Below are 144179 nucleotides of genomic sequence, written 5' to 3'. Positions count from 1 at the left end.
TGTCTTATTTATTGCCTTTCCTGGACATGTTAAAGAACCATGTCGCCCGTAGCAATAATCTCTCAGGCATTTACACAGCGCTTCTGGACACTCCAAATACCTAACACGACCAAAGAAAGACGGCCACCAAAGGTCATCGAGAGCACCAGCTATATCAGTCATCATCGCTAGAGAATACATAGAAAGAGTATCTGTCGCCAACGAGATCGCCTTATTTATTGCATCTTCAATTGACTTGCCTCTTCTAAACTCGTACTGATGAGGGCTCATCCAGTGTAGCAGCCTGTGGTTTTGTAATCTTTTGCATAATAGTTTCTCAAATATCTTGGCCACAACGTTCAAAAGACACACTGGTCTGTATGATTTGGGTATCATTGAGGCCTTATCTTGTCCCTTGACTAATTATTACCACCTCAGCGTTCTTGCACGGTGCAGCGACCCTTCCTTGTAAGAGACACTCATTGTACAGATCGCACAAGTAACTAATTGGTAACATAAGGCTTGCATTACTTTGGCGGGGACCCTTTCCTATCCTGGAGGGTTTTTCTTTTTCAATCTTAATATTATTTGTCTAATTTCTACTTGTGCGAAGGGGTACACAAGTTTATTGTTTTTATATTCTTCCCATAACATATCCCTTAACCTACGCTGATTATCTTTCTCGCCTTCTTCTCCATCGTCAGGAAGTAGTGTTTCCATTAGCAGTGCAGCCGACTGTTCCCAGCATTCTGTTATCGTCCCCTCAGTCCTTCTGAGCACGAATAAGACTGTTGGTGACAATATTTTCTCGCAGACTACTTTATATGGTACACCCCAGGGATCGGTTTCTAAATTAGCCTCCATGAATTGCTTCCATCGTTCATTTTTGTTTCCCACAACTCTCCCTTAAAACGTTGTTAAACATACCTGCACCTAGGCAGCCTTCGGACTCTTTCTTCTTGGGTCATGGTACTCTGGTATAGCTTGCTAGCTCTTCTTGTTTCGCCCGCATCTCGTGGTCGTGCGGTAGCGTTCTTGCTTCCCACGCCCGGGTTCCCGGGTTCGATTCCCGGCGGGGTCAGGGATTTTCTCTGCCTCGTGATGGCTGGGTGTTATGTGCTGTCCTTAGGTTAGTTAGGTTTAAGTAGTTCTAGGGGACTGATGACCATAGATGTTAAGTCCCATAGTGCTCAGAGCCATTTGAACCATTTTTAGCCATCTTCTTGTTTCACATCTTACTTTCTGGAGCGTCTCGGTCCAGAGGCGAGGTACTCCCTTAGAGTGACCTCTGCTGACAGGTATCGATGCCTCCATTGCTCTACGTACACCCACTGTTAGTTCTTGAGCTTTAGCATCTACATTATCACCCAGCGATGGACTTCCTGGGCACTGAAACGCTTTTCTTAGTTGTTCCTAGTTACCGTCCTTGATCCTGTATTTGGACCTTATGCGCATGTTTTCTGTGGCGTCTTGGATTTCTTTTCCATTGGTGGTATAGTCTATGATACTGTGCTCACTCGATTTCATTCCACTCACAACCGTGCAGCCTTTCACACGGCGCGCCGCTGCCGGATTTGCTAAGGTGGCATCAGTATTTGACGTTTCTCCGACCTTCCCTTCGTAGGTTGGCGGATTGTGAGGTGCATTCAATACCTGTAGGTTGAGTTCCATAATGGCTTCTTCTAGTTGTCTTCCCCCGTCATCAGTCAGGCGGCTATGCCACAATACTGACTTCGTATTTGCATCAACTGAGTACTGTGTGACTAATATCCATTAGTTTTAGCAGCTACTCGTCGATCTCATCACTAAATTGAAAATACACGGAAACCAGGATGCATCTCTCCCTTCAGGTCAACATTTCCACACATGTTATGTATTCCAGAGGAAATGCGCTGCACTGCTAATACACCGCCTGAACACTACAGCAGAGAACAATCCAAACAGCTCGACAGTCGCCCAATACTGGCCAGCATCAGAAGAAGCAGCAGTAAACATAACCGATATTCCCTACAAACTAAAATACCTGAGAGAATATGTCACGTAATCCCCACCGCACACCCTTTTTACTTTATATGCAGTTTATATGGCATAAAATTTAAATTAATTTTATATTGCTTATTGTTGCGAGCACGACAGATAAAATACGATTCTCACTATTAGTTTCTGCAGTTGAAAATATTTTAACTTTATGCACTTTGACCTATTATGTGGGGATACGCACTACACTGAAAGATTTCCTGCTGTGCACGTACAATCTTTAATTTGCAAGCTATTTTTATATAACACTGATCTGGCTTGTTAGATATGGAACATGCTATCATTACTGTAACAAATTATGGAATAAAAATGCCTTTCGCTACTTTCATCTCTTGAATGCACTGAAAATTACTCTTATTACCTACACGGGAGTTACAGTTATGTTATGTTCACTATACGTAAGAGCTGCAGTGGATTTTTTAAATATATGAACACTATTAACTGCCACGACTACCATGAGAGCACGAAACTAAAAAAGGATGAAATCTGATTTTTATGTTATTAGCCAGAACAGGTTTTGCACAGCAGGCCTTGATCACACACAAGTAAAATTTTATCACTCATGAATTATTTACGTAACTTATAACATAATAGCCACCTGAAAATGACATAATAAAATCCACAATTTCCCTCTGAAGTCTCCAGGAAGCCGAAAGAGATAATTTTAATGTACCGTTACGTGCCCGCTATATTGCGCGAAAAATGCTTTCATTCAATTTAATTTGAATTTGCCGTTGCAGCGGCTCCCGCGATCGCTGCACGGCTCTGCGCCATGAAATATTCCTAATATGCTGAAAACTGCTAAGAATTTAGAATGAAATCTTGGGCAAGCTAGCAACAAATTATTGCAGGTAATAATTTTAACAGTTTCTATATTTAAAAAAATCAACGTAAATTGGAAGTACTCACCTTTTACAAATATTAGTCTCCAATGGCGTCTTTTTCGATCAAAGGGCAAACGATGGCTACCTACGCATTCAAACAAGCGTCCCAGGTTCTTAAAACATTAACGCCTACAAGAAGACAGAGAGAATAATGTTTTAACCTCCACTACTTATTGGCAATTTAATATGTATATTTGCAGTCATTTCTAATTATCATTGTCTGCTTCGATACATACATTCGCCGACCACAGACGTTATTTGTGAAATATAAATAGATAAATATTGCACAAACATAAAAATGAAAATTTGTTATTTCCTTTTATACATAATCTACAACAACTCAAACAGTAATGAAATAATAATAATAATAATAATAATACAGATAAACGTTTATTTTTATTATTTTTTATATATTCTAACGATTTTGTAAATGTCTTACCAGGAGACGTCACAAATACTTCGTACAAAAGGCAACGCATTAGACAGAGCACAAGATCCAAGGACAAGGATGGTCAAGAAGCTCTTCGAGGAAATAAGAAGAGAAGCACAACGGAACAAAACAGTCAAAGAAACCCGATAACACCTGGAAGAAAGTGTGGCTCAACTTGTACGAAGGCGTATCCAACACAAAAGTGAAGTGTTGCAAAGTAATCAACAACATGATACCCACAAACGAAAGGTTTAGCAGCAGGCCACCTAAGACCATCAGAAAAATGATAGACTTGCAATGCAAACGACGCCTTGGAGCATCGTTTCCAATGTGCGCAAACAAAACAAATCTGGAAGACATGCAAAACTACTCTGCAGTTCATAAGCAGAAGCACACCAGATCGGATGAACATAGAACTATCAACCGTCTCGGGTATAAAACCGTTTCCCAGATCAAAGACACAAACCACCACATGGATTTTAGGTTAAACCATGGCCGGCCGGAGTGGCCGTGCGGTTCTAGGCGCTACAGTCTGGAACCGCGATACCGCTACGGTCGCAGGTTCGAATCCTGCCTCGGGCATGGATGTGTGTGATGTCCTTAGGTTAGTTAGGTTTAAGTAGTTCTAAGTTCTAGGGGACTGATGACCACAGCAGTTGAGTCCCATAGTGCTCAGAGCCATTTGAATCATTTGTTAAACCATGCATGCAGTAATAGATGTGAGCTGCCAGGAAGTTTTCGAACACCTCTCATACCTATGGGAGGAAAACAAGAAAGCCGCACGGTTAGAGGCTCCATGTCACGGGTTGCGCGGCCCCTCCCGCCGAATTCGAGTCCTCCCTCGGGAATGAGTGAGTGTGTTGTTCTTAACATGAGTTAGTTTAACACTTTCGCTGCGTCTGACGCTTATAAGCGTCAAAACGAGCCACGAGCCAGTGCAGCTGACGCTTGTAAGCGTCCGCGCTCGCTGTCCGATTACTCTGTCTAGTTGCAGCGTCTAAGCTAGCATCAAAGCGCGTAAACTTTTGTTTTGTGTGGTCAGTTATCGAACGTATATAGTTCGTAAGGGCGGTTAATGAACTGACACTTGGACCTTCCAATGTGAAAAGGACAGGGAAAGTGTTAAATTGACAGAGGAACAGTTACTTACAAGGGAACCTCCCCATCGCACCCCCTCAGATTTAGTTATAAGTTGGCACAGTGGATAGGCCTTGAAAAACTGAACACAGATCAATCGAGAAAACAGGAAGAAGTTGTGTGGAACTATGAAAAAAATAAGCAAAATATACAAACTGAGTAGTTTATGCGCAACATAAGTAACATCAAGGAATATGTGAGCCCACGAGCGCCGTGGTCCCGTGGTTAGCGTGAGCAGCTGCGGCATGAGAGGTCCTTCGTTCAAGTCTCACCACGAGTGAAAAGTTATTTTCAGACGATTATCAGAGTTCAGGCACTCACACATAATCAACTTCCCTCTCCAAAATTCCAGGAAATGTTCAGATTTGCTTGGACATATCCAGGATTTGATAGTCTACACACGGAAAAATTTGAAAACGTTAAAAACATATGTTTTGAAAGAGCACAGGGAAAACTGTGAGACTGTGAAACTGTTCCATTCATTTCTTGCAGTTTATGTGACAAACTCTTATGTTTTCATCACTTTTTTGGGAATGATTATCACATCCACAAGAAAACCTAAATCGGGCAAGGTAGAAGAATCTTTTTACCCATTCGCCAAGTGTACAAGTTAGGTGGGTCGACAACATATTCCTGTCATGTGACGCACATGCAGTCACCAATGTCGTATAGAATATATCAGACGTGTTTTCCTATGGAGGAATCGGTTGACCTATGACCTTGCGATCAAATGTTTTCGGTTCCCATTGGAGGGGCACGTCCTTCTGTCTATTAATCGCACGGTCTTGCGGTACGGTCGCAAAACACAGACACCAAACTTATTACAGTGAACAGAGACGTCAATGAACGAACGGACAGATCATAACTTTGCGAAAATAAAGAAAGTAAACTTTTCGCCCGAGGGAAGACTTGAACCACGGCCCTCTCGTTCCGCAGCTGCTCACGGTAACCACAAGACCACGACGCTCCTGAGCTCATATTCACCTTGATGTTGCCTATCTTGCGCATAAACTACTCAGTTTGTATATTTTGCTTATTTTTTTTATAGTTCCACACAACTTCTTCCTGTTTTCTCGATTGATCTGTGTTCAGTTTTTAAAGGCCTATCCACTGTGCCAACTTATAACTAAATCTGAGGGGGGTGCGATGGGGAGGTTGCCTCGTTAGTGTACTAGACGACAGTGATTTTCCGTGTAGTGAGGACGAGGCATACCACGGATATTGACATTTAGGGGCTGCAGAAGAACTGCAGAGTGATGATAGCGTGGAAGCGCAGCTTTCGAATCTGTTTCGTGACAGTTCCGAATCTGAAGATACGGATCACAACGATTGTGTGGAAATTGACGACAAAAAAGCCCGACGTGACACACGGAGATAAACGAGGTGAGTTCTGGCATAAAGAACCACGTAATATGCAGTATCACCCATTTACGAAGGAAGAAGTTTTGCAAATTCATCCTGCTGGCAATTCTCCCATGGATTTCTTCAGATTATTGGTAACAGTCGAATTGTTGCAACTTGTCGTTGACGAAACGAACGATAACGCAGTCAACATATTGCTGAGCGAAAATACAAAAGAGGGATCTAGGATCTGTAAATGGAAACCTCCAAGTATAGGCGAATTACTAGTTTTCCTGCGAGTTTCGTTACATTTAATTAACGTTAAATATCCGGGATTACAAGACTACTGGAAGCAAGAACCGCTGTTTGAAAATAGAGGAATAGCAATGAGTATAAGCAGAGACCGGTATTTGATCATATTACGCTCTCTACATTTTGCAAAAAATCCACTTCCAGGAAATCGGAAACCAGACGATCGTTAAATAAGATACGACATATATTGGATTATTTTAACACGAGAATGTCTCAAGTGTATTACCCGGGAAGATATTTATCAATAGATGAATCAATGATTCTTTGGAGGGGAAGATTGTCTTTTAGACGATACATAAAAAGTAAACGTAATAAATATGGCATTAAGATGTACATGCTCAACAATCCAGACGGTTTCATAAAAATTGGTTCAAATGGCTCTGAGCACTATGGGACTTAACATCTGTGGTTATCAGTCCCTAGAACTTAGAACTACTTAAACCTAACTAACCTAAGGACATCACACACATCAACGCCCGAGGCAGGATTCGAACCTGCGACCGTAGCGGTCACGCGGTTCCAGACTGAAGCGCCTAGACCCGCACGGCCACACCGGCCGGCGACGGTTTCATAAATAAGTACGCTGTGTACATGGGAAGTAGTGGAAATATGGGAGGAAAAGGTCACGCGGAAAAGGTCGTTTTGCATTTGATGGCAGAAAAGCTGAATGTTGGTCATCACATTTACTTAGACAATTATTATAACAGTTTTCATTAAGCTACAACTCTGTTGAACCTAAAAACACTTTCCACAGGTGCTTTGAAATTAAATAGGAAATATACCCCCGAAGACGCTGTTTCGGCAAAACTTGGGAGAGGAGAGACAATTGCTCACTATTCTAATGGAGTTCTGATTGGAAAATGGAAGGATCGACGAGAGGTTTCCTACATTTCCACAGAACATCTAAATGTTATGGAGCAAGTGACGAATGCGCGCCAACAAACAGTCACGAAATCTTTGCCTATTATTAGGTACAACGCATGTATGTCTGGGACTAATAAACAAGATGAGATGTTATGGTATTATCTATGTGTACGAAAGACTATGCGAAAGACTGGCCGAAAAAAAGTATTCTTTCATGTTATTGACAACAAATACTCAGGAAATAAAATGACGTTGTACGATTACAGAATGTGCATTATAAAGGGCTTCCTTCCATCAATGGACGTTCCACGAAATGTGAGCAAGAAACATCACAAACACACACACATTGTGCAAAAGCGGGAAGCTACTGCAGGGAAGAAGCAAGTTACGAGGAAGCGGTGTAAGAAGTGCGCGGAACAAGGCAAGCGCACTGATGCACCATACGAGTGTACAACCTGCCCAGACAAACCTGGATACTGCTTGAACTGCTGTATAATTTCCCATAAGTAGCAAAGACGCGATAATATCGGGGAAATTCCGATTATCAAAGACAACTTCTTTTATTTCATTTGACATTGCATATTTTCTTTTTATGACGTGAAAGGTTAGAACTTTTTTTACGAGTACTCAGAAAATGAGGTTTTCTTTTGTGTTAAGCCGACTTATTTCTTATTGCGTTGTAAAGCGTTCACTTCTCTTTTTTGCGAAAGAATTTGTTGTGCTAAATTTGCTTTAATAGCACCGTAACTGAAGTGATGGGGGACACGAGAGAAGCCTCCACGTAGGGTATGTTTCGCTTACTAATTTCTACACATCCGGGCGTCCCCTGGGCGTCTATGATAAATGTAGACGGCTAATTCTCTCATACCAGGAGCGAACATGCTACTAAATAAAGAACGCGAAATCCCGAAGATTGGCTAAAATTTACAGACGCGCGAAATTTGACACGGACTTCAATGAGAAATGCGTTCCACAACGAAAAATGATCTCGAAATTTGGTAGCAAATCCGAAGAAATTCTGGTCGTATGTAAAGTACACAAGCGGAAAGACGCAGTCAATACCTTCGCTACGCAGTGCCGATGGTACTGTTACCGACGACTGTGCCACTAAAGCGGAGTTATTGAACGCAGTTTTCCGAAATTCCTTCACCAGGGAAGACGAATGGAATATTCCAGAATTTAAAACACGAACAGCTGCTAGCATGAGTTTCTTAGAAGTAGATACCTTAGGGGTTGCGAAGCAACTCAAATCGCTTGATACGGGCAAGTCTTCAGGTCCAGATTGTATACCGATTAGGTTCCTTTCAGATTACGCTGATACAATAGCTCTCTGCTTAGCAATCATATACAACCGCTCGCTCACCGACAGATCTGTACCTACAGATTGGAAAATTGCGCAGATCATACCAGTGTTTACGAAGGGTAGTAGGAGTAATCCATCGAACTACAAGCCTATATCATTGACATCGGTTTGCAGTAGGGTTTTGGAGCATATACTGTATTCAAACATTATGAATCACCTCGAAGGGAACGATCTATTGATACGTAATCAGCATGGTTTCAGAAAACATCGTTCTTGTGCAACGCAGCTAGCTCTTTATTCACACGAAGTAATGGCCGCTATCGACAGTGGATCTCAAGTTGATTCCGTATTTCTAGATTTCCAGAAAGCTTTTGACACCGTTGCTCACAAGCGACTTCTAATCAAGCTGCAGGCCTATGGGGTATCGTCTCAGTTGTGCGACTGGATTCGTGATTTCCTGTCAGGAAGGTCGCAGTTCGTAGTAATAGACGGCAAATCATCAAGTAAAACTGAAGTGATATCAGGTGTTCCCCAGGGAAGCGTCCTGGGACCTCTGCTGTTCCTGATCTATATAAATGACCTGGGTGACAATCTGAGCAGTTCTCTTAGGTCGTTCGCAGATGATGCTGTAATTTAGCGTCTAGTAAGGTCATCCGAAGACCAGTATCAGTTGCAAAGCAATTTAGAAAAGATTGCTGTATGGTGTGGCAGGTGGCAGTTGACGCTAAATAACAAAAAGTGTGAGGTGATCCACATGAGTTCAAAAAGAAATCCGTTGGAATTCGATTACTCGATAAATAGTACAGTTCTCAAGGCTGTCAATTCAACTAAGTACCCGGGTGTTAAAATTACGACCAACTTCAGTTGGAAAGACCATATAGATAATATTGTGGGGAATGCGAGCCAAAGGTTGCGTTTCATTGGCAGGACACTTAGAAGATGCAACAAGTCCACTAAAGAGACGGCTTACACTACACTCGTTCCTCCTCTGTTAGAATATTGCTGCGCGGTGTGGGATCCTTACCAGGTGGGATTGACGGAGGACACCGAACGGGTGCAAAAAAGGGCAGTTCGTTTTGTATTATCACGTAGTGGGGGAGAGAGTGTGGCAGATATGATACGCGAGTTGGGTTGGAAGACATTAAAGCAAAGACTTTTTCGTCGCGGCGAGATCTATTTACGAAATTTCAGTCACCAACTTTCTCTTCCGAATGCGAAAATATTTTGTTGAGCCCAACCTACATAGGTAGGAATGATCATCAAAATAAAATAAGAGAAATCAGAGCTCGAACAGAAAGGTTTAGGTGTTCGTTTTTCCCGCGCGCTGTTAGGGAGTGGAATGGTAAAGAGATAGTATGATTGTGGTTGGATGAACCCTCTGCCAAGCACTTAAATGTGAATTGCAGAGTAGTCATATAGATGTAGATGTAAATTGACGACCTCTATCAGAGTCAATCTTAAAATGCGCATTTGAAGTAAATATAATTTCAAGTGAATCCAGTTTCCTTTTTCCTTTTTTTTTTTGCTTCTTAAGAATTTGCGCTTTGGAATCCAATTTTTCCTGAATGCAGTGGATTTGTTGCTTGTTTGAATTGTATTTTTTGTTACATTATCAACAAATGACGAACATGTGAATGACGCCTGTGACCCGTACAGGTGTCAGACAGCAAATAGAATATAAAACATGACCACAATACAGACGAAGATTATTTCAGGTAATGCGTCTAATGTGTCATCATTAAGTCAGTATAGAACATGAGTTTACAAGATCTTGTCGTCAGCCTGTAGCTCAGGTGTGCTTAGGAGCGTCAGCTCCGATCGGTACCTGCCGTTTCAGAGTGTTACCGGCCCGCAGTCGAGCGAAACCGGCCCGCACTCGCACGTTGCCGGGCCGCGCTGGAGAGTTGCGCCCCTGCACCGATGCCGCAGTGCAAGTGTTTAAGGGGCTCCGGAACGCCCTATACTTGCAATGTTAAAATAACGCTTATAAATTACATCTTTCCTCACAAAGTATTTGAGGTAGGAAGTTGAACTTTTTACAGATTATTTATTGGAATATGGGCTACAACTTAACACAGGGATTTTACAAAATTTTAGTTCAGTTATTAAAGATGATTTTTTTCAATTGTAATGAAAATTCACAACAATTTTTGCAATTTTTTATGTATATATTCAAAAATATACAGTTTTTTGGAAAAAGGCTGTGTTAAATTATGCAGAAGGTACTGTGTAACATTTACTGAAAGTTTCAAACAAATATGTTTGGAAGATCCTTAGAAAACATGTAATTAGTATGAGAAAATAAAAGTTTTGGGAATCGAGCGACAAAGATTGGACTAACTTTTTAGTGCATTCCAGGTCCATAGGATGGATTATCTTCATCCTCTGCTAACTCCTCCTCCAGTTTCCTCGTGTTCCTCCTCCTGTTTACTCTTGCTTGTATTTCTAGACTCTTTACAGCCCTGTCCGCAGCCCGAAGGCGTTCCTTGTCTAAAGCAAGCATCGCTCATACCATGTTAGAACCTATAGTCTTTATTGTTTACAGTAATAACACATACCTTTGGCTTTCCAACATTTCTCCTTTTCTTAAAAGCCTTCAGAGGATTTCTAATAACTTTACTTTTACTCATTATTATACTTCAACAAAACAGAGACTCAAGAAACAGAATTAATTACGAATATTTTCGAGGTAACGACAGAGTAAATAAACATGAAACAATCGACAATCACACCAGCGATATATATTGAACCATCACAGGTTAGCCACAACACATACTTTATCTCACATCACTAAAATGTACCTGATGAACACGGACGTTAATAATAACATCATTTGACAGCAGTTTAACAGAGCCACAGTGGGTCACGCCCATGTAGAACACATTTCAAAAAAAATTTAAAAATAGTTGTAGTCTTCGGAATTGAATAAATTATACATCTATTAAAAGGTAATAGTCTGCAGATTCAGAAAACGCAAAAAAGTAAAAATTGAACTTTTCATGGTTTTGAGCCTTTCCGGAGTCCCTTAAGTCAGGACTTCACAACATACGTGCTCGCGGAGCAAGCTGTGAGCAGCAAGGCGCGAGCACGGAGCAGCGCGAGCACGCTACCCCCACTACCGGACCAGAGCGGAGAGTGGGGAAAGTCACGTGAGGCACACAACAGCTGCCGCCAGTCAATGTAAATCCGCGGCCACCTGCAGGGATATCACTCACGAATTACACTCCTGGAAATGGAAAAAAGAACACATTGGCACCGGTGTGTCAGACCCACCATACTTGCTCCGGACACTGCGAGAGGGCTGTACAAGCAATGATCACACGCACGGCACAGCGGACACACCAGGAACCGCGGTGTTGGCCGTCGAATGACGCTAGCTGCGCAGCATTTGTGCACCGCCGCCGTCAGTGTCAGCCAGTTTGCCGTGGCATACGGAGCTCCATCGCAGTCTTTAACACTGGTAGCATGCCGCGACAGCGTGGACGTGAACCGTATGTGCAGTTGACGGACTTTGAGCGAGGGCGTATAGTGGGCATGCGGGAGGCCGGGTGGACGTACCGCCGAATTGCTCAACACGTGGGGCGTGAGGTCTCCACAGTACATCGATGTTGTCGCCAGTGGTCGGCGGAAGGTGCACGTGCCCGTCGACCTGGGACCGGACCGCAGCGACGCACGGATGCACGCCAAGACCGTAGGATCCTACGCAGTGCCGTAGGGGACCGCACCGCCACTTCCCACCAAATTAGGGACACTGTTGCTCCTGGGGTATCGGCGAGGACCATTCGCAACCGTCTCCATGAAGCTGGGCTACGGTCCCGCACACCGTTAGGCCGTCTTCCGCTCACGCCCCAACATCGTGCAGCCCGCCTCCAGTGGTGTCGCGACAGACGTGAATGGAGGGACGAATGGAGACGTGTCGTCTTCAGCGATGAGAGTCGCTTCTGCCTTGGTGCCAATGATGGTCGTATGCGTGTTTGGCGCCGTGCAGGTGAGCGCCACAATCAGGACTGCATACGACCGAGGCACACAGGGCCAACACCCGGCATCATGGTGTGGGGAGCGATCTCCTACACTGGCCGTACACCACTGGTGATCGTCGAGGGGACACTGAATAGTGCACGGTACATCCAAACTGTCATCGAACCCATCGTTCTACCATTCCTAGACCGGCAAGGGAACTTGCTGTTCCAACAGGACAATGCACGTCCGCATGTATCCCGTGCCACCCAACGTGCTCTAGAAGGTGTAAGTCAACTACCCTTGCCAGCAAGATCTCCGGATCTGTCCTCCATTGAGCATGTTTGGGACTGGATGAAGCGTCGTCTCACGCGGTCTGCACGTCCAGCACGAACGCTGGTCCAACTGAGGCGCCAGGTGGAAATGGCATGGCAATCCATTCCACAGGACTACATCCAGCATCTCTACGATCGTCTCCATGGGAGAATAGCAGCCTGCATTGCTGCGAAAGGTGGATATACACTGTACTAGTGCCGACATTGCGCATGCTCTGTTGCCTGTCTCTATGTGCCTGTGGTTCTGTCAGTGTGATCATGTGATGTATCTGACCCCAGGAATGTGTCAATAAAGTTTCCCCTTCCTGGGACAATGAATTCACGGTGTTCTTATTTCAATTTCCAGGAGTGTATTACTGCGACAAATGAAACAAATAAAGGAGAATGTACACATGCCACATAATTTTATTAGCTTAGTGTATTCCTCTACATTCGCATTAATTTGTGAACTGTTACACAATAAAAGGTGTCACTGAAGTGTGGGATTCTCGGTTATCTTGTACTTTTTGCCCTTTACAATTGCGTCTGTGTTCGGAGTAATTGTTCTTGTGCATTTTAGGCGCAGCGTGCAGTTTAAATTTCGATCAGACAATGCGTTTCTCAGGCGCGTCTTGTTACGTTTCATTGCAGAGAACAGTTGTTCACAAACATACGTCGAACCGAACATTGATATTATTGTAGCCGCCAGTTTGTGCAAACGAGGAAATCTATCCTGAGGGAAGTGTCTGTAGAATTCCAAAATGTTTTTCTTGTTCTGAAATTTGTCTCTGTATTCTCTGTCACACTGCAGGTCAATAATTTCTTGCTGCAGCTCAGGACGAATCTCTTAAATATTCGCTGAATATGGAGAGAACCGATCAAAATCACTGTCTAGTGCTTTCAGATCTTGAAAGCGCTGATCAACTAAATTATGTGAATAACGTTCACAGTCTTTGTGAACATTTTGCATAGATGATAATTTAGGAAAATGAGCTAGGTTTCCTGCTTCCAGCTGACTCACCCAAAGTGTCAATTTCATTTTAAAAGCTCGTATTTGATCTATGAAATGAGTAATTAGCAGATCTTTACCTTGTAATGAAATGTTCAAAGCATTCAGATGGCTAGTTAAATCTGCTAAGAACGCGAGATCACATTCAAACGTGCGCGCGCATTTCCGCTCCCTCCCCTCCCTCCTTACTCCGCGACCTTGCACCTGCTCGCGAGCACGTGCCTGAGCAGACGCGAGTACTCGCGCTCAAAACCGGCCAGTTGTTAAGCCCTGTGTTAAGTAGTGTGTAAGTCTAGGGACCAATGACCGGAGCAGTTTGGTCCCTTAGGAATTTACAAACACATTTTTGAAAACAAGAAAGCCATGCAATAAATACGAAACAGATTTCTCGAACTTACTCAAAGTCTCCCTAGAAGCAGCCTTCAAAAAAGCCACGCCACCTGCCTGACGTCACCGCCTGCCCGGCCCCCACAGCCGACGGAAGAAGGTAGCCCGGCCCGTGGCCACGCCCACCAGCAGTCCAAGCACAACAGTCAAGTGCTTCAGTAAGCGTTCTTTTCTGTGATGAGTGCAGTGTCTTGTGTTCAGGGTTTATCAGTGCCCACATCAGCAGAACAGTAAAGAGCAAGAGGAATGAAAAAGCAAAAATTTCCCCTATTCCTCCAAAAATTGAAGCTCATTCACCATGTGCAAACAAACCACCAAAAATACTACCATTTTCATGTAAAAAAGTCAGTTATATCTCCATAATTAATTCAAAGTTTTCTAATTTAGTAACAAATTTGGTTCACATTCATCATTGCAGACAAACTCATGTAAACTTAATAATGGTCAAGTCAATCATCATGACAGTAACATAAAAAAAGACTGAAATTCTATTGAAACTAAATGAAAAGAGAAAAGTACTTTTCAACTGAAATAAACGAACTCAATTCACAAAAATGTCATTAAAAGGAAAATACCGATATACAAGGAAAACGAAAAACGAAATGTAATTGAATTCATGACATACTGTGTCTCTTTGCGTACCATTACATTTAAATAAATTTTACATTTTGTTAAAGATTCCTGAAAGGGTCATAAATTTTTAAAAACTTCTACACGAAATACGAAAATAGACGTTAGCAAGAACTTATTGTAACAGTTGTTCCGATGGCGGGCTGTATTGTATAAAGCTTCTCATTAATCTTAGTCTGAGAAGTGGAAAAATGAGAATAAATGCATATAATTTGCGTACAAACAACTCACTTTTTTTAAGGATTGACAGTAGTGAAGAAATCACCATACTTTCACAGTACAACCAAGTGCAGGTCGAGGTTGTTTCGTATGCGGAGAGATATAAAGCACGCACAACATGCAGGTAACACAAACGTATGGACGGAGTGTGAGGTTTGTAAGCGTAAACTAAAGTCAGTGTCTGAAGAACACTTTAGTTCATCTTATGTAAAATGATGAAACTTCAAAAGCTTAAATAAGGATCATAGCTGGACAGTACGAACATAAAACTTTTTTTCCAACAAAGTAAAAACCGTGTAGCCACATTAATTAGAAAGAATTACGCTATAGCAAGACTGCTCTTGGAGTCTTAATTTATCCTACATAGTTGTGCCATCTTATTGAAATTCTCCCTAGACTGCTCCACAGTTGTGCAATAATATTGTTGTTTGGAGTGTAGGACGATAAAGACGCTGCTGCAATGGTAACCACCGCTCTACTCCGGAAAAAAAGGTGGCTCAGAAATTAGTTGAAGGGGCGTCAAAGATAATTTTTGCGAACTTGTTCAAGGAATTGAGGTTGAACGAAAAAAAAAAGAAAAAGTATTGGTAGTTCAAAATTTCACGTTGAACTGGAAATGGTTCTTACCGTACACCATACATAGGCACTTGGAGGCCTCCCCCCCCCCCCCCCCCCAACTCCCCGCCACAATCCGCCCGCTATTACGCAGTATGCAGGTTTTGTTCATTACAAAATTCTCATTAAGTTTTAGAAGTGAATTTTCCACGATTCAGCTAAACCTCTGGTTAAGCCAAATGTAGTACTGCGTGGCTGATCGGAGTGATACAGTACTACGGGCTTAGCAATTACTGTACGGCTGGGTGTCTGTTGGCTTTTAAAGTATCATAGTACTCTGCCTGTAAGAAATATTAAGCGCCTAACCATTAGTTCTACAATAAGAGACGCACTTCCACCAAGTCAGTGCTTATAGAGGGTGGTCGGAAATTCCCGTTACAGACTTCTAGGACTTTTAGAGGGGAGTGAGTACATCGTATTTTGAATAGGAACCCATGTCCGGAAACGTCATCCAAGGGACTACACAGCGTCAAAGTTACAGGCGCGGGTGTCTGTAAATGTACGTATACACGAGTGCGTACCTTAACAGCTATGAACACTTGCTCAGTAGAGGACATGTGTTTTACATTAGCGAAGATGAACGAATGGTCATAGTTCCTCAGGTATGCAATTTAGAGCCCACGTTTATTGGACGTTTTTTCTCGTTTTTGTCCACACTACCACCATTAAAATTTACCAGCCCTACACTCTTCGCAACACAAGAACCTGTACATTTATTCAACTGTCAGACCTATCAGACCGGTTTTCGTTTATAACTTTCGACTCGTTCGTTTCCGGTACAGGGATCCTTACTTCAAATTAATACATTTATCGTTCTCCATCATCCTAGAAAGTCTGTAACATCATAACGCAATCACCCCGTATATACGTACATTTACAGACGCCCGCGCCTATAACTCTGACGCTCTGTAGTCTCGTCGGATGACGTTTCCGGACATGGGTTCCTATTCAAAATACCATGTACTCACTCCCCTCTACAAGTCCTAGAAGTCTGTAACGGGAATTTCGACCACACTGTATAATACGCCACGATACCTCGCAAATCTGTCGAAAACTTAAAGTATACGATTACAGTTTCACCTTGAAGTATTTGAGACATAGTTACGGAAACGTGTCATGGAATAATTTGTACACTAAGAAATTATATTCGGTTAGGTAATGAATTCACAGACATAAATATCTTAGCTGTATGAACTCTTATTAATAATTTTGCATTAGTTACATTTTTTTAAAACGTCTTCGTTCGTGGCAACAAATCAGATGATTCATTCTTAATATTTTTGTTTTTGTGCTGTTCTGCTCTAACATGCTACAACGCCGAAAGCCATCTATACTTTTCGATGTGTTAAAATAATCTACATCTACGTAGATACACCGCAAGCAACCGTACGGTGCATAGCGGAGGGTACCCTGTACCACTGTCAGTCATTTCATTTCCTGTTTCACTCGCAGACAGAGCGAGGGAAAAACGGCTGTCAGTATGCCTCCCTCTGAACCCTAATTTCTCGAATCATATCTTCATGGTCGTTACGCGCAATGTATGTTGGCGGCATTAGAATCGTTCCGCAGTCAGCTTCAGATGCCGGTTCACTAAATTTTCTCAGTAGTGTTTCTCGAAAAGAACGTCGCCTTCCCCTTCGTAACACTTACGTGTTGTTCGAACCTAAAAAAAAAAAAAAAAAAAAAAAAAAAAAAAAAAAAAAAAAAAAAAAAAAAAAAAAAAAAAAAAAAAGTAGCTGCTCGCCTTTGAATTGCTTCGATGTCTTTCTTCAATCCGACCTGATAAGGATCCCAAACACTCGTGCGGTACTCAAGAACAGATTGCACCAGCGTCCTATTTAGGGTCTCCTTTACAGGTGAACCACTCTTTCCTAAAACACTCCCAAATAACCGAAGTTGACCATTCGCCTTCCGTACCACAGTTGTCACATGCTCGTTCCATCTCAAATTGCTTTGCAGGGCTACGCCCAGATATTTAAACGACTTGACTGTGTCAAGCAGGACCATAGTAGTACTGTATCCGAACATTACAGGGTTTTTCTTCCTACTCATTCGCATTAACTTACATTTTTCCACATTGAGAGCTAGCTGCCATTCATCACATCGACTAGAAATTTTGTCTAAATCGTCTTTTATCTTCCTGCAGTCACTCAACTTCGACACATTACCGTACACCACGGCATCAGCAAACAACCGCAGCGTGCTGCTCACCCTGTCCGCCAAATCATTTACGTCCGTAGAGAACAACAGCGGTTCTGTCACACTTGTAAGTAGGCTGTTTAGGTTTTGTAAGTAGGTTCAAATGGTTCAAATGGCTCTGAGCACTATGGGACTCAACATCTTAGGTCCCCTAGAACTTAGAACTACTTAAACCTAACTAACCTAAGGACATCACACACACCCATGCCCGAGGCAGGATTCGAACCTGCGACAGTAGCAGTTCCGCGGTTCCGGACTGCAGCACCAGAACCGCTAGACCACCTCCGCCGGCTTGTAAGTAGGCTGTTTAGGTTTTTATATTGGTTACGCCACGTAGCGCTCTGTATGAAAGTCACTGGCTGTGCTGTGTGTAGTCTGTGGCTGGTTGGCATTGATGTAATATTCCCTATTGTAGTGTTGGGCAGTTGGATGTGAACAGCGCGTAGCGTTGCGCAGTTGGAGGTGAGCCGCCAGCAGTGGTGGATGTGGGAAGAGAGATGGCGGAGTTTTGAGAGCGGATGATCTGGACGTGTGTCCATCAGAGAGAGTAAATTTGTAAGACTGGATGTCATGAACTGATATATATATATATATATATATATATATATATATATATATATATATATATATATATATATATATATGCTTTTTGAGCACTATTAAGGTAAATACATTGTTTGTTCTCTATCAAAATCTCTCATTTGCTAACTATGCGAGGAGTTAGAATCCTTTATTTAGATGGCAGTTTTGGCGCTCGTTGTATTGCAGTAGTTCGAGTAACGAAGATTTTTGCGAGGTAAGTGATTCATGAAAGGTATAGGTTATTCTTAGTCAGGGCCATTTTTTTTTGTAGGGATTATTGAAATTCAGATTGCGTTGCGCTAAAAATATTGTGTGTCAGTTTAGTGATGATCAGAATAAGTAAAGAGAGAAATGTCTGAGTACGTTCAGTTTTGCTCAGCTGTTTGAAAATCAAATAACGTAAGGGGTTTACCAGCACAGTAATTCATAAATTTTTCTAAGGGGACGTTTCACACTTCCTTGCTGCATTCCTGACGATACCGTTGTCTCTGATGAACATTCGAAAAAAAAAAGTTCAAATGTGTGTGAAATCTTATGGGACTTAACTGCTAAGGTCATCAGTCCCTAAGCGTCCACACTACTTAACCTAAATTATCCTAAGGACAAACACACACACCCATGCCCGAGGGAGGACTCGAACCTCCGCCGGGATCAGCCGCACTATCATGACTGCAGCGCCTTAAACCGCTCGGCTAATCCCGCGCGTCATGAACATTCGCCGCCGAGGACAACATACTGGGTTCTATTACTGAAGAAGTATTCGAGCCACTCACATATCCGTGAAGTTATTCCATATGCTCGTACCTCCAATAACAGCGTGCAATGCGGCACCGCCTCAAATTCTTTCCGGAAATCTAGATAGGGAATCTGCATATTGCCCTTCATCGATAGTTCTCAGTATACCATGTGAGAAAAGGGCAAGCTGAACCGCTCTTTCGCCTTCTTTTGGACTGATTTTCAACACAACAACAACGAACATAGAACACAAAGAAATCCAGAGACTGTAGCGCTGGGTAGATTGACAATGATATTGTCAGTACTGCACGCAGGCGGTACAATATTGCCGGACTGCGCTTCATCGGCACGGGATAGCCAGTCTGCTGCGGACCGGCGGGGCAGCGAAAGGCCAGCGGATTAGGGTTTAACATCCTTTGTAAGACGAGGTCATTAGAGGCAGGGTACGAGCTCGCACGGAGGAAGGGAATCGGCCGTGTCCCTTTCAGAGGAACCATGTCAGTGTTTACCTGGAGCGATTTAGGGAAGCCACGGGAATTCCAAATGCAGCTTCAAACCGTCGTCCTCGCGGATACCGGTCTACCATGTCTCCAGTATCCCAGTCAGTCCAAAATACGTTATTCTACAACATTAACTCAAAACTTCTTGTTCGTATTGAAAGATCCTGTTGATTTTTCTCCAAGTTCGCAAAACTATTTTTTGTTTTGTCTTTTAAGCCCGCGTGATGCAAAACGCAATGTTTTTCATTTTTATCTACCCACACATCTTTCACACGTATGCGTCATCTTTTGTGGGTCGAATTTATTTCGGAAAATTACACTGCCAGTGAAAATGGACTTGCAAAACTCCATTTTCACTAACAATGTAATTTTCAAAAATAAATTTGACCCGAAGAAGATTACGCATAAGTATGAAACATATCTGGGTAAATAACAAAAAATGATTTGTGTTTTGTATAATTCGCACTTTAAAAAAAGAAAAAATCAAGTTATATCTTATTCAGTAGTTTGATGTGGGCGGATCCGCAGCCATATTGGTTCAAATGGCTCTGAGCACTATGGGACTCAACTTCTGAGGTCATCAGTCCCCTAGAACTTAGAACTACTTAAACCTAACTAACCTAAGGACAACACACACATCCATGCCCGAGGCAGGATTCGAACCTGCGACGGTAGCGGCCTCGCGGTTCCAGACTGTAGCGCCTAGAACCGTATGGCCACCCCGGCCGGCAAAAGTTATATTATTGTTTAGTGCGATTGCAGTCTACATGCAAATTTACACTTGAGATTTCTGCCTATATCTATGCGTTTGCGATATCTGTATCTGAGAATACTGCCTGTTTTTCTTTACGTCCTCGTGCACATTAGCATTTGAGACTTCCGCCAGAAGATGACTAATACCCGAAATTAGGGATCGCTGTAAATAAAAAGTAAAATAATTTTGACAACCGCAAGTGTAAACGACTATTTTTCTTTGTTAATATTACACATCTCAGTCCCGGTCACAGAAGCGGTATAATTATCGGTTTCGACTCATTACCTGGTCGTTCTTTAATAGGAAAAAAGAGAGTAGGGAAATAACAGGAAAATTAATTAAAATTATATTAACTTCTCTACACAACCATGCGTTCGTAAATGCGTTACTAATTAACACGTTAATTGAAGAAGCTCTAGTGGAACAACTCTCAAACTGCAAGGTACTGTACGAATTTCATTGAAACAAAAATCGTATTAATTTCTCCCTTCCAAAATGATGTACACAAAACATGTAAAAACAAAGCACACAAATTTTGTGAAACATTTTTCATTTAAAAAAAATGTAATTTAAGCGAGCAAAAGGCATTGCAACGCCGATTTACCCAAAACGAAGTACTCCTAATACCACAGCAAATGTAACATAGCAGTAAGACAAAAAGAAAAAAAAATACGTTCTCTGTTCCATTCCGGGCAGCACATGTTTAATTATTAGTGCGCTCGCAACCGTACTACATTGATCAAAAATTATTAGAACAATCTAAGACAAAAAATAGATCGTACTTCTGATCTACACCTTGTCACATGCAATGTAAAGTAACTATTTCTTGCGTAATTTTCAGCTGGTAGCTATGAGAAATGATTTTTGACTAATTCTTCAAGTGATTTAATAGGATCTGAAAAAATAATGCTCATGATTCTCATTTAATTCTGGACAGTGAAACAGATTTTAGTTTCGGATAAACATTAAAAAAAAAAAAACACACACAGCTGAACTTCATTTACAGCACTACATTGTTTATTGTAATCTGTATGAAGTTTCTGAATGGTCAGTGTACAAAATTGAGGAGGTCTTAACTGAAGTATAACAGTTCTTTAGCACTCTACAGTAGCTGTTGACAGGAAGAACAACGTTGCGAGCCCTTCCAGCTTTGTCACTGAACGAATATACGTCTGCTTAATGGCATTGCGTATGTTCGAGTGATGCTACGGCCTCTTCCCCACACAAAAAAATCTTACTGACATTGGCCATTCACCACATCTGTTCATAATCACAACTATCCACGCTGCTGTGTGTCCGTCATGAAGCAAACAGTTATTTCAAAATTGCTACAATACCCTGCTGAACACTCGTAAAATAACGAAGATTCTCCAATACGTAAGCTTTCATTACGTACTGTACTCTCACGACAAATGATTCCACATGTATTACAGCTTACAAAAAACTTAAACTTAGGTATTTCAACCAGTTACACAAACAGCTAACAGATGGCAGTACAAATTTGTCAAGCAGCGTATAAGTCAATAAAGCAAGCACATTTTGAACAGAAAAAGAAAGTCTGCTGTATAGCTTAGTATACAATGCCTGGGGGGGGGGGGGGGGGGGAGGAAGTGGGGATTGATGTGTAACATGTACGAGTATTTGTGTGTAAAGAAGTTAGTTCGATTTGTAATTTAGTTCGCAAGTATTTACTATCCATGTTTTTTCCAGACCCGAAATTTTTCTGGAGGAAGAAACATTTTTCTTCATGTGGTAGTGGTCTTGCGTGATTTTTTAATGGTTTTAGGAGCAAGATTTATACAAAAATATGTACCCGTTTCCAAAACGTACTTTGTTCACTTGGCTTCACTTTAAGGACTAAAACAACTAATTATGAAATATTCTCTATTGTAATAAATAGTAAAATGATCATTCAATAATTTACATGTAAAATAACAACAACAATATTCAATTATACACTGGAATATAGCGAACAATGTATTCTGGCGGTCACGAGTTGCTGCGCAGTGCTACATTGACTTGCTGATATTTTTATAGTGATGCCCAACGGTTGGCAGAATTTGCGCCTGATGAAAAGGTTGAACATTTACAAGTGTGTAGCTAAGGTTCGCTTAGGGAAGAAACAATTTTGTTGCATCTAGCAGACTGTAAACGTTAATGTACACAATTGTAGCCAGAGGGTCTGAAAGGGTTAACCAGATCATCTCATGAGGATATAGTAATAAGTTAAAATCGGATATGATACCACTCTAGCGACTTGAGCAGATATGTACATAAAAAAGTGAAATATAGTTACCGAGTTTCCCTAAGGCAGAAATCCTAGTTTCTGTATGAAACGACATCTGTGTACCTTACATGTATAGCATTTATGTTCGAAATTCTTTGCCCATTTAACAACAGCAACCAAACTGAAATGGTCATTGTTTGGTTAATTCAACACTGCTGCCATCGCCCGTTTCTGAATAGTTGTGTCGCCCTGAATTGCTCGTATTTTTACTTAGTTCGACGACGCTACCCTTATCAACAGTAGCATACTTACCTATCCCGGCGCTACTAATTTCAACACCTACTTCTCACTTAGTTTCAAGATGCGACAAAGTGTGTGTCAATTTTTACCTCTTTATTTATTGTTATTCCGTGGTTTATTAAGTTTTCAAATTTATACTGACTTTTTTATCACCCGGTACTGGTATGTGAGATATCTGAAAAGGAAGTGACTTAATTAAAGACTTCCTAGCGAGCAAAATTGACGGGAAGAGAGAGGGTGGGGAAATTTGAGGGGAGAAAGAGGAGTCACCTCATGGTATGGTGGCATTGTCAATACTGTTCACAGTATCTGTAAATGACCTGGGGTGTATTGTCTCTAAGTAGATCAAAACTATGGAAAATTAATTGGCCACGCAGCGCCTGATGGACTGCCTCCTACACATTTGTTAGCTCGACACTTGTGTCCCGGATTCTAACACCTAGCGACTGCAATAACGTTGTCAAGGGTAACCTGCACTGCCTCCAAATCCCTGTTCAGGGTACTCGCCGAGAGTCTGGCATAATCCATGACATTCTTAGTAAGCTGGCAGGGCATGGGAGTGTTGTTCAGGAAACCGCTCTCTACGTTCATAATTTGCGTGGAATATCATTCTGCAGTCACTTTTCTCGCTTCTGCTAAACTTCTGCGGCTTCTGCCATATCCCTCAATTTGATCACGTCCGCCTCCTGTAAAGAGGAGCAGTACTGTCAAAACTAAAATAGCGTTCTTCTTTTCCTTCCCCTGGCAACCTGAGGACAGGGGTCCATCTCACTTCCCCTCCCCTAAGAAGACTGCTGTCTCTGAACAGGGATCATGTTATTGCTCTACTGAAGACTACCACAAATAAATAAATAGGTTTACCCTTACTACTATCAACATTACGTCCTACACTACACATACAAATGAACTACACAAAATCTGTACACCTAAGTACTTTCTTGACCGTAATGTATTACGAGTCTGAGGTATCTAGACTTCTCTCTCCCGCTGCTCATCACTTCTCTTTTTGCTCTTAATATCCTTTCTTGCCTTTACAAGCACTTCTCGTGGAATCGCCTCTGGCGCATCCCTGAATGGTCGCATATGTCCCACATGCACATTCATTGTCCTTGTTGGCAATTGCAACTTTACATTCACTGGTGGCGTAGTTTTGACTGTTTGGTACGGGCTCTGGTTGCGTGTTAAAAATTTCTTTGTCCTTCTCTTCGGCGTATATGGACTCAACAACATCACCCATTGGCCCACCTTATACTGCGGCAACGTCGCCACACGCCTCACTACCTCTTCCTGTTTCTCCAAAGCCTTCGTATTTTCTCTTTGTACCCTGTTCCACATTTCCCGTTCTTGCAAAATCGCGAACTGCTTCTCCCTTTCTGGTACTCCTCTGTTCAGTCGTGTCGAAAGGTGACGGCATCTCTTTGCCGTAAACTACCTCGAATGGTGACAACCCAGTGCTAGTATGTGCTTCACTTCAGTTATATACGTTTACGACAAAAGCTATATATGTGTCCCGCTTAGAATGATTTTAATCCTTGTCGTAATTAAGCATTTTCCGAAGTGTTCTGTCAGTTCTCTGTCTTTCCATCAGCCTGTGGATTTAGTGGGCTAGTCCTCATCTTCTTCACTCTCAGCAACCGAGGCAATTACTTCATTAGGTACGATATGAAGTTCGTCCCATGATCCAGTATCATCGTCTGTGGCTCTCCGAACTTCAATATCCACCCATTAACTAAAGCCTGTGCGACTGTGATTTCCTGTTGGTCCGAAATTGGCATCATCTCGACATAACGAGAAAAATGATCTATTATGGTCAGCACAAAACAATTAACCTCTGGTGTTTGATTGAATGGTCCTAACAAGTCCACTTCAATGAAACTAAAAGGTTCTGTTGCTTCTGACTCAAAAATTCTTGATGTACTCAATAATTCAAGAACAGTCTTAATCGCATTTGTTATTGTTATAATATCGCCAACCGGTTTCAACCCGACGTAGGTATCATCTTCTAGGGGGTCATAGGGGTCATAGTTTCCTACCGTTATGTAGACAGGAGTGACACCACCAGCAGTCGACCAGTGGTGTAAACGCCCAGAAGATGACCCCTACATCGGGTTGAAACCGGTTGGCGGTATTGTAACAATAATAAATGCGATTAAGACTGTTCTTCAATTATTGATTAATCATACTAATCGCTTCTTCTCTCCACAACCATGTTGTCCAAAAATCTTGATATACTGATCCACATCATCATTCCTTCCTTACTTCTCTGCCACTCTTCTATTCATCGCTCTGTGTCCATCATGGCCTGACAAAATGTGATCACAGATCTCACGTAATGCTTATAATTTTAACTTAGCCACCACCACCACTCATGGTCTAATTTTGTCTCTCTGCACAATAATCCGTAATGCTTACCAAACTGCTGTTTTTTCTTATACTTCCTACATTCCTCGTCAGTGTTCTGTGTTGCTCACCATTCTGCAAGATTGTGACGCAGTGCTTGTATTGCAGCTATCTTTCCGCTTAGCCCATACGCATTTATGCATTTCCTCCCAGCATTTGGATTACTTCATACTCAAATTCATGAGTTTCATTGCCCTTCTCCTTAATCTAGCCTAGAAACTACTTTAAAGCTGCATGTTCCGTTATCACCTTAAACTACCTCTTGTACAAATAACACAGAAAGTACATTATTCCGTATACCATGCTAAGAATCTCTCTCTCTCTCTCTGTTGTACAGGTAATCTCTTTGTGCAACGTTCAATCGTCTCAATACAAAGGCAGCAGGATGTTCTTGACCAGCGACCTCCTGGCTCAAACCGCAGCAAAAGGAATAGCTTGACGTGTCACATGACAGTATAAACTATTTCTGAAAATTGGGAACACAAAAACTTGGCTGAGTGTCAGCAACGTCTTTATCTCGTCAAATGCAGCCTGACATTTCTCCAACCACATAAACTTAACCCCTTTCTTGCATAATTGTATAAGCGGTCTTCCAATATCCGAAAGCCGCGCGAGGTAGCCGCGCGTTCTGGGGCGCCTTGCCACGGTTCGCGTGGCTCTCCCCCGTCGGAAGTACGAGTCGTCCCTCAGGCATGGGTGTGTGTGTGTTGTTCATAGCGTAAGTTAATTCAAATTACACTCCTGGAAATTGAAATAAGAACACCGTGAATTCATTGTCCCAGGAAGGGGAAACTTTATTGACACATTCCTGGGGTCAGATACATCACATGATCACACTAACAGAACCACAGGCACATAGACACAGGCAACAGAGCATGCACAATGTCGGCACTAGTACAGTGTATATCCACCTTTCGCAGCAATGCAGGCTGCTATTCTCCCATGGAGACGATCGTAGAGATGCTGGATGTAGTCCTGTGGAACGGCTTGCCATGCCATTTCCACCTGGCGCCTCAGTTGGACCAGCGTTCGTGCTGGACGTGCAGACCGCGTGAGACGACGCTTCATCCAGTCCCAAACATGCTCAATGGGGGACAGATCCGGAGATCTTGCTGGCCAGGGTAGTTGACCTACACCTTCTAGAGCACGTTGGGTGGCACGGGATACATGCGGACGTGCATTGTCCAAGTTCCCTTGCCGGTCTAGGAATGGTAGAACGATGGGTTCGATGACGGTTTGGATGTACCGTGCACTATTCAGTGTCCCCTCGACGATCACCAGTGGTGTACGGCCAGTGTAGGAGATCGCTCCCCACACCATGATGCCGGGTGTTGGCCCTGTGTGCCTCGGTCGTATGCAGTCCTGATTGTGGCGCTCACCTGCACGGCGCCAAACACGCATTCGACCATCATTGGCACCAAGGCAGAAGCGACTCTCATCGCTGAAGACGACACGTCTCCATTCGTCCCTCCATTCACGCCTGTCGCGACACCACTGGAGGCGGGCTGCACGATGTTGGGGCGTGATCGGAAGACGGCCTAACGGTGTGCGGGACCGTAGCCCAGCTTCATGGAGACGGTTGCGAATGGTCCTCGCCGATACCCCAGGAGCAACAGTGTCCCTAATTTGCTGGGAAGTGGCGGTGCGGTCCCCTACGGCACTGCGTAGGATCCTACGGTCTTGGCGTGCATCCGTGCGTCGCTGCGGTCCGGTCCCAGGTCGACGGGCACGTGCACCTTCCGCCGACCACTGGCGACAACATCGATGTACCGTGGAGACCTCACGCCCCACGTGTTGAGCAATTCGGCGGTACGTCCACCCGGCCTCCCACATCTCCACTATACGCCCTCGCTCAAAGTCCGTCAACTGCACATACGGTTCACGTCCACGCTGTCGCGGCATGCTACCAGTGTTAAAGACTGCGATGGAGCTCCGTGTGCCACGGCAAACTGGCTGACACTGACGGCGGCGGTGCACAAATGCTGCGCAGCTAGCGTCATTCGACGGCCAACACCGCGGTTCCTGGTGTGTCCGCTGTGCCGTGCGTGTGATCATTGCTTGTACAGCCCTCTCGCAGTGTCCGGAGCAAGTATGGTGGGTCTGACACACCGGTGTCAATGTGTTCTTTTTTCCATTTTCAGGTGTGTAGTTTAAGTAGTGTGTAAGCTTAGGGACCGGAGACCTAAGCAGTTTGGTCCCATAGGAAAATGGTTCAAATGGCTCTAAGCACAATGGGACTTAACATCTGAGGTCATCATTCCCCTAGACTTAGAACTACGTAAACCTAACTAACCTAAGGACGTCACACACATCCATGCCCGAGGCAGTATTCGAATGTGCGACCGTAGCAACCGCGTGGTTCCGGACTGAAGCGCCTAGAGCCGCTCGACCACAGCGGCCGGCGGTCCCGTAGGAACTTACCACCAATTTACAAAATATCTGCAAATCCTTCACGAACCTCCTACAGTAATCCGCGAGACCGAGGAAAATTGTAACTCGCTAGACCTATATCTCTAACGTCGATCAGTTGTAGAATTTTGGAACACGTATTGTGTTCGAGTATAATGACTTTTCTGGAGACTAGAAATCTACTCTGTAGGAATCAGCATGGGTTTCGAAAAAGACGGTCATGTGAAACCCAGCTCGCGCTATTCGTCCACGAGAGTCAGAGGGCCATAGACACGGGTTCACAGGTAGATGCAGTGTTTCTTGACTTCCGCAAGGCGTTCGATACAGTTCCCCACAGTCGTTTAATGAACAAAGTAAGAGCATATGGACTATCAGACCAATTGTCTGATTGGATTGAGGAGTTCCTAGATAACAGGACGCAGCATGTCATTCTCAATGGAGAGAAGTCTTCCGAAGTAAGAGTGATTTCAGGTGTGCCGCAGGGGAGTGTCATAGGACCGTTGCTATTCACAATATACATAAATGACCTGGTGGATGACATCGGAAGTTCACTGAGGCTTTTTGCAGATGATGCTGTGGTGTATCAGAGGTTGTAACAATGGAAAATTGTACTGAAATGCAGGAGGATCTGCAGCGAATTGACGCATGGTGCAGGGAATGGCAATTGAATCTAAATGTAGACAAGTGTAATGTGCTGCGAATACACAGAAAGACAGATCCTTTATCATTTAGCTACAAAATAGCAGGTCAGCAACTGGAAGCAGTTAATACCATAAATTATCTGGGAGTACGCATTAGGAGTGATTTAAAATGGAATGTTCATATAATGTTGATCGTCGGTAAAGCAGATGCCAGACTGAGATTCATTGGAAGAATCCTAAGGAAATGCAATCCGAAAACAAAGGAAGTAGGTTACAGTACGCTTGTTCGCCCACTGCTTGAATACTGCTCAGCAGTGTGGGATCCGTACCATATAGAGTTGATAGAAGATATAGAGAAGATCCAATGGAGAGCAGCGCGCTTGGTTACAGGATCATTTAGTAATCGCGAAAGCGTTACGGAGATGATAGATAAACTCCAGTGGAAGACTCTGCAGGAGAGACGCTCAGTAGCTCGGTACGGGCTTTTGTCAAAGTTTCGAGAACATACCTTCACCGAAGAGTCAAGCAGTATATTGCTCCCTCCTACGTATATCTCGCGAAGAGACCATGAGGATAAAATCAGAGAGATTGGAGCCCACACAGAGGCATACCGACAATCCTTCTTTCCACGAACAATACGAGACTGGAATAGAAGGGAGAACCGATAGAGGTACTCAAGGTATCCTCCGCCACACACCGTCAGGTGGCTTGCGGAGTATGGATGTAGATGTAGATGTAGATGTAGTTTGTGGTACTGGAAGATCTTGCACTGCTTACTTGTGACGTGGCCCAAGTAGTTTACTTCCTCCAGCGCAAATTGACATTTTTCAGCGTTGAGTGTTAGACGTTCTGCATGTAATCTGTTGAATACTTCTTTTAGGCGTTGTCTATGTTTCTGCATATCCCTTGAATGAACGATTATATCATCAAGATTTAATAACCACTGGTATGGTTTCAATCCTGTCAGTACTCCGTCCAGCACCCGTTGGAACGTCGCCAGCGCATTTTTTCAACCCAAAAGGCATCCTCCTGTGCGGGAGAGTCCTCTGTTTGGTCTACCTTTAGTAGCCACTTGTAACTGATGGTACCTGGTCTTTAAGTCCAACGTCGAGAAATACTTGCTTTTGTCTAGGATATCTGTCTCCGTGATATTTGAATGCATCTGTCGTAGCCTTGCTATTCAAACAGCGATAATCGTGACAAAACTCATACTTCTGCGAACCGTCCATAGACTTCTTAGGTACGATTACAATTCCTGTCCCCCTTACGCTATTACTTTCTTCTACTATTCCGTCAGCTAAATGTTGATCCACGAACTGTTCTAGAATTGTTTGCAACGACTGTGATATTCTGTATGGTCTTCGGTATACCGGTGCTTTTGAATGATTCTACTTCTTCCTCATGTGGAATTTCTAATGTAGGTAATAACGTTCCCTTCAACATCTTTACGTATTTGGCACTAAAATTATCCACAATGACAGTACCACTTTTCCTCCGTCTCTTTCCTGTAAATGTACAATACTGTGTTTAATGCTTCACCAACCTCCACTGGTTTTATTACACATTCACACCTACTCGTAACTTCGGTTCCACATTCACCCATAATGATCGTCCGGTGCCTTTCGACATACAACAGTGCGAATCAAGCCTTAATGCTATTGATCGCGGTTTAACTGGACCGTCTTTTATACTAGACACTCCTCACAGCAGATTAACACTGTCACCAGTTTCTGCTAGTCGGAATGTCTTCCCATTCAGTTCCACTACATGTCGTCGAAGGTCACGTATGGCATGACGTTGCTACAGAAAATCTAACCCTAGGATCGTGCTGTACCTTACGCTTACATGAGATACCACTTCCACACACTACCTAAACTCTGTTGTCCCAACTGAAAAATTTACCCCTACTGACCCCAATGGTCGAATATTATTATCCCCCGCCTCATGTAAATTATCGTGCTTAGTTCCAGTGCCTCCTACCTATTGTGTTCGCAGAAGAGCCAACACCGTATTGCTATAGGAGGCCGAAATGCACGCCTTTAAGCTCACGCAGGATCGCGTGAGGTCTGGAAAATGACAATGTAATTAATATAGCCAATAAGGTACGTTGCTGCTGGAATACTTAACTTTAATCCATAATTGGTGTACATCTCTCTTGACTGTACATGCTTCACAATCTCAATATTAACTGGTAATGGCGCCTTGCTAGGTCGTAGCAAATGACGTAGCTGAAGGCTATGCTAACTATCGTCTCGGCAAATGAGAGCGTCGTTGTCAGTGTAGCATAGCTAGCAAAGTCGTCTGTACAACTGGGGCGAGTGCTAGGACGTCTCTCTAGACCTGCCGTGTGGCGGCGCTCGGTCTGCAATCACTGACAGTGGCGACACGCGGGTCCGACGTATACTAGCGGACTGCGGCCGATTTAAAGGCTACCACCTAGCAAGTGTGGTGTCTGGCGGTGACACCACACTACCCACTAATTCTCTCAAGGCTACTGACACATATTCTCCTGTGACCAACAATACTTTATACTCTCCTCCATCCACAAAAACCACTGCGGCACATTCCGCCTCTGCATTCGTTCTGACTGAACTTATTCCTTAACATAGAATGAAGGCTTTGGTTCAAATGACTTTGAGCACTATGGGACTCAAAATCTCAGGTCATCAGTCCACTACAACTTAGAGCTACTTAAACCTAACTAACCTAAGGACATCACACACATCCATGCCCGAGGCAGGATTCGAACCTGCGACCGTAGCGGTCGCGCGGTTCCAGACAATGAAGGCTTTCACGACCCCATGACATAGCTGCTGGTAAACCTTTCGGGATGTGAGGTCGTGGTCCAAGAAACTCTTCTTTTCCGAAGTTTCGTCCAGCGCAGTCCTGGACGAAACTTCCAGAAAGAAGAGTTTCTTGTCCCACGACCTCACATCCCGAAAGGTTTACGAGCGGCTATGAACTTAGCCGGCTGCGGTGGCCGAGCGGTTCTAGGCGCTTCAGTTCAGAACAGCGCGACCGCTACGGTCGCAGGTTCGAATCCTGCCTCGGGCATGGATGTGTGTGATGCCCTTAGGTTAGTTAGGTTTAAGTAGTTCTAAGTTCTAGGGGACCGATGACCTCAGATTTTAAGTCCATTAGTGCTCAGAGCCATTTGAACCATTTGGCTATGAACTTATTCCTGCCAGGAACTCCTGTCGGCGGCGATGGTGCTCCCTTCTAAGTTTAACGTACCGTTCCCACTCCCAGGACTACCTCTGCCATTATCCTTATAAACTTGCCATCGACCAAAAATGACATTTCCACCAAAATGTTGGCGACCCCTTTTACTCCAGTTGCGCTGTGGGTTCCGTAATTGATAACATTGTCTTTGTAAACGTACCGTTTGACCGCAATTAAAGCACTTAACATTCGATATGAATACCTGTTTCCGCTCTCTTACCCCTGTCTACATATAGATTTAATCATATTCCAAATCTAACGTAAGCCCTTCATGCAGATCCTTAAACACGCCCGTGCACTCTCTCACTTCCCGTATCGAACCCGTTAAAAAAGCATCGAGCGCTTGTTGTTCGGCCCCTTACAGCACTAATTCATTTACTTCCTCATTTAGTGAAAGCTCCCACGCATTAACGTTCATTTTCATAATTGTATCCGCAAAGTCTTCTGTTGCCTCATTATGTCTCCTGGATTCCATCCCTAATTGTTTGCGAAAAAATCGTGCGCTATTATGCTTACTGTATTGTTGTTCCAAATCCTATCTCAACTGATCAAAAGTTTCTGCGTTTCCCATTGCTCCTGTGCGCCATACGAATAATTTCACTTCTCCTCACAAACATAACCTTGGGATCTGCAACAAGTGTTTATCTGACCAAGCTCCTATGTCAGCTGATAACTCAAGATCTCTATAAATGCCAACATATCCTCAGACGCTCTGCCAGAGAAAGGAAAAATAAAATTCGCCACAGTCGGATCTAATCCTAGAGTTTGGAACTTCTACCCTTGTGTTTCGTAGTTCTTTCCTGTCAGTTCATGAAACATAACAACATTATATCTCTCGACTGAGCTACCTGATCCAGTAATGACTGCACCCTTCCTTCACTGCTGACATCTATTGTCTCTGGTTTCTCCTTTGCGTTCATTCTCTACGATAATTAATTACACTATAGTGAAACAATACGCCAGAACAGTTAGTCATGAAGTGTTCTACCAAGTTACTTCTTCGCTCTAACCATGAGCCGCTTGGACTCTCTACACTGCCTAGCCTTGTGCCCAAAGGTTACAAGCAAAGCACTTCCGCTACTGACTAAGCATAAGGCGCGGAATGCCCAAGTAAATTACACTGAGTGCAACGTGTGGATACTAACCATTCATCTTTTCTTTTACTACGAAACTGCAACAGATCGCCGGCCATGATGGCCGAGCGGTTCTAGGCGCTACAGTCTGGAACCGCGCGAACGCTACACATCCTGCCTCGGGCATGGATGTGTGTCGAGTCCACTACACGCAACAAGCGGCTACACGGGTAGCAGGGGTTGTGTGGCGTGGGCTGGACGGTTTTTTAGGTTAGATGGCCTCGGGCAAGTGCAGAAAGGGCAACAGCCTCAACGGGTGTGGGGCAAAGTCAGGACATGTGGGGACCAAGCAGAAATCGGTATTGTAATTGTAAACTGTCGAAGCTGCGTTGGTAAAGTACCGGAACTTCAAGCGCTGATAGAAAGCACCGAAGCTGAAATCGTTATAGGTACAGAAAGCTGGCTGAAGCCAGAGATAAATTCTGCCGAAATTTTTACAAAGGCACAGACGGTGTTTAGAAAGGATAGATTGCATGCAACCGGTGGTGGAGTGTTCGTCGCTGTTAGTAGTAGTTTATCCTGTAGTGAAGTAGAAGTGGATAGTTCCTGTGAATTATTATGGGTGGAGGTTACACTCAACAACCGAGCTAGGTTAATAATTGGCTCCTTTTACCGACCCCCCGACTCAGCAGCATTAGTGGCAGAACAACTGAGAGAAAATTTGGAATACATTTCACATAAATTTTCTCAGCATGTTATGGTCTTAGGTGGAGATTTCAATTTACCAGATATAGACTGGGACACTCAGATGTTTAGGACGGGTGGTAGGGACAGAGCATCGAGTGACATTATACTGAGTGCACTATCCGAAAATTACCTCGAGCAATTAAACAGAGAACCGACTCGTGGAGATAACATCTTGGACCTACTGATAACAAACAGACCCGAACTTTTCGACTCTGTAAGTGCAGAACAGGGAATCAGTGATCATAAAGACGTTGCAGCATCCCTGAATATGGAAGTTAATACGAATATAAAAAAAGGGAGGAAGGTTTATCTGTTTAGCAAGAGTAATAGAAGGCAGATTTCAGACTACCTAACTGATCAAAACGAAAATTTCTGTTTCGACACTGACAATGTTGAGTGTTTATGGAAAAAGTTCAAGGCAATCGTAAAATGCGTTTTAGACAGGTACGTGCCGAGTAAAACTGTGAGGGACGGGAAAAACCCACCGTGGTACAACAACAAAGTTAGGAAACTACTGCGAAAGCAAAGAGAGCTTCACTCCAAATTTAAACGCAGCCAAAACCTCTCAGACAAACAGAAGCTAAACGATGTCAAAGTTAGCGTAAGGAGGGCTATGCGTGAAGCGTTCAGTGAATTCGAAAGTAAAATACTAGGTACCGACTTGACAGAAAATCCTAGGAAGTTCTGGTCTTACGTTAAATCAGTAAGTGGCTCGAAACATCATGTCCAGACACTCCGGGATGATGATGGCATTGAAACAGAGGATGACAAGCGTAAAGCTGAAATACTAAACACCTTTTTCCAAAGCTGTTTCACAGAGGAAGACCGCACTGCAGTTCCTTCTCTAAATCCTCGCACCAACGAAAAAATGGCAGACATCGAAATAAGTGTCCAAGGAATAGAAAAGCAACTGGAATCACTCAACAGAGGGAAGTCCACTGGACCTGACGGGATACCAATTCGATTCTACACAGAGTACGCGAAAGAACTTGCCCCCCTTCTAACAGCCGTGTACCGCAAGTCTCTAGAGGAACAGAAGGTTCCAAATGATTGGAAAAGAGCACAGGTAGTCCCAGTCTTCAAGAAGGGTCGTCGAGCAGATGCGCAAAACTATAGACCTATATCTCTGACGTCGATCTGTTGTAGAATTTTAGAACATGTGTTTTGCTCGAGTATCATGTCGTTTTTGGAAACTCAGAATCTACTATGTAGGAATCAACATGGATTCCTGAAACAGCGATCGTGTGAAACCCAACTCGCTTTATTTGTTCATGAGACCCAGAAAATATTAGATACAGGCTCCCAGGTAGATGCTATTTTTCTTGACTTCCGGAAGGCGTTCGATACAGTTCCGCACTGTCGCCTGATAAACAAAGTAAGAGCCTACGGAATATCAGACCAGCTGTGTGGCTGGATTGAAGAGTTTTTAGCAAACAGAACACAGCATGTTGTTATCAACGGAGAGACGTCTACAGACATTAAAGTAACCTCTGGCGTGCCACAGGGGAGTGTTATGGGACCATTGCTTTTCACAATATATATAAATGACCTAGTAGATAGTGTCGGAAGTTCCATGCGGCTTTTCGCGGATGATGCTGTAGTATACAGAGAAGTTGCAGCATTAGAAAATTGTAGCGAAATGCAGGAAGATCTGCAGCGGATAGGCACTTGGTGCAGGTAGTGGCAACTGACCCTTAACATAGACAAATGTAATGTATTGCGAATACATAGAAAGAAGGATCCTTTATTGTATGATTATATGATAGCGGAACAAACACTGGTAGCAGTTACTTTTGTAAAATATCTGGGAGTATGCGTGCGGAACGATTTGAAGTGGAATGATCATTTAAAATTAATTGTTGGTAAGGCGGGTACCAGGTTGAGATTCATTGGGAGAGTCCTTAGAAAATGTAGTCCATCAACAAAGGAGGTGGCTTACAAAACACTCGTTCGACCTATACTTGAGTATTGCTCATCAGTGTGGGATCCGTACCAGGTCGGGTTGCCAGAGGAGATAGAGAAGATCCAAAGAAGAGCGGCGCGTTTCGTCACAGGGTTATTTGGTAACCGTGATAGCGTTATGGAGATGTTTAACAAACTCAAGTGGCAGACTCTGCAAGAGAGGCGCTCTGCATCGCGGTGTAGCTTGCTCGCCAGGTTTCGAGAGGGTGCGTTTCTGGATGAGGTATCGAATATATTGCTTCCCCCTACTTATACCTCCCGAGGAGATCACGAATGTAAAATTAGAGAGATTAGAGCGCGCACAGAGGCTTTCAGACAGTCGTTCTTCCCGCGAACCATACGCGACTGGAACAGGAAAGGGAGGTAATGACAGTGGCACGTAAAGTGCCCTCCGCCAAACACCGTTGGGTGGCTTGCGGAGTATAAATGTAGATGTAGATGTAGATGTCCTTAGGTTAGGTAGGTTTAAGTAGTTCTAAGTTCTAGGGGACTGGTGACTTCAGAAGTTAAGTCGCATAGTGCTCAGAGCCATTTGAACCATTTTTTTGCAACAGATCCACAGGTTACTCTGGTTCCGTATATGTGACTTTCCTAAATTCGTGCCCTCTAAACTTCAACCCCATGATTACCACCAAACAAAAACAAAATAGGGGGGGGGTGCGTCGGTCCACTGGGGGGCCGAACCGCACAATAACCCTGGCTTCAGCATTGGGCGGCGGAGGGGTGGGTGGCCTTTGCGGGGTTGTGAACCACTGAGGGCTACGGCGGGACGAAGCCTCTCGTTTGTTTCTAGGCCCCCGTTTAATACAATACATCTCGGGGAAGATCAGTTTGGATTCCGTAGAAATGCACGAACGGGCGAGGTATTATCGACCCTAAACTTATCTTAGTGAATAAGTTAATGAAGAACAAATCTACGTTTATAGCAAGTGCGGATCGTAATTAAAGGCTCTGAGGCTGAGGCGCCCCAAAATATATATTAAAATAAATTTCTCAACTACCTATTACAGAACTTAAATTATCAGGACGCATTTCGCATACGGATTTAAATAATGCACATCATTGTTTCTGGGACTGTAGATAGGCGACATCAAGCGATGTTTTTCGATCAGCTAGTACCTAGTTTTAAGGCTGCGCATTGAAATTTCGCTTTGATCTATGCAGCAGAGGTTTGGGAGTGTCTTCTACAGAATATCTCATGAGCATCAAGAAGGCTCTGGTCATTCAGCCTAAGGGTGTTCTACCAACCTCCATACAACTTTCGTCTTTGGATAGTTTTTTTCTGCCTTTGGCTATTGCATGCACTATTGGAATACATTTGCAAACGTTTCGCCAGAATGCAGTAGCATACGGTAACGTAAGTATCATTACCTAGCTGCAGTTTCACGGAAGTCTCTTGTGACAACTGCAGCATACCACGAGCTTGAAAACAGCACAGTATAAATTCAGCGTGCAATTTATCAGGTAAAAATTTGGATTATGAGTTTAGGATGTGAGTGAAGTAACTTGGTGCTCCTAGACCCGATCTAAACAGCAACCAAGGAGAAAAACAATGTAAATCTAGGCGAGGGTAGGGAGAGTGTGAGGGAGGGAGGGAGGGAGAGAGAGAGAGAGAGAGAGAGAGAGAGAGAGAGAGAGAGAGAGAGAATTAACGGAGAACGAACGTAAATGAAACAACTGAAAAACTGATACCTCAATTCATTCACTGTTACGCACATCAGCTAAATTTAATTGTTGAGCGTTTTGTGACATGCAATAAGCAAGTGCGGATCTTCGTCAGCAATCTGGAAGAAATTCTACTTTTTATTAGTCTGCTAAACGCACAGCCGTTCTTGACGAGATACTGAAGAAATTTATTTTTACTTGTCCTCACCCCATCAGATGGAATTTATAATCGCTGAGCGTAGCAACTATACAGGGTGGTCCATTGATAGTGCCCGGACAAATATCCCGCGAAATAATCTTCAAACGAAAAAACTACAAAGAACGAAACTCGTCTAGCTTGAAGGGGGAAACCAGATGGCGCTATGGTTGACCCGCTAGATGGCGCTGCCATAGGTCAAACGGATATCAACTGCGTTTTTTAAAAATAGGAGCCCCCATTTTTTATTACATCTTCGTGTAGTACGTAAACAAATATGAATGTTTTAGTTGGACCACTTTTTTCGCTTTTTGATAGATGGCGCTGTAATAGTCACAAACGTATAAGTACGTGGCATCACGTAACATTCCGCCAGTGCGGACGGTATTTGCTTCGTGATACATTACCCGTGGTAAAATGGACCGTTTACCAATTGCGGAAAAGGACGATATCGTGTTGATGTATGGCTATTGTGATCAAAATGCCCAACGGGCGTGTGCTGTGTATGCTGCTCGGTATCCTGGACGACATCATCCAAGTGTCCGGACCGTTCGCCGGATAGTAACGTTATTTAAGGAAACAGGAAGTGTTCAGCCACATGTGAAATGTCAACCACGACCTACAACAAATGATGATGCCCAAGTAGATGTTTTAGCTGCTGTCGCTGCTAATCTGCACATCAGTAGCAGACAAATTGCGCGAGAATCGGGAATATCAAAAACGTCGTTGTTGAGAATGCTACATCAACATTGATTCTACCCGTACCATGTTTCTATGCATCAGGAATTGCATGGCGACGACTTTAAACGTCGTGTACAGTTCTGCCACTGGGCACAAGAGAAATTACGGGACGATGACAGATTTTTTGCACGTGTTCTATTTAGCGATGAAGCGTCATTCACCAACAGCGGTAACGTAAACCGGCATAATATGCACTATTGGGCAACGGAAAATCCACGATGGCTGCGACAAGTGGAACATCAGCGACCATGGCGGGTTAACGTATGGTGCGGCATTATGGGAGGAAGGATAATTTGCCCCCATTTCATTGATGGCAATCTAAATGGCGCAATGTATGCTGATTTCCTACTTAATGTGCTACCGATTTTACTACAATATGTTTCACTGCATGACAGAATGGCGATGTACTTCCAACATGATGGATGTCCGGCACATAGCTCGCGTGCGGTTGAAGCGGAAATGAATAGCATATTTCGTGACAGGTGGATTGGTCGTCGAACCATCATACCATGGCCCGCACGTTCAACGGATCTGACGTCCCCGGATTTCTTTCCACGGGGAAAGTTGAAGGATATTTGTTATCGTGATCCACCGACAACGCCTGACAACATACGTCAGGGCATTGTCAATGCATGTGCGAACATTACGGAAGACAAAGTACTCGTTGTTGAGAGGAATGTCGTTACACGTATTACCAAATCCATTGATGTTGACGGACATCATTTTGAGCATTTATTGTATTAATGTGGTATTTACAGGTAATCACGCTGTAACAGCATGCGTTCTCAGAAATGATAAGTTTACAAAGGTACACATATCACATTGGAACAACCAAAATAAAATGTTCAAATGTACCTACGTTCTGTATTTTAATTTAAAAAACCTACCTGTTACCAACTGTTGGTCTAAAATTGTGAGTCATATGTTTGTGACTATTACAGCGCCATCTGTCACAAAGCGGAGAAAGTGGTCCAACTAAAGCATTCATCTTTCTTTACGTAGTACACGAATATGTAATAAAAAATGGGGGTTCCTGTTTAAAAAAACGCGGTTGATATTCGTTTGACCTATGGCAGCGCCATGTAGCGTGCCAACCATAGCGATATCTGGTTTCCCCCTTCAAGGTAGACGAGTTTCGTTCTTTGTAGTTTCTTCGTTTGACGCTTATTTCGTGAGAAATTTGGCCCGGTCACGATCAATGGACCATCCTGTATACAAATACGAACAGGATGTTGTGGAGCGCATGGAAGAAATTATTGATGATGATACTGAGAATTACAGGGCAATAAACAAGGCCATGGGACTGAAGGGTTTCCTGTAAGACGAAGATTTCCTCTTCTGGTTACATTTTTTAATAAAGCCATGTTTCATTGTGACATTCAGTTCAATTAACTACAGAAAAACAATATTGATGCTATGAATACTGTTGAATATGTATCTTACTTTGCAGCTTCTGTCCAGCATGTTAGAGTCTCACTTGATAATGACTATTACTGGGCACAGGAAGAACCTACTACTAGACGGGGGAGGTTCATGGAATCAAGACTGGTGCCTGCAATAACTCAGAGTAGTGATAGATTCAGTTTTAATGATCATTTGTCAACTGCGCAACTGTTTTAACCGTCCTTGTTTTCGAAATACAATTTTTTCCCCCGAAAAAGCGCTGAAAGTAGCTTTATTCAAATTACGGTTTGTTTAAATTACGGTCTTCTGAAATTCATCTTGAACTGAATGTGTTGTTCTGCAGACGAAAGCGTCTGGTGGTTTGACTTTGTTGAACTTCCTTTATGAAAACAGTTTGGCAAAAAGCTTTTCCTGGAAGTGTTACACCTCTGCAGATAATAGTGATCTCTTCACCGACGACAGGAGAGGCTACGTTAAAGCAATTGAAAATACGACGAATATGAACAGACTTCGTGCGCTTGCTATGTGGTCTCTGAAAAAAGAACTACTGAATCAGTCAAATTTCAGTGAAATGGTCATAGATCATTTTGTAGCTTAGAAGGGGAGACGAGCTAATTTCAACTATAAATAAACGAATAAGGATAAGAAAAAGTCCATTAATAGGTGATAAGAAGCAATGTCTTTACAGCATCTAGTTATTTAGCTTACGAAAATAAGTTCATAAAAAAGGGTAGTGACGTGTTTATCCACCGACGTCACATTTTCCAAAACGAGTTGTTTGTAGTATAGTTTCTTTTGCTAATATGTCACATTTTCCGACATTACATCAGAAGAAACCATACTAAAAGTGACGCGGTTTGGAGAGACCTTTCAGTAATACGCTACATCACTTGGAATTCACATTTTCGTAATACACAAGTATAAATACGACAAATACGGTACGTGAACTAGCAGCGTGGCTGCTCATGTTAGCTAATCATAGCACAAGACCCGTGACGTCACGGATACATCACTGTTTCTTCATAAACGTCACGGTTTGAGCACGCCCATTAAACGTCTGAAATTTAGAATTTAAAACACGAAAAACATTCAGCATGCAGCGAAGCTCCCATAAACCGCATTACAGACCTCTTCAATACGTTTCGCTGTGGTAAATAGGACGTTGGGGGGTAAATAAGCTGCCGATAGATTTTATCTTGGAGATAGCTTTTGATGTTATTTAGCAGCTGATTATGAAATGGAAAGAAGATACAGAGTGTAAACATTTGGCTGGAGTGTGACTGCGCTGTGTCCCCCCCCCCCGCTGGACCCAGTATTTGAACCAAGAACTGCGTCTTATCTATATCATTTGTAGACGTCGTATAAAGCTTTTGACAGTGTTGACTGGAATACTGTCTCTAAAAGTCTGACGGTAGCAGGGGTAAAATAGAGGGAGTGAAAGGCTATTAACAACTTTTATAGTAACCAAACGGGAGTTATAAGAGTCGAGGGGCATAAAAACTAAGAAGTGCTTCAGAAGGGAGTGAGACAGAAATGTAGCCTTCGCCGGTGTTACTCATTCTGTATACTGTGGAAGCAGTAAGGAAAAGCAAAGAAAAATTTGGAGTAGGAATTACAGTTGCGATCTGCGGCTGTTTGCTGATGATGCTGTGGTGTTCGGAAAGGTGTCGTTGTCGAGTGACTGTGGGAGGATACAAGATGATAAAATTTATAGTAGATCTGATGAATGGCAGCTGACCCCGTAATGTTTGATTATAGAATTAGTGGTGACCAGTTTCACACAGTAACGTCGCGTAAATATCCAGGCTTAACTTTCTAAAGCGATATGAAATCGAACGACGATGTATGGATTGTAGTAGGGAAGCTGAATGTTCGACTTCCGTTTATTGGAAGAATTTTAGGGAAGTGTGGTTCATCTGTAAAGGAGACTGCATATAGAACACTAGGCCGCCCCTTTCTTGAGTACTGATCGAGAATTTCGGATGCTCACAAGGTCGAATCAAAGGAAGATATCGAAGTAGTTCAGAAGCAGGTTGGTAGATTTGTTACCGGTAGGTTCGATCATCACGCTAGCACTACGGTGATACTTCGCGAACTCAAGTGGGAATTCCTGGAGGGAAGGCGTCGTTCTTTCCACGAAACACTTCTGACAAAATTTAGAGAACGGGCATTTGAGGTTGGCAGCAGAAAGTTTGTGCTGCTGCCTGCGTACATTTCGCCCCCCCCCCCCCCCCCTTCTTGCAGAGGTGTACCGTAGGTCTCTAGAAGAGCGTAATATTCCAAAAGATTGGAAAAGGGCACAGGTCATCCCCGGTTTCAAGAAGGGACGTCGAACAGATGTGCAGAACTATAGACCCTTATCTCTAACGTCGATCAGTTGTAGAATTTTGGAACACGTATTATGTTCGAGTATAATGACTTTTCAGGAGACTGGAAATCTACTCTGTAGGAATCAGCATGGGTTTCGAAAAAGACGATCGTGTGAAACCCAGCTCGCGCTATTCGTCCACGAGACTCAGAGGGAGATAGACACGGGTTCCCAGGTAGATGCCGTGTTTCTTGACTTCCACAAGGCGTTCGATACAAGTCCCGACAGTCGTTTAATGAACAAAGTAAGAGCATATTGACTATCAGACCAATTGTGTGATGGGATTGAAGAGTTCCTAGATAACAGAACGCAGCACGTCATTCTCAATGGAGAGAAGTCTTCCGAAGTAAGAGTGATTTCAGGTGTGCCGCAGGGGAGTGTCGTAGGACCGTTGCTATTCACAATATATATATATAAATGACCTTGTGGATAACATCAGAAGTTCACTGAGGCTTTTTGCGGATGATGCTGTAGTATATCGAGAGGTTGTAACAACGGAAAATTGTACTGAAATGCAGGAGGATCTGCAACGCATTGACGCATGGTGCAGGGAATGGCAATTGAATCTAAATGTAGACAAGTGTAACGTGCTACGAGTACATAGAAAGGAAGATACTTTCTCATTTAGCTACAGTAATGCAGGTCAGCAACTGGAAGCAGTTAATTCCATAAATTATCTGAGAGTAGGCATTAGGAGTGGTCTAGAATGGAATGACCATATAAAATTAATCGTCGGTAAATCATTTTCCAGACTGAGATTCATTGGAAGAATCCTAAGGAAATGCAGTCCGAAAACAAAGGAAGTAGGTTACAGTACACTTGTTCGCCCACTGCTTGAGTACTGCTCACCGGTGTGGGATCCGTACCGGATAGGGTTTATAGAAGAGATAGAGAAGATCCAAAGGAGAGCAGCGCGCTTGGTTACAGGATCATTTAGTAATCGCGAAAGCGTTACGGAGATGACAGATAAACTCCAGTGGTAGACCTTGCAAAGAGACGCTCAGTAGCTCGGTATGGGCTTTTGTTGAAGTTTCGAGAACATACCTTCACCGAGGAGTCAAGCAGTATATTACTCCCTCCTACGTATATCTCGCGAAGAGACCATGAGGATAAAATCAGAGAGATTAGAGCCCACACAGAGGCATACCGACAATCTTTCTTTCCACGAAGAATACGAGACTGGAATAGAAGGGAGAACCGATAGAGGTACTCAAGGTACCCTCAGCCACACACCACCAGATGGCTTGCGGAGTATGGATGTAAATGTAGATGAATGACGAAAATATGAGAAAAGAAATTAGGGCTCATAAGGAGGCATATAGACAGTCGATTTTCTTTCGATGTGCTTACGAGAGGAACAAGAAAGGAAGTGACTGGTAGTGCAGGAAGCACGATAGTGAGGATTGCGGAAGATATACGTAGATGGGAGACTGATATATTTCTCGAAAGAAAAATCGCACAGAGTGAGTGATAAATTGGATCGGGGAAAGGCTACATTCAAAACATACGGATTTGATTCAGTCTCCGAGATAGTGAACTTGACAACTACAGCAACTCCTTAAGAATGAGTCGGTGTAATTTTCAAACACTTTTAGGTGAGTGCATTTGTAATCTGTCGTTGCTGTAGAGCATGTCGTGCAGAACATTACATTTTGTGTTATGTTGTTGTTGTTAGAAATGATTGGCATCATGCAACAGAAAGAATACACAGTAATGCGTAGAGTACAAAGATGGGCTATCTGAATCATCTGTGCTCCTCTGAGTATTGTAAACCTCTGATATAGGCCTACCAGGAAGAGGGCGTTCTTAATGCTTTGTAAAGAAAAGTATTTCGTAATACTTATAAAATAATAGACATAACATAGTAATGCGTAATACAAGCATGAATATAGTACAGTCAACCCTTTAGTGTCATATGAAACACGCCATAGCCAAATTTGTGGAGTACGCGATTTTAAATTTTCAACTTCAAGTTTGTCCTACTCGCACGTTTTTGGAATGATGACCATTTTCGACTGTTAAAGCAAACATCTTCAGATCATCAAAATTTCGTTACGTAACCTTTCTGAGATTTTCTGGAACCAGATCTCAAATTTTGTAGCTTAGTTTTTATGAATCGTTGATCCACAGTTGGCATATCGTCTAGAAAGTTTTTCATCACAGAAAATTGGAATAGAGATCAACATAAACATCATTTTCGTCATTTTTATTGCTCTTGAAAACCACACATTGCATGTTGTACCACCATACAACGAGACCTTCAGAGGTGGTGGTCCAGATTACTACTGTAATACCCAGTAGCACGTCCTCTTGCATTGATGCATGTCTGTATTTGTCGTGGCATACGGTCCACAAGTTCACCAAGGCAACGTTGGTCCAGATTGTCCCACTCCTCAACGGCGATTCAGCGTAGATCCCTCAGAGTGGTTGGTGCTCACATCGTCCATAAACAGCCCTTTTCAATTTATCACAGACATGTTCGATAGGGTTCATGTCTGGAGAACATGCTGGCCCCTCTAGTCGAGCGATGTCGTTATCCTGAAGGAATTCACTCACAAGATGTACACGATTGTGCGCGAATTGTCGTCCATGAAGATGAATGCCTCGCCAATATGCTGCCGATATGGTTGCAATGTCGGTCGGAGGATGGCATTCACGTATCGTACAGCCGTTACGGTGATTTCCATGACCACCAGCGGCGTCCCAAAACAGCAGGAAACCACCTTGCTGCACTCGCTGGACAGTGTGTCTAAGACTTTCCGCCTGACCGTCTCCGACGATTGTCTGGTTGACGGCATATGCGACACTCATCGGTGAAGAGAACGTGATGCCAACCCTGAGCGGTCCATTCTTCAAGTTGTTGGGCCAATCTGTGCCACGCTGCATGGTGTCGTGGTTGCAAAGATGCTCCTCGCCATGGACTTCGGGAGTGAAGTTGCCCATCATTCAGCCTATTGGGCAGAGTTTGAGTCGTAACACGACGTCATGTGGCTGCACGAAAAGCATTATTCAATATGGTGGCTTTACTGTTAGAGTTCCTCCGAGCCTTAATCCGTAGGTAGCGGCCATCCACTGCAGTAGCAGCCCTTGGGCTGCCGGATCGAGGCGTGTCATGGGCAGTTCCTGTCTCTCTGTATCTCCTCCACGTCAGAACAACATCGCTTTAGTTCACTCCGAGATGCCTGAACGCTTCCCTTGTTGAGAGCCCTTCCTGGCACAAAATAACAATGCGGACCCGATCGAACCGTCTAGACATGTTTGAACTACAGACAACACGAACCGTGTACCTCCTTTCTGGTGGAATGACTGGAACTGATCGGCTGTCGGACCCTCTCCGTCTAATAGGCGCTGCTCATACATGGTTGTTTACATCTTTGGGCGGGTTTAGTGACATCTCTGAACAGTCAAAGGGAGTGTGTGTGTGATACAATATCCATAGTCAACGTCTATCTTCAGGAGTTTTGGGGTGATGTGCGTATTTCAACCATCTCTCCATACGTAATATTCTTTACATTCTTGTTCGGGTGATGTTGATGTGTAGTTTTTCACAAAAGAGGTCTCTCGTGGTACAATTGTGTAAGTTTTACTATGTGGTAATTGGTATACTCCTCCGCAATTCTGGAAACAACTAGAACTTACAGTCACATGAAAATCACATGAAAAATCTCTTACTTCGTGAATGTGGTATGTCGCAGAAATCCGCGAGGCAGAATCACAGGTTCTGAGAACTGAAGACTGAAGACGGTGTCTCCACTAACCCACAGGTAAGCCTGCAGATGTTACAGAATCCGTCGGAAATATCCGCGGCTCGTCGTTAAAATTCGCTCGTGTGTGGCCAGCTGTTCTCGCACTCGGACGTCACGGCGCGATCCTTTGGAAACTAACAGTAAAAAAAGTCTCTTACAAAATTTTGTCCCATTTATATGCTTAGCAGAAAACGTAAGGACAATCGGGCTACACTGTCATGACATGTGGGAAAAGAATCTTCATTCAGTGAATACCATCACGTTGGCCAGTTTGACGATACGGTAGCTCAGCTTCTTCGGTCAGTGGACTGACGATCCTCTGTAATACAAACAACTGATCAGTGATCAAAGGAATTTGAGAAATATCGTCCGACCTCCGCACATAAATGCAGAAGAAACAACGAAGAAGCAGACAGAAAGATGAGGAAAAGGAAGTTAGTAGAATGGTTAGAGTTTTTTGGTTGGAGAGTGGCTTGAAGCCTTCCCGCGAGCGGACATGTTGCCACTGAGTTGTGGACTAGGGTAAGTCAGGGTGATATGCTCTACCTATATGATTAAGATTCATGTTATTTGGATGAATTAATCATACCAATCACATATTTACACACCATGGTGAATCGGATGAAATGGTGAATTGCTTTAATTCCTTACTGGTTAAACAGATGTGTCTGTATGTCTGCATGCCAACAGTCTCTGATCATCTGTGCAGAGTGCACGTGTTAAAAACCAGCTCCGTTTTAAAAACTGTAAGTACTTTGTACAAAACTGTTTTCGATGCTAAATAATTTTTATACGCTGCATGCATTTGTAGATGTTACTTCAGGTATCGTAGTCCGCGGGGTATTTTTTGATATATTCTGCCTTCTTATGCTGATTATGTATTACATAACCTAGAAATCGTTGGGTCTAGTGTTTTGAACTTCTTGCCGTGCTATTCACCGTTTCACCCATAAAAAATTGGAGAAATGGTGAACTTGGGCAGGGGTGATACGGTGAAGGACTTTTCTTACGTGTAAAGTGTAAAGCTTTTATTTAGGTACATCACAACCAGGGTTTTTGACAAGTCATAAAATGTTAGCGTTTCCTATCCCATGCGAGAGTTATATTCTGTTTTATCCGACGTTTCAATACAATCGTTAATTTAAAAATTAGTTTATATATATATTTTTTGCGAGTACAGTTTGGTTTGTCAGTGACTAAATAAGTAAATGTTCTAACTACCGCCATTGTTCCAGGCAAAGATGCCTACATTTTACAAAAGACAAAAAGGATCCAGCCGTGCTGATTGGACAGAGGAGCAACTTAACGATGCCGTAAAAGCGGTGCAAAATGGAATGAGCCTGAATAAAGCCTCAAATGAGTTTCAAGTTCCATGGTCAACGCCGAAGAGACGATTAGCAAACGGGTCTTTTACGAAAAAATCTTTGGGTAGGCCGTCTGTACTAACACAAGAGTGTGAGATAAAGTTGGTAAAACATATCATAAAATTACAAAACTTCGGTTTTGCACCGACAAGGACGGAAGTACGTGCCATGGCATATAAACTAGCTGAGAAATATAACCAACATCACAAATTTAACCGAGAAAAGCAAATTGCTGGAATGAACTGGCTACATTTATTCTTAAAAAGAAATCCGGAACTCTCAATCCGCAAATCGGAAGGAGTTTCACAAGCACGGTCAAGGGGCTTAAGTACGAAAAACGTTTTAGACTATTTTTCATTGCTGCAGAACATCTTGGTAGAGCATAACCTCCATGACAAGCCGGGAAATATATTCAACGTAGATGAGTCCGGACTTCAGCTGAATAATAGACCAGGTTACTTGTTGGCAGCAAAGGGGTCTAAGAGCGTTGCAGCGATAACATCCTGTGAAAAGTGTGAAACCATATCTGCAATCGCTTGCTGCAATGGAGAGGGCATGTTTTTACCCCCAGCTTGTGTTTTGAAGGGAAAAAATGAAAAGGTCGAGTACAAGGGCGGTATGCCGCCGTGTTCCACGATTTTCATGTCACAAAAGTCGGCGTACGTAACAACTGATATTTTTCTTCTGTGGCTAAGGAACCATTGTGCACCTAGGATGCCTGAGGGAACACTCGTGCTTATTTTGGATGGACATAGCTCTCATTGCAGCAGCGTGGATACATTAGAGTTTACAGGAGAAAAAAACATAATTTTGCTCTGTCTACCCAGCGACACCACACACTATCTGCAGCCGCTACGCAGAGCATTTTTTTAAAGCCACAGGAAAACATGCAGTCTTCATCATAAGCAATAGACATAACCTCGACAGTGACAACAGAAGAATCTCAAATAACCCCTAGCAAACTCTTGGACTATATTTCACTGATACCTATCCTAGATAAAGTTGCATCTGCAAGGAAGAAGTCCAGAGCTTTAGCTGGGGTTTTGACTTCTCCGGAAAACATCGACAACTTGCGAAACAGAAAACGCCAAAATGAGTCAGTGAAGAGTAGAGCAAATGCTAAAAAGAGGATCAAAGGAGAAACCGTAGCTAAAGGAAAAACCGTAACCAAAGGAAGAACCGTAACCAAACAGACTACCAACGGAATTATAAAAAAGAAGCAGCCTAAGAAACGAAAAGCGTCTACCACTGACACCGAATCCGACTCGTCGGTGGATATCCAATAGCAAGACGATGATGAAGACGCGGATGATGAAGTGTTGTTTGTAAGGTGCGGTGAACTGTATAGTGACACTAAAAAGGATGTGGATTGGATCAAATGTATTAGCTGCCACCGTTGAGTGCATGAAGACTGTTCAAAATATGAATCTTTGTGTGACGTATGTGGCAAAAAGCAGGGGAAATAAGTTCACTATTTCACCCAAAGGGCATTCGCCATTTCACCCATATTGATAAAAATAAGTATTGTCTTATTTTTAACTTTTGTAGTGCCTTAAAGAGGATGTGGTACTGTTAATGTGTTACTTATGTATTTTGTGATAGGAGAATGTTTTTATTTTGTTTAAATAAACAATTTCTTGTCTTCTACGAGGCTCAAATTTTTTGTTCACCATATCACCGTGATTTACCCTACAGGGACCATGACAAGCTTACTCTATTGCTCGTTAAGTATTTGGCTATTCCACAGTTGTTTTGTTTACTGTATCTTATTTGAAGATTACGTTATTCAGAAGAGCAAGGCGCCAATGACAAACGTACTGTTTCCTTTCAGATTGCATAGCACAACAACAAGTTAAGGTGTCGAGTAGCAAACAAAAATCTGGAACCTTAAAAAGAAAGCTGCAAAACTGTGAATTAAAAAAAAGTTGCTAAATGTCGTCAGACTACGAAAAAACTTTTGGTCTTGAAACAGAAGAATCACAGGAAGTTCGGCCTCATAATATGTTAGAACCTACAACAGTTCCCCGATAGCCAATCTTCGTCCTCTGTTGCTCAGGCGGTTTCAGACCAAAAAGGTGCAAAACGAATCATACAAGAAGAAGATACTTTGACTTTTGAATAGCTAATTGAAGCAGACGAAACAAAAGCGACAGAGATTCTCTTATCGTATGTCATGAAAGAACTGAAAAATATGCTAATCTCTATCTTAGTATGGATACTGATGAGAGCAACAGTTGTATTTTGGTCGATTCTGGTAAACCAGTGATGAGTGGTAAACCCACACAGGAAATAGTATCGTCTTACGCTGGTTTCTCTTCACACCAGGTCAAAGTCTTTTCCAACTTTCATTTCATGGAAACGTTTCCACGAGACATTGCTGAACATGAAAAGAGCCAACAATTCATTGTTTACCTTGCACCATTTTTAATCAAATAGGGTTTCCTCCACAAAATAGTACCATACAAAAGACAACAGGCTGTTGCCGATGAATGAAAAAAAATCTCAGCATCGAAAACACTACTTAGAATGGAAAACTCTTGAAACACCATTGGAAGGACATTCTATGAACAATAGTCTTTTAACAGGTGATTAACTGTACAACAAGAAGATGGAAAGCTATATTACAAAGAATTCTGGACACAACTTTAGTCTTAAGTAGTAGAGGTCTAGTTTTCCAAGTGGAAAATGCTCAGGCATGATATTCTCAATGGAATTATTATGGGAATATTAGAACTGATTGGCTAATATGACAAAGTGACTCGTGGATGTCTAACCAAAGTAAAGGAAAACCAACTGGTGAACAAAAATATAACAAGTCAACCTCACTATCTATCACGGTCGTAGCAGAATGAATTTATTTCTCTACGTAGCCAAAAAATATTGAAAACCGTTTTACATCAACAAAAATCTACTGTGGAATTATTATTGATGCAACTCCTGACATTTCCCAGCAGGAGCAGAATGTACTAATTCTGCAATACGTATTTCAAGATGTAGAAAAAGTCATTCGAAGTTTGTGAAAGATTCGTTGAATTTATGAGTATCAGCGAGAAAAAGGGCGAACCATAACTGATGAAATGCTGCCCGTATTAGAAACACTCGGAGTACCACTTGTGGACTGTCGTGCAGAAAGCTATGACAATGACTCCAACATGCTGGTCAAATTAGTGGTGTTTAGTCAAGAATACTTGAAAAAGAAGGTCTGCCATGTTTTCTCCCTGTAGAGCACACTCTCTGAACAGATTGGTATCGGTGGTACTAAACTGAACTATGACTTTGTGACACTTTTTTGGAAACGTAGAATATATTTATTTGTTGTTCTCTAGCAACACTGATAGTTGGGAATTATTGAAACAGCTTGTCCCTTTGTCTGTGTAACGCCAATCTGAAACTCGTTGGAGTGAAAGGCTACAAGCTGTGCGTCTGATTTCGAAGCCCTATCCTTCGTTCCTCAAAGTTCTAGCCCTGTTCCTGGTGGATAAGGTACGCACATTAACTCCATCAGGAAAAAGTGCTATTTCGAGACTCAAGCATTGCTTTGAATAATAAATGAAAAGCACCAGTCTGCTTTTGTTCTACAGTACATACTGTAGAACAAAAGCAAACTGGTTCTTTTCATTAACTATAATATTGTTCTACAAAGAACCGACGGACGATTCAGTTAACATTACTTTGAATCTTCATAGGCCTCTTGATGTAATCATTTTGGTCAAAGATACTGGCCTTTATTGATCACAAAAGCGTCGTTACACAGGACAAAGGAATTTCCCTCAAGGTAGGGTCGCACCTAATTAAAGACTTAATAATTGGTATGCAGGCCCCACAAGATACGTGGCAAACAGTTTTGAAATAAGCAAAAGTAGTTACCTAGGCAGGAAGCCGAGTAAAGATGAAAAGACGCCTGAACAACTTCAGCTGGACTCATCAAATCCTCTTTTATTTTGTCACGAGCTGTGAACAAATTTGTTATCTGTTTCACCGATTTTGGCTTTCATGGACCTACAAAATGATGAACTGAAAGTAAAAACCACCAATCTTGTGTCAAAGTACCCTTCAGACTTAGCAGATTCAGAGAGCTTAGGCGAAGAAATTGCACACGTGAAGAGCGTCTATAGTACAGTCTTCCAATAAGAATAGGTCCCGATGATGCTTCTCAACTCAGGGTATGAGAAAAACCTTCAAGCAGTTTTTTTTCTTATCTTGTCTATTGCAATTAACTCTGTTCGTACGTTTCCAGTGTCTAGTACTGAAAGGTCTTTTAGTAAACTTGCGAACTCTTTAAGAACTTGGCAAAGAAGCACAACAGGCCAAAGCCACCTTAATCATTTAGGAATTTTAGCAACTGAGAATGAATTGACCAAGTCACTTGACTTTTCCAACGTAACAGATCATTTGAGACAAAAGAAAGGTCAAGGTCGGAAAACTACAATTAAGAAGACGTATTTCGTAGCTAGTGTCTTTGACTGACTAGATCCTAATTTTAGTTTTTGTAACTACTTTTATTTTAATCTCCGTGTGTTAAATGAATATACTTGCTGGAGTCATTTTAAAGTAAGATAATTTTGTGAATAAAGTTTAGTCTGAACGAATAAAACAGTTACCATAATTGTATCTTATATTTTCGGGTTATATTAAATTGTAAGAGTGTATGGGTAAAAAGTAACCACGCTGTTATAATGCTATTATAATGTAGCACGCGACTGTGAAATGGGGGGGGGGGGGTGTCTGATACTGATAATGGAACCAAGGCCCGTAATCGAATGCTAACGTATGGTATGCTGTTGCGACCGGCGAGGCAGCGTGTCTCCTACCTATTACGCCAAACAGTATCCCGGAAACGAAGAGCGAGAATGTCTCACAGACTGAAACTAAGAAATGCTTGTGACATATGAACATACTGATTCTCCGATTCCAATCAACAGAAAGTAAGTCCTCCAGAGCACAACGAAAACTGTGAAGTTCTCCTACCGGAATCCCCGCCGGACGACGTGAACGCCGTGCAAACAGGTAGCACTACATCGTGGTGCAACACCCCTTAAGAACTACAAAAGAAGAACAGCTCGTCCAATATCTGAAACTGAAGCTCCCAAAAGGAGACACAAATCGCGTCAAATCAAGCTGAGGGACCAAATTCACGACTTATAACAAACAAAGAGAAAAAAAAAGAACAAGTGCCAGTAGGACTCGCGCTCTGAGTGTCACGTATAACTTAATTAGGTACGCAGATAATAAATGTAATGATTTTGTGTGGCTCAGTGGCCTGGTGCAACTCGTTCTACTGGAGATGACTTCGTCGACTTGCATGTCCCAACGTACCCCAGTTATTAAACCAGGTAACAAGGACCGAGTGTTTAACGAGGAGTCCTAACTAAAAAAAAGGCTACCACCAAAAACAGCAACAAACAATAAACCAATTATACCAAACGAAATAATAACTGCTCTTGTCGTTGACAGGTGAAGGCTAGGTTTAAATGAAATCCTTGGTCGGCCCGAGACAGGGTCCCGTGACATCTCGGTTTCCATGCGCGCACATTACCGCTTTAGCACCAGGCTCGACATGTACACTACTGGCCATTAAAATTGCTACACCAAGAATAAATGCAGATGGTAAACGGGTATTCATTGGTCAAATATATTATACTAAAACTGACATGTGATTACATTTTCACGCAATTTGGGTGCATAGATCCTGAAAAATCAGTACCCAGAACTCTGGCAGTAATAACGGCCTTGATACGCCTGGGCATTGAGTCAAACAGAGCTTGGATGGCGTGTACAGGTACAGCTGCCCATGCACCTTCAACACCACAGTTCATCAAGATTAGTGACTGGCGTATTGTGACGAGCCAGTTGCTCGGCCACCATTGACCAGACGTTTTCAATTGTTAAGAGATCTGGAGAATGTTCTGGCCAGGGCAAGTCGAACATTTTCTGTATCCAGAAAGGCCCATACAGGACCTGCAACATGTAGTCGTGCATTATCCTGCTGAAATGTAGGGTTTCGCAGGGATCCAATGAAGGGTAGAGCCACAGGTCGTAACACATGTGAAATGTAACGTCCACTGCTCAAAGTGCCGTCAATGCGAACAAGAGGTGACCCCATACCAACACGCCGGGTGATACGCCAGTAGCCGAACGGAGTGGCCGAGCGGTTCTAGGGGCAGTCTGGAACCGCGCGACCGCTACGGTCTCAGAGTCCTGCCTCGGGCATGGATGTGTGTGATGTCCTTAGGTTATTTAGGTTTAAGTAGTTCTAAGTTCTAGGGGACTGATGACCTCAGAAGTTAAGTCCCATAGTGCTCAGAGCCATTTGATACGCCAGTATGGCGATGACGAATACATGCTTTCAATGTGCGTTCACCGCGATATCGCCAAACACGGATGCGACCATCATAATGCTGTAAACAGAACCTGGATTCATCCGAAAAAATGACGTTTTGCCATTCGTGCACCCACGTTCGTCGTGGAGTACACCATCGCAGGCGCTCCTGTCTGTGTTGCAGCGTCAAGGGTAACAGCAGCCATGGTCTCGGAGCTGATAGTCCATGCTGCTGCAAACGTCGTCGAACTGTTCGTGCAGATGGTTGTTGCCTTGCAAACGTCCCCATCTCTTGACTCAGGGATCGAGACGTGGCTGCAAGATCCGTTACAGCCATGCGGATAAGATGCCTGTCATCTCGACTGCTAGTGATACGAGGCCGTTGGGATCCAGCACGGCGTTCCGTATTACCCTCCTGAACCCACCGATTCCATATTCTGCTAACAGTCATTGGATCTCGACCAACGCGAGCAGCAATGTCGCAATACGATAAACCGCAATCGCAATAGGCTACAGTCCGACCTTTATCAAAGTCGGAAACGTGATGGTACGCATTTTTCCTCCTTACATGAGGTTCAAATGGCTCTGAGCACTATGGGACTTAACATCTATGGTCATCAGTCCCCTAGAACTTAGAACTACTTAAACCTAACTAATCTAAGGACATCAAACAACATCCAGCCATCACGAGGCAGAGAAAATCCCTGACCCCGCCGGGAATCGAACCCGGGAACCCGGGCGTGGGAAGCGAGAACGCTACCGAACAACGTTTCACAAGGCAACGCCGGTCAACTGCTGTTTGTGTATGAGAAATCGGCTGGAAACTTTCCTCACGTCAGCACGTTGTACGTGTCGCCACCGGTGCCAACCTTGTGTGAATGCTCTGAAAAGCTAATCATTTGCATATCACAGCATCTTCCTGTCGGTTAAGTTTCGAGTCTGTAGCACGTCATCTTCGTGGTGTAGCATTTTTAATGGCCAGTGGTTTATGTACATATATCATCTTTAGATTTGGTGAGTGAGTTTACAGAGAGCAAAACACGAGACATAAATGGCCTTATCTTTTAACTGATGTGACTTCGAAGCTTCCATTATTTACAGTGCCAAGGGGTTGTACGACTTAGTATTTGACATAAAGTTCAACTTACTACCCATACCTGAGAAAAAGCTATCTTAACAGACGGACAGACAGATGGAAAGCAAACGGCAAAAAATATTTCTTAAGTGATATAGTTAAAAATTAACAATTGTCGGACTTTTTCCTTTAATTTCACTGTCAGATCTTGCTTCGTGCCAAATTTCATGATTCTATTATTTTTGTACCTCCGGGCTAGTCTGAGTTCTTGGAATTCCCAGGTCCAATTTCTTGCTAATATCTATACTGGAAACAGGAAATAACTAAAACAACTAATTATATATATATATACGAGGGTAAGCCCAAAAGTAAGTTCTCCTATAAAACTTCCTGGCAGATTAAAACTGTGCACTGGACCAAGGCTCGAACTCGGGACCTTTGCCTTTCGCTGGCAAGTGCTCTACCATCTGACCTACCCAAGCACGACTCACGCCCCCTCCTCACAGCTTTACTTCTGCCAGTACCTCGTCTCCTACCTTCCAAACTTTACAGAAGCTCTCCTCCTATTTTTTTTATAAGTACATAGACCTGTTTATTTCTACAATGGTTTACATCAGTTTACAGCTTGAGAATTTAGCTATTTTTCGACATAATCACCATTTCTGTCCATGCATTTTTGTAGTCGGTTGGGTTGGGTTGGGTTGTTTGGGGGAAGAGACCAAACAGCTAGGTCATCGGTCTCATTGGATTAGGGAAGGAAGTCGGCCGTGCCCTTTCAAAGGAACTATCCCGGCATATGCCACGAGCGATTTAGGGAACTCACGGAAAACCTAAATCAGGATGGCCGGACGCGGGATTGAACCGTCGGCCTTCCGAATGCGAGTCCAGTGTGCTAACCACTGCGCCACCTCGCTCGGTTTTTGTAGTCGCTGTGGCAGTTTTTGTATTCCCATGTCATACCAGCTCGCCGTCATGCTGTTCAGAAAGTTATGAACTGGCGTGATTGTTACTTGGTCTCATGTGTAGAGTGGTATGCCCAGGTTTCGATATATGTGACAACTGAGTCCAGAAAGTTGTCCTGTTCAGTTGCAAGGCGGTGAAGAAATGCGCGGGAAGCATCAACCCGTTGCCGCATGTGGTCCTCAGTCAGCATGCATGGCACCCATCTTGCGCACGCCTTCCGGTAGTTCAATGATTCCGTTACAATTCTGTGAGCGGTGCTTCGGGAAACCTCAGGAACCAATGTGCATAGATCATCCAGGCTGATCCGCTGATCTTCACGCATGCTTTGCTCAACCTTTAACACTGTTCGCACTTGGTGGTAACATCCAACTGGAGCTCCATTCTCAACGGCTGCTAAGCCAAGACTGAGCGCCTCAGCACGGCGTCCGCGTGTTTACACATAGTGCGTGAAGCACTCTTCATAACAGTGTGACCAACTGCCACACAAACAGAGATTTGTGCTTATAAAAAAAATAGCAGACCTTACTTTTGGATTTACCCATATAGGCTTGCAAGGAGCACTCAGTACGTCAGTCCTACTCGCACTTGGCCAATTTTTCATGAAGATCCAGTTGTTTGAAGAAGGAAAATTTATTTTAATTATGGCATTTATTTACCTGGAGAAGCAATTGTTTATTCTGTCAAGGATTGAATGAAGTTTTTATGGAGAAGCAACTACTTACGTTTCTTGTAATTTCTCTGCTTGCTATTTAGCTAGAAGCGAATTCAGGGGCAACACGTCCGCTCACGACGAGGTTTCAAGACAGACTGTGCTAAATGGGCAGTATAAGTATACTGTACAGGATGAAGATACTTGTCCAACGTGTGATTACAGTGTTGCGAAATTACTTGCTTTGACATCTAATTTCCGCTGAAAATATACACGGGACGAAATTTTGTTACAGACTTCTTTTTGCAGTCTTTGTATGCAAGGAATCGCGCTGTGGCGTCAGCGAGCGGATTTTTATTCACCCTGCACATAAATGAGCTGTCCGATGCAGTCTGTAGTCGCATGATGCGTCCTCGAACTTCGGACTTGTGTACAGGGAGACGCAACCGAGCTCTGAAAAACAAATTAGTATCGCAGGTCGTAGCGGGCTTTGGTAGTCCAACTCTGCTACAAAGAGCGGCGTGAGACCAACAACAGGTGTCACCCTAGACTGAAGACTCTCCTGGGCGCCTCATATCCGAGAAGTCAGACGCAGAGCCATGGGGCGCCCTCTCGCTCTCTACCTTCTGCCGAACCCGCATTCGACACTGCCGTTGCAACACGGCACCACGCTGTACCTAACACTGGTCCGACCAGTGTTAGAACATGCAGCTGTGGTGTGGGCAAAGGCCGCAGATTCGCTCACCGCAACGCTGCAAAGGATCCAGAATCTAACTCTGAAGACCGCTCTACGTCTTCCGAGGGAATACTCGACTCGCACGAGAACACAGGCGTCCCGCTCCTGCAGGACTGATCCAGGATCATCGCGAGATCCTTATTTGAGAAGGCGGGACAATTCCGCAATCGGCTCGTCCGTGGTCTAGTCCACGAAGCACATCGCAAGCCAGCAACACGTTGGCCTGACTTGCTGCGAGAATAATTTTCTCACAGCAGACACAATATACAGGGTGTTTCAAAAATGACCGGTATATTTGAAGCGGCAATAAAAACTAAACGAGCAGCAATAGAAATACACCGTTTGTTGCAATATGCTTGGGACAAAAGTACATTTTCAGGCAGACAAACTTTCGAAATTACAGTAGTTACAACTTTCAACAACAGATGGCGCTGCGGTCTGGGAAACTCTATAGTACGATATTTTCCACATATCCACCATGCGTAGCAATAATATGGCGTAGTCTCTGAATGAAATTACCTGAAACCTTTGACAACGTGTCTGGCGGAATGGCTTCACATGCAGATGAAATGTACTGCTTCAGCTGTTCAATTGTTTCTGGATTCTGGCGGTACACCTGGTCTTTCAAGTGTCCCCACAGAAAGAAGTCACAGGGGTTCATGTCTGGCGAATAGGGAGGCCAATCCACGCCGCCTCCTGTATGTTTCGGATAGCCCAAAGCAATCACACGATCATCGAAATATTCATTCAGGAAATTAAAGACGTCGGCCGTGCGATGTGGCCGGGCACCATCTTGCATAAACCAAGAGGTGTTCGCAGTGTCGTCTAAGGCAGTTTGTACCGCCACAAATTCACGAAGAATGTCCAGATAGCGTGATGCAGTAATCGTTTCGGATCTGAAAAATGGGCCAATGATTCCTTTGGAAGAAATGGCGGCCCAGACCAGTACTTTTTGAGGATGCAGGGACGATGGGACTGCAACATGGGGCTTTTCGGTTCCCCATATGCGCCAGTTCTGTTTATTGACGAAGCAGTCCAGGTAAAAATAAGCTTCGTCAGTAAACCAAATGCTGCCCACATGCATATCGCCGTCATCAATCCTGTGCACTATATCGTTAGCGAATGTCTCTCATGCAGCAATTGTAGCGGCGCTGAGGGGTTGCCGCTTTTGAATTTTGTATGGATAGAGGTGTAAACTCTGGCGCATGAGACGATACGTGGACGATGGCGTCATTTGGACCGCAGCTGCAACACGGCAAACGGAAACCCGAGGCCGCTGTTGGATCACCTGCTGCACTAGCTGCGCGTTGCCCTCTGTGGATGCCGTACGCGGTCGCCCTACCTTTCCAGCACGTTCATCCGTCACGTTCCCAGTCCGTTGAAATTTTTCAAACAGATCCTTTATTGTATCGCTTTTCGGTCCTTTATTAAACCTCCGTTGAAAGCTTCGTCTTGTTGCAACAACACTGTGTTCTAGGCGGTGGAATTCCAACACCAGAAAAATCCTCTGTTCTAAGGAATAAACCAAGTTGTCGACAGCACACTTGCACGTTGTGAACAGCACACGCTTACAGCAGAAAGACGACGTTCAGAATGGCGCACCCACAGACTGCGTTGTCTTCTATATCTTTCACATCACTTGCAGCGCCATCTGTTGTTGAAAATTGTAACTACTGTAATTTCGAAAGTTTGTCCGCCTGAAAATGTGCTGTTGTCCCAAGCATATTGCAACAAACGGTGTATTTCTATCGCTGCTCGTTTAGTTTTTATTGCCGTTTCAAATATACCGGTCATTTTTGAAACACCCTGTATTATCATCATATCACCCAAGCACAATTCGTATAGGTAAGGTTCTTTCCCTCCCCACAGGTACAACATTTTTATGCTTACACTGCCCAACATGCCGCCGAGCGAGGAAAGCTCGCCAATGAAGCGACAGCGATAGCGACAACAGTCCACAGTCCTGGTTGCAATCCAGGCAGTCAGTGCACGTAAGAGCAAAATTCGCAGCACCTGAAGAAGACGGTTGGCTCGGTTGTCGAAATATTGTGCATAAAATGGAAACAACAACTCGGCAGGACACCCAGAAGCCCACCACTAATGGCTAGAAATATATTAACAGAAGATCGGCAACTGACCATACCCATAAAGAAAATAGACGAAAAGATCCGATATCGTTTTACTCCGCAGTTGCTGATCATTCGCTGGACAGAGTGACGACGCTCAAGTACCGACGCGTTTCTACCCGGAACGTGGGACTGCCTCTCAAACCAACCGGTAGTAGTCTGATAGTTTTTGGGAGAACCCTAAAGAAGTGTAACTTACGTGCTAAAGATGTCACTTACAATACTTCCTTCCCCCTCGTGCCCCTTACCACCCTCCGCCGTCGTACCAAAACATGAGCATTGTTCATCAGTCTGGAATCCTTACCAGGTCCGATTAATGGCAGAAATAACAAAAGTTTTCAGAGAAGTTCTGCGCGTTTCGCTACGAGTTTGTTTAGTCTGAGAGTGGCATAGATATGCTTAACAAACAGCACTGCGAGAAGTTAGAAGAAAGAAATACACATACAACCAGTAACACATAAACATGTAGCTTCCCACCCAGTGGCGTGCCGTCTCTTATCTGTTAATAAGTCCTAAGAAGATTTCGGAGCAAAGCTAGACACAATAAATTTTATTGCTAGCAGTAAAGCAGTCAGTCGCAAATAATGTTCATTGAGTATCCAGATATCGGACACTTTGTCGCCATCATCAGTACTAAGGGACATATAAAAAATAAGCCAGTTTTATACTGGCCAGCCAGACCGAAACATAGCAACTCGGTCACCCTGTCTGAACATGAACGCTATTGGAGGTTGCAGAATTATGGCTCCACGTTTGATGAACGTGTAGTGAGTCAGAACTAGGCCTGTTGATAAAATACCGGTACATCGATCTTTCTTCCAAAAATATAGCTGTATAGGCGATAATGTTTCCCCCGATACATCGATATATCAACCTCAAAATGGCAGTATCGAGTATCGATATTTTAATCATGTATTATATTTTTTCACAAATTTCGGTAAATATTTAAAGTTGTTATTTGAAATTGTAGTAGAACGTAATTTTGCTTTCACTGTGTGAATAAGTTTTACTACTTTTTGATTTTTCATCACTCCCAATCTTTCTCTTTGAATGTGGGTAGCAAGTATATGTGGCACAAAAGAAACCGGATTTCACTCGGGGGTGGTGGTGTGAATGGAATAACTAGATTTCCGATGTGAAGAAACAGCACACCAGTTGCGTTAAAAAATAAAAATCTAAATGACAAGATTGGTCTTTATGGTGGGCAGAAATATGTGAGGGGAAATGCTGACGTTATCAGCTCCCGGCGCTACCAACAGAAACTGCAATGTTTAGCTTCACCATGCAGTTTTGACACCACAACTGTTAGGTCGCTGGCGTTGGCAGAAAAGAAGAAAACACGAAAGTCTAAGAGTTCCGGAGAAATCTGACACGTGACGAAACCGAACGATGGACCCGTCGGACACCTTTCATTGTGCCACTTCTGTGCAGTTACCATCATTAGTAGTTGTCTCCAAGAGTGAATGTGTATCGTTTTTCATTCAATTTTTGCTCTGAGGGGGATAGGCAGGCTGCTAGCTTGTTGTTTTGCAGAATATCCAGTAATAAAACAGTAGTTAAATATACAGCTCTAAAACCGGTATATTTACAATGTGCAGCCATATTTATTTAAGCGAGTATGTTCATTTTTTGTCGATATATCGCCCGTTTTCTCATTATACATAGAGTCCATAATGATTTTTTTAAATATCGATACATCGGATTCCCGATATTTTTAAAAATATCTACAGTCCTAGTCAGAATCACAGCTATCAGCCAGAGTTCCATATCCTCCATTTACCGAAGTCCGAAAACGTAATCTGTTGGGAGCCCTGGAAATCAATAAACATCTAGCGCACAGTCTTGATTTAATATTAAAAAACCAAACACAGCTCAATATTTAAACTTTCCTAAAATTCTTTTAGCCCTCAGAGTTTTCCACTGCTCCCCACACTATATGTTCCATTCTAGTCTGCCAATCTCTGTATATTTGTTTTTTTTTATTTTTATTTTCTATGTACTCTGTACATTATGTTGTTACAATTATCAGTTTTATCTTTTACTCTGCTTCTATATCATCTTGAGAATTTAGCATCTCTCCAACGTTATCTTCAATACTCCTATCACGTACTAACTTCATTTTATTGGGACTGTTAATTTAATTATATAGGCACTGTTTATTCGAGTTTAGTGTTAACGTCTTTCTGGTTTGTTCTCTTTATATTTATTCACTGTTTAACAATCTTAGCTACGTTGCAAATGCACTCTCAGAGATGGCACTTAATTTGGTTTCGTACCTCACTCTTCATGTGTAGCATCTTTTTCAGGGACTGATGACGTCAGAGGTTAAGTCCCATAGTGCTCAGTCATCTTTTTCAACAATGTTCACGAATATTGCACCTTCGTTGACAATATTCATTTGGTTTGGTGATGGCCTTGTAAGTCGAAAACCGGCCACAAAAATAAATTAACACTGTAAAACACACACATCATTGTGTTTTTCGTTTATAATTAAAAAAGATTACCTTCGCTGATAACCTCACGAAAGTCCGAAGGCTCACGTTCCAGATAGAGTGAAACAAATGTTGTTCTTCGTCCAGACGTATTTCGTGTAGTGATTATGAAGCTAAAATTAGAGAAAATTTTGACTCATACTGAAGGATATCGACAGGCTTTCTTCCCGTAAGTCACCGCGTTCAAGTCGCGATGAAACAGGGACAGGGAAGGGGGTGAGAATGGTACGTAAACTATCCTCTGATGGTGTACTGAAAAATGTGCCCACTGAAATTTGCGCCCAGTGAGTTTTGTGACTAGAAAGGGTCGAGGAAGGGTCCACTAATACGTTTTCCTTGCAGGTAGGGCAGCCGAGGGACACTACCTAAGGTTTCCGAAATCGCATTTTCAACCCATACTATACAGAACGCTGCTGCTGGGAAGGCCAATGTTAAGAGTGCATCGACAGCTTTGTGCATGAAATACGAGGTGCATTCACGTTCTAAGGCCTCTGATTTTTTTTCTCCGGACTGGAAAGAGATAGAAACATGCGCATTGTTTTAAAATGAGGCTGCATTCATTGTCAATACGTCCCAGAGATGGCAGCACCGTACGGCAGATGGAATTTTACTGCCAGTGGCGAGAATGAGAACTGTTTTAAATACTTAAAATGGCGACGTTTTCCTTACTTGAACAGCACGCAATCATTCGTTTTCTGTATTTGCGTGGTGTGAAACCAATTGAAATTCATCGACAGTTGAAGGAGACATATGGTGATGGAGTTATGGATGTGTCAAAAGTGCGTTCGTGGGTGCGACAGTTTAATGAAGGCAGAACATCGTATGACAACAAACCGAAACAACCTCGGGCTCACACAAGCCGGTCTGGCGACATGATCGAGAAAGTGGAGAGAATTGTTTTGGGGGATCGCCGAATGACTGTTGAACAGATCGCCTCCAGAGTTGGCATTTCTGTGGGTTCTGTGCACACAATCCTGCATGACGACCTGAAAATGCGAAAAGTGTCATACAGGTGGGTGCCATGAATGCTGACGGACGACCACATGGCTGCCCGTGTGGCATGTTGCCAAGCAATGTTGACGCGCAACGACAGCATGAATGGGACTTTCTTTTCGTCGGTTGTGACGATGGATGAGACGTGGATGCCATTTTTCAATCCAGAAACAAAGCGCCAGTCAGCTCAATGGAAGCACACAGATTCACCGCCACCAAAAAAATTTCGGGTAACCGGCAGTGCTGAAAAAATGATGGTGTCCATGTTCTGGGACAGCGAGGGCGTAATCCTTAACCATTGCGTTCCAAAGGGCACTACGGTAACAGGTGCATCCTACGAAAATGTTTTGAAGAACAAATTCCTTCCTGCACTGCAACAAAAACGTCCGGGAAGGGCTGCGTGTGTGCTGTTTCACCAAGACAACGCACCCGCACATCGAGCTAACGTTACGCAACAGTTTCTTCGTGATAACAAGGGAGCCGCGCGAACCGTGACATGACGCCTAAGACCGCGAAGCTACCCCGCGCTGCCTGACTCAATTAATAACAGCCCAATAAGCATAGAAAGTCAACTAAAATCGCTCTACAGATGAAAGGCAAACAGACCATTAAGGATACGTGTAAGATTCTATTTAGATAATGTGAAGGGCATAGCTCCCTTTTCTAAGAGCAGTTATCGCAAGTCAGTAAGGCAAGGAAGGTTCCAAGTAGCTGCAAAGAAGAGCAGGTCATTCCAGTTTCAAATGTAAGTAGGCTGTTTAGGTTTTTATGTTGGTAACGCCACGTAGCGCTCTGTATGAAAATCACTGACTGTGCTGCGTGCAGTCTGTGGCTGGTTGGCATAGTTGGAATATTCGCTATTCTAGTGCTGGGCAGTTGGATGTGAACAGCGTGTAGCGTTGCGCAGTTGGAGGTGAGTCGCCAGTAGTGGTGGATGTGGGGAGAGAGATGGCAGCATTTTGAGAGCGGACGATCTGGACGTGTGTCCGTCAGAAAAACGAAATTTGTAAGACTGGATGTAATGTACTGATATGTATATTATGACTTTTGAACACTATTAAGGTAAATACATTGTTTGTTCTCCATCAAAATCTTTCATTTGCTAACTATGCCTATCAGTAGTTAGTGCCTTTAGTAGTCAGAATGTTTTATTTAGCAGGCAGTACTGGCGCTCGCTGTATTGCAGTAGTTCGAGTAACGAAGATTTTTGTGAGGTAAGTGATTCATGAAAGGTATAGGTTACTGTTAGTCACGGCCATTCTTTTGTAGGGATTATTGAAAGTCAGATTGCGTTGCGCTAAAAACATTGTGTGTCAGTTTAGTGATGATTAGAATGAGTAAAGAGAGAAATGTCTGAGTACGTTCAGTTTTCCTCAGCTGTTTGAAAGTCAAATAACGTAAGAGGTTTACCACCACAGTAATTCAGAAATTTTTCTAAGGGGACGTTTCACAAACAAGGGTCGTCGGTCAGATGCGCGTAACTGTAGACCATTAAGGCTGACGTCAATATGCTGCAGAATTATGAAACCCATTTTATGCATAGACATTATGCCCTTTTTTGGAGAACGAAAATCTCGTCTAAAAAGTCAACATGGCCTTCTAAAACAAAAATATTGTGAAACTCAGTTCGCAGTGTTGTGAAATTCAGCTCGCACTGTTCGTCCGCGAGATGCAGAGCGCCGCAAAGGCTCCCAGGTGGACGCCGGAATACATTCCATGAAGTTCTGAACTGGCGCTTGGTGAACAAAATACGAGCTTACCTATTATCGGACAAGATTTGTGACTGGATTCAGGTCGTCCTAACAGATGGAATTCAGCAAGTCGTTTTACCAGGGCGAAATCAGCAGAAGTAAAAGTAATTTCGGAAGTATCCCAAGGAAGTGTTATAGTGCCGTTACTGATTACAGTGCACACAAGTTATCTAGTGGATACTTTTAAAAATTCTCTGAAGCTCTTCGCGAACGACGCTGTTTTCTGTAAGAGGGCTGGACTGCCAGAAGGCTATAGTGAAATGCAGGAATCAGTGATTTTTCAGAACATTTCGGTTGGAGCGCAGTGTTTTTTCATTATTTAAAAATGAACACGAACAGTCGCAGTCGCAAGAAACTTCTGTTTTTATGAGTTACCGGTTTCGTGTGTTTTTACCATCTTCAGACCTCACACCCTGGTGGTAGGTGTGAACAGAGCAGTCGGAGCAGGCACTAGTAGCAGTTAGCCTTCGTGAAGTCGTAGCGCCTGCTCTGTTCACGGCCGCCATCGACCATCACGATGTGAGGTCTGATGATAGTCTAAAACAGACCTAAACCGCATAAAAATGAAGTTTCTTGAGGTTGTGAATTTTCATATTAATTTTTAAGAAATACTGGAAGATCTGCAGAGCATTCACGATTGATACAGTAACTGCTTGTTAAAATTAAACATAAATAAATGTAACGTTTTAAGTAAATCCCCATCGTTACTAAAAGGGATCCACTAAATTTCGCTTGCACGATAAATCACACAAATCTAAAGGCTGCAAACACACCTAATACTTAGGGGTAACGATTGCGAATAACTTAAACTGGAATGATCGCATAGATAATGTTGTGGGAGAAACAAACCACTATCTGCTAAAGAGACCGCTTACACTAAGATTGTCTACCCTCTTCTGGGCTTCTACTGCACGGTGTGGTATCCATATCAGATCGGATTGACGGAGGACATCGAAAAATTTCAAAGAAGGGCAGCTCCTTTTGTTTTATCGTGAAATAGGGGAGAGAGTACCACCGGTATGATATACGAACTGGAGTGGCAATCATTAAAGTAATGACGTTTTCCGCTTGCCGCAGAAATTTCTCATGAAATTTCAGCAACTAACTTGCCCTTCAGAAAGTTCAAATATCTTTTTGGCGTCAACCTACACACGCAGAAATGATCATCATAATAAAATAAGAGAAATCAGAGATAGCACGGAAAGATTTAAGTGTTCGTCTTTCCCGCACGCTGTTCGAGAGTGGAACGTTATAAAAGTAGCTTGAAGGTGGTTCGATGAAACCTCTGCCAGGCAGTTCATTGAGAATTGCAGAGTGTTCATGTACGTGCAGATGTACACAGGAGAATATATCTGTTAGTCTTCGGTTACGCAATGGGTTGGCTTACTATAATTTTTTGGGGCCAACTCAGCTCATTACTGTCACATTCTTTAAGATCCAACAAACGACATTTTTTTTAAATTACTTAAAACAGCATACTGATACATTAACTTTATTTATTCACTTGTGTTTTTCACTAGACAAGACTTTTTTTTCAGAAACGCTCTTCATATCTAACAGAGTGCTATGGACGTGTAGACTCTTTAGCAGCACACTCCAGATCACTCCTGTTCCCATCTTTGTCTTAAAAATAATCTCTTACATTCGGTGAAGCAGTATCATTAAGAGCAGTCCTATGTTCAACTGCATTCACGTGGTCGTCAATATCACCATTTCCTTTGTGTGCAACAGAAAATTCACCATTACACAGTGCGCAATAAGCACATTCGTTGTTACTATCATAAAAAATCTTTTCGTATTCGTCATGCTGGTTAACATGAAACATACACTATCTTTTACTCACTATCAAACGATGGGAGCAAAAAAGAAAAAAAATATACATAAAATTATGAAAAATTATGAATTATAAAATTATGAAAATTATGAAAAAATCATGAAAAAATAAAATTATGAAAAAATTATCAAATTACTATATCAAACACGAAAATAACATAAACACACTGCGTCTACCGTGTTCACAATGCCGCCCCAATGACATCAGCACTGGTTACAACGTTGGCTAAAAAGGTACATCTGTAAGAGAACGCGATGTCGAAGAAAAATAAAAAAAATGTCCTTCAAAGTTATAAAATTGTCAAGTCCTACATATTTATGCAACTTCGTACAACACTAAAAAATCACGACTGTCCGGAATAATCCCGGATGTATGGTAAGCCTAGTTACGAGCGGTGAATCGTTGGAAACGCCAATAAATCAAAATGGAATGGTCACTAAAGCTAGTCGTAGTAAAAGTAGACGTTAGGCTGAGATCCATTGGAAGAGTCTACAGGAAATGTAGTGCATGAAGAAAAGAAATGCAACACACTCGTTCGGCCAGTTCTGGGACATTTACGAGGATGGATTAAAAAAGGTGGCCGAGTAAATCCTACGAAGTGCGGAGCGTTACGTAATGTCTTCGTTACGGAGATGGTCAAGCAACACCAGTGGCAGGCGGTGTGAAAGAGATGTGTATGGTGAATAGTTTTACTGTTACAATTCAGAGCTCGTAAATTCGAAAAGAAGAACCGGAGAACATATTACTCCTCCCTACATCGTCTTGTAAAATGACAACTGCGAGAAAATCAATGCAATTACAGCTAATACAAGAGGCGTACCCTATTCGCTAGTAGAAAAGGAAAGGAGATAAATGATATTACTTAGCAAGTACTCTCCTACTCCACAGACCAAAAGCTGACTAACAGTATACGTAGCACTCAGATTAATGGCAAATTTCATTGGACTGGAAACATACGATGCTAACAATCGCTCTTTCCAAATTTCTTGGCGATATCAGCAGGGAAAAATAAGGCTACGGTTACATGTCAAATGTGTGAAGTTCACAAAGAGGCTGCAGATAATATGTCAAATATGTAAAGGTCAAAAGGTGCAAAAAAAAAAAAAACAAAAAACAAAACCAAGAACTTAGGTTTTCAAGAAAATTATTTATTCCCACTGTAATGAAAGTAGAGAAGTCCATTTCTTGGTCCATTCGGACAACAAAAATCCCTTGCCGTCATGGGAAGCTTTCATAATACTGCGTCCAGCGGAAGCTTTCCGAGTATCATGCTATGCACGGATTTCGGGAAATCCCCTCATTACCTTAGTACTGACGACAAAGACAGTGCCCCAATTCCAGAGGCATTTAGAACATCTTCCGAGAATCCTAGCGGAGGAGTCTCAATCTCGTAATGACTTCGGTGAATTCTCCCGCTGCCTTTAGTGTTTGCGGGGGACTTTATACTCTTCCGACATCCAATCGCAAAGGTTTTTCGAGAAGATACTTTGTAGTGCAGCTGCATTTAGTTTTTCGTCCTTCAGTACGAACTTTTGATAAGCATCCTACTCGCTTCCGGTTCGGACGTTGTATCTTTATTCTCTTATTCAAATTTCAGACGCACTCTACCATACACAGCTAGTCTCATAAAAGCTGAAGAAGCATAGGTTTAATATCAAGATACTTTCTTCAGTTTCTGTGACACACATTTCATCGTAAAATAGATAAATAAAAAATAAAAATAAAATACTGTTGTCGAAATGCTTTCTCCTCGATGAAATATGACCTTTCAGAAATATAAATCCGGTTTTAATGTGTTAAATTTCCGAAAATCAGAATGTATGGTATTATTGCTCATGGTTTCCTCAACAACTTTAACACCAAAGCTCTAGCATCGGACTTACTGATAATTCTTAATTTTTCGGTCGTTTTGGTAGTTCACTGTCATGCCAGCAAAAAAAAAAAAAAAAAAAAAAAAAAAAAAAAAAAAAAAAAAAAAAAAAAACTGAACTTGAACCTGAGGGACGAATTAAGTCCTCTATACCTAGACTCCGCAAGCCACGTTATGCTACCAGTATCTTTTACCACCTTTCCCTTTCATTTCGCAAATATCGTGTGTGGTTTACAGGCGCTAGACGGGACGTTTATCAGCGTTCACAAGTAGCGAAGGGCAAGAAGGCTATCCATAAACCTCCGTATGGGTTCTAATTTCTCTTTTTTGCTGTCGAAGTCATTTAAGAAAGTGAATGCAGGAGAAAGTAGTATGCTGGCTGACTCTTCCTGAAACGCATTTTCTTGGATTTTTAACAGCAGCCCATGAGTAATGCACAGTGCCTCAGTTGTCGGGACTGTCACTGGAGTTTGTTGAGTAACTCCGTAACGCTCAAGTGACTACTGAACGATCTCCCGACAATAGGCGCCACTCTCCTCTTACATTTCTGCCTGCCAAGGGTCACACACAGACGTGCAGTACTCAAGAATCGGTCGAACTTGTGTTCTGTAAGCCACTTAGTTTCTGGATGAGTTAGATTTCCTTAAGGTTCTTCCAATGAGTGTCCGCCTGAATCCGGCTTTAGTTTTTGGTGGTTGATAACTACCCATTTCCCTTTATGTAGCTTCGGACTGTTACTCCCAGATATTTCACTGTTATCACTGGTTCCATTGATTTATCAAGGACAGCTTTTGCCATTCAAAACAGCTTCCGATCTTTTCAGAAGCTGTTTTGAATGCGAACAATTTTATTACAACGCATTAGGGGTGATAAAGTCATGAGTTTTTTATGTTTCCACATTTTTGTCCACATCTCTGTGTTTGTAACGCGTTCCTGCACAAATAGGGGCAAATCCATCACTATTAGATTACGCTGTAGGTGATAAATCAATGGAACGAGTAATAAACGTGAAGACCGTTTCGGAATGGATAGACATAAGCCTCGTACGGTTTTTAAGAGAAATCTTATACCATTCTTGCTGCAAAGTTGAGTTGAGGTAACGATGATTGAGATGGGCAGTGATAAGCACACTTCTCTCCGTAGTAGGCAACAAAGGCTCAACAATACTAAGATCTTGTGAATTTGACAGGCAGGGGACATGCAACAATTCATCCTCGTGCTCACATAACCCGTTCTGCACGATGCGAGCTATGTGAAAAGAGTCCCTGTCGTCTTGGAAGAAATAATTATCACTGGGCAGCCTACACTGTACCATGGGGTGGGCCTCATTAGCCAAAATAGTCACGTAATTCTTGCCAGCAGTGCGATCTTCCAGAGTAATCATGGAGCCTTCGGAATAACAAATCAACGAATTGCCTATTGGCTTCTTCTGTCTCTGGTTTTTCGGTGGACGATTGTTTCATAAGTTTTCTGGCGTTTTGCCACCACGAGTGGCAGGCATTTTCAAAGCTTCACGCTCCTTTACTGGTGGTGGACTAGAGTCGCGCTCGCGGCCTCAGATTATATTTATCTGGCGTGCCAACGTAAAAGGGCTTTTCCGTGGTCATTACCACTACGGTTATCCCCTTGCTACTTCCGCCGGTCGTTCTTTAAAGCACGGGAATCCAGGATCCGTTCACCTTACGTTCGCTTGAGCAGTTGCCAGCGGGCTCGTGCGCACGCACAGAGCTGTATTCGCGTATGAGCAGTAGCAGTGCCTTCTCTCGCTTCTGGCTACTTGAAGCGTGGCTGTTTGCTGTATGAGCAGTAGCAGCAAGTAGCCAGATGCTACCCGGAAAAATTTTTCAGGCGCGCCCAAGCTGCCAAGATTCGCGCATGCGCAGAGCAAGCTCAGGTATAGGGGTGGGGAGTCCTTCTCCACGTGACCCGTGTGTATGTTTCGTGGTATTGCTGGTCTCTTCGTTTACAGCTCCAACGTCAAATGAAAACAAAATAGATTTCTGTGGCCGGGAGCCATCAAGTGAATTAAATATACATTCCCATAATCATGAAAGACCAAAATAAGTTAGTAGTTTCAGTTTTCTGATTTTATGTTATTTCCACGTTATTAGCAATCAGCCATTAATGTATTCAGAATGAGATTTTCACTCTGCAGCGGAGTGTGCGCTGATATGAAACTTCCTGGCAGATTAAAACTGTGTGCCCGACCGAGACTCGAACTCGGGAACTTTGCCTTTCGCGGGCAAGTGCTCTACCAACTGAGCTACCGAAGCACGACTCACGCCCGGTACTCACAGCTTTACTTCTGCCAGTACCTCGTCTCCTACCTTCCAAACTTTACAGAAGCTCTCCTGCGAACCTTGCAGAACTAGCACTCCTGAAAGGAAGGATATTGCGGAGACATGGCTTAGCCACAGCCTGGGGGATGTTTCCAGAATGAGATTTTCACTCTGCAGCGGAGTGTGCGCTGATATGAAACTTCCTGGCAGATTAAAACTGTGTGCCCGACCGAGACTCGAACTCGGGACCTTTGCCTTTCGTGGGCAAGTGCTCTACCAACTGAGCATTCTGGAAACATCCCCCAGGCTGTGGCTAAGCCATGTCTCCGCAATATCCTTTCTTTCAGGAGTGCTAGTTCTGCAAGGTTCGCAGAAGAGCTTCTGTAAAGTTTGGAAGGTAGGAGACGAGGTACTGGCAGAAGTAAAGCTGTGAGTACCGGGCGTGAGTCGTGCTTCGGTAGCTCAGTTGGTAGAGCACTTGCCCGCGAAAGGCAAAGGTCCCGAGTTCGAGTCTCGGTCGGGCACACAGTTTTAATCTGCCAGGAAGTTTCATTAATGTATTAATGAAGCTATTTCTGTCTGTTTTGTAGAGAAATTTGTTTCTATTAATTTTTGTCCGCTGAGGCAGTTAGATTATCCGAAACGAAGTGTTTCTTTCCTCACTATTGGCTACTTTCAACTTAGTTCAATTTCAAGAGCAAATTTTCATTTTCTGGGACGAATGACATTATACCATAATAAAGAACCAAACATGAGAATACAGTACTGGAACTCCAAGAATATTGGTATCACGAAAACCACACAGAGAAGCTGAATAGCAGGTACTTCAGAGTGCATATGGACATAGAAATGTGCAATTAGAGCGGAATGAAGCATTTTAGTATGGTTTATGAAATTCCAATGCTGCTGGAGTAGTCTCTAATTTCCTGTTCCTTTTATGCTATATACATACGAACATAAGTAAACATTGACTTGAAGCTGACTAAGTCGGCAAATTTGGTCAGTAGTTTTGAACTAAATATTTTGTTTCAAATAAAATTGACAGCTGTAGCAGAATTTTACAAATCTGCCTTCTGTGAAACAGTGTTTTTCGATCACAAGGCACGTCTAGTACTACCTCTACGCCTGAAGTTATTTCTTAATTTGTGCTTACATCTTAAATTTATAGAATGCCATTCTATGCTAAATTGTAGACTGGCAGCATACCGTGTTTTATCGTTTTAACTCCCAACATGGCTTTATATTTATTCCTTGAGTAGAATATAAACTGTCAGTTATACAGTTTCTTTGCCTCACAGACAACCTTGTTAATTTTTTACACATTTTGAAAATCATGAAATTTATTGTCCCTTATTCTGGTGTAAGCTACACAAGAAACTGTTTTTTTTTTTTTTTGCAAAAAATTTGTATTAAATCCTTCTAACGTTTTGCAGCGCTGTGTAGATGTAAACCTAATTGGAAATACTGCATATCAATATTGCAGACTACGAATTAAAAAAAAAGAAACAAAAAATCTGTCAAACTCACCCCATTTCTATAGCTTCCCTGAACAAGCGGGTGTAATTCTCTGTGGCAAGATCTCCCGTGTCGGCGTGTTCCACTATGTGGTCGGCCTCACACAGCGCGTACCCCGCAACGACCAGTTTCTCTACCTGTCCGAACCTGCAGTACCGCTTATGTCCTTGTGCTGGTGTTGACTGATCATGCAGTCATTCAAACACAGACTTTTCCGCATGATATTCGGCATATTACCCCTACAATGCAAGTGGGTCCGTTTTCTTCTTTGCTGTTATGAGACGCTCTTTTATCTTCTTTGTCGGTTTATAAATATTCGTTACGCCGTGTTTGCGCAATGTATTGGTGATTCTGTTCTTCACTCTGGAAATGTATGGCGGAAAGACAGTACCCGACATTTCTTTTTCCCAGGTGTCACTATGCCTATAGTTTGATTCTTTGACACTGGTAGAATATGAATTGCTCCTCATAACGCTTTCCAGATGTTGAATCTCGCGTCTGAGGTGCTGCGGTTCACATATTCGTCTTGCTGGCTTTACGCGTTATGCCTCTTTTTCTGGCTCGGGTGGTAATTTGATAGTTTGTGCGAGTATAGTTCCGTGTGTCTCAGCTTTCGATAAACGCTGTGTTCCAGGTTTTTACCACCCTTGTGAGCAGCACATCTACAAAGGGTAGCTGTTGGTCCTTTTCTTCTTCCATGGTAAATTTTATGTTGGTATGGAGACTGTTTAGTTGTCTTAGGTGGTCACTGAGCTCTTTCTTACACACTACTGCTGGTGATGGTGAAGCTCTGACAATGCCAGCCACTCGTGCTGGCGAAACGTCATAACAATTATCAAACAAATGTCAGCCGAAGAACCCGAGACAGAAACCAACAGGAAGTATGTCAAAAAATGGCCATGAAAGCCTTAACACTTTTCATTACAACAAAAAGCCAGTCAAAGTTGCAAATTTTGCGTTTTTTATTCGCTTGATGACTAGTTTCGGGCAATGTACAAAAGAACAGTTACAGTACTGTAAGTTTGCATATTTTTATAAGGTTTTTGCATTTCCGGAAATATCATTTTTTTATGATATTACGATGATTTGAAAATGGGTCCCAGCCCGAAACTAGTCATCGAATGAATAATAAATGCAAAATTTCCAACTTTGACTGGTTTTTCGTGGTACTGATTAACAGAAGTTGCTGACCCACGGCTACACCTGCCTGCTTCAAGTTCGTACCTTAACAATATGGCACTACAAATGTTTTTTTTTATTCCAGTCTTTGATCACAGTGTCAGTTCCTTTGACGATGACCGGTATCAGCCAGTAATGACCATCCTCAGGTCTGTTCTACACCATGTCCTGATGTGATAAGGCCGCAATGGCATCGTCAAAACATATAAATATACTGTGATGAGTATATTTATACATTTCGACGATGCCATTACGGCTATATCACAATAGGAACTAGTGTAGAACAGATCTGAGGATGGTCATTACTGGCTGAAACAGGTCATCGTCAAAAGAATTGATATTGTGATCAAAGACTGGAACAAAAAACATTTGACAGTATTGGATCACTGTTCATATTCGCGACTATGTCTCAGCTGGTGAATTAGGCACTACGCCTCGACGGGGAGGAGATTTGCAGATTCTACCGACACCTTGACCAACGACGGAGTAAGAGGGCCCGATTGATAACATCTGTCGCCTTCCTGTAGCGGTGACGGAACCATGGAGTCCAAGCACTTCGTCTAGACGACAGAATGGAACGAGATTTTCTTCGTAAGCGAATTCACGCACACTGAGATGCTTGGCAAGAATGGATGAGAAACTTCTGGACATTTTCTGTCGAGTATATAGCAGCATGCTTCGAGGACAAGATCGACAGCATCATTCACATGAGCATCCAGAACAAACTCAAACGCTGCACTGAGCGGACGAAGAAAAAGTCTGCAAGATGCGGGAAGCCGAATGACAAGGCGATATCCAACCTGTCACGTACAGTGATCAATCTCACCGAACGACAAGCGACCAAAGCCAAAGAGGAACAGTCTGTCCTTCAAAAAGGAGAGAATTTCGAAATTCCCGAGAACTATGCCTATGCAGGATACCTTTACCAATACCGAAGTGTCTATTCGGGACCTTTTTCGTGAAAGAGCTGAGAAGATACGCATGGAAACCGACAGGAAACTGAGCCGCAAAAAATCATCACTTTGCAACCTGGAGAAAGAAGAGTTACAAGCTATCAAGAGTCTTAACGCCAACTGGAGTATATTGGTACTCCCTGTCGATAACGGAAATGCAACCATCGTAATGAAGACGGAAGATAATGAGCGGAAGATACAAGACCTATTATTTCCGAACGCTAAGCGCAGATCCGACACAGCGGATCACAACGAATAAGAATCGGTTAATCATGGCGTCTTCTCCCTCGGTGGACACACAGAGGAACCTGCGCAACACAGAAGCCTTACCACCTCGGATGCGTGGGTTACCAAAGACCCACAAGAATAATCTTCCATTAAGACCGACTGTCAGCGCTCTTGGTTCACCGAAAAACTGGAAAAACACGTGGCCTCTCTGCTCCAGGCGGACGTAGGAAAGACCGACACATACATGAAGAGTCCAGGACATTTCACTGAGGAGGTGAAAAAACTAAAATTTGGACCAAACGACATCATGGTCAGCTTTGATATTGATAAACTGCCTATTGGCTTCTATCTAGGGTTCTTCGGCCGATATTCATCTAATGATTTTACTGACGTTTCGCCGCCACGAGTGGCTGGCATTGTCAAAGCTTCACACTCATTGCCGGTGGTGAATTGGAGCCGAGCTCGCGGCCGCAGACTGTATGTACCTGGCGAGCCAACGTCCGAGGGCTTCTCCGCGGTCATTTCCGGTGCGGTTCTCCTCTTGCTATCTGCGACGGTCGTTCGCTGCAGTACGGGAAGCCAGGATCCGTTTCCCTTAAGGCTTTCCTCTTTCTTGTTGAAACTGTTCGCGTGTTTTTGGATTTCTACAGCTTCTCGGAACAAGCGCGTGTGATAGTGCTTCTCTACAGCCAGAACTTCCGTGTCGGCGAATTTTATTACGTGGTCGGTCTCACTCAGTGCGTGCTCTGCCACGGCCGATTTCTCCACCTGCCCCAACCTGCAATGTCGCTTATGTTCTTTGATCCTGGTGTTGATTGATGGTCCAGTCATTCCGACATAAACTTTTCCGTATGTGCATTATTTACGGTATATTCCCGACACTGCAAGTGGGTCCCTTTTCTCCTTTGCCGATCTCTTTGATCTTCCTTGTCGGTTCGAAAATCGTCTTTACGCCGTGTTTGCGCAATATATGGCCGATTCTGTCCGTCACTCTGGGGATGTATGGCAGAAAGGCCGTACCCGACATTTCTTTTTCTGATTCCTTACTTCGTAGAGTGTTTGGCTCTGTTACACTTCTAATAGGTATTATTTGTGGAGTACCCATTGCTCCTTAAAACAGTTTCCAGGTGTTGCATTACTCGTCTGAGGTGCTGTGGCTCACATATTCGTCCTGCTCGGGTTACGAGCGTATTAATCATGCCTCTTTTGTGGCTCGGGTGGTGGTTTGATAGTTTGTGCAGGTATCGGTCCGTGTGTGTCGGTTTTCGATACACAATGTGTCCCAGGTTTACGCCATCCCTTGTGATCAGCACATCTAGAAATGGCAGTTTTTTGTCCTTTTCTACTTCCATGGTAAATTTTATTTTGGCATGGAGGCTGTTCAAGTGTCTTAGGAAATCACCGAGCTGTTCTTCACCATGGCTCCACGCCACGAAAGTATCATCGACGTATCTATACCACACCTTAGGTTTGCAAGTCGCCAAGTCCAGTGCTTGTTCTTCGAATTGTTCCATGAAGAAGTTGGCCACCGCTGGACTAAAAGGACTACCCATGGCGAAGCCTTCCAGCTGTTCGTAGAAATCGCCATTCCACGTGAAATAGCTCGTGAGACATGCATGGAAGAGCTTTGGCCGACCGGTGTGGCCGAGCGGTTCTAGGCACCTCAGTCTGGAACTGCGCGACCGCTACGGTCGCAGGTTCGAATCCTGCCTCGGGCATGGATATGTGTGATGTCCTTAGGTTAGTTAGGTTTAAGTAGTTCTAAGTTGTAGGGGACTGATGACCTCAGATGTTAAGTCCCATAGTACTCTGAGCCATTTGAAGAACTTTGTGATATCTTGAGGGGAAAATGGAACCCATGTGCTCCAGAGCGTCACTGAGTGGCACTTTCGTAAACAAAGAAACAACATAGAAGCTGACCAGGATGTTGTTTGGTGCAAGTTTCAGTTTCTTCAGCTTCTCAATGAAGTGTCCTGAGTCCTTTACGTATGTGTCCGTCTTCCCCATGTGTGGCTGGAGCATAGAGGCCAAGTGTTTTGCCAGTTTATACGTCGGTGAGCCAGGAGCGCTAACAATCGGTCTTAGTGGAACGTTGTTCTTATGGATCTTGGGTAATCCATGCGACCGATGTGGCAGGGCTTCTGTGTTGCGCGGGTTTCTCTGCATGTCCGCCGGCAGGAAGACGCCTTGATTAATCGATTCGTATTCCGTGTGATACGTTGCGTCGGATCTGCGCTTAGTTTTCGGTACGTCGCTGAATCTAATAGGTCTCGGATCTTTTGCTCATAATCTTCGGTCTTCATTACGACGGTCGCATTCCCCTTATCGGCAAGCAGTACCAATATACTCTTGTCGGTGTTGAGATTCTTAATTCTTCAGATTGCAAGCTGGTGGTTTTGCTGGGCGCAGTATCCTGGCTGTTTCAGTGTGTATTTCCTCTGCGCTTTCAGAAGGAAGGGTCTGAATGGCCGCTTCGGTGTTGGCAATGATGTCCTCCATAGGTATAGTTCACGGGATGATAGCGAAATTCCCTCCTTTTTCAAGAACAGAAACTTCCTCTTCGGTCAATTGTCGTTCAGTGGACAGATACCTGAACAAACTATCAAATCACTATGCGAACCAGAAAAGAGGCAAATCAACCAGCAAGACGCGAGCAAGACGAATATGTGAGCCACTGCACCTCAGACGGGAGATGAAACACCTGGATATCGTTCTGAGGATCAGTGGGTACTTCACCAGTTATATAAGAAGAGTCAGAGAACATAACACTCGCTGGAGCGACAGATCGGAAAAATAAATGTCGGATACAGCCTTTCTGCTACACATTCCCAGAGTGACGGACCGAACTGGCAGTATATTGCGCAAACAAGGCGTAAAGACCATTTATAAACCAACAAACAAGGTCAAAGAGTGTCTCAGATCGGCAAAGGAGAAAAGGGAACCACTTGCAGTGTCGGGAATATACTGAATATTATGTACATATGGAAAAGTTGGTTGGTAAGACTGAACGATCCATCAGCACAGGGATGAATGAACATAAGCGGTTTGCAGGCTGGGACAGGTAGAGAAATCGGCCGTGGCGGAGCGAGCCCTGTGTGAGATCGGCCACATGGAGAAATTCGCCGACAGGAAAGTTCTGGCTGCAGAGAAGAGCTATTAAAGCCGCTTGTTGGAGGAAGCTATAGAACTACACAAAGATGACAATAGCTTCGACAAAAAATAAGAAATCCTCAAGGTGAGCGGGTCCTGGATTACCGTGCTGCAGAGAACGGCCGTCTCAGGTAGCAAGGGGAGAACAGCAGCGCTAATGACCACGGAGAAGCCGTTGGACGTTGGCGAGCCAGTTACATATAGTATGCTGCTGTGAACTCGATTGCCGTCCACCACCAGCAACGGAGCGTGAATCACGGACATTTTCAACCACTCGTGCTGAGGAAACGACAGAAAATTTATGAAACAATCGTCTGCCGAAGAACCCGAGGAAGACAAAAGTAAATTTGTCAACAAGTTGCGACGGAAGCCTTAATAACTGAATACCAAATCATCACCGAACCCCCACCAGGTTTCGCCCTTGAGACAACTCGACCAGATGTTTGAAGGAGTATGCAAAAAGATTCATCCTGCCGAATGACTCTCTTACATTGCCCCACAGTCCAGGTTTTACAGGTTCGGCCTTACGTTTCACTGTTCTACATCTACATCTACATTTATATTCCGCAAGCCACCCAACGGTGTTTGGCGGAGGGCACTTTACGTGCCACTGTCATTACCTCCCTTTCCTGTTCCAGTCGCGTATGGTTCGCGGGAAGAACGACTGTCTGAAAGCCTCTGTGCGCGCTCTAATCTCTCTAATTTTACATTCGTGATCTCCTCGGGAGGTATAAGTAGGGGGAAGCAATATATTCGATACCTCATCCAGAAACGCACCCTCTCGAAACCTGGCGAGCAAGCTACACCGCGATGCAGAGCGCCTCTCTTGCAGAGTCTGCCACTTGAGTTTGTTAAACATCTCCGTAACGCTATCACGGTTACCAAATAACCCTGTGACGAAACGCGCCGCTCTTCTTTGGATCTTCTCTATCTCCTCCGTCAACCCGATCTGGTACGGATCCCACACTGATGAGCAATACTCAAGTATAGGTCGAACGAGTGTTTTGTAAGCCACCTCCTTTGTTGATGGACTACATTTTCTAAGGACTCTCCCAATGAATCTCAACCTGGTACCCGCCTTACCAACAATTAATTTTATATGATCATTCCACTTCAAATCGTTCCGCACGCATACTCCCAGATATTTTACAGAAGTAACTGCTACCAGTGTTTGTTCCGCTATCATATAATCATACAATAAAGGATCCTTCTTTCTATGTATTCGCAATACATTACATTTGTCTATGTTAAGGGTCAGTTGCCACTCCCTGCACCAAGTGCCTATCCGCTGCAGATCTTCCTGCATTTCGCTACAATTTTCTAATGCTGCAACTTCTCTGTATACTACAGCATCATCCGCGAAAAGCCGCATGGAACTTCCGACACTATCTACTAGGTCATTTATATATATTGTGAAAAGCAATGGTCCCATATCACTCCCCTGTGGCACGCCAGAGATTTCTTTAATGTCTGTAGACGTCTCTCCGTTGATAACAACATGCTGTGTTCTGTTTGCTAAAAACTCTTCAATCCAGCCACACAGCTGGTCTGATATTCCGTAGGCTCTTACTTTGTTTATCAGGCGACAGTGCGGAACTGTATCGAACGCCTTCCGGAAGTCAAGAAAAATAGCATCTACCTGGGAGCCTGTATCTAATATTTTCTGGGTCTCATGAACAAATAAAGCGAGTTGGGTTTCACACGATCGCTGTTTCCGGAATCCATGTTGATTCCTACATAGTAGATTCTGAGTTTCCAAAAACGACATGATACTCGAGCAAAACACATGTTCTAAAATTCTACAACAGATCGACGTCAGAGATATAGGTCTATAGTTTTGCGCATCTGCTCGACGACCCTTCTTGAAGACTGGGACTACCTGTGCTCTTTTCCAATCATTTGGAACCTTCTGTTCCTCTAGAGACTTGCGGTACACGGCTGTTAGAAGGGGGGCAAGTTCTTTCGCGTACTCTGTGTAGAATCGAATTGGTATCCCGTCAGGTCCAGTGGACTTCCCTCTGTTGAGTGATTCCAGTTGCTTTTCTATTCCTTGGACACTTATTTCTATGTCTGCCATTTTTTCGTTGGTGCGAGGATTTAGAGAAGGAACTGCAGTGCGGTCTTCCTCTGTGAAACAGCTTTGGAAAAAGGTGTTTAGTATTTCAGCTTTACGCTTGTCATCCTCTGTTTCAATGCCATCATCATCCCGGAGTGTCTGGACATGATGTTTCGAGCCACTTACTGATTTAACGTAAGACCAGAACTTCCTAGGATTTTCTGTCAAGTCGGTACCTAGTATTTTACTTTCGAATTCACTGAACGCTTCACGCATAGCCCTCCTTACGCTAACTTTGACATCGTTTAGCTTCTGTTTGTCTGAGAGGTTTTGGCTGCGTTTAAACTTGGAGTGAAGCTCTCTTTGCTTTCGCAGTAGTTTCCTAACTTTGTTGTTGTACCACGGTGGGTTTTTCCCGTCCCTCACAGTTTTACTCGGCCCGTACCTGTCTAAAACGCATTTTACGATTGCCTTGAACTTTTTCCATAAACACTCAACATTGTCAGTGTCGAAACAGAAATTTTCGTTTTGATCTGTTAGGTAGTCTGAAATCTGCCTTCTATTACTCTTGCTAAACAGATAAACCTTCCTCCCTTTTTTTATATTCCTATTAACTTCCACATTCAGGGATGCTGCAACGGCCTTATGATCACTGATTCCCTGTTCTGCACTTACAGAGTCGTAAAGTTCGGGTCTGTTTGTTATCAGTAGGTCCAAGATGTTATCTCCACGAGTCGGTTCTCTGTTTAATTGCTCAAGGTAATTTTCGGATAGTGCACTCAGTATAATGTCACTCGATGCTCTGTCCCTACCACCCGTCCTAAACATCTGAGTGTCCCAGTCTATATCTGGTAAATTGAAATCTCCAACTAAGACCATAACATGCTGAGAAAATTTATGTGAAATGTATTCCAAATTTTCTCTCAGTTGTTCTGCCACTAATGCTGCTGAGTCGGGGGGTCGGTAAAAGGAGCCAATTATTAACCTAGCTCGGTTGTTGAGTGTAACCTCCACCCATAATAATTCACAGGAACTATCCACTTCTACTTCACTACAGGATAAACTACTACTAACAGCGACGAACACTCCACCACCGGTTGCATGCAATCTATCCTTTCTAAACACCGTCTGTGCCTTTGTAAAAATTTCGGCAGAATTTATCTCTGGCTTCAGCCAGCTTTCTGTACCTATAACGATTTCAGCTTCGGTGCTTTCTATCAGCGCTTGAAGTTCCGGTACCTTACCAACGCAGCTTCGACAGTTTACAATTACAATACCGATTGCTGCTTGGTCCCCGCATGTCCTGACTTTGCCCCGCACCCGTTGAGGCTGTTGCCCTTTCTGCACTTGCCCGAGGCCATCTAACCTAAAAAACCGCCCAGCCCACGCCACACAACCCCTGCTACCCGTGTAGCCGCTTGTTGCGTGTAGTGGACTCCTGACCTATCCAGCGGAACTCGAAACCCCACTACCCTATGGCGCAAGTCGAGGAATCTGCAGCCAACACGGTCGCAGAACCGTCTCAGCCTCTGATTCAGACCCTCCACTCGGCTCTGTACCAAAGGTCCGCAGTCAGTCCTGTCGACGATGCTGCAGATGGTGAGCTCTGCTTTAATCCCGCTAGCGAGACTGGTGTTTGCATCACGCCGGCCGCGGTGGTCAGATAATGTCTACTGAAACGAATACCTTCTTCGCGTTTCATCATATTTTCTTGAGCGTGTTGGTATGTTAGCAGCATACCCATTGCTTTGCTGCGTGGTGTGTCTATTAACTGCTTGTAATGCACGTCCACTGTCATTTGTAGAGGCGGTGGAACCGCGTTACTACAAACTCGCTCAGGTTCTTCGGAACTGTTGACTGTTTACTAAGACCAAACACGCCAGTAGCCAATTCATCTACATCTACATGGCTACTCTGCAAATTCCACTTAATTGCCTGGCAGAGGGTTCATCAAACCACCATCATAATTATTCTCTATTATTCCACTCGCGAAGAGATTCCAGAAAAAAACGACGACTTATATCTTTCTTCCTATGAAGGTGGGCGTCAACAAAACAATTTCGCATTCGGAAGACAAAGTTGGTAATTGAAATTTCGTGAGAAGATCTCGCCGCAAGGAGAAACGTATTTGTTTGAATGATATCCATCCCCAAATCCTGTATCATGTCATTGTCATTCTCTCCCCTGTTTCTCGATAATATAAAACAAGCTGCCTTCTGTACACGTTCTCGATATACTCCGTTAATCCTATCTGGTAACGATCCCAGGCCGCGAGGCAGTACTCCGAAAGAGGACGGACAAGCGTAGTGTAGGCAGTCTCTCTAATAGATCTGTTGCATCTTCTAAATGTTCTGAAATAAATCGCAGGTTTTCCGTTCGCCTTTCCCACAACATTTTCTTTGTGTTCTTTCCAACTTAAGTTGTTTGTAATTGCAATTTCTAGGAATTTAGTTGAATTTCAGGTCTTTGTGTTTGACTGATTTATTGTGTAACGGAAGTTTAAAGGATTCCTTTTGGCACTCATATGGATGACTTCACACTTTTCATTATTTAGGATCCATTGCCAACTTTCTCACCATACGAATATCTACCGTTTTGCAATTGGTTTTGATCTTCTGATGAATTTACTAGATGATACACGACTATATTATCTCTCAACAACCAAAGACTGCCGCTCAGATTGTCTCCTAAATCTTTTATACAGATAAGACAAAACAGAGGGCCTATAACACTACCTTGGGGAACGCCAGAAATCACTTATGTTTTACTAAGAACTGTGACCTCTCTGACAGGTAATCACGAATTCAGTCGCATTACTGATATGAGATTCCACAAGCACGCAAGTAGATTACAAGCTGCTTGTGAGGTATATCAAAAGCCTTCTGGAAATCTAGAAATACGGAATAAATTTGAAATCCTTCGTCGACTGCACTCAACGCTTCAACGGAACCAATATGAAATCCTTTGTCGATAGCACTCAGCACTAATTGTATTTCACAAGAACGACGTTTTCTGAATCCTTGTTGACTATGTGCCCATAAACCATTCACTTCGAGGTAATTTATAATGTTCGAACACAAAGTATTCTCCAAAACCCTGCAGCATATCGACGTTAATGATATGAGCCTATAATTTAGTGGATTATTCCTATTGCCATTCTTGAATATTGGCGTGACCTCTACTACTTTCCAGTCTTTGGGTACGGATCTTTCGTCGAGCGAGCGGTTGTATAAGATTGTTAAGTATGGAGCTATTGCATCGGCATACTCTGAAAGGAACCTAATTGGTATACAATCTGGACGGGAAGACACTTTCGTCAAGTGATGCTTTGCTACTCCGAGGATTTCTACTTCTGAGCTATGTTGGCAACTGTTCTTGAGTCGAATTCTGGAATATTTACTTCGTCATCTTTGGTGAAAGAATTTCGGAAGGCTGTGTTTTGTAACTCTGTTTAAGCGGCGTCGTCATAGATAGTATTTCCATTGCTATCGCTCAGAAAGGGCACTGATTGTGTATTACCGATAGTATCCTTTAAATACGACCAGAAACTCTTTGGATTTCCTGCCAGATTTTTAGACAAGGTTTCGTTGTGAAAACCATTATAAGCATACCGCATTTAAGTCCGCGCTAAATTTCGGGCTTCTGTAAAAGATCGCCAATCTTTGTTTTTTCTACTGTTTTTGCAACAGTGTTCTGACCCGTTTTGTATACCATGGGGCTCCGTCGTTTGTTAATTTGTTTGGTATAAATCTCTCAGTTCCTGTCAATACTATTTCTTTGAATTCGAGCCGTATCTCGCCTACACTTACATTATCAATTTGGAAGAAGTAGAGATGGTATCTCAGAAAGGCGCCAAGAGAGTTTTTATCTGCTTTTTTGAGTAGATATGTTATTCGTTTATTTTTGGTGGATTTGGGAGTTACGGTATTCAGTCTTGCTACGAAAAACTTCTGTTTACAATCCCTGTATCCGTTTTGATGCTCGATATTAGTTCAAAATTATTTGTTACTAAGGGATTAAGTGTGTTTTCACAACCGTTTGCTATTCGAGGGGGCTTATGAATTTCTCGAGATAATTTTCATAGAATGCTTTTAGCACAATTTCGTATGATATTTTATGAGTACCTCCGGATGTATTTTCGCCAACATATCGAGAGTCAATTGAAGCCTCCACCAACTATGAATGTATGAGTCGGATACGTGTTTGAAATTAAATTCAAATTTTCTTTGAACCTTTCAGCAATTGTGTTGAAGTTTTACACCAAAACTGGTTTCACCTGAATTACTTGTAGTTATCGAGCGAATAAGTTCTTACACTGGGAATAGCACGGTCACATAATAAAATATTTAAGTTTGGGTTACATGTAGCGTTGTAAAAAATTATTATTTTTATTTCACCCAACAATGATGAAGCCGTTTCAACATGAACGTTTTGTTAGGCGACTGTGCTCTCCGCGGTATAATCAGCTGAGACATCTAATAATGACTCTTAATTAAGTCGAAACCGATTACGTGAATAAAACTACAACATAATTGACAACTGGAGCGTCTGGCTTCAATATACGTCACGTGATAACGCAACCAAGCGCTTTTCGTCCACATTTGAGCGAAACACTAAATTTATTAGTCGATTTTGTATAAAAATGCTGAGTTCTGAGCTAAAGAGAATGAAGTATACACTACTTTGATGATTCTCTCTCTCTCTCTCTCTCTCTCTCTCTCTCTCTCTCTCTCTCTCTCTCCCTTGTTAGCTGCCACGTGGTGGCTGAAACACTAAACTTGGCGCATTAATTTTAGAACTAGTCCGTTACTATATGTATTCCTTAGAGAAAGTGGGTGTGGGTGGCACATATATCGCTGTTATGAAAATGCGTAAATATGGAGAAGAAAGAACTGATACCACCAAAGAGCATGTGGCAAACCGTGCAAGCGTACCAGTCACATTCTTCCCCGCATCCACCCATCCCCTTTCTATCCTATTCGTTAACAGTACACGAGTATATACGGAATAGGATTATTCTTAGGAGTATGGTAGAATGTAGAGACTCAGCAGTCAATTGTGTCTTAGTTTTAGAAAATGTAGGTCTACCACATAAGCCACAGCTAATATTGTAGCTGAAGTTATTGAGGCGTTAGATGAGCAAAGAAAAATCTATGTAGTTTTCAATGACCTAAGAGAATCATTACATTGTGCGTGTCATGAGAGACTAAGACACAAACTAAACACTTAGGGTATAAGCAGCAAGACGGTTGACATCATAAAATGGTATGTGGAAAATAGGGGTGTGTAGATGAAGTATAAAACAAATTACTTTATTGTAGATGTACGATCTAATTTTCAGCTAGTAAAATTTGATTCACTTAAGAATCAGTTTTGCGACCCCTTCTTTTCATTCATTTTATAAACTATACCTCAGAAGTAGTAGGTGACATTTTAATAATGTTCGCGGAAGGCAGCTTACTGATAGTAAAAAGTACAGTAGAAGAATTGGAATCTAGAATCTCTGCAAGTTCGAGGGAGGCTAATAAATGTTGCATTGGAAACAACTTGTCCGTAACTGCAAATAAGACAACGTACATACAATTACAAACAAATGAAACTACAAAGACTAACGATATCTACGTTGAAATAAGTAACGGTAATATAGTTCTCAAAGAAATAGGTTATCGCACATTCTTGGTTGCCATCGTTGATTACAGCTGACATAGGAGACCCACATCAGAAAAATATGCTCAAAAATAAACACTAGCATCTTAGTAGTTGCACTGCAAATTTAGAGCCAAGACAGTATTGCAGAAATAAATTACACAGTGTCCCTTCACTATAGACAAGAGTTGGACAAAACTATGGAAACGCGTAAACACAACACATTACTATTCCTAATACGGTGTAGGAGATTCGTTGGCACTCAAAACAGCTTCTAGTCTCCTCGAACCGGGTAAATACAGATCCTGTATGGTTTTCAAGCGAATTTTAAAACATTCTTCCTGCTAAATATCTGCAAATTCAGGTAACGGCGACGGAAGTGAACAGCGATTACGCAACCTTTCCTCCAAAGTAGATGACAAAGGCTCAACAGTATTGACACCTAATGATTATGGTGGCCAGAAAAGATGCGACAATGCATCATCGTCCTCACCGAATCAATCCTGCACAATGTGGGGCGTGTGAACAGCGCCCCTGTCGTAAATCATCACCACTGGAGAAACAAAAATTGTACCATGAGATGGACCTGATTAGCCAAATTAGTTACATAATCTTTGGCGGTTACGTGACTTTTCAGAGTAACTATGTACCCCATGAAATACCACTATACGGCAGCCCGAATCGTCACCGAATCCCCGCCATGTTTCACTCCTGGGACGAAAACTCGGCCAGAAGTAGGAAATAGCGTGAAACAAGACTCATCCAGGCTGATTGGTCCATAGTTAAGGTTTTATGGCTTCGGTGCCACGTTTTCCTGTTACCGACATTTTCATCGCTGAAGCATGAATTTGAAATTCCAGCTTGCCGTGTAAACCGCTGCTTATGGAGCTCTCTTCATGTTGTTTTGGTGCTGATAGGGTTCGCGAGTGCTGCAGCTACTTGTTAGTAGTTGTTAGCCCTTATTTTTTGTCACAGGCCTGTTTGAAGATCGTCTTTCACGATCGCTCAGTACACACTATTGTCCGCATTGTGACTTAGTGGATGATCATCTTTCATTTTCCCTGTATGCTGTATAAATCTACGACACAGAGCTTCTTGAAACACCAAGCATTTCGGTTCCCTTGGTTACGGAAGCACCGACCGCTTTCGAATTCACTTACCCCCGTCATAATGCAGTTACAACAACACAGAACTCAGTTCTGACCATGACCGACTCTTCCAACGTACTGGGGACATTGCAGACGGTGGCATTCGTGGTGGAACACAACAGCGCAAGCTGCAGGCTTCCCTAGGATCAGCATTTATGTTCAAGCATGCATTTGTCGGAGTATTTCTGTTTTTATATCCAATAGCAGTGAACTGCCTAACCAGAAAGTGAAGCACACAGAACGGCCAGAGTGACCGAGCGGATCTTGCCGCTACAGTCTGGAACCGCGCGACCGCTACGGTCGCAGGTTCGAATCCTGCCTCGGGCATGGATGTGTGTGTTGTCATTAGGTTAGTGAGGTTTAAGTAGTTCTAAGTTCTAGGGTACTGATGACCTCAGAAATTAAGTCCCACAGTGCTCAGAGCCATTTGAATCATCTGAAGCACACAAAAGAGGAGGAGAAAACGAAATGGAACTTGACAGGTTGAGAGAGTACTTTAAGTTGTTGCACTGACTACAAAATCAAGTGAAATTTAGAAAGTACTCTGCAGTATGAGCCCACTTTTCAGTACATCTATATTTATACAAATAATCTACAAGCCACCGTATGGTGGGTGGTGGGGGGTACTCTGTCATTTCCTCTCCTATTCCACTTACAAATAAGGGAGAGAAATACGACTGTCTACATGCCTCTGTATGAGCCTTAATTTCTTTTATATTCGTGGTCCTGTACGTTGGCGGCGGTAGAATCGTTCTGCAGTCAGCTTCAGATGCCGATTCTCTAAGTTTTGTGAATAGTGTTTCCGTAAATGAATGTCGCCTTCTCTCCAGGAATTTCCATTTGTGTTGCCGAAGCATGTCTGTAATGCTTGCGAGTTGATCGAACCTACTGGTAACAAATCTAGCAACCCACCTCTGAATTGCATCGGTCGCTTCTTTTAATCAGACTTTGTGTGGATCCCAAACACTGGAGCAGTACTAAAGAATTAAACGCACTAGTGTCCAATATGCGGCGTCATTGACACATGAACCACACTCCTCTAAAATTCTCTCAATAAACCAAAGTGGACCATTCGCCTTCCCTACTACAATTCTTACATGCGCGCTCCATTTCATGGCGCGTCCTAGTGTTAAACACCTAGGTACTTAATCGAGTGGGCTGTGTAAAGCGCCACACCACTAGTGCTGCATTCAAACATTACGGCATTATTTTTCCCATTCACCCGCAATGGCTTACATTTCTGTACATTTAGAACGAGCTGACATTCATCACACCAACTACAAATAGTTTCAAAGTCGTCTTGTATCCTCCTACAGTTACTCAACAACGACATCTTCCCGTACACCACAGCATCATCAACAAAGAGCCACAGATCGCTGCTCACCCTATCCTCCAGGTCATTTATGTATACAGAAGATAATTGCTTCCTATCACTTTTCCCTGGGGCACTTGTCTCTGATGAACACTCGCTATCGAGGACAATGTACTGAGTTCTGTTCCACATCTACATCTACATCTACATGGTTACTCTGCAATTCACACTTAAGTACCTGGGAGAGGGTTCATCGAACCATTTTTCATACTACTTCTCTATCATTCCACTCTCGAATGGCGAGTGGGAAAAAGGAACACCTAAATCTTTCCGTTCGAGCTCTGATTTATCTTATTTTATTATGATGATCATTTCTCCCTACGTAAGTGGGTGTCAAAAAAATGTTTTCGCATTCGGAAGAGACAGTTGGTGATTGAAATTTCGTATATAGGTTTCGGCTCAAAGAAAACCGCCTTTTTTTTTCAGTGACTGCCTTCCCAACTCGCGTATCATATCAGTGAACTCTCACCCCTATTGTGCGATAACAAGAAACGAGCTACCCTTCTTTGCCCTTTTTCGATGTCCGCCGTCAATCCTACCTGGTAAGGATCCCATACCGCGCAGCAATATTCCACCAGAGGACGGACAAGTGTAATATAGGCTGTCTTTTTAGTGGGTTTGTCGCATCTTCTAAATGTTCTGCCAACAAAGCGCAGTCTTTGTTTCGCCTTCCCCACAATATTGTCTATGTGGTCTTTCCAGTTGAAGTTGCTCGTAATTGCAATTCCTAAATATTTAGTCGAATTGAGAGCCCTTAGATTTGTGCCATTTATCGTATACCCAAAATTTATCGGATTTCTTTTAGTATCCATGTGAATGACCTCGCACTTTTCTTTGTTTAGTACCAATTGCCACTTTTCGCACCATACAGACATTTTCTCTAGATCATTTTGTAATTGAAATTGATCGTCTGATGATTTTACTAAACGGTAAATTACAGCGTTATCTGCAAACAATCTAAGGGGGCTACTCAGATTATCACCTAGATCATTTATGTAAACCAGGAACAGCAGAGGGCCTATGACACTACCTTGCGGAACGCCAGATATCACTTCAGTTCTACTCGATGATTTACCGTCGACCACTACGAACTGCGACCTCTCTGAGACGAAATCACGAATGCAGTCACACAACTGAGACGATACTCCATATGTACCCAATTTGATTAATAGTCGCTTATGAGGAACGGTATCAAAAGCTTTCTGGAAATCTAGGAATATAGAATCGATCTGAGATCGTTTGTCGACAGCACTCATTACTTCATGGGAATAAAGAGCTAGCTGTGTTGCACAAGAACGATGTTTTCTAAATCCGTGTTGCTTATCCATTCATAAATCATTTTCTTCAAGGTAATTCATAATGTTCGAGTACAGTATATGCTCCAAAATCCTAGTGCAAATTGCAGTCATTGATATGGGTCTGTAATTAAATGGGTTACTCCTATTTCCATTCTTGAATATTAGTGTGACCTGTGCTACTTTCCAGTCTTTAGGAACAGACCTTTCGTCAAGTGAGGGGTTGTATAGGATTGATAAGAAAGGCGCTATTGTGTCTGCATTCTCTGAAAGGAACCTGATTGGTATACCATCTGGACCGGAAGACTGTTACGTAAGAAGTCTTCGAACCACTCACATATCTGGAACCTATTCTGTATGCTCGAGCCTACAGTGACAGCCTGCAGTAGCGCACCGTATCAAATGCTTTTCGGAAATCTAGAAGTATGGAATCTGCCTGTAGCCCTTCATCTAAAGCTCGCGGGATATCATATGAGAAAACTGCAAACTGAGTTTCGCACGAGTGATGCTGATTCGTGGACGATGCTTTTCCGTCTCAAGGAATTTTATTATGTTCGCTCTGAGAATTTATTCAAGAATTCTGCCGCGTACCGGTGTTAAGGTTATTGGTCTGTAATTTTGCGGGCCCGTTCTTTTACCCTTCTTTCATCTGCACATTTGTCCAGCCGCTGGACGAGAGATCCGCGATAGATGCAAGCCAAGCAAGGGACCACGCTTTGTAAAGCTGAGTTGTGATCCCATCCGGACTTGGTGACTAATTTTCAACTCTTTCAGTTGTTTCTCTTCGCCAGGAATGCCTTATACTATGTCCTCCATACGGCAGCCTTTGCGATGGTCAAGTGACGTATTATTTGTACGACTGCCCTGCGTCGATTATTTCTTAAAAGCGAAATTTAAAACTCCAGTTTTCATTTTGGCATCTTCTACTTCAACATCCGTATGACACTTACTACATCTGGCTGGGATGCATGCACTGATTTGCTTGGGAAGAGTGTTATGAAGCCTCCTGAGGCAAGGTGGCCCACAACTGGTGTAGCTGGTCCTTGATATTCTGGACACGCTCTTTGTTTAAATTGACGTACGAGTAGGGGACAGTTATGAGGATCTTGCTGACCACTGGACTACCTTAACATTTCACAGATAATTCGTAGAGGCGCGTTCCATCGGTGTGGACAAGCATTGTCCCTGCAAAATGGCACCGCGATACTGTCTCAAGAGAGTTAACACATGAGGACGTGTGATGTCGTTGACGTACCACTGTGCCGTCAAAGTTCCCTCAGTCTCTCCACCCATTATCCGAAGTTATACGCATTGGCTCTCCACGACATAACGCCAGGAGTTACACAACTGTGTCTCTCCCATGTCGCCACCAGACTTCCCGGTGACGGACGTCCGGGGTAGTGCAGAACCGTGACTCATCGCTGAACACAAAGCGACACCATTTATCAGCAGTCCATGTTTACCGAAACCTCCACGGCTCCAGATGCAGCCGTTTGAGTTGAAATGTTAACGGCTAACTATGCATGGGGTGGTAATTCCCAGGTCCTACTGTTATTGTCTTCTACCAATAGTGCAGGATGATATGGAGTAGTTCAGGGAGTCCTTGATATTCTGGACACTGGCGCTATGATTAAATTGACGTCTGAGCTAGTTCCACAGATGTTCTATGGGGGACAGCTATGAGGGTCTTGCTGGCCACTGGAATACCTTAACATTTCACATTTAATTCGTAGACGTGTGTTCCATATGTGTGGACAAGCATTATAGCTGGAAAAGTGATACGGATTAGTCCAATGGGTCCATTACTTGTTCTTGGCTGTACCTTTCCAGAGGCATGCGTGAAATGCGCAGGCCCCCACGCAAGAGGGCTCTGCCCACGTCCCAGGACGCACGCTCCGAAGTGTGCAAACTGCGGCGGCCCACATGTGGCGAGTTATCGTGGCTGTGAATTCATCAAAGCCGCGATTGCTCGCCAGCGCGGGCAGCCAGCACAGAAGTCTGCCGGCCGCTCCCTCGGCCGTCCGCGCCCAGGCGCAAAACCGGCGAGGCGGCAGGCAACAGCGACTACGCAGAGGACAGCCGCAGGCGCTACCAACTCCTCCACCGCGGTGGGGAACAGAAGAAGGCGCATACGCGCCACCAAACGTGTCCGAGAGGGCACACCTGATGCTGAGCGCGTTTCCCCCCACAAGGGGAAAATGCGCAAAGAAGACGCCACAACAACGGGCGGAGGCAAGAGTGGCAAAACGACTGCCACCGCCCGTCAGCCTGCTGCGCCAAGGCGAGACGCTGCACCTGCAGCGAACGAAGACATCCTGGCAGCAGCCGTCTCTGCACTGTCTGTGGCGATCGACAAGGTGGCAAGCCTTGCCGACACGCTGCAGCGTGTTGCAGAGGCCATGCTGACGGCCACACAAGCGGCCGCTAAGCAGCCGCCGCAGTGAGGCGCTCCCTGCGCCGTCCGCGCCGGGAGAAGAGCAGTCGGCCCGCCATGGGCCAACACCGTTGCCCGCACACGCGCGCAACAGAGAAGGCAACAAAAACCTGAAAAGGGCAAACAGAAGACAGCAACAAAAAGAGAAGAACCAAGAAACATTTCGTCAACGAGATGTTATGGAGGCAATGCAGGGGAAGCCTGCAAATACTCCGACCTACCAGGGTAAGAGGGCGTACCCTGATGAAGATGCTCTAGCGGCGCATGCGGTGGACTGTAACCCTGACGACGAGCGAGGCAGCCCGCCCTCACGCTCACATGCAGTCCAACATCGAGCCACTGTCACATACAAATGGCTCACAAAGCTGGAATGGCACGGTTAGGCCAGCCAACCAAAATGTAGACACATTATGAGGCTTATGTCCTACTTTAACGATCCCAAACTTTTGGACGTATTATATGGGGTAAATTATTATTCAGAAGAAAAGTATTTCGGCTTGAACAAACAAATTTACACGGCCAAACGCCATGAGGGATCATTTAATGGTCTCTTATTGTACCGTGATACTCGTTTGTTTGCAAAACTCTGCAGTCGTGCTTTAGTGGCTGGTGAATATGCCACTCCGAATTCGTCCTTTGTCTACCGCTCAGCCAGTCGAGACAAGTAGAGACGGAACAGTGTTCTTTTGTGAAATTGAATTTTGTGAAATTATGTGTACTGTCAGCTGGGTCAGCGGCTGGTATTCAACCCTGCTAATGTACTGCATTGGCTGAGTTGAAGTGACGGCGAACTCTTCTTCGTGAAGGTGGTAATGCTGTAGAAGATGACACATTCACATGTTTTCTGGTATCTATTATAATAAAAAAAATTATCATCAGACAGAAACGGATACTATGACTCATTCACATGTTTTCTGGTATCTATTATAAGAAAAAAAATTATCATCAGACAGAAATGGATACTGTTGTAACACCAAAACATATTTATGATGCTGGTGTTGAAATTGACGAACAACTCACTGCAAGCGGTAGTGTTAGGGCAAGTTCGAGAAGAGGTGATGGAAGCAGTGAAAGTAAATGCCAACCTTCTCCTGATAATGGGTTTAAAGTCGAAAGTCTCATCACGGTGTCGGCCGGTGTGGCCTTGCGGTTCTAGACGCTTCAGTCTGGAACCGCGCGACCACTACGGTCGCAGGTTCGATCCTGCCTCGGGCATGGATGTATGTGATGTCCTTAGGTTAGTTAGGTTTAAGTAGTTCTAAGTTCTAGGGGACTGATGACCTCGGATGTTAAGTCCCATAGTGCTCAGAACCATATGAACCATCTCATCACGGTGCTTAATGACAATACACTGGAGAGCATATACGACGATTATCACGTCAGAGGTTTCAAGTCGAAAAGCAATATTAAAAGAGTACTGGACTACATGGCAAACAGAAAAGGAGGCAGTACAGTTTTCAAAGGAAGTCGTACGTTGCAATTCAATATCATAAAGCAGCGTGTAATGACGAAGTTTGATGAATCGCGAGAATGCGATTATTCCGTTTATTGTTGGCACTAACAACATTGGGCATTGGCTGTAACCAGAGATCTAGGGTGTACAAACTTCACGGCGTCACTAGGATTTATTGCTAATGTTCAAGAGGGGTTTAGGATAACGTTACGCCGTATAACTATGCCTCAAGCGCGAAAAAATAAGGACGACCAAGGAGGGATGATTTTAAAGAGCTCAAACACTTGATGCCGAAGTCAGTGCGCATATAACGACAGAAGACATAGAAGTGGATTCTGTGATCTGAGTCAGTTCAACAGTGCTTTCTACCGAACGAACGCTGTCCATGAAAGAGGAGAGAAACACTGTCCCGGCGTTGCAATTGGTTAACAGTGTGACGCTCAGGTACAGGAGAGATGTTGCTGTAACAATGGACGGACGATTGGCAGACAAACTCTGTATAGGCTCCCAAGAACAAAATAGGAAGTTTCGACACCATGTGTCAAGGGAAATAGAAAAACGATGCCCTCAAAATGTCGTCGTAGATACAAGCGCGAGCGGGAAGTTGAAGAAGACGTCTTTTCTGTTAGTTTTGAATCCACATTTGTCGGCAATGTACATTGTGCCTCCTGGTCTGGACATAAGGATGAACAAGGGTTACTGGAAGCATACATAAGGATGAACAAGGATTACTGGAAGCATGTGAAGTAAAATGATGTAGCTTTAAAATTCATTCCACCTAAAACTACAAAATATGCACAACCTCAGGACTATATTTCTTCAGGCAGTATAAAATACAGGGTGATTCATAAAGAAAGAACTGAATTTAATGGTGAAATGTAAGCTTCCACGGCCGGAAATATCACAATTAATAAAATGTTCCGGGCTATTAGGCCGTAGTCTAATAGATTTCACCTTAAAACCCGACGTTTTGTTCCAATCTGCGGAGGTCGAGTTCAAGGGGGAATCGTAGCTTTTTTGAGTGTCCGATTCTCAGCCTGGCTCGCTACTGACTACACCAAAATTCCTCTTCGCCGCGCTTCCGCGCAGTGGCGTGACGTCACGTGTTTTGAATCGAGGCATACGAGAAAGACAGGCCGCGGCACGTACGCAGGCCAAGCTCGCTCAGCAGAAATGATTCAAATGGCTCTGAGCACTAAGGGGCTTAAGATCTGAGGTCATCAGCCCCTAGAACTTAGAACTACTTAAACCTAACTAAGCTAAGGACATTACACACATCCATGCCCGAGGCAGGATTCGAACCTGCGATCGTAGCCGTAGCGCGGTTCCAGGCTGAAGCGCCTAGAACCGCTCGGCCACACAAGGGGGCAACTCAGCAGACAAACTGCGTTTCTGCATCTGTTAACTCGTAACTAGGTGTGTTCGTACAAACCAGAATTGCATCTTCTACTGGAATCCACTATTATGGAATCTTACTGCTATTAGTCCTACAATTATAAGAAGTCCATAGGCGTATTAATAGTTTGTTACGGCACTACTGGGTACAATACAATTAAAATCGTGCCAAAATGATTATCAGTTGCATAAGCCATCACATCTTCTATGAAATGAGCACTGTTACGCAAAAGAGACTAAATGCTACAAACAAGCCGTTATACGCTTTATGCTGAGAAATGATTTTAAATTTTGTTCTACGACTAGTAATCAGTAAGATTTCATAGTATCAGATTCCAGTAGATGCAATTGTCGCTAGTAAGTACACACTCAGTTGCGAGTTATCATGTTTACAAACGCATTTTGCCCGCTGCGTTAAGCGAGCGAGCGAGCTCAGGCTTACCTTTGTGACGTCCGCGCCGTGGCCAGTCTTTCTCGTCGGTCTCGTTTTGAATACACGAACGCAATTGGCCGTTGTCAACTGCTGTCGTCCGCTGTTGCTATCACCCCGTAGTGGATGACGGCTACGTATCTTCTTCAGCACAGGAATTCAGAGGTCATTCAATTTCACGCCCTCCTCTTTACCACTGAAGTACAGTATGTTCCGGATCAGCTGATACGTCAATCTCCCCTTTTCTGCAATTGTCCTCGTCTTATGACAGTTCTTCTAGTAGTACCCACGTACACCGTCCAACAATTACACGGCTTCCTGTAAATTTCTGCTTTTTCGAGCGGTTAGCGAGCACCCTTATTCATTGGCCGATTTCAGGTGATCTCGTATCTTCTGGGTGGGTTTGTAGATTACCACACGACGTTCCGCTTTTTCAGGATTTTTTCTATGCGGTCAGTAACGTCCATAATAGAAGACCGGAAAATTTCTGATTTCACTCGCGCTTGAATATCACAATGACATCTACGCGGTATATTGGTGAGACATTTTAATTCTGCGTCAAGCAGCTCTGGTTAGAAGATTCTCCTTGCACTATCCTGCAACGTTTTCATGTTGCCTCGCTTTAGTTATGGGTGGCGGTTCGACTCCCTGTATAGGTAACGGTCTGTGTGCGTAGGTTTTCGGTAAATCGTGACGCCCAAGCTACCATCTTCCTTCTCGAAAAATAGCACATTAAGAAATTTTATCTTCGCCTGCCTCCCTTTCTGTTATAAACTGAATCTTCGGATGGTGTCGCTTTGGGGAGCCCCTTACGCCCTGTTATACCGGACTTCTTTATGGAAAAATTCCAGGATCAGGCACTGGAAACTGCGAACAAGAGACGGAATGTTTCGTTCCGATACGTGGATGATATGTTTATTTTTTGGTGGTTTGGCAGGAAGGGAATGGGTCGTTTTCACAAACATCTCAATGGGATCAATCCGAAGATTCAGTTTACCACAAAGAGGAAGGCAGGCAGAAGATTAAATTTTCTAGATGTCCTAGTTTTCAAGAAAGAAGATGGTAACTTGGGCCTCACGGTTTACCGAAAACCCACCCACATAGACAGTCTCCTACATCAATGTTCGAACCACCACCCGGAACAAGAGCGAGGCATCATGATAAAGTTGGCGGTTGTTGATATGGTCTTCAGTCCATAGACTGGTTTGATGCACTGTCCATGCTACTCTATCCTGAGCAAGCTTCTTCATCTCCCAGTACCCACTGCAACCTACATCCTTCTGAATCTGCTTAGTGTATTCATCTCTTGCTCTCCCCCTACAATTTTTACCCTCCACGCTGCCTTCCAGTACTAAATTGGTGATCCCTTGATGCCTCAGAACATGTCCTACCAACCGATCCCTCCTTCTAGTCAAGTTATGCCACAGATTTCTCTTCTCTCCAATTCTATTCAATACTTCCTCATTAGTTATATGATCTACCCATCTTCAGCATTCTTCTGTAGCACCACATTTCAAAAGCTTCTATTCTCTGCCGGCCCTTGTGGCCGTGCGGTTCTAGGCGCTTCAGTCTGGAACCGCGAGACCGCTACCGTCGCAGGTTCGAATCCTGCCTCGGGCATGGATGTGTGTGATATCCTTAGGTTAGTTAGGTTTAAGTAGATCTAAGTTCTAGGGGACTGATGACCTCAGATGTTAAGTCCCATAGTGCTCAGAGTCATTTGAACCTTCTATTCTCTTCTTGTTTAAAGTATTTATCGTCCTTGTTCCACTTCCATACATGGCTACATACAAATACTTTCAGAAAAAACTTGCAGACATTTAAATCTATACTCGATGTGAACAAATTTCTCTTCTTCGGAAACGCTTACCTTGACATTGCCGGTCTACATTTTATATCCCCTCTGCTTCGAGCATCATCAGTTATTTTGCTCCCCAAATAGCAAAAATCATCTACTACGTTAAGCGTCTCATTTGCTAATTTAATTCCCTCATCATCACCTGATTTAATTCGACTACATTCCATTATCCTCGTTTTGCTTTTGTTGACGTTCATCTTATGCCCTCATTTCAAGACACTGTCCGTTCCGTTCAACTGCTCTTCCAGGTCCTTTGCTGTCTCTGACAGAATTACAATGTCATCGGCAAACCTCAAAGTTTTTATTTCTTCTCCATTGATTTTGATACCAACTACAAATAGATAGGCTACAGTCCTGTCTCACTCCCTTCCCAACCACTGCTTTCCTTTGTGGCCCCTCGACTCTTATAACTGCCATCTGGTTTCTGTACAAATTGTAAATAGTCTTTCGCTCCCTATATTTGACCCCTGCCACCTTCAGAATTTGAAAGAGTATTCGAGTTATCACTGTCTAAAGCTTTCTCTAAGTCTACAAATGCTAGAAACGTAGGTTTGCCTTTGCTTAATCTATATTGAGGTAAGTCGTGGGGTCAGTATTGCCTCATGTGTTCTAACATTTCTACGGAATCCAAACTGATCTTCCCCTAGGTCGACTTCAACGAGTTTTTCGATTCGTCTGTAAAGAATTCGCTTTAGTGTTTTGGGTAGTTGGCGAATAGAACAAGGAAAATCTGCGAACCAGAGTTGCTTGACGCAGAATTACAGCATCTCGCCAACGCGTTGCTGAAGATAGGTTATTCGTTCGCACAGGTTAAAAGAGCGTTAAGACCACCGTGTAGAAATCCTACTGATTCAGTGCATTCATCACTACCGCTCGTGTATTGGTAGCATTTCTCAAAGCATTCATGTCATCAAAGAGTACAATCATTAACAACAGTATTAAAGCCTCTCAAAAATAACAGTTATCTTAATTGATTTCCACTCTTGCTTTTTTCCCGCAGTTGACTGCTGAAATATACAATATAGACGTACATACCACTGTATGGGTAATCCACTTATAAACACAACTGTAACTAACAAAGAAAAAAGTGTACTTTTCACCTTTAAAGACTTTAAGTAAATTTCCTTCGTTACATTTGTTAATAATTTCCTTTTCCTTTTAAAGGGACAAAATTGTTTTCTGTTCTTTCACGCTAACTAGAGGCAGTACTCTGTAAAACAAAGTGAACTTCTACAACAGTTTTGTTCTTATCTGCAATGTACAGAATTTGATTTTGCAAAAAGCTCATTATACTGTGTACAAAATCATAAGCAACCGCCTGCCAACGGATATTCTAAACAGAGCCCAACAGTTACAGGACAGTTTTGATCAAATGAGAAATAACTGCCGGCCGGAGTGGCCGAGCGGTTCTGGGCGCTACAGTCTGGAACCCCGCGACCGCTACGGTCGCAGGTTCGAATCCTGCCTCGGGCATGGATGTGTGTGATATCCTTAGGTTAGTTAGGTTTAAGTAGTTCTAAGTTCTAGAGGACTGATGACCTCAGAAGTTAAGTCCCATAGTGCTCAGAGCCATTTGAACCATTTTTTTGAGAAATAACTTTGTTGAGCATCATGTATCTGCAATTGACGCTGTGTTGTGTACTTGAAGAAGAGTTTAACAAAGACCCGCTAGAGAGTAAACAAATCGTAGCAAAATACATTTACAAAAAAAAACTGCTGAAAGAGCGATAAATTTCTTGGATGACTGCTGCCAGAGCCAAGATTCAAAATAAACCGAAATGATACATAAATAATATACTTTTATTGCGCACTAAAAACAGGTGGTTTCTCAAACATTTCAGAACTCAGTGGAGAGACGGGGAGGGGTCTCAAAAACGGATGCTCTGCTTCTACATCTACATAGGTAGTCCGCAAGCCACCGTACGGTGCGTGGCTGAGGGTACCCCGTACCACTACTTGTCATTTCCTTTCCTGTTACACTCGCAAATGGAGGGAGAGGAAAATGACTGTCTGTATGGCTCTGTATGAGTCCTAATTTCTCAGATCTTGTATTCATGGTCCTTATGCGCGATGTATGTTAGCGTTAGTAGAATCGTTCGGCAGTCAGCTGCAAATGCCGGTTCTCTAAATTTTATCAATAGTATTTCTCGAAAAGAATGTCGCCTTCCCTCCAGGGATTCCCATCTGAGTTCCCGTGGCATCTCCGTAACACTTGTTTGTCGTTCGAACCTACCGGTAGCAAGTCTAGCAGCCCGCCTCTGAATTGTTTCGATATCTTTTCTTCAGTCCCACCTGGTAGTAAGGATCTCAAACACTCGAGCAGTACTCAAGAATAGATGGCACCAGTGTCCTACATGCGGTCTCCTTTACATGTGAACCACTCTTTCCTAAAATTCTCTCAGTCTCTCAATAAACCGAAGTCGACCTTTCTCCTTTCCTGACGCAGTTCCCACATACTCGTTCCACTTCATATCGTTTTGCAATGTTACGTCCAGATATTTAAACGACTGGATTGTGTCAAGCAGGACACCAGTAATACTGTATCCTACCATTACAGGTTTGGTCTTCCTACTCATCCGCATTTTCTTACATTTTTCGACGTTTAGGGCTAGTTGCCATTCATCAAAAAATGGCTCCAAGCACTATGGGAGTTAACACCTGAGGTCATCAGTCCCCTAGACTTAGAACTACTTAAACCTATGTAACCTAAGGACAACACACACATCCATGCCCGAGGCAGGATTCGAACCTGCAACGGTAGCAGGCGCGCGGTTCCGGACTGAAGCGCCTAGAACCGAGCGGTCAGAACGGCCGGCTGCCATTCATCACACCAAGTGAAAATTTTGTCAAGGTCGTCTTGTATCTTCCTACAATCAATCAACTTCGAAAACTTACCGTACATCACGGAATCATCAGCAAACAACCGCAGATTGCTGCCCACCCAACCCGCTAAATCTTTTATGCATATAGGGAACAACAGTGGTCCTATCGCACTTTCCTGGCGCCCTCCTGACGACACGCTTGCCTCTGATGGACACTCGTCGTCGAGGACAACATACTGGATTCTCTGAAGGACATCATCTTTCCGCCAGTGACTAAGTTTTTTATTACACTATTGCAGTTCCGGCCTTACGGCATTATCGAGTGCTGATATTATGGCCGAAATTGCAATAATGTCATAAAAACTTACAACAGTCCCTGGCGGAAAGATGACGTCCATCAAAAAAAAAAAAAAAATTTATGACTGTGAATCCCACGTACAACAATTTTATCTGGATTCTATTATTTAAGAAGTTTTCTAGGCACTCACACACCAGTGAACTTATTCCATATGCTCGTACGTTCGTTAATAATCTGCAATGGGGCACCTTGTCAAATTCTTTTCAGAAACCTAGAAATATGGAGTCTGCCTGTTGCCCTTCAACCATAGTTCTATCATGTGAGAAAAGGGCAAGCCGAGTTTCGCGCGAGCGATTCTTTCTGAAACCATGCTTATTCGTGGACAGCACGGGCAACTTGATAACACTCGCCCATCTCTGCACTTCTGCATCCGGTAGCGCGGCCTCTAAGTTTCGCAATGAAAGTTTTGACATCCGAAACAGTTACCGTTTCCTTCACCGTTAGACTCTCTTAGGACACCTTCGATGCTAATGGCAGACACTCATTGAGAGCAGTGAGGCAAAGACAGCGAAAGAGCAGCAACTGGGAAGCTGTGTACGGAACCAGCGATAAGCAGTGACGCATGCGTCAGGTTGCAAACGTCTCCCCACCACCCATTGGGAAACCAGTCACTGCTGTGGCTACAGGGAGCCGAAATCGAAGATCTGAGCCTATCGTGTGCAATGACGCATAAGATTCAGCGCAAAAATAATTGCGGCAAAATTAGGCAAGAAGCAAGGTTTGACAGTAAAACACTTCAAAAAAATATATTTTTTTGTAATTCTCTAAAGTCTTGGCGTTCCCGGGACCGATAATTTTCCAGTATCGGTATCGATAACAGCGAAAATCGTCACTCTTGATTCCCAGGATGGATGAACAACCTCTACAAATAATTAAGTTTGTGCAGAACTCTTTGTGCCCGAGCCCTACTCGCAGTTATCTTGATTTTTTAATACTGAGATGTAACTGCCAGTACGTTACCGGACCAGTTCCTTTAGGAGAAACACATAACTCTTGTGTCACTTTATACTGCCCTGATTATTTTGTACGAGAGCTGTTACTAGAGCTTTAGAGCTAGTCACTAATTACAAACTTGAACAATACACAACAGAAAGTAAAACAGAACTAATGATATGTCGATGACAATCAGCAAACGTAAAGGCACCAGAGGGGCGGCTCTGACGTTGCACTCGATAATGGAAGCAAGTCTTACGAAAACTCTTATTAATCTAGAAAAAAAGTTCGATAATGTAAGGTGGCGCAAGAAACTGATTTCGCCGAAAAGTAGGTGTTTGGAATCTACAGAGAAGGGTAACATACAGTATAGTTAGAAACCAAGAGGGAAAAAAAAGAGTTTCAAATGGCTCTGAGCACTATAGCACTTAACATCTGAGGTCATCAGTCCCCTAGAACTACTTAAACCTAACTAACCTAAGGACATCACACACATCCATGCCTGAGGCAGGATTCGAACCTGCGGCCGTAGCAGTCGCGCGGTTCCGGACTGAAGCGCCTAGAACCGCTCGGTCACCGTGGCCGGCAAGTGGGAACAATAAGAATGGAAGTTCAAGAGTGAAATGTTAGGATTTAAAAGGGCGAAAGATGGGGATGGTATCTTTCTTCTCTACTGTTCAACCTATATGTTGAAGAAGTGAGTAAGGAAGTAAATGAAAAGTTGATACACAAGAAGAGAAACAAAGTTGAAAGGGTATCGACATAAGATTATCTGATCTATAGACTACCCTACTTGAAAACGAGACAGAATTGCAGAACTGTTGAATGGAATGAATACTACTGCACAGAACATGGACTGAGAGTAAACCGAAGAAAGACGAAAGTATTAAGAGACAGTGGGAATGAGATTAACATAAAATTTAAAATCAAGATAATGGCTTATGCAATAGGTGAAGTGAAGTAATTTTGCACTCTTGGAAGCAAAAGGTTCCTGACATTCGAAGCAAGAAAGACACTTAAAGCAGTGTAGTACACGCATTCATCGCTAAAGTATCTCTACTAGCATCTAAGTTAGAGGTCAGTTTGAGGTATTTCTGGGGATGGTCGTCTGGAGCACAGCAATATATGGCAGCGAATTATAGGCTGTAGGAAAAACGGAAAAGAAGAGGAGCGGAGTATTTGAGATGTGGTGTTATAGATAGATGCTGAAAATTACGACTAAGTGTACTGACAGATTAAGAAACAAGGACGTCCTCTGCAACTACGGCGATGATAGCAACGTGCAGGGAGCACTAAGAGTAGGAAGGGACGGATGATAGCACATGTTAAGAGATGGGTATGTTGGGTCTGTGAGGGAGAAATAGCATCCATGACACTAAATGGGGCCAGAAAAGGCAAAAATTGTAAGGGAAGACAGTTAATGGAATACACACAACAGATGAGTGAGGAATGTCACAGGACAGCGATTCGTGGCGGTCCGCATGAAACCAGTTAGTAATAATAATACAGTCATATAGGTATGCAATCATGTCCAGTAATAATTCCTGCGTGATAATAACTGATGACTTGGAGAGGCTGGATTCATATACACTTTTGAATGAACCTTTGCTTTTTTAGTTTTGAGATGTAAATATTTCTACGCTAGTATAGCAGCCCTGCTTTAAGAAACAGGTAACATTTGCCCCATTTTTGCTCCCTATTTCTTTATATGGGCGTTGCGGCAACATGAATATCGCTATTCTATTATTCTGAGTTTACCGACACATTTGAACAACGAATGTTGCTCCTGCTTTGCTGTTACACAGCGCTACGTAAATAGCACACAGAAAAGAACCAATGTATACTTGTAGTGACTGTCAAAGGGAACACAAAACGAAAAAAGTGGCAGGAAGGTGACGAAGTTTTCTTGAAACCCCAGGAGGCCGGGAAAAAGGGGGGGGGGGGAGAGGAAAATCTGGAGAATCGATTTCGAGGAAGGCTATGTGACAATTCCGCTGTCACAATCATATGTCTTTCTCAGAGACCATAAGATTAAGATGTCAACACGATGGCCCTTACCTCGTGCACAATCAAACACATACACACACACACACACACACACACACACACACACCGCAATGGAGGGCATGCGCACTGCTTGTATGTGACGAAAAGGCGACGGAGAAACGAAAGGCAAAAGCGACACAAGTGTCTAAATAACAGAGGTACGAGAAATGGCGACAATGTTTTGTTTGCAAATTCTAGAACGAGGTCACAGCGAGATTTTAGATTTTATGCGTGGGAAACTGCAGCGAGGCTGACAACAATATTTTGTCAGCTGATAACAGGCGCCCGCATCTCGTGGTCGTGCGGTAGCGTTCTCGCTTCCCACGCCCGGGTTCCCGGGTTCGATTCCCGGCGGGGTCAGGGATTTTCTCTGCCTCGTGATGGCTGGGTGTTGTGTGCTGTCCTTGGGTTAGTTAGGTTTAAGTAGTTCTAAGTTCTAGGGGACTGATGACCACAGCAGTTGAGTCCCATAGTGCTCAGAGCCATTTGAACCATTTTTTTTTGACAACAGGCGACTTATGTATAAGCGTAAACTATTTTTTATTTCAAAACAAAGCATTTCAGTGATTATTTGTGAAACTGAGAAACACTTAAAGGAAGTTCTTAGTCGATATGTGAAGGTTAATTAACTTTCAGTGCGTCATATTTTTACACAACTTTAGTCATGAAAGATTTATGTAGTTAACATCATCGGATTCTAGAAATCTGGGATTTTCATTGACGCCAAAATCAACTAGCTTGAATGTTGTGTTTTCCAATTTTGTATTTTTTTCCACCATCAATGCTTGTTGAGATTCTACACATACACCATCACTCCTTTTGTTCAGGTTCCTCCGTTGTCGTGCTAATAAGCCGCTATAGCATAAATATTCGTCCACAGTTCTCATACGTACATTTCATAAATTTCTGGCTTATTCTTCTCTGTTTTCCTACATCGAAACTTACGGCATCTTATTCTTTGTAGTAATATGATCGGTGGCTTTTTATCCAATACCTGATGCTCAGGGCATCTCATCTCAAATTTTTATTCAAATAATTTTTAGAAGCGGTATTCCATACGATTTTTCTTGGTCTGTAATCATCTACAGATTTAAGCGTGCTTCCTTTGAAGTCAACAGACATTATTGCGCACAAATCGCTTCACAGCATAACCTGAACACGCAACACAATAAAGCACACACGGGCCCCAAACGCCTGTCGTCTGCTAAAAAGCGTGAAGATTCTCAAGGAAGGCGGGAATCAACGCGATTAACATACGTCCTCCATTTCTACAAATGTGCTTGCGAACTTATGCTCTTGGAAATTTATGCTCATGAGCAAAGTTAAGCACGAAAAAGGGCGTCGTGTGGCCGCACCATAAGAGCACGGTGTATGCAGAAAAGTATAAGGAGCTCTTACCGACAATATTTCGGATGTTTTCACTATCGGCGTTAGTGGCATATGGGTCTTTTCAATGTAACCGCATTTTGTTTGACTTATTATTCTAATTTATGAAACTTATTCCGTCCACTGATAGTACTTACCCATGACAACAGTAATAGCCAAATTACTCTTCATCCTCAACCTTGTATTCAGTACTCCTATGTTGTGCCCCGAGTTTGTTTTTCCAGCGGTGTTGGTTGTACGAGGGTTGGAACTTTAATAATGGCAGAATATATTTACAGCTTATTCAGAATAGAGACATGTTTGAAAGTTTTACTGTCCATCAGTCACCAGCACTGTATGTAACCCGTTGTCTGCAATGTGGAAGTCCTATGATACCCTTAGCAGCACCTGTTATGTTGACAGTTCTAGTGGACCGGTCTACTACCTCACGAATCTATATAAGTGTTCTAAAGCGAAAGGCATGAAGCGCTTGCTTCATCTTAGGAATCGATTAGAAGTCACGAGCGATTAAGTCGGTAAGTGTAGTACAGCATTTCCCAGCCCCATCTATCAAACAAATTAGTCACAACTTGTGCCATTTGCGCCCACGTATTGCCCTGCTAAAAAGATCGGTGGCGCCTAGAGGACGAGTCTCCCCTACTTTCTCCAAGCTGTTCATTTTTTGGAACACATTAAATAAAGAAGCAGGACCCACCTATCATTTTGCAGGACAATGCTCGGGGCGCTTATGGCTCAAGTTGTGACTGATTTGTTCGATCTATGAGGCTGGAAGTGGTATACCACCCAACGCACTTCCCAGACTTAAGCCCTTGTGACTTCAAGTCAATTCATAAGACGAAGGAAGCACTCCCTGCCCTTCTCTTTAGGACTGTTAAAGACATTCGTCGGGCAATAGACCGCTGCACTTGAAATATCAACACAACTGGGGCTGCTAAGGTTATCCTACAACTTTCACATCACTGTCAAAGGTAACTACACAACGCTGATGACTACTGTGAAGAAAAGTAGCGCTTTGAAACGTGCATCTATTTTGTATAAGTTGTACATCATAGTTGCCAGTAATGAAGTTCCAACCCTTGTGTGTTAGCAATGAATGACATCTGTGTGGACAGATTAACTAATGAACAACATTTGTAAGGGAACAGCTATCCATTATTATGCACACTATGTGAACAGACTGAAAACGACGTGGAAAAGGTGTAGTGTGTCTACTGATGGTTGTTGTATTACGATAGCTTATAGTGCGAGGGGGGGGGGGAGGGGCTAGACCTGGGGGTATGGCATAGGCGATTTGCAGGTAGCCATAAAGAGTTTTCAAATACGACCATGTTAAAAATATGTGTAATACTGACTTTTAAATCGTTTTCTTGAAAGAAAAACACCTGAATACACTATATTTTTCCTTCCCATGAGAGCTAGGCGGGGTAAGAGGTGGGGGGGGGGGGGGGGAGAAGGGGGACGGTGACCCCTTGCCCACAGTTGTGGGCGTTCTTGTTGTACTTTGTGTTGCATGTTTTGCTGATTGTTAATTAGAAGCAAAAACATAAGCAACTGGAGTGACAAGCCGAGAAAAGTTGTATGGTACATTTTCAATTCGTAACGAGCCACCACAGACCGCGGGTCTCTTGCACCAAAATACTCATAAAATATTCCTGTAAAAGCTCCGAAGTTTTATCGATGGATTTCGGGTTCACCTTTTTGACAGTAATTTTCCCTCGCTCAAGGCGCAGAGCGGGCGAAATCGCTAATACTGGACCCACTATACAGTGGCTTAAAAAGAAAACTAAAAAAAAGTCGCAAGTCGTGTAATAACTCACTACATGCACAGTTTCTATATTATCATTAGAAGCCGGCCGATGTGGCCGAGCGGTTCTAGGCGCTACAGTCTGGAACCGCGCGACCGCTACGGTCGTAGGTTCGAATCCTGCCTCGGGCATGGATGTGTGTGATGTCCTTAGGTTAGTTAGGTTTAAGTGTTTCTAAGTTCTAGGGGACTGATGACCTCAGATGTTGAGTCCCATAGTGCCCAGAGCCATTTGAACCATTCGTTATCATTAGAAACCAATGACACCGCCAGGATATTGGGCGTGGGGGATTCATCTCGATCGATACATTACACTACCGGGATCTGATTTATACCAATGTTGTCTTACAGTTATAGGCATTTATGATAAGTTTAAAACACACGGCCCCAAATGTGAGTCTGAATGTGCATCTCACCCTCACTCCTGTATTTGAATGTGCAGCTCCAATCTTAGTATGTAATGTTTGCATTCATAGGCTACCCTCATTAATTTCTGTATCTTTTGTTCTCTACATATCTCAATCTCGTTACTCTCCGAAAGTGAATTAGTGAACTTATTGGTAATTTAACGGATGTTGTGAACGCGTAATACCTCGAGCGTATCGATTGTTAGCCGCTGTAATGTTTGGTGTACCAGTATATTGGTTTTAATTTAAAAATAGTTGTCGGGGTATGGCAAGTTACCTAGGTGTCCACGACATTCACTCAAGTTTGGAAGTTTTTCTGGTTTTAATGTAAAAAATATTGTCGGGATATGGCGAGTTACGTGGACTGCATTCCGTGAAACATCGAAATACGGTTCGCTTTACGTATTTCTCAAAAACAAATAGAGAATATTCACTAATTTCTCGTGAACTCTCACTAGTTCTATTTTAGAGTGGAAGTATACTTACTTTAGTCAACAACAATCTCTTCTTTCGCCTATAGGTACCAGTGAAGTTATTCTACAAGATGTAACGCTCGATTTCGCTATTAGTAGCAAAACTAATTCATTATTAGGTACTAGGTTGTGTGTATACTATAAATTATCAAGTCAATGAAGATTTACGTTTGAAGTCATTCCGAAATCCTTGGGCGCCTAGTAAAATGTATCATTTTAAAAATGACGTAATCATTGATGGTAAACGAACCCACCGATCGATCTGTGTGGCTTACAATATACCCGTGTTGGCCTATTTGGCCTTAGGTAAAGGGTCTCTGTGTCGAATATGCGTTTTGTTTAGATCGTCACTACAGCGCAGTCTACAACAATGGCTCATCATTTCTCCTTGCCTCAAATTTCAAAAGTTTGATGAAGCTGGGCAATCTCATGCGGAAGTAAGTGGCACCGTCATTCGTCGGCTTCTTGAAAAACTTTTGAACAGGTCGTGGACAAAGAGGGACTGAGGGTTCATGAACGCTTTTACTTACAGAATATCACTAGGAAGTTGAAGAAAACCGTCTCAAACTTCCGTCAATTGTATCAACAATATTATTTGGCGCGCAGCATGATCTTACACTACGCAGGAAAAGTTGAAACGTCCCCTTAGAACAATTTATACACGACTGTGCTTAACCTGACACACAATATTATTTAGCGCAACGCAATCTGACTTTCAAAAATCCCTACAAAAGAATGGCCCTGACTAACATTAACCTATACCTTTCACAAATCACTTACCTCACAAAAATCTTCGTTACTGGAACTACTGCAATACAGCGAGCGCCACTACCGCCAGCTTAATAACAGATTCAAACTACGGAAGGCACTAACTACTGATAGGGATAGTTAGCAATTGAAAGATGTTAATAGAGAACAAACAATGTATTTACCTTAACAGTCATAATATATATAGCAGTTCATGACAAATTACAAAACTCCGCCATCTCTCTCCTCACATCCACCACTGCTGGCGGCTCACCTCCAACTGCGCAACGCTACGCGCTGTTCACATCCAGCTGCCGCTGCCCAACACTACAATGGCAGACAACAATGCAAACTAGCCACAGACTGCACACAGCACAGCCAGTGATTTTCATATAGAGCGCTACGTAACGTTGCCAATAAGAAAACGTAAACAGCCTACTTACATAAAGAAAACATAAACAGCCTACTTACAAAGTGGTCGACGGTTATGTTTTCACAGATGTACTACATTGGGGACGAGATTTAGAAAGAGTCGAGAGGTAGAACCTCCTTGTACATATCAAATTCAAAATGAACGGACTGAAACTTGTTGCAATGTTCTAAGAAGCAAAGTAATTGAAGCGGTGAAGCGGGCTTCTACTTTTTCAGTTTTGGGTGATGAGACTTCTGACGTTTGTGGTACACAACAATTAGCGACTGGAGTTCGCTGTCTGTTTTGTGATCAAGATAACAAAAAGACAATAACTTGTGAAGAATTTTTGGGATATGTGTCGCTACACCAGTTGAATTCGAAAGCTATTTCAAGGACTGTCATTCAGTTTTTGCGTCTGCCCCGGTAGGTGAATGGTGAGCGTGACGGATTGTCAGTCTTCGGGGCCCGGGTTCGATTCCCGGCTCGGTAGAGGAATTTTCTCCGCCCAGGGACTGGGTGTTGTGCTGCCATCATCATCCTATCATCCTCATCGACTGCAGGTCGCCGAAGTGGCGTCAGATTGAAAGAACGGCACCCGGGGAACGGTCTGCCCGACGGAGGGCCATAGCCATACGAGTAAATAAATAAATTCAGTTTCTACAAGATTTTAATTTAGATTTAGACAAACTTGTAGATCAAGGCTGTGCTGAAATGGTTAGTTGTATAGGTGGTGTCCAAAACATTATTGAAGACAACAGTCCTATAGCTCCATTCTGCCACTGTGCAAGCCATACATTACATGTTGTCATAAATGACCTGAACGACGTCATTGAAGTGAAAAATGCCACTGGGGCAACAAAGGACGTCACACATATTTTTTAGAGTGAGTACGTTGCGACGGCATAAATTCCAAATATCCCTCTCTTCTGTGAAACCTGTTGGACAGAAAACACAAGAGTAACATAAAACTTTACGAAGACCTTATCAGTATTATACAAGTTCTAGAAACGCTTCCACGCAACCCATCAAACTGTCTATTCTGCCAAACTCGAACCCATGTGCAACCAACTACAACTATATATAAAGACAGTTCATGATTACATAAATAAATTAACCGATGTGCTTCAATGACACCACAATAATGCCTTGACGGAGTTCAGAATCATCTTCGAGAAAGCTAAAAAATAATTGCAGGGAAGTGGATGTTGAATTTAAACGTACTGTGCGGTGGCAAGGCAGATTTACAGATCAAAACAATCATCTTAAAATATAGAGGAATTCTTCAGAATGCCAGTCTTCATCTCGTATCTCATACTTAGAGAGTGTAATTTCCTCTTTGACAGATCGATTTTCTTCTATACGCAAAAAAGCTCCACCCTGAAAATATAAGAAAAACAGACAAATCTTTATTTTTATCTCTTGCAGAAGACATATAGAAAATTAATGGAGATTTTTTTACAGAATTGTGTTTCTGAGGCCACCACTTGTTACGAAATGTTTGAAGCAAATGATGCAAGTGATGTGACCTCGAATAAATCCTTGGAGTTCGCGGATTTGATTGCTGTAGCCACCCCGTTTTACTCATTTGTGTGCGTGGCAATCAACATTGGCATTACTGCACGAAAGTCGACGACGGTTTAGTACATTGTTTAGCTGACTCTGGGGACGAGATTTACAAAGATCGTTCATCAACACACAGTACGTACATTCAGTACGTTACGACGTGTCGAAACGTGGAATTGGTCTACAATATAAGACACGAGGTCCAGACGCCTGCACACGTCCAGCGTTCAAGGGAAAATGGTGGAGGACATGGGAATTCGTTGACAAGGTGTTAAACAGCTTTGTGCAACAGTGCAGACGCCTCCAGTTTCTGTTCGCACTATGATTGTCGCCAAAGCCTACATTGAAATAATTATTTCTTTAAATGGGACAACTATAAAAATTTTATTTTTTCATCTTTTTTCCGGGTATACCTCCAAGACAGCAGGAGTGGCGGGGGAGGGGTGGTGAAAGTGCAGGCCCCCCCCCCCATTCCCCTTCCCGGCACCCATGTTAGAGACTACAGCCGTAGCCTATAGACTCGCCAACTAACGCTTTGTGACGTCTATCGCGCGTGCTTCTGCCAAAGACTAGCAACAGGAAAGTGATGCCTCTTTGCCAAACCACTCATAGGGGTTAGTCGCTAATGAACCTCCGGCCAGCGTGGTAGCCAACCGCCCCATTCAGCTGCTTATCGCCCGCTCGCCGTTAGTCATCGCCGCAGGTAAGAAAGGCGTGCGCTGCGGAGCTTCCGCGCTAACAGTGGCAATGTACGGAAGAGCAGTATGTTAGAGAACACGTATCTACTTTAAAAAGTGGCTTGCATTTGTCACATGAATTCCAGTTGTAAGTTGAGCAATGAAAATTATGAATACATAATTTGCTGATTCGACGTTACTGGCCGGAACAATATATTGTCTCGCTCGGCTTCTACAGTGATTTGGCTTAAACTGTTTTTAGTGCAATGATGTACCGCCTGCTGACGTACAAGAATATACTAGTGTAAGGTGATGGTTTCATCTTATTTGATGTCGTAGTTCTATTACAAAGGCATAAGTGGATTGTAGTTTCCTCTTGAAACAGCTCCGTGGCGCTATATAGTCTGGAATAAACAAAATGTGACTATTGTCCACAGAAATGCAACAAGTGGCATCATAAAAGGAAGAAAAAAATGTTTATTTGCTTAAGATAATCATCTAAAGACCTTCATGACACGCAATTAGTATGAGATTCTGTGTTTTCAAATCCGTTTCCTACTACCTATGTGTAGTGACGAAATACATTGTACTTCGTAACAACCGCGTGCAGCATCAAATATTGACTCGAATCTTTGATCTTTACATCTGCATCTAGCGCCACAAACCGTTATGAAGTGAATGGCAGAGGGTAGAGTCCGCACAGAATAAAGTAGCCGGTAGATGCGAGGGTGGCAGGCTACGTGCAGGGAGAGCGCTAGAGGTGGGGGTTACGGGAAGGCGCTGTAGAGAGAGTATTCAGCGGTGGAGGGGGAAGGGCCAATGTAAACTGAAGGCTACCCTCACATTTTTGTAAACGCTCAAATTTTTGTAAATTTTAAGTGGAGCCCCTTCACGTCCACATTTGCATGATTGATGACCATTCAGAAAGATTTTACTTCTGCTTTGGTTAGTATCGAAAGAGAATTCCGCTGAAACTGTAGCTGCCTATTTTATCCTAGCGTGTTAACCGATTGTGACTTACAAACAAGCGTCATGAGCGGCGAATTTTGAATGAAACCTAAACACTTCTCTTGTTGCCATGTTAAAATTTACTTTTGCCAAAACACAGTGGAGTTTACTCAGTGTCGCATCATTAACATGTAGCCTACGCATATAATTGCTAGAGAATTCTAAAACAGTGATAGCTTAAGTTTATTGAGGAACTGATGAAACGAAAAGTCAGTAGCTTATGAAAAGCTGAAAAGCACATCCTCCGTACAGAATAAACGTACGATGTCTTCACTTACGTTTCTCCAAAATGCATAGCATTTCTCGTTCCACCAGGTATCGATGGCCTTCAGAAATTACATTCTTACGTCGGAAAAGTTTGTCATTCGTGGAATAACACGGTGGAGAATGTTTTGGTATAATAACCGTATGGCAAAACACACTACTACACTACTCTTCGTGCGCTATCTTTCGCCAAAATCTCACTTCGTATCTCCTACCGATTATGAAGTATGTTGTTGATACTTCAGTCTGGCTTTATCGCTCGCGCTGCGCGATTGCAAGTGAGACTGCTGCATCAGATCAGTTTCCAAAAGAGACCTCCACTCAAGTCTAGAGAAAAATTCAATATGTTAGCAAAATTTCATACGCAGCAACATATGTATAATGCACCAAACACAAAATCATATCTACCCCAATTTTTCATTGCAAATTTTTTCGAATATCTCGCAGTGTCTTACTTTCATGTAAATCGCACGATAAATATGATCATTAACGAAATGATAGGCACATCATCACGAGATTGACATATAAAGCTCTAAATAACACAATTATTATTATTATTATTATTATTATTATTATTATTATTATTATTATTTTGCCGAATACTTTCTGTAAAATCTCTTGAGAAAGATCGACCGGCCGAAAGGTGGCAAATATTGTCGGCCTCCTCTTCCGAACAAACGAATGTGCTCGCCCACCATTTGGGAAGAAAATTAGACACTGCTGTCGCAGTACATATTAGAGATGTAGGGGGATGACCCATATACTTAAATTCACGTTACTCGCCGAGTACTGGTTTATATTTAGTAAATATAAACAGAAGCTGTTTATAAGTCATTTGATATCCGTTTAACAATTCACTAATTTTTATCATTAGTATTAATAGAAAGCTTTACTGTTCCGTGGTATTAGAGCACAGGGAGACCAGGAATTCCAATCGTGGGGAGAGTAACAGTGTTGAAGTGGTTCTCTTTAGCCGGCCGCGGTGGTCTCGCGGTTAAGGCGCTCAGTCCGGAACCGCGCGACTGCTACGGTCGCAGGTTCGAATCCTGCCTCGGGCATGGATGTCTGTGATGTGCTTAGGTTAGTTAGGTTTAAGCAGTTCTAAGTTCTAGGGGACTTACGACCTAAGATGTTGAGTCCCATAGTGCTCAGAGCCATTTGAACCATTTTTGGTTCTCTCTAACTTAAAATCCCTCGGCTGTCCCGAAACGCTAGTCTTCATAATTTCATATCCTTGGTCGTTCACGAATTCGAGAATTCTGTTCGTATACATCTGAATCCCATTATTTCTCAGTGATACGCTGTCATCTAACTCCATGTTCTACCTGCGCACAATAAAATTAATGTTGTTACCTCGTTATGCTTACATAACAAATATTTCTCTCTTGAGGACCTTAACAAATCAGTCATTCCGACTGCATATTTGTTAGAAATGTAACTCAACGTTTACTTTCTCAGGCTTTTCACGAAGTCTGTGATGTCTAATCTGGTCAAGGTTGTAGCGTGGCGTGACCGGGGCATTGCAGCACGGGGGAGGGGGGTCCTCAATATTACATTACTGCCATTCTGCGTCGACGTCAGTGTTCAGTGTTGGTACTACTCGTTGGCTGGCTGTTGGTGACTAATATGCCCACATTCGGTGGGTTGTTTAGGGATATGATCTATTTTTATGTAAGGGATCTGTAGTGACACGTTAAACAGTAATTCACCCAATTTCTTGCTCCCGTTTACTTTTAGATCCGTATTGTTTTGAAAATATACGTACAGCAGTGAAAACGTCAACAGTATGCGTTATCTGTCATGTTCAAAAAGAAATGTTCCAGCAGTCACGATGCTTGCATTTCATAATTGTCATGCCCACTTTACTCCTTAAACTCACGCTCACATTCAGTACTGCCCCGATTGTTACACTTTTGCTAGCTGGACGCAGCTAGTTGCTTTTTGTGGGTTCATTTTTAACAAACGGCTGTATCCAGCAAGCAGTAGCATACGATAATCTGTCTAAAGACAAGAGTGTGAACTCTCGAAACGCGTCGTGGGGTGAAATAAAGAGTGACTGACGCAGATAGTTGTATGTGAACTTCTGTCATACAGTCACAATTTCTTACAGCAGTCCAGCATGGACGACGAAATGAAATGAAATGCCGGGACGGTTCCTCTCTGAGGACACGGTCGATTCAATGGCAAGCCTCGAAAAAAATACGTGCTTGTGCTCAGTCTCTCTTTACTTAGATGTCGATCGTCCGCCCGTCCTTCCTTCCTGAACAACCTCTATAATTTTGCCGGAGGTGTACGTTTATAGGCTCCCCCCCTCCTTCCCCTCGAAATTTTGTCATTTTATCAGTATATTATGATGTTAATCTCATGAACATACCCATCGTAACCCACCATATTCCTTCAGGAGTGCCGATACTTCATTTTTATACTTAGATTAGAGTAACTCAGTTAGTCGAACGGTACTGGTCAGCCATCATGTAACCGTGCTTCTTAGGCACCACTCGCAGGCTGTGTTGAAATGTCAAGCGTGGCTGCCGAAACTTCACCCCTCCCCGTCACGGCTGTCACACAGTTACATAATTACAGTGTTAATTATTTATTGTATGACATTGTCACTTCACTGGTAAAGATGAAGCTGACGGTCTGCATTGTATTATACTTTACTACCTTGAAACCTAAGCCTCTACAGTTCTTATACAGGGTGAGTCACCTAACGTTACCGCCGGATATATTTCGTAAACCACATCAAATACTGACGAACCGATTCCACAGACCGAACGTGAGGAGAGGGGCTAGTGTAATTGTTTAATACAAACCATACAAAAATGCACGGAAGTATGTTTTTTAACACAAACCTACGTTTTTTTTAATGGGACCACGTTAGTTTTGTTAGCACATCTGAACATATAAAGAAATACGTAATCAGTGCCGTTTGTTGCATTGTAAAATGTTAATTACATCCGGAGATATTGTAACCTAAAGTTGACGCTTGAGTACCACTCCTCCGCTGTTCGATCGTGTGTATCGCAGAGCACCGAATTACGTAGGGATCCAAAGGGAACGGTGATGGACCTTAGGTACAGAAGAGACTGGAACAGCACATTACGTCCACATGCTAACACCTTTTTATTGGTCTTTTTCACTGACGCACATGTACATTACCATGAGGGGTGAGGTACACGTACACACGTGGTTTCCGTTTTCAATTACGGAGTGGAATAGAGTGTGTCCCGACATGTCAGGCCAATAGATGTTCAATGTGGTGGCCATTATTTGCTGCACACAATTGCAATCTCTGGCGTAATGAATGTTGTACACGCCGCAGTACATCTGGTGTAATGTCGCCGCAGGCTGCCACAATACGTTGTTTCATATCCTCTGGGGTTGTAGGCACATCACGGTACACATTCTCCTTTAACGTACCCCACAGAAAGAAGTCCAGAGGTGTAAGATCAGGAGAACGGGCTGGCCAATTTATGCGTTCTCCACGTCCTATGAAACGCCCGTCGAACATCCAGTCAAGGGTTAGCCTAGTGTTAATTGCGGAATGTGCAGGTGCACAATCATGCTGATACCACATACGTCGACGCGTTTCCGGTGGGACATTTTCGAGCAACGTTGGCAGATCATTCTGTAGAAACACGATGATGTTGCAGTGCTCTCCGATACACACGATCGAACAGCGGAGGAGTGGTACTCAAGCGTCAACTTTAGGTTACAATATCTCCGGATGTAATTAACATTTTACAATGCAACAAACGGCACTGATTACGTATTTGTTTATATGTTCAGATGTGCTAGCAAAACTAACGTGGTCCCATTTAAAAAAAAAGTAGGTTTGTGTTAAACATACTTCCGTGCATTTTTGTATGGTTTGTATTAAACAATTACACTAGCCCCTCTCCTCACGTTCGGTCTGTGGAATCGGTTCGTCAGTATTTGATGTGGTTTACGAAATATATCCAGCGGTAACGTAAGGTGACTCACCCTGTATATTTATCTTTCACGGTAAGAACTGTCTGGTGACTGACACCGTTAGGGTCAGTTTTCGGAACTATCATAAAGATAATCTCCTATTGTAATATTATCCATTAAAGCGTAAAGACACATCCTTCTCAATATTTCGGAAGTGTGCACTAACTTTTGATCTGTATTCTGTAGTTGTTACTTTTGGGCACCTTTGTCTGCCCCTGGCGAAGTTTTCAACCAAGATATTGTTTATATTTGACAATTCAGAAGCAGTGGTAATACAACAAATCTGATCCCTTTTAAAATCTTGCGCACGATATATACAGGCCTAAGTTTATCTGCCAAAACAATTTCTAGCTATTTGCAGTGACTTCACATCTTTATGAGAATATTGTATGCGAAGGTTCCACTCTGAGATCGTACAACTTACAGCAATTTCTTTGGTCTCTGCATTACATTTTCTGAAAACAGCGCACTCTAGTACCATCTGTGTTATTCATATCATTGGTGTGACCAAACAGTCTGAATATACACAGGTTTCTTCTATTTTACCGAGACCCGTAACAGTCCAGGGCCCACTCACCGCCTCTAATAAGTCGCATTGCCAACGGCTACATCGAGAAGTATCTGATAGTGCGATTAGAGAGCAAGAACTCATTCTCGGTAGGCGATGATGTAGGTGCAACCGATCGCGATAGTAAATTGCTATCGATTCATCCAAACAATTCGAAAGCGACATCCTGTTTTGAAGACCTACGCTTCGGTCGCTGCTGCAACTGATCTCCCGATGTGAACGGGTCAGTGGCCCAGCAGTAAATATACACCTCTGATGATTGCCACATGCAACAGCCACTGAAGCATTCGTCTTTAAAACATAAGGAAGCGGCCAACGAGTGGAAATGTTTTTTTCTGAATTTGAGACTGTCCGCGGGAGCCTCTGCTTGTGTGCAACTAATGTTCCTGTAACTTAACATAGTACTGGCCAGTATTTTTGGTGACAGAAAAAACTTAGCATTTCCGCGCGGCATATGAAAGAAGCGTACCATCTTCCAAACCAATTGGCATCGAACAACGTTAGATAATTCTTCTACAAGAAACAAAAATTTTTACTTACATCCGTTTATGTATTAAGAGTAACTGCGGTCGCAAGCTCACAACTAAACTACCACTTTTTTGAAGTAACCTATAGTTTTTATTATTCTGTAGAGGACGACGTTCGCTGTCAATAGGATGGTGGGTTTATTTTCTATTTTCAGTTATTAATTCCTAGAAAACTTCATAATTAATGAACTGAAATTTAAAAGTGAATTTGTTTCGTCCAAATACAGACTACTCTAAAATAAGGGACAGATTTCAAATATTTATTCCTGCAAAAGATAGAAACACAATTCCGACATTCCTGAACAGAGAAAAGTCCAAATTTCTATGCATTCCATGTGGGCATCATGTGTTACACGACAGGTATGAAAATGGTGGCTCATTGCCTGCCACACACGTAGCAGCTGGTCTCTCGTTGTCGAAATCACAGCTTCAACAAGGCATTGTCGAAGACTTTCAAGAATGTCAGGCATAGGTGGGATGAAAAACGCCGTCTTTTTCGTAAGTTCTCTAAGGACGTCCGACGTTACCTGAATGACACCATTCCAGGACGCTGGATTGTAAGAGGATGAACATCGCCAATGGCCTCCCAGGCCTCCAGACCTCTGCTTATCACTATTACGTAAAGGATCCCTTTTTTATCTCCCTATACTTGAACTCTTGAATGTCCGCGACATCGCATTTTGAAGCTGTGAATTCCATAACGAGAGACCAGCTGCTTCGTGAGTCAGGAAATGAACCACAATTTTGATAGTTGTGTAACACTTGGTGCTCACATTGAATGCAAAAAAATTTGGAACGTTCTCTTTCCAGGAACGTTCGAACTGTTTATCTTTTGTAGTTTGGAAGCAATTAATACCTGAAAATCTGTTCCTTCTTTTTGAATAGCCCTGTACTTGTTACTACATAGGTCTACTTAAGATTTTACTTTATTAATCCTTCGTTGGACTCTTTAAAGACCACGTAGAACGATTTGCTACCTTTAGCCGTCTTGTGCTTATCCTCTAAAAACTTTTTTCTATTTACAGGTATATAGCCGTTATAGTTTAATACATTTTTGACTCCTTTGTCTGTTTGGAAACGAATTGACTTGTCGGTTATTTATCTACATGTAGTCGCCAAGTGGATCAGCGACAACTTCCTTACGAGCAACTTGTGTGTCGGCTGCCGATCATACATTGGTATTTCCCGACCCATTTGCGATGTTTAAGATTTTCTTGGTTAACTGTGAACCATTCATTAGTGTTACACGTCCATAAAATTTCAGACATCTTGTCCCTGTGACAACCATATCTCAAGATCAGGGAATGTAGTTCTGAGCTCCCGCGCATCAAGATTCTGATGTGGACGTTGGGTCGAATATTTTCCTCATTACCCTTTCTACTAGTGCCTCAATGGTATTGTTAATGATGGTTAGTGATAACCTCTAAACAGTGATTAGAATAATGTGTGGGGTTCATAGTCGCACATCTTGTAGGCATCTTTTTAAAAGATTGGGAATGCTTACAGCAGCCTCTCAATAAATCTACTAACAAACGAAATTTTTTCTCAACAACATGGACCAGTTTCAAAACAAGTGACATTCATGAATATAATACCAGAAAAAAGACTAACACTGTCCTTTGCTCAACCTATCTTTGGCACAGAAAGGGGTAAAATATTTTCGACAAATTACCAGATCAAATACGGTGTCTGACAGACAGCAGTAATAGCTTCAAAAATAAATTGAAATCGTATCTCCTTGACAACTCCTTCTATACCATAGATGAATTCTTGAATAGGAATAAATAAATCTATAAATATAGTATATGCATTTTGTGCCATTTAAGGGAATGGACATTTTGACAGCTGTCCCGTGAAGCTTCATTAGGGCGTGTCTGGTGTCAGTAACAGTCCCAGTAATCATTTCCAAAAAGGAAAGGCATATGATACCGATAAGTTTGTTGCTATATGCAGGCTGTTCCAAAATAAATATACAGGTTTTAAAGCTTTGTAACATTCATTACATCCATCTTACAGTATAAATAACCTATCAGATGATTGAGCAACTCCAATGCTCAATGTTAGTAACATTCATCACTCATAGTAAACAGGCGAGTTCTCCCTAGATCTTGATCAGTATGTCTATGGTAATTGTTGTAACAAAACTGTTTCTAAAGTCGGGTAAATCAGCTGATGGCGGAGGCACGTACACGTGATGTTCTACGAACCCTGAAATGCAAAAATCGCATGGCGTAAAGATCGTGCGTAAATGTGGTCATTCAGAAGCAGCTCTATCAGAATCCTTGCGGCCAATCCAGCGTCGTTTAACCAGTCGCGTACTGAATTATACCAGATAGGAGACGAACCATCTTGCCACCAAATCAATTACTGTGGTTCAGTTCTTCCAGTTTAGGAAGGAGCCATAGCCCTAGCGCATCAAAATAAGAAATACCAGTTTGTTGCTTCAGCGAAAAAGAAAGGCCCATAAACTTTCATCCGGGATATAGTATAAGAAACATAAAATTTTGGGGATTTGCTGACTCCCAGATGCGCAAATGACGTGCATTCATATTTCCACTAAGGTGAAATGTGTATTCGTCACCGATACGACCCAGAAGACCTTCGTTATGCAGCAACATTTCTTGTGCGAAGGTGGCACGTAAACTGTAGTCTGAAGACTTTAGAACTTGTGCCAACTGCAAACGATGTCTTGGGGATACTTGTGAGAGACTGACACTCGTTCGACACAATCTTCATACTATTTCCTGTGCGCACAGGTGTACAAACTGTTAGAATTGTTCTTTCATGTGATGGGTCACTTAGAATTCTAAGTCGACTATAGGAAATGCTGCCGGCCGAGGTGGCCGAGCGGTTCTAGGCGCTACAGTCGAACAGCGCGATCGCTACGCTCGCAGGTTCGAATCCTGCCTCGGGCATGGATGTGTGTGATGTCCTTAGGTTAGTTAGGTTTAAGTAGTTGTAAGTTCTAGGGGATTGATGACCTCAGAAGTTAAGTCCCATAGTGCTCAGAGCCATTTGAACCATTTTTTAGGAAATGCTACAAACCCTTACAACACATTTATTCATTCTCAAACACCCTGTATATTCCAGGCATTCATTTGGTCATTACTTTTAACTTTCGGTACATCACACGAGAAAAGCTTTGCCCATTTGAAAGTCTGTTTGTGCACTCCTTGGCACAATGGGTCATCTCACAGCAAGCTGCAAGCTCCTGTTTGTGTACATAGTGATAAGCAGATTCACTCATAAGGAAGACTGGAAGTAAACGTGTTTAAATGTCCTAATACTTCGTCTTATGTTAAAATTAATATGCGTAATACGTCTGCATATACTTACGTAAGTGCTGATACATAGCCATCACTTGCGCTAAAATAGTTGTTTCCTAACGTATTGTTAATAGTTGCCGAGTCGATTTATGCTCCGTGAGAATTGAAAGTGTTCTTCGAAAAATTGACGGGGTTATAAAAAGTATGTAGGCTACTTACATAATACGGTATTTTAACAATTTTATTGGAAGGAGCAAGATTTTGTCTGTTCATAACTGACTGGTTCCAACCAGTGTTCACTTTTAGAACTGATGGAAGGGAAGTGAAAATACAATTACAGTAGAATCTCTTCTCTTCATAAGCAAATATGGTATTAACTCTAGTGCTGTTTTTGCGGATGAGTCGAAACGGGGGGACATTGGCAGTTGCTCTGTTGTTTCCTCTGATCGTGTCTTCAAGGTCCGACGACTGCCTCAAGACTTCAGTGTCTTGGTCGTGGAACTATATTATCTCTTGAGCACATTGAAGCAGATGAGGCATGCTTAGTGCTAGATGCCGTGTTTGTTCCGATTCCCTCTCTTCAACGCTTGTACCCAGAGATAAAATAGTCCAGAATATCCAGGATGCCGTCCTTCAACTACAACGTCTGAGGACTTCCTTGATGGTCACCAGGACACTTGGATCCTGCGGGGAACGAAAGGGCGGATGTATCAGCCAAGGAGGCATGTAGCGATCCTCAATTATTTCAGTCTGTCAGCCCCCTGCTATTATCTCGCTGTTGAGGTAGAGAGTTATGCATCGATGGAATGAAGTGTCTGGAAGTGACTGATAATAAGCTGCGTCTAGTGAAGCCCAATATGTGAACGTGGGGTACCCCATTTCGGCCACGAGGGTGGGATGAGATCGTACTTATTCGTCTTTGCGTAGGCCACAGTCCTATGACGCATGGCCTGTTGCTCCAGCGAGAGTATCCTCCAGTCTGTGGTGTTTGAGGTTTACAGACATCTGTGTGACGCATTTTAGTTAACTAAGTTTTATTTGCGGACCAGAGGACAGAGGCAGATTTGCCTGCAGATCGCTTCGACCGTTCACAGGGTGACTGGCACACCCATGTTTCTTGTAAGCGTTTCTGTGGTTTTACTTCTGTTTTAAGCCCAGGGATAGCAGCTTTCACCCTTCCCAGTTGCAATAAGGTCTGTGAGATAGTGTGATTGCGCCCGTTAACGCGAGTGGGGTGGGAGTGAATAAATAAGTACCATTTTATAAAAAAGATTTTTTGAAAAGAGTAGTGCCCAGTAGATTGAACGTGTTGAATGGCAATATTGATATATCATTTGAAGTTGCATGATTAAAATATTATTAAAACTGTGAAAGATGAATTACGTGTATTTCGTCATCTTCAATCAGTAACATATTGGAAGTGTTACTGGTGACAAATAGTCATGCCCCACCAAAAAACTTTTAACTCGAAGCGATAGTAAAAGGTCACGGAGCACGTAATGCGAGGAAACTGAGTATGGGACATATTCCCACTGTTGAACTAGTGCGCTAGTTTTTCGAATAATTATTGTATATTGTCATTAACACGAACTAACTTCTAATGAGTGAGGTCTTTACACGTGATATCTCGCGTATGGCGGGGCCGCACAAGCAGAGAATTAACGGTGCATATAGCTGATTGGGATGTGTGCTGTAGGTTTGCTCGGTCGAACATTGCTCGGTGCAAGTAGTTCGGCTAAAGTCCGGCAGATGTCAATATAGTCGCTTAAGGCTCATACACACAAATTTATCGGTCGACCAGTGTCGTACGTGACAGCACTCGGCGATTACAGCGCCGCCCTGTTGTGATTTGTTTGTCTTGATCTACGAAATCCCGCTTGGTTTCACACAAACAGTTACTAAAGGTAAAATATTCTGTGTCGTTAGGCTTTTCCTCCTAAAATAATAGACGTTTCGATCACTCTGCTGGGATCTTCATCGGGATGTTTCGCTGCCCACTATTGCTAGAACACTGTCAAAGACCAGTGTCGCGCTCTCTTTTAAAGGGGATATTTCCATCGTTTGTGTTGGAGATGTGGGAGCAGAGGTTAAAATTCGTGTGGCTACCATTGGTGGGACGTTGTCATAGGCTAATATTCCTGCTCTGATGCAGAAGAAGGGATGTTACTCGCCAACTCTTATTTATACCATTTTTAACCCATTGTCACTCGATAGAAAAGCACTTTCCACCAATTTCGCTGGAGAAGGGTTATTGGTTGAAATTTCTCCTACTACTATTGGTTGGTCATCATCACTGGCTAGATGCGAAACGGACAGAACAAGAGTGGGGGGAATGTTTACCCAAAATATTATCGCTCGCCGAGGTGACTTGCAGCGCGTTGTTTGTATCGCTTCCGCATAGCGGCCGTATGTTCACTTCCTTGATGGCGGAGAAACGCGATGCCAGCAGCCTATAGCCGTCCTCTGTATTGAACTTACATGCTGTTACCTTCCCGTATAAATAAAAAAATATAAAATGTGTTACCTTCCCGAACAGAAAATAAAAATTATTAAATTTGGATAGTTAAACTCTGACGTATGAAAACTGATAAATCTTAACTTATGAAAAACTGATAAATTTTGACGGAAGCAGCGCTACGCCATGGCCCTGTGAAATCAATCTGAATCTGCCCGTGAGAAATAAACTGAAAAATTCTTACCTCGTGATGGTGTCGCCGGATAACGCTGTCTATATATCTGCTCGTAAATGGCACAGCTTAGTACAATGCCGGCCTATCTAATGATACTGGATAACATTTGTCTGAGCTCTGAATTACTAGAAAAACTGGCTTTACTTAGTGACACAGCTGGTTGTCTGATTGCTAAACAGCACATGACTATGATATGACAAAAATTCTGGAATATTTTAATTTGGATAAATGACTGGATCGGGACTGGCAGTGACTTACGGGGAAATTATACTTTTATAGTTGACTGGTAAAAACAATTATATTCTGAAAATTTTTTACGTTATTGATAAAGATCCACAATCCATTATACGGGAAAATTGAATTTGTTACTAATCAGGGTCAACTGGTGCTGACGAATCACAAGAGGGAAACAAATTCATATTAACCTCTCAGACAAGTGACTTAACTACGCGCATGCCAATAAAAATAATAAAATTTACCTTAGAATAGATGGTCGACTTAATTACACTGTTGACTTTTCATTATATTAACAATTATTCATTTGTTCATCATCTCATTCCATGGTATCATTTAGCTCTGCGGCTGATCACACTATTATTCAGTTCCATGTAATAAAATTTTACAATTTTTTTTTCCCACTGCGCTGTACCAGCGACAGAGTACAACTACACTGTAGGAGCGAGTGACTGCAACTGCCGCAGACTGCTCTGATCTGAGACTCTACTGCAGCTCTCTTTTGACAGGGGCAAAGATATTTTGTGTCTTAGGCAGCGCCTGTAAATTGTCGTTCTAGCAAGTGAGCAATACATCGAGATTATAATTGCTCCAGCAGGGTGGTGAACCCCTTACAATGCATTCTTGGAAATTTCAACCGCTTCTCGGACTTTCCTTTTATTAATGTTGCTTTCCTTAGCCAACACACGTTCGTTATTAAAATCGATGTCAGAGCCACAGTTCTTACGATATTCCGCTACTACCTTGTTTTAGCCGCGTGTGTCGTTTGTGTTCTATAACGCGTTCTGTAATAGTTCTTCCCGTTTCGCCTAAATACACTTCGCCGCAGCCACATGTCACTTGATAGACGCCTGCATTCTGGAGGCAGTCAGGTGCTTTCGTTTTTCTTCGGAAAAAATATTTTGTTTTGACTAAAGAAAGCTGTCCGAATACCATTTGCCTTTCGAATTCTGCTTATGCGATCAGTGACCCCAGAAACGAACGGTAACCTAACGGAGTGAGAAGGCTGTTTTTACTAGCGTGATTAATATTCCGTCTGAAAGACCTGTCGATTCAACAACTATCATAGCCATTTGCCTTCATTGTCCTCTTTAAGAACTCCAACTCCGCTGATACGGAAGGCACGTAAAGACAGTGTGTTAAGCATCGCTTGCTTCTGGGCTGAGTGGTGGTGCGAAGTGGCATCTAAATACCTGTTTGTGCTGGTCGGCTTTTTATACTCTGTGTGACCTAGAGTGTTATCAGATATTCCGTATAAAAACACAACTAGGAACGGGAGACCGACCTCACTCTCAACCTCTAAGCTAAATTTGATTTTAGGGTAATTCCATTTAAGAAATTGGGCAACGCATGATTTCTTCTTTGCTGTGTGTCCAAATAACAAATGTATCGTCCACGTACTGGAGCCAACAAGGCGCCTTCAAAGGAGCACTACTTAATGTCTGTTGCTGAAGATGTTCCATTAAAATGTCAGCTGCAAGTGGCGATACGGGTGAGCCCACAGTAAGGCCGTCAGCCTGTTCATAGAATTCACCATTGTATTTAAAATAGCTCGAACGAAGACATAATTCAATTAAGTCACAAACATCTTTGGCAACTATTTCCCTTATGGTCTCCATTGTATCTGATACTGGGACGTTAGTAAATAACGATGTCACATCGAAGCTAACAAGAATGTCACTTGCAGGTATCTTCACTGTGCGTATAATTTTAAAAAAAGTTTCGAATATTTAACAAAAGTATTTGTTTTATCAACTAGATCTCGGTTTACCAGATAAATATGGTGCTAAAAGCTAATTTGGAGAGTTAATCCCACTGACGATAGGCCTCAAAGGAACCGATTCTTAACGTATCTTGTGTAGTCCATACATTCTGGGTTTTACGTTCTTTGTAATAGGGCTGTCCTCTCTTGAGTCTGGTATCAGGTTTTTACTTTCCGAACGATTCTGTTAGTCAGATCGCTTTTTAACTTGGGATACACAGGATCAGCTAGTAGTTGTTACATCTTCCTGTGATAATCCACAGCGTCCAAAACTACGGAAGCATTCTCCTTACCCGATTTCGTTAAAACGATGCTTTCGTTTCTCTTGAGTTCATTACGAGATTTCCTCTCCTCCGCCGATATGTTGCCTTTGGGAGGTTTTGATTTCCGTAAAACTCCGGCACATCTTGTCTTACTTCCTCGGCCTGCACTGTCGGAAGACTGAAGGACGCCGCTTCGACGGCACTTGGAATTTCTTCAACAGGTACTCTTTTCGGTGTAGTTGCGAAATTGACAGTTGGTCAACACTGGAACAGCTGTTTCATCAAGTACTTCTGACGAGAGGTTTACCACTACTCGTGTCGGACCCACACACGTCTTCCTTGTGCACTCTAACCGTTACCTTCTCGAACTTCTCTTTTTGTTTCATGGCACTGAAATTGGAAAACATTCCTGAATGATGAAACGTCATTCTGTCCGCTTTATCCCAGTTCTGGGGTGAGATAGTTGCCGCCAGGAAAAATGCTGCCCAATTAAAACGGAGATGACACTAAGTCTGTGGGTATTTGCTGGATTATTTCACGAAGAAGTGCTCGGCTAGCCCTTTGGTAGATCCCTTGGCTTTCACTGTATGCGCGTGGTGGTTAATTGTGCCGAATTTGGGAATAATATTATTACGACACCGGGAGAGAAAGTCCAGATCGCTTAATAACTTACCTCCTCTTCTGCAGAGGTTCTCCAGTCCTCTGACGGTGGTGTAAGAGAACGCGACTCGGGTCTCTGACAGTGTTTTAGCAGTAGTGGACACCGAAACACCACGAAGAAGATCCAAGCAGAGGAGACGAAACATCGATTATTTTAGAAGGAAATATGACGCGGCCTAACAACCGAGAAGATTTTAACTGATAACGGCCACAAAAGCCTGCAACCTTAAAAAAAAGTAGAAAGAAAGCCGTGGGAAAAGTTTATAATGTAAGGAAAGAGACTCACCCACGTTCTGTTACTTAGTTGTACTTAACAAACAAAGGATGAATCAAGCATTTCGGAGCTTCTGATCCTCAATCAATTCTTAACCAAACAGATTAAAAATCATGAGAGAGGATGTAAGCTACGAAGATAAGTTGTTGGATCCATTACGATTTCTAGCCTCTGTAATGTGAATGCAAAATGCCACGTTCCACGTCATTGCGATTTATCGTGTAAAATGATCCACGGAACATGACACTAGCTAACTAGCTAGGGAGACCTCAAATTTAGTGCTGTTACATCCTCAATATTATTTACTAAAATTATTCCTGAAACCAGGAACGCGATTTGTAGTTGACTGAAGAATTAAATCATGATAAAGCAAAATAAATCAAACAAAATACGTTCCTGTAAAGATTATTAAATTATTTATAAAAGATGACCTGTAAGTTTAAGGAACTCATTTCAGATTGGAATAAAAGAAGGCTGCGTATGGCAGTGGCGCACGTCATCTAATAAATACGGCAGATATGAAAGAAACGAAGCATTTAGTAACCGTTAGATCTGTGAAAAAAGATCCCACACTTTGGTCTTCAAAGAAAAGGGTTTGGATATAGGCTAGACATTAACTCTTACAGCAATGAAACAAGTACATTTATCGATTAACGTCCATTGAACGCCGATATTCCGGTTTTAAATTTGATTTACAGTAAGTATCGGAAGTAAAACACAGAAACGGAAATACAGAAGCTCGACGGACTTTCATTCTGTGAGCCACAGGAAACCATTATGGATTCGTTAATAAATGTAAAAAGTGCTTATTGCCTGCGTCTGTGTTTATATATTCCTCGCACATGTCCCACAAACATCTGCAGTCTTTAAATTTCTCCAGGAACTCTGTTATTATTTAATCTGACTCCGCCCTGTCACGTACATCAGAGAAGTATTTAACCGAGCGCGCAGTGACACGAGTAATCAATTCAGACGATACTTGTTAGTAAATAAAGCTGCCTATTCTTGCTGCAACTTAATTTATTTTACCCAGACGCGTTTAGCCTTTCGTTGCTCTAAGGTATCATCAAAGGATATATAACGATACAGTTTTGTTACTTTTAGATTATCAAATAGTTCACGTCGCGATTTTTTTTATGTAAATAAGTAATTACGTTCGGTTTTCTGTGGTCTGCGTTTCCTCTCATCTGGTTTGGAGGCTGCACTTTATTACCGACCTCCAGACCACATAAAAGGAAACGCGGATCACAGCAAACGCGTTACGTAATCTTCTGCACTTTTTGCTTAATTATGACCACAGCAGTTAAGTCCCATAATGCTCAGAGCCATTTTGCTTGGTTACAAAGGAAGTTTTTCTTCAAAGTCATAACATCTTACCCTTTTATTATTTTTAATTCTGTACTTCAGTAACTATATAGTTGATTTTCACAAACATTTGGCAGACAAAGTCCTCAATAGCTTCATGGTCTTCTCTTGTCACCACCGAGTTTAGTCAAAGATGAGAGAGATGCCATAGGTGGACATAGCTTCTGATGACGTAGCTTCGCTGATGCCACAATGAAATACGTGACAGCCGCTTCACCTAGACAAAATGAATGATCTTGGTAGTGGCGTAAATCCAGTCTTTGATATTCATAAACAGCAGATTAGCATTCAGCGTGATGGGGTTTTGCGCTGGTAGTCTATCGTTCAACAGTTTGGTGTGACGAAAGTCTCAACAGTCGCGGAGGGAAGCTAAGATGGAAATTTGATATCCAGTTATGGCGAAACATGGTAAACGCAAACAGCACACACCCGTTCTAAGTTGAATACATCTGAGCATCTAGATAAGTTCTTATCAGAAATATGTACTTAACATTCTTTCAACTTCCATACAGATCAAATTCACAAGTATAAACTTGTAATAATCATTAGGTTTAATACAGCAGTAATTTCCATCTGCGTAATAACGTAGCGTACAAAATCGCTACTCGACATCCTGCACGCAGTCTTCTGCCAGACAAGCATTAGAGCAAAGTTACCAATATGGCATTCAAGGTTGTCACTTGGATGCGGATCCATCCCTAGAGTAAGGCTGGAATATATCGTCTACTTTTTGTGTGTGGTGAAAAATGATTACGACTTGTAACACGTAGAATCACATATGTGCTTAAAAATAAGTCGTCGAAATCAGCTAATCGTACGATTTAAGGAAAGATAGTTTACTTTAGACTATTCGGGACAATGTTTTCTATTGTTAACGGTCAAAAGGATCTCTGCGGGACCATACTGCGTCTCCAACGCACCAGCACCCTCCGCCAGACAAGCAAATTGATGTTCTCTTGTTTGAACAACGAAATCTCCGCCATCTTGACAACATCTTACATAGAATGAAAATGTATTCCAAACTGGGCTGTCGTATTCCCTTAAATATAGAATAATGTTTTCAGATAACGTAATTACCTCATAAACACTACTTACAAGTGTCGAAAACCATACAATTATCCATTTTGCCACAAGAGACAAATTAGGTAACGAGCGATATTCTGCACAAGAAAATTGGAGAAAACAAATGGTGGTGTGTATGGATCAGTTGGCTTATGTTAATAAAAGTATCCATTTCAGTGTCACGCAACATAACACGTATAAAATATTAACCATAATGATGCTTAGAATTATCCAGGCTGTAGGCGCATGTATCTGTCCTTGTACAGCAGATACGTGGGCTGATCTGCATACAAAACGGTGTTATCCCTATATATCCTCACAATTCGCTGGTAACGACTGAACAATGTTGGCGACTGTTTAAAGAATGGCTGACAGGCTGAGCAACAACAGGTGTGACTTAACGTCATTTTTTGAAATAGCTATTTATAATTCCATGAGCCGGTTTTGGAAACTTCTCAGGCTCATCTTCAGTGGAAGTTGCGTAGCTATTACAGGCATGATGATAGGTGCTGGCTTGCGACAGGATGGACAGCTTTTGGTGTTAGCATTCATGTGCCTGCTTCCATTGTGCTGGCCAGTCCCTACTACAGCGCACACACTTTCACAGAATGTGTATTCATATACAATGTGATAACGAAACTTTGCCAGCATCCAACATGTTGTGTAGCACTTCCTCACATTTATTAGAGGTGGGACTGGGAATTTGTCTCGATGTAGGTAGGGCAGAGAATTCGACTCTTTGGAGTTTCTCGAGGAAAATAATCAAAATGACGAGAATCTCGAAAAGATTTTAAAGAAATGTCCAACTGTGCTGTCTTCCGTTCACAGTGTATGCAAATCACTGTAGTATGGGTAGTTGTGAAGCTATCGCGTTAAACAGCGTGCTGCTTTTCAGAACAGTCAAATCGCGGTTGTTGTGTTAGGAAAAAGGAAGGTAGTTAATCTTAAAATGTTCTTAAGGAAGTAATATTGGTCAAAGTGGAAGAAAAGTTCCTGTAACGATAGGTTTGGAAACAAGTACCATTTGAGATATGGGCCAATCTGTCCCTTCACTGCAAGTAGTTAAAATACATCCTGACACATCCTTCTGCCCTTCTTCGCAGTGAATTACGTACTCTTTCAAACACATCTGGATCCTCTGGGATTGCGTCACATGCTAGTTCTGTGGAAGGGTTGAGCACACATCAAAGCCTTTAAATATCACATAAGCCAGAAATCCAATACATTCAGTTCCGGTGAACGAGGTGGTCACGCTAATGGACCTCCTCGCCCAATTCATCGCCCAAGAAACTTTGCCGTGGTGTACTGTCCCACTTTCGGTAGAAAATGGGGCTGTCTCCTGTCGAACAAGAAACAACAGTAGTCTTTTCTGCCAGGGTAACGTTCTCCAATAGCGCTGGTAACTCACTACGCAAAATTCGATGATGCACAGCATCTGTTTGTCTGGTAAAGTGTATGGCCCTGTGAGTCTGTCACATAATTTCCGCCCGATACTGAAGCGGTCCTAAAATCTCATCACCATGATAGCTACAAAGTAATTATGTCAGCTTTTTTTAATGCTACCTACACCTCCGAATATTGTATATTACTCGTCACGAATTTAACGGCCTCTATCTCAACAGGTATTGGATTCGGGGCGTGTAATTATAGGGACTTTCTTCTAAATTTGACCGAAACTCCCTCCTATAGGTATATGTGACCTCTTCAAATAAACCTTAAGATGTAAGTGAAATGAATGAAATCTTGCAAGAAGGCAACAGTACTACCCATACCGCCATAAATACTATAACGTGGTTCTCATGCAAAACCACGGAACAGCTGAACACTCTGAAGTTCCCTGATTCACACGCACTGAAAATTTATGATGTCTTAGATTCGTACAGCAAAGTCACCATATTGGAAATGAAGGCTTCTAGACCCTGGAGTGAAATACTGACAAAGGATTCTTCGAAACTTAACGCTACTCCGCGCACTGCGCTCGCTCATGATACATCTACATCTACATTTATACTCCGCAAGCCACCCAACGGTGTGTGGCGGAGGGCACTTTACGTGCCACTGTCATTACCTCTATTTCCTGTTCCAGTCGCGTATGGTTCGCGGGAAGAACGACTGTCTGAAAGCCCCCGTGCGCGCTCTAATCTCTCTAATTTTACATTCGTGATCTCCTCGGGAGGTATAAGTAGGGGGAAGCACTATATTCGATACCTCATCCAGAAACGCACCCTCTCGAAACCTGGCGAGCAAGCTACACCGCGATGCAGAGCGCCTCTCTTGCAGAGTCTGCCACTCGAGTTCGTTAAACATCTCCGTAACGCTATCACGGTTACCAAATAACCCTGTGACGAAACGTGCCGCTCTTCTTTGGATCTTCTCTATCTCCGTCAACCCGATCTGGTACGGATCCCACACTGATGCGCAATACTCAAGTATAGGTCGAACGAGTGTTTTGTAAGCCACCTCCTTTGTTGATGGACTACATTTTCTAAGGACTCTCCCAATGAATCTCAACCCGGTACCCGCCTTACCAACAATTAATTTTATATGATCATTCCACTTCAAATCGTTCCGCACGGATACTCCCAGATATTTTACAGAAGTAACTGCTACCAGTGTTTGTTCCGCTATCATATAATCATACAATAAAGGATCCTTCTTTCTATGTATTCGCAATACATTACATTTGTTTATGTTAATGGTCAGTTGCCACTCCCTGCACCAAGTGCCTATCCGCTGCAGATCTTCCTGAATTTCGCTACAATTTTCTAATGCTGCAACTTCTCTGTATATTACAGCATCATCCGCGAAAAGCCGCATGGAACATCCGACACTATCTACACCGCGTCTTGTCCCCCTTCACCGCGGCGCTCGGGGTCATAGCACAAAGTGTAAGTGCCCTGGTGTTTACCGCACATTTCTTTACTCAGACAGTCGTCCATAGTATTGTCTGGTGTCACCTTGCCCTTGACTTAGATTTTACCGTACCTATTCCGCCCGCTGTTGACTAAAATTTTATGTGGAACAGTTCAGCTTGTTTGCATGTACAACTGAGTGCAAAAACTGTTACTACCTCTGGTGTCTCGTTTTTTCTTCCTCCTCTGGCGGGAGGATCCACCATTCTGTGAAGTCTGTGGCGTCTCTTTCAGTTCTGCATATTGTGGCTGCGTGTGTCCCGTATACTGATATTAGCCGTACGATCCTCACAGATACCAATGCCAGTGTTAAGAGTGGTGAAATTATGTGAACTGTCAGACCTCATTCCTAAACTTGTAGGGAAGGGCGGCAGACTTTAGTACGTTATAAACAGCACCGCATGTGGGGACAGACTTCGGCCCCACCCATGAGATTTCATGTTGACTTTTCGTCACGGCGCTGATGACCATGATGTCCAGTGCCCCTCAACTAAATCATCATCTTTTTGTTTTTTCCCCAGTGTAACACCTGATGACGGCATGTAAGATCCCGAAACCGCTAGCGTTTTAACTACTGAAAAAAAGAGCCTTACAAATCAGGCAGTATTTTTTAACCTCTCTCATGTAAAAGAAACAAGATAGACAATTTGGTCGAAAGTATCCGGACGCATGTTAGTGGATATTAATATGCGGCGTGTCTATGCATGGCCTTCACGACTTCTGAAGCTCTGCTGAGGACACTTTCAACGTTGTTTCAAAGTCTGTGGAGGAATTCTTCCTCAGCAACTGGAACCTGGAAAGGTAGGGATGTTTGACGCTGGGCGTTGGAGCAATATCGACGTTACGACGCACGACAGAGGTGTTCCACTGGAATCAGATCGGGACTGTGAACAGGGCAGCGAAGGGCCGTCCACTTCAGGAAAGTTGCTGTCCATAAACTACTGCCTCACGGATCCCACTTAACGACAGGGTCCATTGTCACGCTGTTACAATCGTGCTCTTCGAGCTGTTCTTCTATGCATTACACAACACTGTAAAATGAGTTCGTATTCTTCCTCATTTAGTGCTTTCTTAAGCACATTAATAGGTCCACAACCTAACCACGAAAGACTCCTATGCACCGTAACACCATCGCCTCGGTACTTTGCTGTTGGCACTACGCATGATGGCAGGTAACGTTACCAAAGCATTTAGCAAACCCAAACTCTTCCATCGGCACTGCCAAAGGGTATAGCGTGATTCATCATTCCAAATCCCTCGTTTCCATTTACACACTGTGCATTGGCGTCGGACTTCACACCCCCTCAAGCGTAGCTTAGCGCCGACCAAAGAAATGTGTGGCTTATGAAGACATGCCCCGTTCTTTTTTACTCTCTACGCACAATCATTGTGTTAGCTGGACTGCTAGTAGCACTTCGATTCTGATTAATGTGATGTTTTACAACCACCCTCTGCAATGCTGGACGGTCCGTCAGTAAAAGACGTCGTGTCTGGTCTTGGTTTATTTGCGGTTGCACTTTCGCGCCTCCACTTCAGTTCTCAGGAGGATTGAAATGCCGCTCATGGATCTGTTACTCAGGTAATACTGCATGCGTTCGAAGCCACGGAGCGCTCTCGACCGGCCCATTCTGCTTTCACTGATAGTTTACTGACAACGTCATACTCCCCTCCCCTCGCCTCCTTATATACTGGCAGGTCCACCTCTCCAAACATATAGTAGTCAATAACATATTACATACAAGGGAACCTCCCTATCACACCCTCCTCAGATTTAGTTATAAGTTGGCGCAGTGGATAGGCCTTGAAAAAATGAACACAGATCGATCGAGAAAACAGGAAGTAGTTGCGTGGAACTATCCGGCCCGGAGGAACATTTTCATAGCTGTAACTCGTAAGGACAATTGACACACAAGTTGACGGTTACTCTCCGCGCGGCACGGAAATTCTCCTTCACCGGATTGACTCTTCAGCTGGACGATGGTCATCGTCGCAAGTAACAAGTCCGGAGCCTTGACGTGCTGTGACACGATTATGATTACTCACAGAGACAAAATAATATGTGAATGATTTAATATTAATACTGCAATCAGCTATACTCTGGCCACCTTACAGCGTATACGTATGTTATACCGTACTGAAAGTTTTGTAATACGTGGCATTGTATTGTTCTCTGTGGTGACAAACCAACTTGACATCTTAAAAAAAAAAAAAAAAAAAAAAAAAAAAAGATATAAAGCCTTCACATGCAAGAGCTCGTGGGTTCGAATCTTGGCAGGCGAATAATTTATTTTTAAACCTTTATCGAAATTATTTCGATCATTATTTCTATGCAATTAATTGCTTTAAATATAATTTTTATTTCTATTCCTTTGGCACATAATCTTAATCACTTCATGAACTATTTAATTTCATTTTTTTCTTCCTTTCATACTTTCCCAGTCGGAATTTGTTGTGAATATTAATTTTTCTGTCATAATATTGATTTACTTGAAAATACGATAAGTCAGTTAAAAAACGAAAGACGAAATAGTCTAATTTGTGCAATGGTGTCCAAAATGAAATTTGGTTACCAGACGTGAATGTTTTTTTTTTTTGCGCGGGGAACGTCATACAAACATTTAAAATATAACATAAACACCTATTGGGCCATCGACAAAATTTAAATGAAAGGCTCGTTTATAAGTGAAACGATATTCAAGCAAAATGAGATAGAATGAACGCAATAATGTGGACGAAAAAACAGTGAAATAAAGCCAAACAAATTAAATTTAAATTAATAAATAAAATTAATTAAAGCACATGAACAAGATTTGAAGTGAAGAATGAATGACAGGAAGAGAAATGACAGCAAATGAAGATAATATTATGATTAAAATTACGTGACAAAGGAATGGAGTTACAAATTACATTCAAATCAATAAATTTAATAAGAATGGTCAGTTCGATAAAGGTGGAAAAATAAAAAAGCTGCTTGATAAGATTAAAACCCACAACCTCCAGCATATGAGGATTTATCCTATCCGTTACATCACACAGACTATTTAATATAACCTTTTTAACAGTATTGAGGGTCACACAAAATTCAGAATATTTTTCGTCAGTTACCCGCAAATGAGAGCCCACCACGGTGAATGGCTGCAGCGTGTGACACATGGATCTTAACCTACATCAGTGTATAGGTAGTTTCAAAAAAGTCGACCGCGCCACTGAGATCTTTCCTTGTAAGAACGTCACCGTCTTTTGAAGAGCAAGTGTACAGTCCTGCTAGTCTGTGTACATCTACGTAACTACTATGCAGTTCAGAATTGCTTCCCAGGAGTTTCGCGAATTTTGTTTTAATAGTGGTCACCCCAACTCATTTGCTATACCCGTGGCACACTCTTCCTTATTCAACGATAATACAAAACGAGCTGCTCTTCTTTGAACTTTCTGTATGGTCTCCGTCAAGTCTGTCTGTCAAGGACTCCATACCGTGCAGCAGTACTCCAGAAGATGACGGAGAAGCGTAGTGTAGGAAGTCTCTTCAGTTGATCCGATGCATCCTGTAAGGGTTCTACCAGTAAAAAGCAGTTTTCGGTTCCTCTTCCCAACAGCATTGTGTGATGGTTCTGGTTTAAATTGTTAAATGTACTCCCTTCAAATTCTGTAATTTATCTTGTAACAAAAATAATTCCAATGCAAGCTATTGGTAACAGGCGCGAAAATTACCGAACTGTCAACTTAACAAGTCACGGTTGTAAAATACTAACACGAATTCTATACAGAAGAATGGAAAACTGGTAGAAGCCGACCTCGGGGAAGATAAGCTTGGGCTCCGGAGAAATGGAGGAACACGCGAGGCTATACTGACCCTACGACTTATCTCAGAAGGTAGGTTAAGGAGAGGTAAACCTACGTTTACGGCATTTGTAGATTTACAGAAAGCGTTTGACAGTGCTATTAGGAATAAAGGTAGCAGAGGTACAAAACAGGGAGAGAAATACTATTTACAACTCATACAGAAACCAGACAATAGTTGTAAGAGTCGAGGGGTATGAAGGGAAAGTAGTGGTTCAGAGGGGAGTGAGACAGGGTTGCCCTATCCCAGATGTTATTGAGTATATATGTGGGGCAACCAGTAAAGGAAACCAAAGAAAAATTAGGAGAAATTAAAAGTTCACGGAGAAGAACCAAAAACTGAGATTTGCCGATGACATAGTAATTCTGTCAGAGACAGCAAAGGACGTTGAAGAGCAGTTGGACGGAATAGACAGTGTTTTGAAAGGAAGACATGAAATGAACATCAACAAAAGCAAAACAAGGAAAATGGAATGTAGTCGAATTAAATCAGGAAGGAATTAGATTAGGAAATCAGATAGGGAAAGTAATAGATCAGTTTTTCTATTTCGGCAGAAAAATAACTGATGATGGCCAAAGTAGAGAAGATACAAAATGTAGACTGGCAATGGCAAGAAACAAATTTCTGAATAAGAGAAATTTAACATCGAATATTTGTTAGGAAGTCTTTCCTGAAGGTATTTGTCTGGAGTGTAGCCACGTGTGGAAGTGAAACAAGGACGATAAACAGCTTAGACAAAAGAGTAGTTTTTCAAATGTGGTGCTACAGAGGAATGTTGGAGTGGATAGGTAGATCACGTAACTAATGAGGCGGTGCTGAGAAACATACTGATAAAGATTTGTGGCTCAACTTGACAAAAGGACTCGGTTGATAATGCACATTTTGAGAGATCAAGGGTCAACCATTTAGTGTTGGAGGGAAGTGTGGGAGATAAAAATCGTAGAGGGAGACCAGGAGATAGTACAGTAAGCAGATTCAGAAGGATGTAGGTTGCAGTAGTTATTCGGAGATGAAAAGGATCATACAGGAAGGAGCAGCTTGGACAGTTGCATCACACGTGTCTTTGGACAGAAGACCACAACAAAAAGATGGCGTAACTGTAATTTAACTGGTCCCTTTTAGTGCTCATGTCACCATCACACTTTTCTTTGTTCAGAGTGAACTGACACTTTTCTTGCACCAGATACATTGTCTAAATCATTTTGCAATTGATACAGACCTTCTTATGACTTTACTAGCCGTTAAACATCTGCAAACAATCTAAGAGGGCTACACAGATAGTCTCCTAAATCATATACAGGGTGGCCCATTGATCATGACCGGGCCAAATATCTCACGAAATAAGCGTCAAACGAAAAAACTGCAAAGAACGAAACTTGTCTAGCTCGAAAGGGGAAACCAGATGGCTGTGTGGTTGGCCCGCTAGATGGCGCTGCCATAGGTCAAACGGATATCAACTGCGTTTTTAAAAATAGGAACCCCCATTTTTTATTACATATTCATGTAGTACGTAAAGAAATATGAATGTTTTAGTTGGACCACTTTTTTCGCATTGTGATAGATGGCGCTGTAATGGTCACAAACATATGGCTCACAATTTTAGACGAACAGTTGGTAACAGGTAGGTTTTTTAACTTAAAATACAGAACGTAGGTACGTTTGCACATTTTATTTCGGTTGTTCCAATGTGATACATGTACCTTTGCGAACTTATCATTTCTGAGAAAGCATGCTGTTACAGCGTGATTATCTGTAAATACATTAATGCAATAAATGCTCAAAATGATGTCCGTCGACCTCAATGCAATTGGCAATACGTGTAATGACATTCCTCTCAACAGCGAGTAGTTCGCCTTCCGTTATGTTCGCACACTGGACTCGCATTCGGAAGGACGACGGTTCAATCCCGCGTCCGGCCATCCTGATTTAGGTTTTCCGTAATTTCCCTAAAATCACTCCAGGCAAATGCAGGGATGGTTCCTTTGAAAGGGCACGGCCGACTTCCTTGCCCATCCTTCCCTAATCCTATGATACCGATAACCTCGCTGTTTGGTCTCTTCCCCCAAACAACCAACCAACCGTTATGTTCGCACATGCATTGACAATGCGCTGACGCATGTTGTCAGGCGTTGTCGGTGGATCACGATAGCAAATATCCTTCAACTTTCCCCACAGAAAGAAATCCGGGGACGTCAGATCCGGTGAACGTGCGGGCCATGGTATGGTGCTTTGACGTCCAATCCACCTGTCATGAAATACGCTATTCAATACCGCTTCAACCGCACGCGATTATTTTGCCGGACATCCATCATGGAAGTACATCGCCATTCTGTCATGCAGTGAAACATCTTGTAGTAACATCGGTAGAACATAACGTAGGAAATAGGCATACATTGCACCATTTAGATTGCCATCGATAAAATGGGGGCCAATTATCCTTCCTCCCATAATGCCGCGCCATACATTAACCCGCCAATTCCTGGTGCATAGAAATATGGTACGGGTGCAATCGATGTTGATGTAGCATTCTCAACACCGACGTTTTTGAGATTCCAGATTCTCGCGCGATTTGTCTGCTACAGATGTGCGGATTAGCCGCGACAGCAGCTAAAACACCTACTTGGGCATCATCATTTGTTGCAGGTCGTAGTTGACGTTTTGCATGTGGCTGAGCAGTTCCTGTTTCCTTAAATAACGTAACAATCCGGGAACTTGGATAATGTCGTCCAGGATACCGAGCAGCATACATAGCACATGCCCGTTGGGTATTTTGATCACAATAGCCATCAACACGATATCAACCGTTTCCGCATTTGGTAAACGGTCCATTATAACACGGGTAATGTATCACGAAGCAAATACCGTCCGCACTGGCGGAATGTTACGTGATACCACTTACTTACACGTATTTACACGTTTGTGACTATTACAGCGCCTTCTATCACAAAGCGAAAAAAGTGGTCCAACTAAAACATTAATTTTTTTTACGTACTACACGAATATGTAATAAAAGTGGTGGTTCCCATTAGAAAAAACCAATTGATATCCGTTTGACCTATGGCAGCGCCATCTAGCGGGCCAATCATACATAGCGCCATCTGGTTTCCCCCTTCAAGCTAGACGAGTTTGTAGTTTTTTCGTTTGACGCTTATTTCATGAGATGTTTGGCCCGGTCACTATCAATGGTACAGACAAGCCGTCGTGTGAATTAGTTTTGAACACATTATCCGAAAACTGTCTTGAGCAGCTAAATCGACAGCCAACGCGTAATGGAAATATTTTAGATGTGGTAGGCACGAACAGACCAGACCTCATCGACGGTGTCAGTGTTGAGACAGGGCTTAGTGATCATGATGTTGTCATTACGACTGTGGTTACGAAAGTTAAATAGTCGGTCAAGAAGGCTAGGAGACGATTCTTACTAGAAAGAGCAGATAAGCAGTTGTTAGCATCCCACTTAGTAAATGAATCGACTTCATTTACTTCCGGTACGATGGACGTGGAAGAATTATGGGCAAATTTTAAACAAATTGTAAATCACGCATTGGACAAGTATGTGCCAAAAAAGTGGGCTACGGACGGAAAAGACCCACCGTGGTTTAACAGCGCAATTCGGAGAATGCTCAGGAAGCAAAGACAGTTGCACTTGAGGTACAAGAAAGGTGGGGAGAATGAGGACAGGCAAAAGGTAGTAGAGATTCGTGTTACTGTAAAAAGAGCGATGCGCGAAGCATTCAACAACTACCTTAGCAAAAGATCTTGCTGAAAACCCAAGGAAATTCTGGTCTTACGTAAAATCGGTAAGCGGGTCGAAAGCTTCCATCCAGTCACTAACTGATCAGTCTGGCCTGGCAAAGGAAGACAGCAAAACGAAAGCTGAAATTTTAAACATAGCATTTGAGAAATCTTTCACGCAGGACGATCGTACAAACATACCGCCGTTTGAGTCTCGTACAGATTCCCGTATGGCGGACATAGTGATAGACATCCCTGGGGTTGTGAAGCAACTGAATGGGTTGAAAATAAATAAATCGCCAGGTTCTGATGGGATTCCAATTCGGTTTTACAGAGTGTAGTCTACTGCATTGGCTCCTTACTTAACTTGCATTTATCGCGAATCTCTTGCCCAACGTAAAGTCCCGAGCGACTGGAAAAAAGCGCAGGTGATGCCTGTATATAAGAAGGGTAGAAGGACGGATCCTCAAAATTACAGACCAATATCCTTAACATCGGTTTGTTGCAGGATTCTCGAACATATTGTCAGTTCGAATGTAATGAATTTCCTTGAGACAGAGAAGTTGCTGTCCATGCATCAGCGCGGCTTTAGAAAGCATCGCTCCTGCGAAACGCAATTCGCCCTTTTTTCACATGATATCTTGTGAACCCTGGATGAAAGGTATCAGACGGATGTCATATTCCTTGACTTCCGGAAAGCGTTTGACTCGGTGCCCCACTGCAGACTTCTAACTAAGGTACGAGAGTATGGGATTGGTTCCCAAGTAAGTGAGTGGCTCGAAGACTTCTTAAGTAATAGAACCCAGTACGTTGTCCTGGTTGGTGAGTGTTCATCGGAGGTGAGCGTATTATCTGGAGTGCCCCAGGGAAGTGTGGTAGGTCCGCTGTTGTTTTCTATCTACGTAGATGATCTTTTGGATAGGGTGGATAGCAATGTGCGGCTGTTTGCTGATGATGCTGTGGTGTACGGGAAGGTGTCGTCGTTGAGTGACTGTAAATATTTGGGCTTAACACTGCAGAGCGATATGAAGTGGGACAAGCATGTAATGGCAGTTGTGGGGAAGGCGGATTGTTGTCTTCGGTTCATTGGTAGAATTTTGGGAAGATGTGGTTCATCTGTAAAGGAGACCGCTTATAGAACACTAATACGACCTATTCTTGAGTACTGCTCGAGCGTTTGGGATCCCTATCAGGTCGGATCGAGGGAAGACATAGAAGCAATTCAAAGGCGGGCTGCTAGATTTGTTACTGGTAGGTTTGATCATCACGCGAGTGTTACGGAAATGATTCAGGAACTCGGGTGGGAGCCTCTAGAGGAAAGGAGGCGTTCTTTTTGTGAATAGCTACTGAGGAAATTTACAGAAACAGCATTTCAGGCTGACTGCAGTACAATTTTACTGCCCCCAACTTACATTTTGCGGAAAAACCACAAAGATAAGAGAGATTAGGATTCGTACAGAGGCATATTGGTAGTCATTTTTCCCTCGTTGTGTTTGGGAGTGGAACAGGGAGAGAAGATGCTAGTTGTGGTACGAGGTACCCTCCGCCACGCACCGTATGGTGGATTGCGGAGTATGTATGTAGATGTAGACAACCCTGTATATAGTAGGAACAGCAGAAGACCTATAAAACTTCATTCTGCGAAACTCTAGATATCATTTGTTTCGTTCGATGTCTGTCCCTCACTTAGTACGACATTTCTGACGGGAAATAACGAACCGAGTAGCATAACTGCGATGATACTCTGCAGGCCCGCAATTTGATTAGAAGCCTTTCGTGAGGAACTGTATCAAAAGTATTCTAGAAATCGAGAAATACGAAATAAATTTGTGGTCCCCTGTCGATAAGGGAGTAAAGAGCCAGAGGACTAAAATCAACAGTAAGCAAAGCACTAATTTTCGTTCGTAACGACAGTGTGGGAACATACTTCGAATAATAGGTACAGTAGATTACTACACTTCGTCAGAAAAATAGAACACCATCAACGTCTAGAGATCGGACGTTCATATTCACAGGACATGAAAATTAGTATGTTCTGCAGAATTGATGAATATTTCAGTAACCTCTGTTAAGCATGTGTCCTGCTGCCTAGTCGACACAGTCCGCCATGGGCCCCGATAATTTGTTCCATGCGTGATGTCATCGACGGGTACAAGGCGCCCTGTGGTACAGCCATGCATTCACCTGTTTCGAAGTTCATCTGTGGTGTTGTTGGTGTTGGGTCACAGTGCTGCACCCGTCGTATATCCATATCCCACACATTTTCGATAGCCGAAATGTCTGCGTATCTTGCTGCCCAGCAGTATATCATTCTCGAGGGTCGTACTGGTCACAATGCCATGGACACGCACCAACTGTGTTTTGCGGTTGTACCCAATGCCACACCGTACCTCGAGCTGGCGCTCTGTGTGTCGTGTGCGAATGCAGTCACTGTGAGGCCGCTCCACCTGTCTGCGGCGAGCCAAAATGCGGCCATCACATTCGTCCGAAAATACTTAGACATTCCTGTCCCCATACATCATTACCGTTCAGCATATTGATGCACATTCGTCAATGGTAGGCGAAATAATGAACGACAAAATGGTTCAAATGGCTCTGAACACTATGGGACTTAACTTCTGAGGTCATCAGTCAACTAGAACTTAGAACTACTTAAACCTAACTAACCTAAGGACATGACACACATCCATGCCCGAGGCAAGATTCGAACCTGCGACCGCAGCGGTCTCGCGGTTCCAGACTGTAGCGCCTAGAACCGCTCGGCCACACCGGCCGGCAGTGAACGACATACACGTAACCCATGCCATAATAAATGGCGACTGGCTGTCACCCCTGATAGTGTACGATGTGTTAAACTGTTCCACTGTTGCGGTAGTGGTGTTGATCTTTTTTTTGGGGGGGGTGGGGGTGGGGAGGGGGATAGTCTGGGTGGTGCGACCTGACCCATCTCGTCGTGTTCTACGGCCTTGCGGAAACCATTTTCCACACACCTGTTCACTGCTGAAACACTTGGTTCCACGCGAGCAGCAGTTTGCCGGATAGATGCATCACTCTCTCACATGCCAATAATGCACCATCTTTAAAGCTCGCTGATTTGCGGCACAGTTCGCGCATACGTCTGTTACGTCTGTGAGGCATCCTTCAAGTCTCCTCTAGTCACACTGACCTATTATAATTAAATGGGCACCCTCGCTGCAAACACGCGCTTATATACTCCATTGTGGACATGTTGAAAATTTGTGCCCCGACTGCGACTCGAACCCGGCATCTCCTGCTTACATGGCAGACGCTCTATCTGAGCCACCGATGGCACAGAGGATAGTGCGCCTGCAGGGACTTATCCCTTGCACGCTCCCCGTGAGATCCACATTCCCACCATGTCCACACCACTACATTCGTAGTGCGCCTAATAGATGTTTGCCCATCATAGCAGGAGATCCCGGGTTCGAGTCCTGGTTGGGGCACGTATTTGCAACATGTCCCCAATGAAGTATATAAACGCCTGTTTGCAGCGAGGGTGTCTATTTATCATTTCATTCTAGCAAAGCTGCATGGTGGTCATTCCGGAACAGCTACTACCGTCATATATACTGACCTATTACCTTCGGTTTATAGCGATAATGAGAGCCCCAGGCACATTTTGCCGGTACGTGGTGTTGCGCCGTGGTATCGATGTTGACCTTGAACGCGCGGGCCGACATTGTTCAAATGCTAATCATTTCTACAGAACATAATAATGTTCATGTCCTGTGAATATGAATATGAACGTCCTACCTCCAGTCATTGAAGGGGTTCCGTTTATTGTGAACATGAATGTACTAGAGTTCGAAGTGCCGCGGCGGTAACAAATTGGGTTCGTTTTCGGAAATACAGCCGTTTATATCCCCTTACAGCCATCCAGAGCCGGGTTTTCCGTGTGTTCCCTAAATAGCTCATTGCGAATACCGGGATGGTTCCTTCAGAATGAACAGCCGATTTCCTTCTCGATCATTCCCCAGTCCGAGCTTATGCTGCGTCAGTAATGACGTAGTCAGTGGGACGTCAAACTCTCATATTCCTTTTGGAACGTTCTGGTTAAGACCGACGTTGCAGCCCACGTTCGTTTTCTTGGACCACGTGCACGGTTGACAGGTCATTAACCATCAGTTTGAATGCTTTCGAGAAAATGGAACTACAGATATTGATACAAAAAAGTGAGGGAGAAGTGCATTCGCTGGCCAAACGATTTAGTTCAATATTGTTTAGTGTTAAGTTTTCTCACTGGGCTACATTTAAGCGTGCGCATTTCCGACATATTTTTGATACAATATTGTGAAACAAATGTGTAACGTACAATTAATTATTCCATTGCAGCACTGCAAAAAAAATATTCGTAGTTACAGTTTCTGTCGATATTATATGAAACATAAATGATCACGTTTAAATGTCTCCATTAGTTCTGAAGACAACTTGCTTTCGTCGAATCTTGTTACCTGTAGACGAAAGTTATCGGAGAATAACATTAAGATAAAAGTTTGAGAGGTAGTATAAAACTGTAATAAATTCTCAAGATTGTTGCCCAACCTGAGCATTAGTTGCTTTATGTTTTCTTTTACGGGCACAACAGAAGAGGCGAGCAGAGGACAATGAAACAAGCAAATTGTCCTAATAAACAGAGGTCCGGAAACCAGTTACTTCCCGGCCCCATAAGTTAGTACTACTGAGTGCATGAGCATATTGTAAGTGTCCCCGAGGATCCGACCTATGGATATGAACTTGAAGACAATCAATTTACAACTGAGCCACATGGCCTCCGTTCATGTGAAGACAGGTTTAAGCACGTCTCGCCAGCCGTACCCGTAGACGTTCAAAAATCCCAGGCGGTTTCAGAATTCCATGGCAACCATCCACAATGCGTTCCCAGAGGTCGACACTATGAATAGGGTTTGAATACACTAAAGCCTTTAAATATCCCCATGCAAAAAGATCCACTGGGTTCAAGTCAGGGTGCCTCAGGGCCGTCGTATTTGCGAACTACGACCGATACACTTGTTGTTGAAACACCTTCTACCAGTAATTACGTAACAATCACAAACACCAGTTCCTTACCCGACAAATAATTACAGGAAGCGGAAGAAACTTCCAGAAAGACTTCGCATACAGCGGTAACGTTTCGCTCCCAGAGGCTCACGCCAGATGTCGCCGACGTTGTGCACACAGGCAAAGATCTTCTTCTGAACTTGAGGTTTAGGCACTTTGACTGTACCGTCTTCTCTTTTCACTGCCAGCTCGTGCTGGGGTCTTTCTACGTCCCTTCCTCTTCTTGGCAGATACAGTATGGTCTGACGTTGATTTCTCTCTGCACTCATACTTTGCTGGCGATTTTTGCATGATGATTCATTTTCTTCAGTCATTTCACTAATATTACGAATATTACGAGAAGAGAAATTTGTTAACATCGAGTATTGATTTAAGTGTTAGGAAGTCGTTTCTGAAAGTATTTGTGTGGAGCGTAGCCATGTATGGAAGTGAAACATGGACGATAACTAGTTTGGACAAGAAGAGAACAGCTTTCGAAATGTGGTGCTACAGAAGAATGCTGAAGATTGGATGGGTGGATCATATAACTAATGAGGAGGTATTGAGTAGGATTGGGGAGAAGTTTGTGGCACAACTTAACTAGAAGAAGGGATCGGTTGGTAGGACAGGTTCTGAGGCATCAAGGGATCTCCAATTTAGTATTGGAGGGCAGCGTGGATGGTAAAAATCTTAGAGGGAAACCAAGAGATGAATACACTAAACAGATTCAGAAGGATGTAGGTTGCAGTTGGTACCGGGAGATGAAGCTTGCACAGGATAGACTAGCATGGAGAGCTGCATCAAACCAGTCTCAGGACTGAAGACCACAACAACAACACGAATATCTAAACCATTTCTAATATCTTAATTTCTTATGTGGGCTTTCCTGGTGACAGCTCTCACTTTCCTAAGAATTCTCATTTCTGCTGTATGTCGTTCACTTTTATCGCGTGTATTAAGGATACAAGATTCACAACCATATAGAAATACAGGAGTAGCTACGGTTTTAAAAAATTTGTTTCTTCCCACATTTTGTCCCGGAATGTTTAGTTTATCGTTGATTGCCCTTGTCCATATCATAACTTACGTCATATCCTAAAAAGTTAAAGTAGGAAATCCGCTGAAATTGCTATATTACCTATTACTGTTCCAGAGCGGGTAGGGTGTTCCCCATGATAGGTCATTAATTTAGTTTTCGTTATCGATGGTCAAGGGATATATTTTTTCCCTAAATGATGTAG

This window comes from Schistocerca cancellata, unplaced genomic scaffold (assembly GCF_023864275.1).
Source record: "Schistocerca cancellata isolate TAMUIC-IGC-003103 unplaced genomic scaffold, iqSchCanc2.1 HiC_scaffold_743, whole genome shotgun sequence".
NCBI classification, from domain to species: domain Eukaryota; kingdom Metazoa; phylum Arthropoda; class Insecta; order Orthoptera; family Acrididae; genus Schistocerca; species Schistocerca cancellata.
Note: the sequence above shows the minus strand (reverse complement) of the source record.